This window comes from Zeus faber (genome assembly GCF_960531495.2).
Source record: "Zeus faber genome assembly, chromosome: 11".
Classification (NCBI taxonomy): Eukaryota; Metazoa; Chordata; class Actinopteri; order Zeiformes; family Zeidae; genus Zeus; species Zeus faber.
In genome coordinates, this window is record NC_137205.1 from 25,749,468 (window position 1) to 25,856,967 (window position 107,500).

The 107,500-nt window shown below is 46.9% G+C and overlaps 7 protein-coding genes across 8 annotated transcripts in view; 4 read left to right on the forward strand and 3 right to left on the reverse strand.

Moving 5' to 3' along the window:
• Positions 1-9,031: 9,031 nt before the first annotated feature.
• Positions 9,032-28,688, forward strand: s1pr2 (sphingosine-1-phosphate receptor 2). Its single transcript, XM_080009211.1, has 2 exons — positions 9,032-9,134; positions 25,308-28,688. The coding sequence occupies exon 2, from the start codon at positions 25,436-25,438 to the stop codon at positions 26,549-26,551; it is 1,116 nt and encodes a 371-aa protein (XP_079865337.1). The 5' UTR covers positions 9,032-9,134; positions 25,308-25,435; the 3' UTR covers positions 26,552-28,688.
• A 13,051-nt stretch (positions 28,689-41,739) lies between these two features.
• On the forward strand, positions 41,740-58,970 carry dnmt1 (DNA (cytosine-5-)-methyltransferase 1). The gene is made up of 33 exons (XM_080009690.1): positions 41,740-41,771; positions 42,157-42,264; positions 42,793-43,033; positions 43,145-43,217; positions 43,327-43,417; positions 43,533-43,573; positions 43,652-43,709; positions 43,819-43,902; positions 44,192-44,301; positions 44,418-44,536; positions 44,674-44,766; positions 45,114-45,265; positions 45,460-45,647; positions 49,486-49,669; positions 50,740-50,837; positions 51,159-51,309; positions 51,465-51,583; positions 51,682-51,883; positions 52,886-53,019; positions 53,117-53,296; positions 53,545-53,769; positions 53,861-54,053; positions 54,447-54,537; positions 54,653-54,790; positions 55,271-55,553; positions 55,632-55,773; positions 56,422-56,588; positions 56,686-56,863; positions 57,096-57,291; positions 57,374-57,537; positions 57,688-57,804; positions 58,527-58,620; positions 58,715-58,970. The coding sequence occupies exons 2-33, from the start codon at positions 42,241-42,243 to the stop codon at positions 58,753-58,755; spliced, it is 4,371 nt and encodes a 1,456-aa protein (XP_079865816.1). The 5' UTR covers positions 41,740-41,771; positions 42,157-42,240; the 3' UTR covers positions 58,756-58,970.
• Positions 58,971-59,915: 945 nt separating this feature from the next.
• On the reverse strand, positions 59,916-62,952 carry eif3g (eukaryotic translation initiation factor 3, subunit G). The gene is made up of 10 exons (XM_080008958.1): positions 62,879-62,952; positions 62,741-62,787; positions 62,126-62,214; positions 61,798-61,857; positions 61,612-61,716; positions 61,285-61,480; positions 61,075-61,188; positions 60,721-60,857; positions 60,255-60,361; positions 59,916-60,175 (listed from the first exon to the last, which is right to left on the reverse strand). Exons 1-10 carry the CDS (start codon positions 62,899-62,901, stop codon positions 60,160-60,162), a joined length of 894 nt encoding a protein of 297 aa, XP_079865084.1. The 5' UTR covers positions 62,902-62,952; the 3' UTR covers positions 59,916-60,159.
• A 6,297-nt stretch (positions 62,953-69,249) lies between these two features.
• On the reverse strand, positions 69,250-70,188 carry p2ry11 (purinergic receptor P2Y11; the record flags this gene model as incomplete). Its single annotated transcript, XM_080010081.1, has 1 exon — positions 69,250-70,188. The coding sequence occupies one exon, from the start codon at positions 70,186-70,188 to the stop codon at positions 69,250-69,252; it is 939 nt and encodes a 312-aa protein (XP_079866207.1).
• A 1,433-nt stretch (positions 70,189-71,621) lies between these two features.
• On the reverse strand, positions 71,622-76,764 carry ppan (peter pan homolog). The gene is made up of 12 exons (XM_080009439.1): positions 76,592-76,764; positions 75,641-75,811; positions 75,269-75,370; positions 75,017-75,067; positions 74,633-74,803; positions 74,334-74,410; positions 73,967-74,074; positions 72,995-73,118; positions 72,832-72,910; positions 72,545-72,674; positions 72,298-72,455; positions 71,622-72,204 (listed from the first exon to the last, which is right to left on the reverse strand). The coding sequence occupies exons 1-12, from the start codon at positions 76,604-76,606 to the stop codon at positions 71,777-71,779; spliced, it is 1,614 nt and encodes a 537-aa protein (XP_079865565.1). The 5' UTR covers positions 76,607-76,764; the 3' UTR covers positions 71,622-71,776.
• A 2,478-nt stretch (positions 76,765-79,242) lies between these two features.
• Positions 79,243-82,291, forward strand: angptl6 (angiopoietin-like 6; the record flags this gene model as incomplete). Its single annotated transcript, XM_080010082.1, has 6 exons — positions 79,243-79,698; positions 79,802-79,939; positions 80,021-80,261; positions 81,129-81,322; positions 81,734-82,004; positions 82,107-82,291. The coding sequence occupies 6 exons, from the start codon at positions 79,243-79,245 to the stop codon at positions 82,289-82,291; spliced, it is 1,485 nt and encodes a 494-aa protein (XP_079866208.1).
• Positions 82,292-90,544: 8,253 nt separating this feature from the next.
• trip10a (thyroid hormone receptor interactor 10a) overlaps positions 90,545-107,500 on the forward strand; it is a 25,642-nt gene continuing 8,686 nt past the window's right edge. For both annotated transcript variants that reach the window (XM_080008852.1, XM_080008853.1), the window contains exons 1-9: positions 90,545-90,844; positions 96,484-96,599; positions 101,716-101,772; positions 102,556-102,703; positions 103,099-103,161; positions 103,671-103,775; positions 103,971-104,099; positions 106,227-106,373; positions 106,518-106,706. In XM_080008852.1, coding sequence (XP_079864978.1) covers positions 90,821-90,844; positions 96,484-96,599; positions 101,716-101,772; positions 102,556-102,703; positions 103,099-103,161; positions 103,671-103,775; positions 103,971-104,099; positions 106,227-106,373; positions 106,518-106,706 — 978 coding nt within the window. In that variant the 5' untranslated portion in view covers positions 90,545-90,820. The remainder of the gene's footprint in view (positions 90,845-96,483; positions 96,600-101,715; positions 101,773-102,555; positions 102,704-103,098; positions 103,162-103,670; positions 103,776-103,970; positions 104,100-106,226; positions 106,374-106,517; positions 106,707-107,500) is intronic.

Below are 107,500 nucleotides of genomic sequence, written 5' to 3' on the forward strand. Positions count from 1 at the left end.
GAGAAAACGTCCCGCAGGGCGAAGAACCAGACGGCGCGTTGTTTCCTAGGTGCTTTTAATCTTCCGTTCTTTGGAGACTCGTATGGAGGTGAGAGGCGGTCGATGAGTCTTTCAGATGAAAGGGGGTGGTGGTGTGTTCCGGCGACAGACCATAATAAACCGCCGGACGAGGAGGTGAGAGTGGGACGGGAGGAATGTCTGGGGTGTGCAGATCAAAGCGCCGCGTCCCGGGGTGCGTGGCGCTGAGCCGCAGGGGAGGTGATAGCGCGCGGCCAATAAAGCCGCGGTGCGTTTCCCCGCGCCGAAAGAGGCCGGCGAGGACGGCGACACCAGACGGAGGAGGCAGAGCACGGGATTCTTTTTTTTTTGTTTTTTCCTTTTTACCGTAGCAAAGGGTTAAATCAGTGGTGCGTTCGTTTGAAATCATATAATCGTTACCGTCCTTACAAGAAAAAATATATATATATTGAAAAATAATTTCAATGATATTAATGTTTAAATTCGTTTTTAATTACATTTTGAAAGATTAACAAAATATTTTAAAAAGAGGCACAATTCATGAACTGATATTGAAATTGAAATGAATATTTTTTTGTACTATTATTATTATCATTATCATTTTCGGTGCCAGGGAAGCCAACATGCTATAGTTTTTATTAGCTAATGGAAATATTAAGTTGTCGCGCTGCTTTGTTTCATGCCATGTTAATCAAAGATATTGAGGAGAAACAACTTGTAACTGTACTACTTGAGATTTTAAGCCAAACCTGCTTCTCAGTTCTGTACATATTGAAACAACAAGTAAATATTTACACTGAATACACATCAATATTCCAAGTTCCACTTCAGCGCTTTTGGCCGAAATTCGGGAAGCTTCCTTGTCTAGGTGACGAGACAAGGAAGCTGTCTAGGTCTGGCTTACATCCAGCAGTGTGTGTGTGTGTGTGTGTGTGTGTGTGTGTGTGTGTGTGTGTGTGTGTGTGTGTGCGTGCGTGCGTGCGTGCGTGCGTGCGTGCGTGCGTGCGTGCGCGTGCGTGTGTGTGTGCGTGCGCGCTTGTGTGCGTGTGTGAGCGGCCCCACAGACAGCGAGGCTTCAGGCTGTATCAGCAGAGTGTGAGTTTCAGACCCCCGCTCCCCTCCCGTCGTCCCTTTTCACTTCTCCTCGTCTTGTCGTCGTCGTTGTTGTTGTTGTTGTTTTTATGACGCAGACGTTTCAGCCCCGCGAGCTCGCCGCCTTCTCCTCCTCGGCGCGGATGTCTGTCCCACGCCCGACTCTCCGTCCTCGGATGAGAGCGGGGAGCAGTAACGGCCGCGGTACCGACCCTGATCCTTTCTTATCTGATGACCCCCCAACATTGACCCCGGCCGGCTGTCCCCCCCCCCCGCCCCCCCCGCCGGTGGGAAAGAAGGGCGAGATAAGCCGAGGTGCAGGGGGGGGGGGGGGGCACGACGCGTGTGTCGGCACAGACGCCCCTCCCTGCAAACAAACTTTTCTAAACAAATACGCGACTCGCACCTCGCCAGGAACTCCGGCCCGCCCCCCCCCCCCCCAAAAAGCCAATTTCATCCTCCGTCGACCGACTTCACTTCGCCTCCTTCCTCCCTCCGTTTTTTCCTTTCTGTCGACCCGGTCCGTGGCGGCCACGCGGTCCGACCTCTCTCCTCCTTTCCCTAAACCACGTGGAGCGTCAACGGGGGCAGGTGACTTTATGGGATGGCTGAACGCTCTTAGGAGTCCGCATTCCATCTCTGTGCGTCTGAAGACAGTGCGGGTCGGAAAAGGTCAGCACGCGGCTTTATTTTGTGGATTTTGGGGTGTCGTCAGAGCGAAAATGCAAGGCTCCGTTTAAATGAGGAAAAGGGTTTGCCGAGGATCGCTTGTTCTAAGCCTGTTTTTTTTATGTTTTAGTCGATTTACTTTATTTATTCTATTATTGTTATTCTACCTTGTGAACGCTGCTCGCTCCCTTTCCTTTTCTTGTCACTGTCTGATGGTCGTCTGCTCCCGAAAAGCACCGTGAGTTACATGTCGTGTATGAAAGGTGCGATACAAATAGAGGTTATTATGGTTATAAAGGATATTACTATGTTTTATTTAGAAGATATGTTCATTTTTTATCTTGTGCACAGTTTTGTTCATTCAATATCCACTATACACACTAAGATGAGATAAGAACACTTTTATGGAAGGACACTATTGATCCCGGAGGGTGTTATTGAGGATGCAGCATTCAGATTTATTCATACCGTCTATATGATTTTTAAAGTTCTCTTCCGACACATTACTTTTTCCAAGATATTCTTTGGCATTTTTCATGCTTTGTTAGACAGTGACAGTGTGGGGAGGGGACAGCGAGGACGCCATGCAGCAAACGGCCACCTGCCGGAATCGAACCGGGGCTGCTGCCGCCGAGCCTTTTTATAATGGTGCTCGCCACCTGGTGAGCTACCGCTACCTGCTCCGAAGCTCTTCAAACGGCATCAAGCCAGTGCTACGTAACGGTCGTCCCGGAACCGGCCAAGGTCAGTGATTTACACGTGGCCCCGAGTGGTTTTACCTCATTGATCATTAGTGACCATGGTGACCTGACCAAGCTGCTGATCCTTGGATACTGTCGGGGTTTTTTTCACCCTTTTGGCGTCTACGAATCCCTGACCCCCCCCCCCCCCCCCCACCACCCCTCCACCCCCACCCCCAACCCCCAGCAGCTGCAACAGCTCAGTTCCTCCGCAGAGATCAATAAAGTGCAGTCAAATCCAATTTCTGTTTCCTTTGATTTTTTTTCCTGTGTGTTATTTAAGCTCATAATGCAATTTTGATCTCCCGATTGATAATAAATGACAATAACCAGACAAAGACAAACGCACACGCGCGCACACACACACACACACACACACACACGCACACGCACACACAAACTAATCTTAAAACCAAACCTTTACGTTTTGTCTTCGGTTTCGGGTTTCCTGTGAAAGTGACGGCGAGAGCCTCTGATGGCCGCCATATGGCGTCAGGTCAGAACAACAGGTTTCGCCCTCTGCCCCGCCGCCTCGGCGGATCAGGTGACAGGGATCCCTGCCTCCGGTGGCTCCGGTGACTGCTCAGCTCGCAGCTTTGTCTCTCGCTGCGTGTTTTCCCACAAAGACGCCTCCAAACCGCCGCCCGACCTGCACAACCGCGCCGCGCCGGACAAAAGGAGCGCCCCCCCCCCCGCGCCCCGCCTCGGTGGCCGGTCCAGTCGACGAAGAAAGAGAGAAGAAATCATGTCGGGATGTGTGGATTTGAACGTGTTTTGTTAAGGGTCTTGTGAAGGGCCCTTGAGGAAGGCTCTATAAACATCGTCCTAATCTTTAGGAACCACAACCCCCCCCCCCCCGCAAACCCCCCCCCTGCTTAGACCGTGGACTTTCCTGCGGTGGGCAGAATCCCCTCATTCCTGGGCGTTAATCTTTCCCCCCCTGTCGACCAGAGGTAATGGAGGATTTGCTCGGCTCTGTCGACCCAGTACAATGGACGTCCAATCACAACAATCAGGCACAGTAACCACCCCACACAGAGAGAGAGTGTGTAAGTGGACCACAGGAACGCCATCTTTTTTTTTTTTTTTTTTTTTGTTTTGTAAGTCCTGACTGTAATAATAAAGTAACTCTATACTCCTGTGACAGGCTGCTCACCGAGGGCCGGGTTAATGTGGAATCAGGGCTCCGTAATACTTGGCGGCCGTCGCGCTCCGCAGCACCGAGCGCATTTGCAGCCGCGTTGATGCTTGGGTGACCAAAAGCTGAAAGACATGTTTGGTTCACACCTGCAGGCCCACACGCCACGCAGGCAGCCGACGGCTCATTTTTAAGTTGGTTGTAAAATACGTTTATTTATTGCGCTTCTTGATTTAAATTCCATTGCTTTGTTATTATTATTTCCTATTATTTGCGGTGAGAGCTGCTGTAACTCCTCAATTTCCCCCTAGTGATGAATATAGTATCTATCTGTCTATCTGTCCATCTGTCTGTCTGTCTATCTATCTATCTATCTATCTATCTGTCTATCTGTCTGTCTGTCTGTCTGTCTGTCTGTCTATCTATCTATCTATCTATCTATCTATCTATCTATCTATCTGTCTGTGTCCGTCTGTCTGTCTATCTATCTATCCGTCTGTCTGTCTGTCCGCCTGTCTGTCTGTCTGTCTGTCTGTCTGTCTGTCTGTCTGGCTATCTAAAGCACAATGTTCCCAGCCGTTAATTATAACAAACATTACGCTACAACATCAGAGATCTCAGCCTTTTTCTCTCGTGCGTGCGTGCGTGCGTATAAAGTGACCTCAACGCGGACAGGGAGTCGACGCCACGACGGCCAGATCAGATGTAACGAGAATTGGAATCCTATTGTGTGGGAGGAAAGACACTGGATGGGAGCGAGAGATAAGGAGTAAACTAACACTGGGCGTCTGGAGGGGCGGGGGTGCAGAATTACCTCTAAACCTGTGAACAGCACAGACATGTGGCAGGGCCGACACTTTAGCCCGTAATTCGGGGGGGGGGGGGGCATTCGGCCCTCACCAGCTCTGCTCAGCTCTGCTCGACCGCGCTTCGTTTTTCCTCAGCGCCGCCGATCGCCGCCGGCGACTCGGTTGTTTGGCGTTTTCCCGTGGAGGTTGAAGGCAAGGCGGGCTCTCTCCTGCAGCGCATCTCACCCACGGGGCGACTCACGGCGCTCTGCCTGAGGTGGAGGAGGAGCGGTGCGAAGGGGAAGAAGAATAAAGGCGTCGATTTAGGAGGGTAAGAGCAGATAAAAGACACCATAAGATCGTCATAATAAAACGGGCGCGTCATTAAATCTGCACTTTAACCCGCTGCCTCACGTCCAACTTCAGAATGACACAACGGGCCGACGCACTCATAACACGCTGAGACTCAAACCTCCGCCCGCTTTGCGGGTTCTGGGGATTCTAGCCCAACCTGAAACTTAGTCAGGAGACGGAATAATAATTTTGGTGCCCGGATTTAAATGCGCCGTGTGCTGGTGCAAGCCCCGAGAGCCCCGAGCCCACGCCTCCATGTTGGGTCAGATGGCTCCAGTTCCAAGTGAGTCTAACTAACCCCAACCCCTTCTTCGCCCGACTGTCTTTCTCCGCTTTGTTTGGGGTCATGGAGAGCCGGGGGCCCGTCGCCCGGGCGGGAGACGCAGGGAATGGGGCGCCGGTCCACCCCGGGAGACGGGGTGGACCGGCCGTGGGTCCTTACCCTTACCCCAACCTTAGCCCTAACCCTAACGCCCACGGGGGCCGTTATCGTTAGCGGTCGTCGGGGGCGACGGAAAAAAAAACGGCTCGGCGGATACAGGCCGCACCCGCCTCCCTCTCAGGTGATAGAAACCCTTCAGAGAGCTCTCATCCTACGCCGTGCCGCCCCCCACTCCAGAATCACATCACAAGACCTTTTTGCACATGAGCGGAGGCAAAATATGCGGCGCTAAAAATAGACCCGTAACTTCATTACGCGCATCTGCACGGAAACAGGAAGGTCGAAGCCCACGCTTTATTGGAGCGGCTCGTCTGGGGGCAGGGAGAGGAAGCGGCTGGAGATGATCTCTCCCCGTCTCCGTTTCCCCCCGTCTGGCTTCCAGATCCAAAAAACGTTTATTTACGCGTCGCGGGTTTATTTATCGAGGTTTAATAACATATACATTTTTATTTTTATTTTTTTCAAAATCGCGAAGTCAAACGGAGGTAAATAAAACAACCAAACAGAGAGAGAGATATAGAGAGAGAGAGAGAGAAGGGCATCAGAGGGAGGGAGAAAATACTTATTGCCGCACAAAAAAAAAAGGAAATGGTCGCGAGGTGAATGACATAACACGCTTATGGGATGAGATCGTTCTTTGGTAACCCCCCACCGTCGGAGACACTCGGGAACCAGAGCGATAAACAACCGACGCAAGTTTCACCCGGGTGGCCGGTGTTGCTTAACATATCGATCGCCCGTGATTCCAGTAAATTTGTTTGCGGCCACAACCGTTGCTCAGCGGGCTGGAAGCGGGGTTTCGCGGCGGGTTACAGGAATAGGAGCACGTCTGAAAGTAGAAAGAGGAGGTTGAGTCACAGTGTTTGATGACAGCGGCGTTATCTGATCTCAGTCACAAACTCACGACGTGAACTTTCCATCTCGCCGGGGTTTTCACTCCATCGCATCTTCAAAGAAATTTACTTTTCTTTTCTTTTTTCGCCGTCGGCCCGGTTGCCGCGGCCCGTCTCACCTCCGTCTCAGCTCTTATTATGGACTGTACCGAGGCAGTGGTTTTAGTTTTTATTTTTTAACTTTTTTTCATATCAAGGAAACGACCCTGATTTTGATAATTATTGGGCCACAAACCACAGGATTTTTGTCTCTCGGACCCCCAATCAGAGAAGGTTTTTTATGGCCGGATATGACTTAGTACCAAACCTCCGTACCTGTCTGTGCCGTAGTGAGGGACACAACAGTGGAACCGGGATCAAAACAGTCATTATTGTACTTTCTCTAATGATGTCAACATCAATTAAATAAAGGGGAAGTTTTTACTATGAATTGTGCTGCTGCTGCTGCTGCTGCTGCTGCTGCTGGTGTTGGTGGTGGTGGTGGTGGTGGTGGTGGTGGTGGCAGAGAAGGAGGTAGCAGCGGTTAAAAGCAGCTGCCAGATGTCGGGAGTCCCCTGAGCCCGTGCACATTCTCACAGACAATGGAATGCTTGTGAGGAGCCCTGACAGGAAGTGAGGTCAGGCCTCTTGACCCCTCCCCTAGGCTAAGTGGGAGGCGTCGCGACGGGGTCCTGAGTGGGTTTTTTTTTTTTTTTTTCTTCTTCTTTTTTTTTTCGTTCCACGGCAACCGAGCCCATTCCATCACGAAAGCGCAGTGACGGTGAGCAGTCACTCCATAAACCCGTCTGCCAGACATCCAGCTCACCGTGCGCCGGTCCGTTCAACCTGCCAAAAAGAAAAAAAGGAAAATAAGAAAGAGGGGGAAAAAAAAAAGCCCACACGGCTGCACTTTTCCTTCTCTCAACACATTGGATATTTCATTGGAAGATTTTGCTTATTTTTTGTCGCCGAACCAAAAGTGTTTCTCCGTAAACTCAGAGTAGCTGGTATTGGAGGGGGCCGGATAAGGATCGCCCGTCCCTGATCCCAGCTCATTTATTACCACCGCTCTGCCAGTCCCACGCTCGTAAACATCATATGAGTCAGGGTTATTAGAGGCCGTGATGCACCGAGCGTCACGTACAAATCTGCGTCTACCTCTTATTGCAGGGTCCCATTCACCGCAAAGGCGCGGTAGCACGGTAAGGCATCCAGTGAGTTGCTATGACAGTGTAATTGCTGTGATGTCAAACATCTTCACCGCAGCCTCACCGTCTAGATGTAAGGTCCTTAAAAGCGGCGATTCTCAAGCATTTTTTTTTTTCCTTTCAAAGACCTTCGATTTGATAAGAGGTTGTCTGTGGGACTCCGGTCTGAGACAATTTGATTTTTTGGTCGATGTGATTCAGTCCAAAGATCCACACCTGTCTATACCGTAACGGTGAAACTACGATCAAAACACTCATTTTTGTACATCCTTTAACAGTGCTTACGTGTTTATTTTAAACTATTGATCATTTTGCCGGGGGGGGCCCTCTGCAACCTCTTGAAGGGCCCCCCAGGGTGGTCCTTGGACCCCATGTTGAGAAGCACCAGTTTAAACAACCACAGACCCACTTGTTAGGAGGGATCTCTCATGCGGTTCAATTCTTTTATCAAACACAGATTTTTTTAGTTCATTGCTTTCTGTCTTTTAAACGATAAATCCTTCGTAGGTGGAATGGGGTCGGCGTTTTCGGGATCCGCCGTCTTAACGTGCAGATACAGCTCATCTTATCTACATGTCGAGAGCCACGGAGGGGGAAAAGTGTGTTTTAAAAATAGTACACATGTCAGGGCTCTCAAAGGAAGTCAGCCAGGGCGAGTGTAGCTAAGGATAGTTTGTAGGGGAGAGGAAGTGGACACGTAGAGCTGGATGAAAACATCTGGAGCCAATTTGTATCGTTCCGAGTATAAAATGAGACGTACATGCAGCGAACCTTGGGAGCAAATATGCACTGCCTCATCAAATCAATCAACCTTGAGACACTATTGTGGAGGAATCCTCATTTGCATTGGTGTCGAGTTACAAATAAATACAATTAGATACAAATATACATATATATAAAAAAAACAACTGAATCATAACATAAAATAAATGAATCAATCATCACAAATAAATAATATATTTCAAAATGTAATATCGTAATACATAACAATAATATTACATAATAAATAATACATAATACTTTGTACATAACACTTGATACATAATACTGACACATAATACTTTATACATAATACATGATACATAATACATAGTACATAATAAATAATACATAATACATGACACATGATACATGATACATGACACATGATACATGATACATGACACATGATACATAATACATGATACATAGCACATAAAACATAATAAATCATTACATATCCTCATACTAAGCCCGCTGTAAAGACCGCTCCTTAGGGGCGGACAAACGCGTCTCGTGACGTCACGCCCACCTCAGCGTGGTAGCGTGCGTCCGCGCGCGCGCGTGCGCGCGCGTCCCCTCCGCGTGTGGGTGGCTTGTGCGCGCGCCTCCCTCGCGGCAGACCGTGGATCTGTTGTTCTCGGCGTCGGGGACGAGGAGGAGGAGGAGGAGGAGGAGGAGGAGGAGGAGGAGGGGGACGGTCGGACGGACGCTCGGATAGAGCGACAAAGGGAGAACGACGGAGCGCGCTGGGAAGAGACCAGCGCCGCCGCCGCCGCTGCCGCCGCCGCCGCGTCCCATCGAGCGCTCCCCCGTTTCTTTTCTCGATTCGAACGAGCTGAGTGGATTTAACCCCCGTGACTCCGTCCGGCCCCCGTGAAAGTTTGGGTCATTGTCATCCCCCTGCGCGCCGTCCGTGACCTTTTTTTGGGGGGGGGCGGGGGGGGGCGAGGAGTGCGGAGTTTGACGCGGCGCGTGGGATAACCTGCTGACCACATGGTGGACCGCTCGGGGACCGGTGCGGATCGGAGCGCCTGACAGTGTCTCTAATGGGGTAAGTCACGGACGCAAGACACCTCCGCCGCCTCCGACACCTCCGTAAAACAAAACAAACAAAAAACAAAACTAACTAAAAACTGTGTCAATTTCAATGCGCTGGATGTGGCGCCGCGGACGTGGAGCCGCGGCTCAGGCAGGAAAGGGAACAATGTGTGTTTCTACAAACCGTGCGGTGGCGTCGCCGCCGGCCGATTTCAAAGTCCCGGAGTTGGATCGATACTGAATTGCGCTACACTGTAAGATGGTGCAATTCAGTGCTCCCCCTCCTCCGCCCTCCTCCTCCACTCCCAAGCAGAAGCGCTGATAATAACTTTCGCGCTTCTGCGATCAAACCATATATAGACAGGGATGATACCGAAACATAGACCAATGTGGGCGATAACACATATAATCACCCATGTGGGCACTTTAATTAGATAAATAACAATAATAATAATAATAAGAAGAAGAAGAAGAAGACTATTGATACGACACTTCAAGTCAAAAAAAAGCTTACAATGTGCTTCCACAGATACAAAAAACGCAGGTAAGGGACCATCAAGACAATAGGAATAATTAAAATAAAATGCGCCCGGCTAAAGACATTTAAGAAATCCATTAGAATAGTGAGACACGTAAATAAATAAAGTAAAACACAAATATAGAAATTCTGTGCTTTCGTAATCGAAAGCCAGACTGTTTTTTTAGTTTTTAGTTTACTTTATTACTGGTTCTGGTTGCGCTCTGCAACTACTTCCTTAGCACGCACACATTAATGTGTAATAACACCACGTGTTAAATATTAACGTGCAGCTGTGTGATGCATCTTGTGCAGTCTTTTTTTGGGGGGTGGGGGGGGGGGGGGGGGTGGGGGGGTTGGGTGGTGCTTTGCAGCCCTCCGGGGCCCTGCTGTGCGCCCCCCCCCCCCCCCCCTCCGATGTTGTTGAGGCTCGCTCATCCGTCACTCCAAAGGAGGCATTGTACCGAAAGGATGTATTAATAAGACAAAAGCTCCCATTATCCCATTTACCAGGAGTTCATCGACACAGCTCAAGAGGCAGGCCGCAACGAGGTTAAGCGTTGTGGATATTGTCTGGTTTAAAGTGGTAATCCGTTAGATTATCTTACATTACATTACATTACATTACATTACATTACATTACATTACATTATGTCATTGAGCAGAGGCTTTTGTCCGAAGCGACTTACTTCTGCTAACGAAATCCCCGCGTTGATGCTCTTATTTTTGTTTTGAAGCGGCACGTTTCCATTCAGCGTAGTGATCTGTCGTGGTTGCGTGTGTGCTTCTCTAATGTGCTGCTCCCCTCGTCGGAGTGACGTGCACAATAAAGGTCGCCCGGGCGCAACAAGTGAAAGATGGCGGCGGGGAATTTGATAAAGCGGCGCGGCTTGCTGAGGTCAGTAAACTGTTGATATGGATGAAGGTTCACTAAAATAGACCACCTCAAAGTGACCCCAGAAGGGTAAACACAGATGTTGGGAAAAAAAAAAAAAAGTTTCCGTTTTTTTGGAACTGGTAGTGTGATCCAGCCGACACGGATGATTATGTGTTTAAAGAATGGAGATAGCACAACCAGAATTGTATTATTATTATTTTTATGTCTTACTACAAATGACATGTGAATTTTGAGACAAATCATTTAAGGACTGCCCCCGCTTGGCCGACTGGTTTATTTACATGACAAAAATTAACTGGAGGTAAATCTCCCGAGCTGTTTTTAATAACAATTGCATAACACTGCAGCCTTAGTCCCTTGGTGGTGGTTGAATTGTTTGGATTTCTACTAGATGAAAGCAGGAGGGGAGTGATGTGTGTGGTTTTGGGGGTGGGATGGGGCTCCTGCTGCCTCCCGGTATCTGAAAAGGCAGCTTCATGCAAAAAGCCCTGCAGAGAAGGAAAGGTAGGTGTCGGTATTCCAGGCAGGAACACTTGAGGGTTAAAGCCTCCCCCAAATCACAATGAGATAAGATGATAGGGCGGAGGAACTAATGTTTATTGTCCAGATAAAAACAGCCCCATCCATCCATCACCGCCTGCACTGTGGTTGGTCTACCCTGCTCGGCCGCTACCGGCGCGGTGCTGTCGGATGTCCAACGCGCCGACAGCTGCGCTAAACGGTCGGAAACGGGACACCCGAGTGCGTTGGTGCCCGCAGAACAAAGATGAGTAAACACCTCCCTCTGATAACATCGCTGGAGAAAGGCGTAGAGGAAGCGCGGCGGACGGCGCTGAGATAGGCGCGCCAGGTGTCGAATCCTGCCTGTCAGCGGGTTCAGCGATGCAGGTGTCGAGAGAGCCGCGGCCCCCGTCTGTGGGCGAGGGCACACCCGGCCCGGCGGAGCGACTCGCCCGGCGTGTTGTGGGAGGGAGAGGGAGAGAGAGAGTGAGAGGACATGATACGGCCGGCCGGCCGTCTGCACCGGACCACGTGACCCCGACGGCTCATTACACCGGAACAAAACCTTCCGCACCGCCACCCCCCGAGCGCTGCCAGACTTCTTGGCGCACGCGTCCGTTCCTCCGCTCCGTCCTGGGCCCCCGGAGCGGAGTGACCCGGGGCCACCGCGGACCTGGAGGGGAGGCGGAGCCCTGGCCGCACACTCCACCCGGGCCCCGGGCTCACGTTGAGGGCCGAAGCCTTTTTAGAGGCCCCGACGGAGTCACAGGACTCTGGTGAAGCACACGCGTTGTCTTGCCAGCCCCCGTCCATTATTTCAGCGCTCGGGGAGCCCGGCAGCCCCATGACATCATGAGTTAAAGATTTATCTCCCGGTGCTCGGTAGCTGGCTTTCCCTTAACAACCGTCGATGTGGTCTGGGAATACTGGACCGTAATTGGACCCTTCTCAACGAAAAAGCGGCCGTGGGGGGTGGGATAAATAGATTGGGGGGGGTGGGGGTGGTGGGGTGGGGGGTGGGGGTCCGGGATAAATAAACAGTTGTAAGTGAACGGGCGGATAAATAAATGAATGATAATTCACTGGTGGGAACTGGACGTGTTGGTTGTTTGGGGGAGGACCAGGTCATGTTGGGTGGGGGTGGAGGTAGGGATGTGTTTGGAGTGGGTGGGTGGGGTGATCCCGAAGGATGCTCGGGTTTCAGCCCGGGCCTGGGAGAGGCCGTTAATAGGAAGCAGCGAGATGGCTTTCCTTCAGGGAGACCGACTTCCCTTTTGTTGTCTGCACGCACCACTTGAGTCGGCCGTATCAGAGAGGTTCAAAAACATGTGAAAGGACCAGAGCGGCGAGCGGAACCGGCTTGCGACCCCCCGCGTTTGTTTATTTTTTTTCACCTGGTTAAGAGCAGCCAGCCCCAGATCCTCGCCTCGCACCTTTTTCTCCCGGAAGTGACGCGTCGGCAAATGAAAAAAATAGGAAATTCATTTATGAACTCGACAGATATGACAGATTTTTTTTTATTTTAATTTTAATTTTAATTTTTCTCTCTCTGCGAAATCGCCCCGGTGCTCCGCGGTGACGCGGCCGTCCGGGCTTCCCCGGCGCCCGCTCGCGCTGCAGCCGGTGCTCCCCCTTAAAGCCTGAAAAACACTTTTTTTGGGCGTGGCAGCTGGAGCAAAATAAACGCCTTCTGTTCCCGGGCTACCAAAGCGCGAGTCGCGACACACACTGGGAGTGTCAGGATCAGGAACATAATATATGAACGAACCATAGATAAACGTATATATGGATATATATATATATATATATATAGATCTTTGCTTTTCTAGTCCCTGTCTGCAAACAACAGTAAGAATGGACAGTTTGAATTGAAATGTCTTTATTCAAAAGTTTTTAGCACGGTATGCTTATTCATCCAGAATCAATGAATCCATGAATCAATCTTTCACACACACACACACACACACACACAAACACACACATGAGCAGACACACATGCAGACACACACACACACACACAATTCCGCATGGGTGTGGATTCGGCCAAACTTGTGTTTTATAATGTTAGTTGGCTTATAAAGCAGGGTCGCGGCTGTTTCATCAAGCGTTGAGATGAGCCGGTATTCGGTTGTCGAAAAAAACCATTTTAACCATCGCAAAGGATATCTATATGCTTGCCAACCCCTCCTCCTCCTCCTCCCTTTGACGTTGACGGAACATGAGGCCTGGTGAGGCCAGGTTGTGATGCTTGTAGCAGCATGCCAGGATCTCTAACACGCAGTAACACAGCGAGAGAGCAGGGGGGGAGGGTTTTGCAGAAAGCAACCCACTCCACACCGCGTCCAAGTCGGCGACTAATCTACCCAGATACCGACGGCGCGTCAAAGTCATTTCATTTCCAGCGTCTCGAGCGACGTAACGTATCGTAGCGTGTACATGCAACTACAGTGAATATCATAGAACCCCCCCCCCCCCCCCCGCCCTCCGGGGCCGGTCACATGAGCGTTTGAACGTGTTCTATTTTTGGTCGCTCACTGATGTGGCTTTGGATGTGCAGCGGCAAAAACGCTGCAAACTCTCCCCAAAGTTATTTCGTTGCGATTTATGGATGGGAGCGGAATGAGCCGCCCGCGTAATCAGTGTGGTCATGTCGCGGTTGTTTCTTTTTTTTTGTGTGTGTGTGTGTGTGTGTTTCCCCCCCACCCGTCCACCGATGTCTGGTCAACCCCCTCCGATTCTGGAGCAGGTACACATGGAGATGCTGCGGTTTTCGGGGGAAGGAGGGAAAAAAAAAGGGGGGGAATAAAACAAAACAAAACAAAAAAAATCCTCTCCTCCTCCTCCTCCTCCTGTTTCTTCCCCAATTGACTCCATTGTCAGCCTTTCTCTTTGTTTGTGCAGCTGGAACGCTCACTGGCATTACTTCATCGCCACAAGCCCACCACCCACCCCCCCACCCCCCCCCCCCACCCCAACTCCCTCCCACCACCCCTCAAATTCAGATGTGGAGAGGAAAAAGTTGGACGGCCCCCCCCAGGTTTTAGATCACTCCGTTCAGCTGGCAAGATGTGTCAGGTCCACGCTTAAACAATTTATTGGGTGTAGGAGCCCGGCGGAGCGCCTGTCTTTCCTATCAAAGAGCCATTTTGTATTGCGTAATGACTGTTTGCCCTAGATACTGACTTTACCGATGAGTCAACCGCAAAGTCCTGTTTTGTCAGGAATTGTATTTTTTTTGTTTGGTTCATTTGCAGCAGTCCTCGCTTGGAGTCAAATGCAAATAATAATAACAATAACAACAATACTAACAATAATAACAATAATCACAATAATCACAATAATAATAACAATAATAACAACAACAATAATAATAATAATAATAATAATAACGATAATAATAATAAAAGTAGACGCGGCGCCGTCAGTTTACCCAAATACGACGACGGCTCCGACAGGTCGGTGTTTCGCTGCACTCAAGTGTCCACATCCACGCCTTGAGGTCGCGGTCACGTCATTTGCGGCGGCAGAAAAAAAATCGCATCGTCTTTCTTCGTGTTGCGCCAAATGTGTCCTATCTTTCTTCGCCCTCGGTGCCTTTTGGCTGATGATAACGCTCCATAATTCATTCAACTTCAAACGGGAACTTGACGGAGGAGTCGTCACATTATCCTCCCAACTCTTGCCTCGCAGCAAAGAGTTCATATAGATTTGATGATATTTTTGTCATGCAAAATAGCCCCTCGACAGACAAATCGACTAACCGGCTTAACGGCGGCACGTAACAAACCCAAATGACTTTCCCTCTCGAGTGGATTTCATGTAAGGACCGACCCAAGCAATGTTGCCAGAAATGCCGCATTACCCTCTTAAAATACTGTTACTCCAAATGGCCCCCCGGGCTTCTCCTCACGGATCCCGCTCTTTGAACAGAGTCTGTAGCTCTAACGGTTCTTACGTCTTTAACTCTGCCCAGATACAATCTACCTCCAGGGGTCCGGGTCTACCTCCTGAAGCTCGTGGTTTTTTTTTTTTTTTTGTTGTTTTTTTTGTTTTGTTTTTTTCACTCGCTAAGTCGCGTCCTTTAAAGCCAGGAACATTTAAGTCTCTCTAAAATGTGTTGGAGCAACTATGTGGACACAACAATGTTCTCGCTCCAGGCAACCCTGTTTTTCCAACAACAGGCGTCTGTTAAATGGGCCTGTATTTGCCAGAGGAGTCTGGAGGGGTTGTTTTTTTGTTTTTTTTATAGTGGAGCATGAGGGGAGAGTGTGGGGCCTCTATCAATTTGTCATCTTATCGCCGGGCAGAAGTAATCAGGGCAGCTTTATCCCGCTGTGTGTTGGCTGCGGCCGATGCTATCATGCTCGTCGTCACGAACCTCCCTCCTCACTCCTCTGCTTGTTGCTGTATGATCGCCTCTTGGCAATTTTGTCCCATGACTATGGCTCGGAGGCTGAGGAATCGGCGCTCGGATCTCTCGGCACTAATCGGCGAAAATGGTATACGCCGTCACGGTCAAGGCACACTACAGCGTGACACACGCACGCGCCTCAAAGGACGCTTGAGGTCCCAGACACCGAACGCGATCGCCGGCGCGGAATGCAAAAGCGTCACATGTGGCCTTTCGCAAACGCCATCCCGGCCCTCTGAGCCCGGTAGTACGACGTGAGACAGCGTGGGGCCCATGCTCTAGGGACGGAGCAGAATAGGGGCCGCGAGCCAGGGCAAACGAGACGCGAGCAAGGCTTCAAAGCCGTTCATTCGGCGGAGCGCCGGCCCTCATGGATAAACATGGCGAGCTGCGAGGGCGTCAGGCACGGCCGAAACTTGGAGGAAGCGCGCCTCGGCTGCCTGATGCAAAAAGTGGTATCTAAGGTAGAGATTTGGAGACCGTGGGATCTTATCCGGCAGCCGCGTGTACCCCGGCACACAATCGGGTCACCATCCGACATTTCGAACGATTATTGCGATCGAGGATTGAGATTGTGGACTCCAAATGCGAGCACATTCTGTGTGCGGTTTTGAAATCTTTTGCGCAGCCCACTTCCTGCACACCGTTGGCTGTTCTCCGGTTGATGCAATGCAGTCGTCACCGCAGATTTGTCACCGCGCTGCACTTTGACTCAGTTCTCAGTCGCCCGCTGTTGTTTTGTCAAGAATGCACATCCTGGACCGACAACTTTTGTTCTTTCATTTGGTGAAGTTTTCTATGATACGCCAGATATGATCATTTGTCAGGTTATGAGGGGGCTATTCAAAATGAAAAAATGTCCACCCACACAAGAACACAGGAAAAAAAAGAGATTTATAATGCTGGCATTAGCAGGCCAGATAATGTGCAATGAAACTCGCCGTTAAAACTCCAAAAAGAGCGTTTTCAAGAAGCTCCGTTTTACCCGTCCACAAAAAGGAAGGTGTTCTCCCAAGCCACCTGAGTGCGTGGCGCTACAAAAAAGGGTGGCCAGGAGGAAGCGGCGCTCTTTCCTGTTTCTAGTTTCTAACGTCACGGTGCAGGGTTGGCGGGCGTTTTCTTTTTGTTTTCGTTTTTTTTCCCCCGCTTCGGCGGAGGCCTGAAGCGTTCCGACGTCGGACCGCATTTGATCGCGGCGAGCCGAGTCGCGATCTGGGTAGGGAAAGGCGCGAACGAATGGCGGGCACCGACGACTTGACAGGGGCCCGGGTTTTGGGGAAAAAAACGGCGAAAAGCCGATTCCTTTAATCCCCGGCTCTGAGTGCTCGCCCGGAGCTTCTTTAATGGAGAGCCGCTCCTACGCTGTGCGCCGTAATGAAGTCTTTAATAGGCTGCTGTACGAGCGTGTCTGCCCCAGATGTGTTGGGAATAAATCCTTCCTGATGTGCTTTTAATCACTTCTTTGTGGTCTCCTCTTTTGATCTCTGCGGTGAGGTTTAAAAAATATACCGGGGCAAGGCGGAGGGGGGAGGAGGAGGGTGGGGGGGGGTTAAGAGTGTGAGAGATGCGTCCCGCCCCCCACCCAGCCGTCCGCCAAATCGGGATGAAAGGCAAACTCGCAGAAAGGAACAATAAAAGGAGTTTTAATAATTTGAAAATCAACAGATGACGGGGACGGTCCGAGGCTGATGGGTAATGTATTACAGTAATTGCCCCTTAGTCTGAGCGCGGCCCCCTCCCGTCGCCCCCATCCCTGCGGGGAGTGTGTGTGTGTGCGCGCGTGTGTGGTGGGGCGAGGGGCGGGTGGGTGTCTGCCGGTCACGCGGGTATTGACTCCTCGGGGCGCGGCGATGCCCGTCGTCAGCCAGGCCTTTGTGTCCGCCGCTCCCCTCCCGCCGTCGCCCCCCCCCCCCCCCCCACGCCCGGCGCTCCAACCGGCACATGCGCGAGCCGCCGTAAACGCGGCGCGCCAGAGCCTCGGAGCCGGGGCCCCGGGGAGGAGGGGGAGGCGGGAGAGCTCCCGCCCCCCCCCTTTCTTCTGCGACCCGAGCCGACAGACTAGACCCTTTTGGAAAAGGCTGAACCCAAACTGTCAGCGTCTGACAAGCGAAAGGGTAATCCCTAATTACATGATTAAATCGCACGTATTGGGGCCACACACTCCCCTGATATCTCGCAGCTTAAACAAGCTTTTAATGAAGCCCGGTTGTAAAAATTACCATAATAACCGACAGAAGAAAAATAAGAGGAAGGTTTACGGCGGAGCAGAAGTGGAAGCGATTCAGTGAACAAAGAAGGAACCTCGCTGCTCCGACTTCATCTGAATCCTCATGACGCGCCGGGCTCCTTTTTTTTTTTCTTTTTTCTTTTTTACAGTTTACTATTTGTTTTGTTTGTGCAACATTATTTTATTTTTTTTCTCTTTTCAAATTTCCCTTTGAAAGCTGAAGGAATGAGACTTGCGTATGTCGGGGACATGGTTTTGGCAAGTTTACACAAAGCACCAGAGACATTTTTTGAGTTTTTGACCCGCCCCTTCCACCACCACCACCCCCGCCCCCTCTCCCCTACTCCCCTTCCCTCTCACTCTCTCTCTCTCTCTCTCTCTCTCTCTCTCTCTCTCTCTCTCTCTCTCTCTCTCTCGCTGTCTCCGCTCTTTGTGCTCCTTCCCTCGCTGAATTCCTTTTAAAGCTCCAAACCTTGAGATATCGCAGGCCCCCGTCGCCCATCTCCAAGTCCGCGGCCCCGCCCCTCCACGGTAAAAGTCACAGAGCGGCTCCGGCGGCCCCCAACGTCCCCGACTCCCCCTCACTCCCGGGCCCCATCTGTTTTTCCCCTTAAAACCCTCCACCCCTCCACCCATTTCTTCGCTGGCCGTCATGTAAACCGTCCATATTTCAAAACAACAGAGCCTGCTGTCCCGTCTCCCTGTGAATCACTCCTCCACCCCCTCAGCCCACGTATCCCCCCCTGCCCCCCCGGGCCCCCGAAGTTCTGCGCTGCGGCGAGACGGAAATCCCGGCCGCGACGTGTTAGAGGATCTAGTTCGCGTCTCTCTCTCTCTCTCTCTCTCTCTCTCTCTCTCTCTCTCTCTCTCCCTCCAACGCATGCTCTCCAGCTGTTGAGTACGTGACAGCCGTCATTTCCCTCGTTCGCGCCGTGGCGGCAGAGACGGGGCGATCGATGAGTTCGCGTCGCGCTCGGGAATCGACCTCGTGTCCTCGCCTGCCGCGCCAACGCCGCGGGGATCTCTGGCGGGCGGACATTGTGTTGCTTTTGTTGCGTCGGCCCTATCGGCTCATCTCTGTCTCCGCTCGGCTGCTTTATCGGCTCGCCCGTCGCCGCCGAGGCGTGGAGCGCTGATAGCAGAGCAGAGGAGGGAAAGCCGCTCCTCCCTCCGTCCCTTTTTTTTTTTCCCTCTTCTCCCCACCAGAGGGGCTTCTCAACGTGTGGTTCGGGGGCTCCAGGAAACCCCTATTGAAAGAGGCTTCACGCCCCCTTTGCTTAACACAGCCGGCTGATCGCGGCAAAAAGGTCGCGAAAAGAACCGGGTCACGTTTTTGCCCCCCCGGCACCGATGTCAGAATGCGGGGTATTGATGGCGGGGCGGTCGATGGCGTCGCCGGCGGTTAAAAAGGGCCGGCGGATGGAGCCCGTGCGGGAGCGGACCTGCAAGGTAGCGGAAACGTCGAGTTGCTCGGCGGCCGCGGGGGTGTTTCTTTCCTTTTGGGTCCCAATTCGCCGAGATAAGGAAAGTCTCGCGGTCGAGGCCGGGGAAAGTTTTGATAACCGTGGAACCTCTGCCAACCTGGGTCTACTGTTGGGGCCCCGTGGTTTAAACTCGAGAAGGAAGTTCTCTTTCTGATTTATTCAGATTCCCTGAAACGTTGCAGCTGTGTACGCAATTCCACACAAGTCGAGTGCATCAGTCCACAGTCATCTTCCTTCCTCAATTCCGCCATGACCGTGGCACTCGCTTGCATAAGAGACTCCCGCAGAGGCGCCAGCGGTTGGGGCCGTGTTTAGAGCCGGGGGAAGGGACGGGGCGCGACGGTGAGGAGCCCTCCCCTGACCGGCGGTGGACGCCGGACGGTTGGATGGAAGTAAAAGACGGATAACGGATCCCCTCAGCGCCCGCGCGTCCCAGACGGACAGGCGCTCTGGAAAGCCAGGATCGGTCAAGGTTATATCTTGCGAAAAGGTTATATCTCGCGAAAAACAGTAGCCCCGGTTGTACGCGTTGCCAACAAAAAGGTGATTTGTCTGTCATCAAACGGTGCTCGTGTTCCGCCGCCGGTGAGATGAACCGGTGGCGGAAAGCTGCGCCACGGACGGCCGGCGAGAGACGTCGCGGGACACGCCGGACCGCTTTACAGCGACAGGAAACGTTCAAACACGATGAGCCAGTCGTCTAAGTAAACAAGCGCTTGTACAAGCGTCCTCGAGGAAACGAGATAAGCCGAACACGCGGACCGTCCCAAAGGCAGAGTCGCTTCATCACGGTTCTTATCAGAAAGAAAATGTTTGAGTTTTGAGTTTTGGTGGGGTATCGGTATGTGGCGAGTTTTTCGGACCTGGCTTTGTGTGTGTTTGTGGGTGTGTGTGTGTGTGTGTGTGTGTGTGTGTGTGTGTACCCAGGTCAGGGTTTCCTGTTTTTACCAAGGAGAAAGTGGGGCCCGCCTCAAGCACGGTGTGCGACAGGTGGCGGGTGGTGTAATGGGGTGGGGTGGTTCCTTATTTTTATTTTTTTTGTTGTTGTTTTTTTTTTTTTTTTTTTCTTCCACCCCCGAACAGACGCTCCCCTAATTGGGGCTTATCAGGTGTTTCTGGGAAATCCAAACAACACCTGGGGCCTTTGTGCCGTCGTCGGTCACGTGACGGGGGAGAGGAGCTCTGTCGCTCGTTAGGATTAGGAAGGAGGAGTGGATCGACTTTCAGCCTCCGTCGCCACGTTCACAATCTTTCGCCAAAATTCGAATGTTTCTCCTGGCACGTTTTAGGGTGGAGGCGATAACGGGATTTAAAAATATCCTTAAGAATAAATCACCGTCATTTTTGATAAGCGGTCTTCCAGTGGCACTGATTAGGGCGAGGTTTTTTATGTTCGATCGATGTGAGGTCACTGCAGAATGAATGATGCCGAGGTTCTCTCAGATTTATCGGTGAGTGCTTCATGGAAAAGTTTGGTTAAATATGTGGAAAATCCACCAATTTGCTGTATCTGATCTGAATTTCCCGGTCCAGCTTTGTTCCCTTTTACCAACGGAGCTATGTTGGTCGGTTACTATGCAATGGGGACTACCATGCACATGTCTATTGTATTGCAGTTTTAAATTGACAAATGTCTTCAAAATAATTGTATTACCACTTTTCCAGCTCCCTGGTAATGTAGCTGACACCTTTCTTAAAAATACGTGGTACAGTACAATATACAATATAAGTATTCAGATACAGGTTATATGTTTGTATCTGCAGTTTGGGTGACACTGGGATTTTATGACATAGGATGTTTATTATTATTATTATTATTATTATTATTATTATTACCTGTATTATTATTACCAGTATTATTATTATTATTATTATTATTATTATTATTATTATTATTATTATTATTATTATTATATTTTTGTTTCTTGTTGAGTTAAACAGTTTTCATGTATATTCATCCATGTTTCTGTCAGACGGCCGAAAGGCGATGAGGTCGGCAGGCAGGCTGGGCAGGCAGGGGATACAACAAAAATACATACAAACAAACAAAAAAGTGTGTTTTTTCCCAGGAGATCGCAGGTGGGTGGCGAGGCCTTGGACAAAGATAATAACAACATCCATGATCGTAGGTTCTAATGTATGGTACGCCCTGAAAACCTTGCTCCTATCCACCATGAAAATAGAACCAACTCCAACTAAAATGGCCGCAGACCCCTCCCTAATAAATATATCTATTCTGTATGTGTTATAGGGGGAGGTCTCAGATAGAAGCGTTGGGTTTCAAAGCATGTGGAATTGACTCCCCTAAAACACAGCGTTCATTGTCCTCAGCTTGTACCTGCTGATAAAGGGAAAGCAATCTGTCGACATGAGATGTGGGAGAGGGATCATTGTCAGCGTGGCGTGAGCGCAGGTGTGAAGTTTGCAGCGCGCTTATGAGGTATTTCCTCTGGGGGTATGGGTTCTGACGGTGGTGTGTGTGCATCACTCACAGAGCACGGCGTCGGCGGCGGCCTCGCGGGTGGCGGCTCGCAGAACAGGAAGTCTGCGCTATCCGGTCGTCGTGAAAACCGCGTGGCTCACATTTTAAGGGCTGTGGCTTGACAGCGCTGCGGGCAAACCAGCCCGTCGGGTTTCACATCCCCTGCCGGCGGCACAACTGTGCGGCCTTGAGCTGCCTAGATAGCATAAACCAGTGCATATACCAGTGCATATACCAGTGCATATACCAGTGCATATACCAGTGCATATACCAGTGTATATACCAGTGCATATACTAGTGCTCAACCTTTGTTAGACCCAAATGTTTAGGTCCCATGCCACCACCCCCACACCCATCCAATCAACCAACAGAAACTCACCACAGTACGGTGGCCAGACGTTCGGTTTTTCCGGTATTGAGCTGGGTGTCCCGAGTCCTGACAGACATCTGCAACACTAAAATGTCCCAATATTCAACATTCATTACCAAATTGTCCCAGTTTTCACCACAATTAAAATAGTAATAATATTATACTTGTTTCCGACGTCGTATCATGTTCCGTCCCACTCATTACCTAACCCAATCAAAAAAAAACCCAATAAAAAACAATGCACAAAACAATGTAACACGGGCGTGATAACCATAACTCAGACCTGAAAACGCGGCACACTTTAAAAGGTGGTCACCCTACAGCAGCACAATCGTCATGTTCCGTAAAAACATCGCATATACATTTCAAAAAAAGTCTTTATTTTAAAAGCACAACTTTTGACTGCACTTGTTGTTGTTGCTGTTCTGCTTTGTGTTTTTCCTACAATACAACAGGCTTCAAGCGTACCTTTACCTTTCGGCGCCCTTCCAATTGAAATGAATGGAGCTCACCCGTCCCGTCAACGCCGCGGCGTGACGGCGTCAAAGGGTTCGGCGGCGCTTTCCGAGCGAGCCGAGTCGGAAAAAATCCCGGTTCAGATTTTCAGCCAATCACGGTGGATTTGCTGATTACTGTAGTGTCAAGCCCAGAGGTTCCGGCTGATGGGTGAAGCAGCTGGATCGGTGCGGGGCTGGAGCGAAAACATGGCAGGACTTACTCTCTGAACCTGGAATTTTCCACCTCTGCTAACTATCTTACTGTTGATGAAAAGGGACAATTTGAACTTTATCAGGGGTTTTGAAATGGAATAATATAAGGGGGGAAAAAAAACGAGAGAAAAAAACATTTATTTACTTACTTACTTTACTTATTCCAGCATAAACAGACTGAAGCCCGGGCTTAGAGAACCGGCCCCCGAGAATCCGTAGAGGATCTGATGTAATAGGATTGACCAGAACTCCCGAATAAAACCAAACAGACCGATGACTATCTTTACATCTACCATGCGCGGACGCAGTAGGGACGCGGAGCTGGTTTGTTTCGCCGTCTCCATTAACTGCATCATTACAAGCCACACCAAATCTAATTACATTGGTCTGGTACATGTGCACCCCCTCAAGCCTTTATTTGCATTTTTTTAATGGGCCTAAAAGGAAGGAGAATTGCCTCATAGAGCAGCCCTGATAAGCAAATACTCAATTGTGCTATTATGATAGTTGCAATAGCCACGGGGAAATATGCTGTCCTACATCGAGGCTGAAGAGCAGCGCTGTTTTCCCCGACGCAAACTGTCCTTCTCTGTTGCCGCTCGCGAAAAACTGTGTGTGGGTTATTATTGGCACCCGAGTGCAGCTGTGTGTCGAAACCTGCCTGTGTGCAGCTGGACCGCCACACTAGACCATTCTGTGTCTTTTCTACATGTACAATAAAGCATGTGTGTGTGTGTGTGTGTGTGTGTGTGTGTGTGTGTGTGTGTGTGTGTGTGTGTGTGTGTGTGTGTGTGTGTGTGTGTGTGTGTGTGTGTGTGTGTGTGTGTGTGTTTTAGAGGGCTCTGCGCACATGGGAGCCATCCAATTTTTGGCCACGCATGGTTTTGCATGTGTGTGTGTGTGCGCATGCGTGTGTGTGTGTTTGTGCGCGCGCGCATGTGTGTGTGCTCGCCTGTGCACTTCACGACGGCAATGTCTCAGATTCCTGCCTTTGTGTCCAGATGCCGTTCCGCATGGATGCTCTCTTTCGGTCTCTGTCTTCCCCCTCGCGAGTGCGTCCCTCTTTCTGTTACTTCCGTTTTCTGTGTCTTTTCTGAGTCAAAGCAGGGCGGCACAGAGTCCCAGTAAAACGTTTAGAGAGAGAGAAACCGAGAGAACCGTATGGGGAAGCCGTGCGTAGGCATCGCCGGCTCTTGTTACGGCCGGAGCTGGCGTCCGAATGGATCACATTACCTTTGACCGGTTTAGGACACCAGCTCCATCGCTAATTAGGTTTCCAGGCCCAAAGCTCTGGCTCTGCTTGGCAGCCGGCTTTCCCTTGCACGCCCCCGGGTGGCTGCACCGGGTTGCGTTGATATCGAAATTTAAGGCGAGATTTGGAGACCATCCCGAGGGCGTCAACATTGCCGTTGATTGCGTTCGCTGCGGGGGCTTTCGACGCTCCAGTGAACGGAGATGGAAACAATGCGCATTTCGTTGGCTGTTCGTCGGCGGGCGGCGATGAAGAAAAAGCTCTCTGTCCGAGTCAGAAAGGTAACTCACTGGAGTGGAATGGTGTTCCGCACACAACAATGGTGTGTGTTGACAGTCGAGGGCTTGGACGGGCTGCGTGGAATGTCCCCCCCAGTTTGAAACCTTCGGCTCTTGTCTGAGCACGAGCGCTCGGCCCGACGGAGCCTGTCGTTCTTTCAGATTAAGTGTAACCTACTGAAAGGGTAAATGTGTTGTTTTGGTTTTTTTTCTTTTTGGATGTTCTAATGTTCTTCAGCCCCTTCGGCGTTTTGGGTTTCTTGCCGAGGGCGTTATGTTCAGTGATAAGATATCTGAATTACTTCCGTAAATGACCCAGACGGGCTCACGGGTTTACCGGTCACGGTTCATGTTCGACAGCTTGAACTCGACTGTTTGCTTGCGTGGGTGTTTGTTTGGAGATGCGTGTGGAGAATGCCGTGTGTTCACACAAAGTGTGAGCATGTGACAACACAGCGCTCGCCGTGTGTGTGCTTGCCCTGCAGTTGACAATCTTTGCTTCCAAAGAAGTCATTGGAACCTCAATGCTTTTAAGACGCAGCAATACATGTGTTGGGTTACCACACACCAACTGACTGTGAAGAGAAAGTTCAAGATTTTCCATTTCTATATCAAATCTGTCGGTTACCTTTTTTTTTGTTTGTTTGTTTTTTTTATTTGGGGTATAACAATGAAATCAGAATCCGTTTATTCGGCCAAGTACATTTCCATATATGAAGAACTTGTTGGGTACGGATTTTCGCATGGCTGTGCAGACGTTTAGCAGAAAGAAGCTGAACAGTCTGCAAAAATAGCCAAAAATACAAAAAGTTTCTCTAATTACAAAACAATACATTTACAGAATATATCAAAAAGCGATTCTCTGCGCAGGATAGTTCAAGAGGCAGAAAATATTTCCAAAGCATTCCTTGATTTTACTATGAAACACACGTCATCCTAACTTTCCAATGCAAAACACAGATCTTCGTTTTGATATGACCTTCGACAGGCAATGTGTTATTTTCTACCTAATGTCCCCGTCATTAACCCGCTGGGTGTTGTCTTCTGTGTCTGCAGGTGATGAGGCTCATGGGATGTGACAGCGGGACCGGCAGTCTCCCTCCCGGCATGCGGCCTCAGTCCGTCTCTTCCTGAGACGGAATCCATTGATGCCCTAGACTCACTCCCCCGACACCACTGTATGAATGAGTCTTTGCTGTAAAGCCGCCGTGGTCTGCCACCCTGTCACCATGACGAGCAAGTATATACAGTACTACAACCAGAGTCTCATCCAGTACTACTACCGCTGCGCTAAGGACATGTCCGAGGATGAGCTCGGGAAGCGCATCCGGCAGAAGAAGGAGCTCGGCACCCTCAACATCGTCATCGTGGTGCTCTGCAGCATCATCATCCTGGAGAACCTGCTGGTTCTCATCGCCGTCTTCCGCAACAAGAAGTTCCACTCGGCCATGTTCTTCTTCATCGGCAACCTGGCCCTCTCTGACCTTCTGGCGGGCTCCGCCTACATAGCAAATATCTTTCTGTCGGGGCCGAGGACCTTTCAGCTGTTGCCGGTGCAGTGGTTTATCCGCGAGGGCACGGCATTCATTGCTCTGGCCGCCTCCATTTTCAGCTTGCTGGCTATCGCCATAGAGCGCTACATCGCCATCACCAAGGTCAAGGTGTACGGCTCCAACAAGACCTGCCGCATGTTCCTCCTGATAGGAGCGTGCTGGGTCACCTCCATCCTGATCGGCGGGCTGCCCATCATCGGATGGAACTGCATTTCCAACCTCCCCGAATGCTCCGCCGTGCTGCCGCTCTACTCCAAGAAATACATTGTTTTTGTTGTGACCATTTTCAGCATTATACTCCTCTCCATCGTCATCCTCTACGTGAGGATCTATCTGATCGTGCGCTCCAGCCACCAGGAGGCCACCAACTCTCCGACCTACGCCCTTCTGAAGACTGTCACCATCGTGCTGGGCGTGTTCATCATGTGCTGGCTGCCGGCGTTCACCATCCTCCTCCTGGACTCGTCCTGCAGGATGGAATCCTGTCCCATCCTCTCCGATGCCGACAAGTTTTTTGGCTTCGCCACCCTGAACTCGGCGCTGAACCCGGTGATCTACACGCTGCGCAGCAAGGACATGAGGAAGGAGTTCCTCCGCGTGCTGTGCTGCTGGGGTTTGCTGCGGAGCGGACGCCCCGCCGACCGCTGCCTGGTCCCCCTCAAGAGCTCCAGCTCCCTGGAGCACTGCACCATCAAACACGAACAGCAGACTACACCCATCATGCAAGACTGCACCACCTGCGTCTGATGCCTCGCGACCACTCGTGGATCTGTGTGCTAGTGTATGTGTGTTTTTGCGTATAACTTGCAAATAGCGAGGAATGTATGAGAGTAGGTGCGACAGTGTTGTTAAAATGTATTCGGAGGAGAAGAACAAAGACTGTTGGCAGGCAAAGAGACTGACAAATAAAGACCACATCTCCACACTTGTGGAACTTGTGGCCGGCGTGAGAGATTGAGTATATTGACTCTTTCTCATGACAACCAAATTTGTGGGGGACTCTACAATCAGCGTTCCCTGTTTCACCTGTAGCAAGGATGTGAAAACACAATCACTCTGGAGGGAAGTGGATAAATTAGCTTGCCACGATTGTTGGTGAGACCTTTGAGGGATGTGGAAAACTGTTCATCCATGGGTACTCTCACTGATTCTATACAATATCCACTTTTTTTATTTGCATACTTTTAAGCTCTTTCTTTCAACATGTATGTATTGCCCAAATAAGAACCAAATATGCTAACATGAAATAGGTGACATCCACATCAACGTGTTAGAGGAAGTTGTGAGGTCTGCACCATTGCAAAGCTTGCAAAGTTGCACTTTGTAGATTTGTAGGCGTAATTTGTTCTTCTTCAAGTGGCTCTCCCCCTTTGTAACAATTTGTTACGCCATTCTCTGTATGTGATTTGTTTGTATATTTGCCCGACAAAATCATTGCTTATACTTGAGCGGAGAAAGGAGGTAACAATCAACCCCGACCAATCGACCAACGTTCCACTCCACACAAGCCAAATAATAGACCAGACCTATATACTCCCTATATAACCATGTCTTGACCCCTCTAATTAACTGTAACAAACTTAAATATCCACCTTACATTTAATGCATGAATTTCTTAACTCATTAGTCCGGTTAATGTGTACGGTATACATTTCAAGCTCCAGCATTGTCATTAACGACTCCCAATGCCTATTTGTCCTTATAATCTGTCCTTCCTGCTTTTACTGTTGTCTTTTGTATCTTAACAATTTCCTAGGAGGAAGGCTCAAGCACAAAGCACACTTCCTGAAGTAAGTTGGCACTGATAAGTCTCACTCGATGACAACGGTCACGTGGCCCCCATCTAATGGGATCTCTGTCTTGACAATGTTGTGGCGAGTAGCGTAGCAGCAGTGTGCTCTCTCCATTTGTGTCTTCCTCTTTGAGAATGAGGCTGAATGTACGTATGAAGTGTTTTGGAGCCAGGGCTCCGCTTATGACAGTATTATTGATCATCTTTGTGCATTGACCTGCCGTTGACATGCAGACAGTGGGATGAACAGGGTCGGTCACTCTCACTGTGAAGTCTTAAATAGCGGCACAAACAACTTATTGTCCTGGTTTAATTTGCTAGACATTATGCCTTGTGTCACCAGGATGAAATGAGATCTGTACAGAGTAAACACGTCTCAGCTTTCCAAAAAACAACGCCTCACTTCCCCTACAAAGGAGGAGCAGATCCAATTTCAAAGGTGTGTGTGTGTGTGTGTGTGTGTGTGTGTGCGTGTGTGTGTGTGTGTGTGCGTGTGTGTGTGTGTGTGTGTGTGTGTGTTGGGGGGGGGGTCTGCGTGGCCTCTTGGGAGGTCAGCTTCATCCTACTACAGGCAACTTCCTTCAGCCATAGGAAGTCCTGTTTTTCATTGTCCGGTTCCTGTTGTTCAAGGGGTTGTCTAACCTTCTTCCTGTACACGTACACACACGCATGCCTCACCCACACTTCTCAAAACGTACGCCTTCCCTTGCCCTAATCCCGTACAGGTTTTGACATTAAGACAGCCAAGTAGAACTAGTGAAAAGCACTTTGGCAGCTTCAACAGCATCTGCTTTCCCCCAGGTATTCGAGACGTGTTTTCATCTGTGTTAGTACCACTTAATTTTGTTGCCTAACTTGTACATTTTTTAAATGATATATATGAATAACTATGTATGTTTTGTAAGTATGTATCTATGTAAAGTTTGTTCAAAGTGTGTTGTTGTATTGAAATGTTCTGTGTGCAATAGCCTTGTCTGTCCAGTAGCACGCTGCCTGAGTTAAAATGGTACAATCTTAAACACTAATAGAGGTACATAAATGTTTTGTTAATTGCATTCCATTTTGATAAAATAAATGAAATACCAAAATGAACGGTACGTGTGTGTGTGTGTGTGTGTGTGTGAATTGGTCAGAGTAATTCCATGTGTCTGGCACAACAGAGTCGTGTTGCCTCTTTTTCGTAGTTGTTTGCGGCTCCAGGTTATCTACATGTCCTAAGATGCATCGCTATTATGTCCGCATCTGAGGAGTAATCAATATTCAATGTTTAATCCAAACATGTTCTGACAAGGTCAGAAAAACACTCGCTTCGACACGAAACGCCTCAAACACTATGCAAATAATCCAGAGGCCATTAATCACAGCTCTCTTACCTAATGAAATCTCCCAGTTGCTTCAAGGCTAAAGTGAGGAAGGGTTACGCTGGGAAGCTGGTTGAGGGCAGCGAGGTTGAAAATGGGTTGTGGTATTAAAAAGGAATGGCTATTTGTATATAAGTTTGTCTGGGAGAAGCATGAAGAAAGGCCCTGGGAGAGGTTTTTGTTTTCGGGGGAGACGCTGGGTGCGGGGAGAGGCTGACAGAGTATGGCCTTGGGAGAGTTGGGCCTGGTTGCTGTCAGACGTCCAGGATTCCTGGGTGGGAACATTGGCTGAATCAGCCCCAGGAGGCTGCGCTGCTGGGAAGGCTGCCAAGTCTTTCCAGCAGCCTCGCAGGATGTGACATCAGACTCCAGAAACCTGTAGGCGAAGCTGTGTACACAAAATAATTCAAAGCAGAGAGCACATGAGATGGGTTTCGGAAGATCCAGAAAAACAGAAATTCAAACAACGAGACGATATCAGAATGAGAAATGAACACATTCAGATAGTGGAAAAATGTGACTTGTAAAGGACCTCCGATATCTGCTTCATTAAACCATGACATAAATGGAAGGAATCTAAATCAACACTATTTTTTCCACGTGGGGATTACAAGGTTTGGACTGAACGGCACTGATGTGGTTTATACTGCACTGCAATGAAGAGCCATGTGTGGTCCAAGTCCAGGATAGGTCTATATTCTGAAAATACATACTGTATATATATATTTTTTTTGTGCAAAAGAATAACATCACACCCTCGTTGGCCTCATTCACGATCGGACATTTTACGAAACGAAAACTTAAAGGGTAAAGGGAGGATAAAGAAAAAAAGGAAACATAAATCAAAAGAAAAGAAAGCAAAAAAGATCAACGGCACGCTACGCGATAAAATGGGGAAAATATCTAAGTAAATATGCAAGAGGATGACGTTGTCCATGTCAAAACATATCCTGTTAATGATAGTGACTCAACAAGTACAGAGATTGTTTACGTCATGGTAGAAGTACAAATACACGGACACAAAATATTTAGTAATAATGACATTACCACACTGACATTTCTACCGAAGTGATAGTGAATATGTAATTGCTCTTAAATGTACTTCAAAGAATTAAAAGTAAAAGTACTTCATATCAAGCTGCTGGATAACAGAGCCTGCTATAACAGAGCCTATAAACCTTCATAATGTTACTTACACAAATACGTTTTGAAAAGATGTTTCTAGATTTATGATTGTTTGTAACTCTTCACGACACTGGGAAATACGCCGGGCACACACACACACACACACACACACACACACACACACACACACACACACACACACACACACACACACCGATCAGCCATAACATTAAATCCACCTGTCTAATACTGTGTAGCTCCCCCATGTGCCACCAAAACAGCTGTGACCCGTGGAAGCCTGGATTCCACCAGACCTCTGAAGGTGTCCTGTGGTATCTGGCACCAAGACGTTAGCAGCAGATCCTTTAAGTCCTGGTAGTTGCGAGGTGGGGCCCCCATGGATCGGGCTTGTTGTTCCAGCACATCCCACAGATGCTCCATCGGATTGAGATCTGGGGAATTTGGAGGCCAAGTCAACACCTTGAACTGTGTGTCATGTTCCTCGAACCATTCCTGAATACTTTTTGCAGCATGGCATGATGTATTATCCTGCTGAAAGAGGCCACTGCCATCAGGGAACACCGTTGCCATGTAGGGGTGAACTTGGTCTGCAACAATGTTTAGGTAGGTGGTACATGTCAAAGTAACATCCACATGAATGCCTGGACCCAAGGTTTCGCAGCAGAACATTACCCAGAGCATCACACTGCCTCCGCCGGCTTTGCGTCTTACCATAGTGCATCCTGGTGCCATCTCTTCCTCAGGTAAACGACACACACACTCGGCCATTCACATGATGTAGAAGAAAACGTGATTCATCAGACCAGGCCACCTCCTTCCATTGCTCCATGGTCCAGTTCTGATGCTCACATTGCCCACACAGCCCATTGTAGGCGCTTTCGGCAGTAGACAGGGGTCAGCATGGACATTCTGACCGGTCTGTGGCTACACAGCCCTATAAGCAGCAAGCTGTGATGCGCTGTGTGTTGTGACACCTTTCTATCATAGCAGCATCAACTTTTTCACCAATTTGTGCTACAGTAGCTCTTCTGTGGGTTTGGATGAGATGGGCTAGACTTCGCTCCCCTGGCGCTTTGCTCCCCATGCGTCCATGACCCTGTCGCCGGTTCACTGGTTGTCCTTCCTTGGACCACTTTGTCATCTAGCCATCACAATTTGGCCCTTGTAAAAGTGGCTCAGATCCTTAAGCTTGTCCATTTTTTCCTGTTTCCAACACATTAACTTCAAAAACTGACTGTTCACTTGCTGCCTAATATATCCCACCCCTTTGACGGGTGCCATTGGAATGAGATCCACAATGTTACTGACTTTCCCTGTCAGTGGTTTTAATGTTGTGGCATATATATCGGGATATATATATATACATATATATATGCAAAATATTATATTCATACATCTACATTTAGTCATTCTATTGAAAACCAAACACTACATGAAACCATAAGTGACTCTGAAAACTAGAAAGTTGTAAAAACTGTGCATCTGTGCACTGTGTCTAATGTATTTGTGTTAAGGCCTCTCTGACTGTTTCTTCTGTAGTTCTGTATCGATGACTATGTCGGCGGTTTGTGCTTTTTATGTTTATGTTTAAAAAAAAAGGTCATGTGTGGGTTACTTTTGATGATATACCGCCACCTAGTGGCTGACACTGTAATACTCTGTCTGCCATGGGGTGACTGCAGCCTTTTGACATGGGGGGGGTCTAGGGCTAGAAACCATCTCAGTCTGTGGAACAAGGACTTTCTAACCAACAGACCCCAGCATGTCAGGCTGGGCAACAAAACCTATTCCACCACCATCCTCGACACCAGTGCTCCCCAAGGCTGCGTCCTGAATCCACTCCTCTACTCCCTCTTCACCCACGACTACACTCCCACGCACAGCTGCAGCACCTTCATCAAATTTGCAGACGTACACAAGCATAGTGGGTCTGAGGTCTGAGGTACAGACACTCTCTGCATGGTGTAGGGACAAGGATCTGAACCCTAACATAAAAGAAACCTGATAAAATTCTCATCGACTTCGGAAAAAAAAAAAAACACACACCACACTGGACTGTGCATCAATGAGGAGGAGGTTGAACGGGTTGGCAGTTTCAAGTTCCTGGGAGTCCACATGTCTTAGGACATGACCTGGAGCCTGAACACCTCCCGTCCCAGGCCCAGCAGTGCATCTTTTTTCTGAGGACCCTGAGGCGCAACAGACTCCCCAAAAACCTGCTGATCCACTTCTACTACTGCACTACTGAGAGCACCCTGGCGCAGTGGATCGTCGGCTCCCCACTCTCAAATGACTATTTTATGGTGTTTTATCTGACTATGACTATTATATTTATATATATATATATATTTATACATATAGTTTATACTGCTATGTGGAGTGGATTGCTGCCGAACTAAGTTTTGTTGTATTTTACAGTCCTTCTCAATTGTGTACACACTAACACTGTTACGTGAGATAAAATGACCACAACCCTGTAACTCATGCACCAATCCCCTGAACCAATTCTGCTAAAATGCAAGCACATTTCCTGCTTTACAGTCAGATTGCAGTTCCAAACCACACGTTTTTCAAAATACTTCACACAATTCTCTACATTTGGTACAATCTTCATGAATAAAATCTATTGTGTTCACGTGAAAGACACTGCCGTTCAAAATACTAAACTTACATTTCCTGCTATCCACACTGACTCTGCACATGGGCCAACACATGTTGCACAATCTTTCAAGTATCAGTCAGAGCTTCGGACCTTCCCAAATGAGAATAGGTAAGAAATCTCATGGCAGTATTGTAGTACTGCATATCAATACAGTACTCAGTACTGTATACTTTGCATGTTTCTATTATTTGTTCAGTATGTAAATTACTTTTAAAAAGTTGGATGTGACCTTTGTGTTTATTGGGATGTATACATCCCAATAAAGTATTTTGGGGGGAAAAAGTATTTTGGGGGAAAAAAAATACATATTTTTGCTTATATTACAGTATATTTGTGTGTTTTAGATTTGAGTATAAAAACATTGCACACAAATATTTAATATATTACTGTACAGTTGTAGTAATTATAACACTGAACATGCAAAAGGCTCATGATCAAGCATTTGTAAGAGTGATTTAGAGGAAGAATTTTTAATCCTCACAGCACACATATGCTTTCGATGGGGGCCAGTGAAATGTGGCCTCTGCATTTGACCCATCCTGGCTTGTCCTTCCTCCAGGGAGCAGCCAGGAGCAGCATTTGACAACGCACCCAGGGACCTGGTTACATTTATCCAACGCAGGTCAGGCTCATAATTGGGAGATAACCCACCAGAGCACAGTGCTAACAGAGCCCCAGGTGGGAATCGAACCCAGGACCTTCTTGCTGTGAGGCAGCAGTGCAATGCACTGCTGCATAGTAGTCTTTCTGTTCATAGTAGTGTTTTCCATTCATAGTAGTGTTTTCCATGTGTACTAGTGTTTCAAATTCACAGTATTGTTTTCCATTCATAGTAGTGTTTTCCATTCATCGTAGGTTTTCAGTTCAAAGTAGTGTTTTCCATTCATAGTAGGTTTTCAGTTCAAAGTAGTGTTTTCCATTCATAGTAGTCTTTCTGTTCTTAGTAGTGTTTTCCATTCATAGTAGTGTTTTCCATGTGTACTAGTGTTTCAAATTCATAGTAGTGTTTTCCATTCATAGTAGGTTTTCAGTTCAAAGAAGTGTGTTCCATTCATAGTGTTTGACAATGAGCACATCAGTGTTCAATTGGTTTCTTATAAACGTTCCTGTGATGGCGTGGTGTGTCATCTCAACACAAAATTCCATTTTGAGAAGACATAACATTGTTTTGAATGCAGTTTCATTTTGAAGATTTGTGGAGTTTTGCCTTTTGCATGTGTGTTTTTGGAATTGTGTGTATAGTTCTGAGAATTACAGGTATGTTTTCAGAAAACGTGTGTAAACAATTGAGAAAAACTGTAATACGCAATGACAATAAAGCATCTAGCTATATCTATCTATCTTAAAGCAATACTACTAAGCAAAACTTTTTTCCTTAAAATAACAGATTCAGAATAATTTTGATGGTACACTGACTTGTAATATGGGTGCGGATGTGGCGGGCGGCTTTCATCTTACCCGTCACGCTCCTGCCTCGATGTGCTTCTCATCCATCCCAAAATTTTAATCCCACTCATATTAGCCTAGAACACATACACTCGCACACCAATCATACTCTGAACAACACTCCACCAGACCAGGGTTTGCGGGGCAGGAGGCGTGCGAGTGATTCAAGCTCGACTTGCTTGAAGGACCTGCACCCCCACACCCTGCAATTTCAACTGCAATTGCCAATAGTGCACATTGAGCACTGTGGTTTTCTGGGTCGCTGGTATGTCAGTGTGGGGGCATGCTTGGCCAGGGGGCGGCCGGTCGGGCCCCCTGCCAGCTGGGCGGGAGTCCTGGCTGCTTGCACCTGGTGGCTTAAGGTGTGTTATGACCTGGCGGGGCTGCGGAGAGTGTCGCAAGGTGCCTTCTGGGGCCCCTGGGGAGCTGCTTGCTGTTTTGGGTGTGGGTTGGGGGGCGGGGGGCGGCTGTCGGCCCTTGCTCCCGCTGCGCGGTTTCTCTGCGGGGGGTGCCCCGGGTGGTGGGGGGCCCATATATCGGGCTAGTGGCCGGGTGGTGCGTCTGGTGAACTGCAGTGGGGCGGGCCTCGCCCTTGCGCGGGATGTGGGTGGGCATGGGGGTCCCACTGGCTCGCCTGTGGGGCGGGCGGTTCAGGCATCAGTCTGTCGGCTCCAGGCCTGGCTCCAGGCCTGTGCTCTGCGCCTGGCGTCTGTAGCCCGGGTTCTGCACCTACGGCTGCATTTTCTGCCTCTGGTGGGCTCTATGTGTGCGCCCCGGGGATGCGGGGTCTCCTCGTGCTCCCTGAGACTGGGTTATGCTCCTCGGGGCCGGGCGTGAGGGTTGCTCCACGGGCTTCCGTATCTGGGGGCCCGGGGGTCTTCTGTGGCTGCAGGGCGGGGTGCTCGTGATTTTCTGCAGCCCTGGAGTGCCTATGCAGCTACGGAGCTCGTAAGGGGGGGCTTTGGGGCCCTTGGAGGCGCCACGACATAATACCGACCTTATACACCAGAACCAATTGGGATAAGTCCTGTACACTCACCTTTGGACATATCACACACACACACACACACACACACACGCATACAGGCAGTCCCATCACACACACACACACACACACACACACACACACACACACACACACACACACACACACACACACACCACCACTAACACCCGCTTTGAACGCACCCCAGCACCCTCCTGGTTGCGTTCCTCTCCTTTCCTCCCTCATTTACTGCCATAACTGTGACAGGAGGAGGCCACATGCACAATTGCTGTTCCCGTTTTCCTGGACTTAATTAACTCTGTTTTTCAATACATGCTGTGGTCCAATGTTTATGTTTTCTGTGTAAATGTTGTTTGGTCCTATGTTTAATTGTCTCACCCATGGTGAATCTCCCCCTCTTGGAGAACTGATTACTTGTTTATAGACCCAAACATGGTAAATAGCTCTCCAAAGAGGGGGCTTGGTGGCGGCTCTGTATAACAAAAAACTGTGCTCTTGTCGTCCTACAGGTCGTCCACAGGACAGAGTTATTGCGCCAGTTTTTGATGATTTAAGAATTAATAAAGAGTTGCATTGCAGGTTGAGAACTTGAACTCCACTTGCAGACTGACTCTGTCCTGAATGCAATGGCACACATACTCTGTGTTGTATGGCCAGCATGCTGACAGCACAGGTTAAAAAAAACAAAACAAAACAACATAAATTTGAAACTTGCTGGTCGAAATATCCGATAATAATCTTCATTCAAAACGTAGCCGCTCCACCTCCCCAACACCGCGGATGAGCAGGCCAGTGGTTCACCGTGCACCAGAACCAGCGCGCACCCGTCGCCACTTTCATTGCCACAGGGTTTGTTTCAAGCACATCTGGCACTCTACCGAGCACATCTAGTACCTACACTGGTAGCAGGGGGCCGATCCCCGGGCCCTCTCTCCCTGTGGCTTGGGAAGCGGCGAGGTCAGTGCAAGGGCCGCTGTTACCTGGGTATACATTATATACAGTATGCAACATACATTCGTAACATAGACTGTTATTTAAATGTGACCGATAAGGTTCAAATTTGTACAGTAAAATAAATTATTTTCGGACAGGGTTAGACAGTGGTGTAAAACTGCAATTGCACTCAGAAACTGGGGGGCCCCAAATACCAAACACCAAACGTTAAATAGTGCTGCATTAAAAGACAGAAATATTTTTAATACACATATTGCACAGTATAAAATACAACTTGAAATATAAAGAATATAGTTGAAGTACATTTACAAAACAACCCTATGAATAAAAAGAACCTAATTTTCAATACCCAAACCTTTCAAATATTTACTTTAAAATAAAACTACAAAAAAATCAACAAGGTTTGTAAAAAGATTTCCAACAGAAGGACGAAACAGCCAGGACTGACGTGCAATATAGACGCACACAGGTGGAGGAGGACTCCAAAGCTCTTCTTCTCAGTTTGTCCTTCAAGTCCTTCGGCTTTTCTTTTGCTTCTTCACTCAAATTATTGCTCATGTATTGGACAAATAGTTGTTTTTCACTGATAAGACAAAATGGTATAAGTCATTTAAGAAATCATTGTATATATAATAGATTAAAACGCACAAAAATGAACAAAGCTTGGCATTCTCACCTGAACTCCGCGTGCCAATCTTTTCTTTTCTGTGTCAACATCAGCGGCTGAGATAAATGTCATCACGTTTTGGGTGTGGTCTCTTCTGTGACCCAACCAGCCCAAAAACAAAACGTATTTTTAACTTCCTTCAGCCCCCCTCATGTTCGTGCCGCGGCTGCAGCTGAATACACTTGGAGAAATTCCACTAGCCTGACTAACTTCCAGTAGAAGCAAGTTCCTAAGATCCCGCAGCACACACAGCACCACAGCAACATATGCCATGAAGCTCCAGCGCCATGTTTGAGTGCAGCTACCCATACTTGGCCTGGTTGCGAGCAGGCTGGTTTGAGGACCTGCGGCTACAGCGTCACTGTTCAGCGATGCGACACGAAATCGACTTAGACTTGACTTAGTTCCACATTGTAATTATATCTTGAAAGTGAAAGAAATACAGATGAAATTTATTTATTTTAATTACTTTTCTGGATATATGTGTTTATTGCTATCTTCCGCATTAAAATTGCTTACATGCCTGTTTTCCCAGTCAGTTGGGTATACAATATATAGTATTACAATATACACTGATTAGCCACATTAAAACCACCTGTCTAATACTGTCTAGCTCTCCCTCTTGCCGCCAAAACAGCTCTGACCCGTGGAGGCATGGATTCCACAAGACCCCTGAAGGTGTCCTGTGGTATCTGGCACCAAGACATTAGCAGCAGAAGTTGTGAGGTGGGGCTTCCATGGATTGGGATTGCAAAAAAAAAATCTCCAGACCGGTTCTCTGGGGCTACGATATGGCCATGACAAGGTAAAAGACTATTCAGGGAAAAGGTCCAATAATTGTTAACAACGAGGAAAACAAGGTTTCTTTGATTTATCTCTTGCACTGCACTGTAACTTTAATGCATTCTATATGTATTATCCTTTTTTAATTTATGCATTATATGTCCTTTAATAATGTGTTTCTTTTGCACTTTGTCTTAATGCGTTTGATGTTCTATGTAAAGTACATTGAATTGCCTTGTTATTGAAATGTGCTATATAGATAAGCTTGCCTTGCCTTGTTCCAGCACATCCCACAGATGGGATCGGATTGAGATCTGGAGAATTTGGAGGCCAAGTCAACACCTTGAACTCTTTGTTATGTTCCAAAAAACCATTCCCAAACAATTTTTGCAGTGTGGCAGGGTTCATTAGGCTGCTCAAAGAGGCCACTGGCATCAGGGAATACCGTGGCCGTGTAGGGGTGAACTTGATCTGCAACAATGTTTAGGTTGGTGGTACGTGTCAAAGTAACATCCACATGAATGCCAGGACCCAAGGTTTCCCACCAGAACATTGCCCATAGATTCACACTGCCGCCGCCGGCTTGCCTTCATCCCACAGTTTATCCTGATGCCATCTCTTCCCCAGGTAAACGACGCACAATCACCCAGTCATCCACATGATGTAGAAAAAAACGTGATTCGTCAGACCAGGCCACCTTCTTATATTGATCCATGGTCCAGTTCTGACTCTCACGTGCCCATCGTAGGCGCTTTCGGCGGTGGACAGGGGTCAGCATGGACACTCTGACCGGTCTATGGCTACGCAGCCCCATACACAGCAAGCTGTGATGCACTGTGTGTTGTGACACCTTTCTATCATAGCAGCATTAACTTTTTCGGTTCTTCTAGTTCTTCGATGAGCGTCGTCTAGCTATCACAATTTGTCCCATGTCAAAGTGGCTCAGAACCTTAAGCTTGTCCATTTTAACACATCAACTTCAAGAACTGACTGTTTCCTTGCTGCCTAATATATCCCACCCCTTGACAGGTGCCATTGGAACGAGATGAGCAATGCTATTTACTTCACCTGTCAGTGATTTTGATGTTGCGGCTAATCGGTGTATATACAATTTTAAAACCACAGACCCATTTAAAGTCCAAGAAAAACTCTTTATGAACGTTACAGAATCTACTTTCAAAATAAACTATATACTGTATGTAACAAGCAGCCCTATGAACCAGTCATCAGCCCTTAAGTGTGGCCAAAATGCACTGGATCACGCTTTTTGACGATCGACAGTTTTGTTTGCAAAGTATTTATTATATTCCCCGACCACCAAGGTGCGAGGCACATCAAACAAGTGTTTAATCCAATTGCAGGCAATTCATTATTTTTAAAATTTTACACATCTTAATACAATGCCATAAATGTCTATTTGAGAAGGCGTCAGGAGCTAAGTGGCAGTCTTTCCTTAACGGATTTCTTTTCTTTTGGTCTTATAATAACGTCAGGACAGGGTGATCACGACCCACTGTTTGCGCGATTGTGTTCGACAAAAATAAATGGAAATATTCATGAATTGGTAAAGCAATTGACAGAACATCTTGATGGGGGGGGGGGGGGCAGAAAGTGGCATTCACCACGTGGTTACGGCAAACAAACACGCATCGAAACAAATGACAACGGCGGCAACTCTGACAAAGTGCTGACATGTGACTTAGCGTCTCAAATGCCATTGCCGCCAACTTGTCGCGTCTCTATCTAACTTGCCATGATGCAGACATATGTCATGCATACGTAACGATGTGAGGCGTTATAAACACCGTCAAATCACGGCGACGCCGGCCGACGGTTGCCGCCCCTCCGTCCATGTTTCTCCCGCCCGTGCTCCGCCGCGTTCATTGGCCAATTTGTAAATTTTACACATCTTAAAACAATGCCATAAATGTCTATTTGAGAAGGCGTCAGGAGCTAAGTGGCAGTCTTTCCTTAACGGATTTCTTTTCTTTTGGTCTTATAATAACGTCAGGACAGGGTGATCACGACCCACTGTTTGCGCGATTGTGTTCGACAAAAATAAATGGAAATATTCATGAATTGGTAAAGCAATTGACAGAACATCTTGATGGGGGGGGGGGGCAGAAAGTGGCATTCACCACGTGGTTACGGCAAACAAACACGCATCGAAACAAATGACAACGGCGGCAACTCTGACAAAGTGCTGACATGTGACTTAGCGTCTCAAATGCCATTGCCGCCAACTTGTCGCGTCTCTATCTAACTTGCCATGATGCAGACATATGTCATGCATACGTAACGATGTGAGGCGTTATAAACACCGTCAAATCACGGCGACGCCGGCCGACGGTTGCCGCCCCTCCGTCCATGTTTCTCCCGCCCGTGCTCCGCCGCGTTCATTGGCCAATTTGTAAATTTTACACATCTTAAAACAATGCCATAAATGTCTATTTGAGAAGGCGTCAGGAGCTAAGTGGCAGTCTTTCCTTAACGGATTTCTTTTCTTTTGGTCTTATAATAACGTCAGGACAGGGTGATCACGACCCACTGTTTGCGCGATTGTGTTCGACAAAAATAAATGGAAATATTCATGAATTGGTAAAGCAATTGACAGAACATCTTGATGGGGGGGGGGGGGGGGGGGGGGCAGAAAGCGGCATTCACCACGTGGTTACGGCAAACAAACACGCATCGAAACAAATGACAACGGCGGCAACTCTGACAAAGTGCTGACATGTGACTTAGCGTCTCAAATGCCATTGCCGCCAACTTGTCGCGTCTCTATCTAACTTGCCATGATGCAGACATATGTCATGCATACGTAACGATGTGAGGCGTTATAAACACCGTCAAATCACGGCGACGCCGGCCGACGGTTGCCGCCCCTCCGTCCATGTTTCTCCCGCCGTTGCTCCGCCGCGTTCATTGGCCAACTTGCCCTTTTCCGCCTGTTGGCTCGCGCGAACAAACGAGGGGTGGACCCGTCCGCCGCCGCCCGCACTAACGTCGACGCAACGCGGCGCCCCGTCCCCCCGGGCGCCGCGCGGGCGTTTTCGGGCGCCGTCGAGGCACCGCGACGCGCCCGGCCGCCGTCCAGGTGGAGCGTCGGACGCCGCTCGGCCCCGAGCCGCGCGCGCCGCGCACCTCCCGGAGCCGCGGAGTGGTACGGTCCAGAATACCCAGGTTCACGCGCGAAATGAAGGCCCGCGCTCCGGCTCCCATAAAGCATCCATTGCAGTTGCGAGCGGGCGCCGCTGTGTGAGGAGCTCGGTTTTAACCCCATTTTTTTTTTAAAAAAACAGACAAAAAAAACAAAACAAAACAAGAAAAAAAAATACATTTTCAATTGTTCTACGCTGACGCTTTTAAGGTAGTTCGCGATGCCGACCGGGAGCACCACCATGTCTCTGCCGGACGATGTCAGGAGGAGGTATAGTAACGCGCGGGGGGATAATGGAGACGCCGCGGTGTAGCTTTGTTGCCAAACACGCGGACCGTGGCCACGGCCCCCGTGCGTGTCCGTCCGCCGGCCGCGGGGGCTCCGCGTGCGAGTGGGCGAGCGCGGTCGCCTCGCCGGACCTCTGCGCGAAGTTGCGGCTAACGTTAGCTTCCACCCCGCCGCCCCCTCTCGCCGGACGATGTGGAAGCGTCCGCGCTGCGGCTCTGTTGTGTGAAGTGGTTTTCCTCGCTGCCATCAGGACGAGGCAGCGTGTGCGATTTGGCGCCACTCGGAAGTGTTTGACATCGTTGTTGAATTATAACCGCAGTGGGTGTGTGTGGGTGTGTGTGTGTATTGTTGCGAGCGCCCAATCCCCCCCTTTCTCTTACTCATTCTTTACAGCTAATGATGATGTGTAATGACCATTTTCTTTAAGTGGAAAAGCCTAACCTGGGACAGGGCTCGCTAATTAGCCTCGGCCAGAAATCCTAAATGCAACACATCCGTTTTGTGTTGTTTTTTTTTGTTTTTGTTTTTTTTGTAACCTGTTACAATGTTTTGTTTGGCCTTGTCCCTGACAAATAAATTCATAAAGAAATAAATAAACTTGTTTATTTTTACTTATGCCGTTTAGCCCTTAAGTGACTTAAGATGCCATGTTTACACAGGCTGCAGGTGCTGGAGAAGGGTGAAGATGGCTTTTCAGACGAGGTGGGTTTTCTTTGAATTAAACTGGAATCATAATCCACTGCGCTTACACCGATTTATCGTGGAATGGCTCTTTGCATCTTTAAATCACAGCGTTAGGCTGTACTACTGGGTGTAACGGCGCTCCCTCGGTGTATGGCAAAAGACAAAATATTGGAGGGCTGATGTTTGAGTTAAATGCCTCTACACTGACTGAACTGGAATGCCGAAATGCTCAGCGGAATTTAAAACACCTGCTGCTTTTCACACAAGGACATCGTTGGAAATACTACCCTGATTTATATTTGGCTCAAAGATGCACATTGTGTATTGCAGGTATCTGTGCGGCTTTAAGTTTTAGGTTCGGCCTTGTGGTTATTCTGTTTGTTTTATTTTTTTCTTCATTTAGGACCGTGTGAAGGAGAAGCTCAAATTGGTGCAAGACTATCTGCACGACGACACTCAAGACAGTTTAAGGAGCCTGAAGGATAAGATGATATCTTCAGAGCTCTCGAAGGTCTGTGGCCCTCTATGAAAAGTTGTCCGTCATGAGCTCTGCTCCATAAAGTGCCCACAGACAACACAACTTTGAGAGTCCTAACATCGCTGGGGTATTCATAGGACACGATACTTTTTCATAAATATATATTATTATTTTTTATTTTTTTTGTGTGTGTTCAAACGACACTGTCTCCTATACTGGAGTGTTCGCTACATCCTCCACTATGAGACAGCTGCTGCTGTTTGTGCAAGAGCGCTAATGCATGCGGGACCAGAGTACCTTTCTACGTGACTTCACCGAAAGTAAACAAAGAGACAACTGGCTCTTTATAATGAAAGGTTTTATCATATTATAGGTGAAGGCGGGGGGGGTTCAACTACTAAACATGCATAAGTGAAACATTGTCGACCCGTTACTGCTTCTGTGGCAGGGGGCTTTTGGGCCTCAGAATTTTGCCTGACAGTCAGATCAGCCTGTCGTCTGACAGGACGTTACCCTCTTCCCCTGGGTCTGTTCCATTCTTCTGCATTGTATTCCTCGCAGGAGGGCTACCTTTCCAAAGTTAAGGCTTTACTGGGTAGGGTGCTGTCTGCCGAAAACGGCTCGCACGATGAGGGTGTGAAGCAGAATGGCAAGACCAATGGGGTTGCGACAAACGGTTCCCACGACGAAGGGAATGCTGCCGAGGCGCCTATGGACACCCAGGAGGAAGGAGATTCTGTCAAGTCGCCGACTGCTCCCAAAGGGAAGGGCCGCAAGATTAAGGCCGACTCTGAAACCAAAAGTAAGAAGTTGTGACAGTTGTTTATGATCTAAATGAACTGCCCTAAAAGACACAATGGCACTGTAGAGCGGGGAGCCAAAAAAGCAAATCTCTGCTTTTATTACTTTGTAGAATCTCCTGCCAGCGCAAGGGTCACGAGGAACAGCGGGAAACAGCCGACCATCTTGTCGATGTTCTCTAAAGTGTGAGTATCATTGCTCCATTCAGCCTCATTCAAAACCAGTCCGTTCCCAATTTTTCCGTCCATAAGTGTTAATTTCTCTCTTGGTTTAAACCCCCCTCCTGTATTGCAGTCAAAAGCGCAAGTCAGATGAGGTGAATGGAGAGTCTACAAATGGAGAGGAAGAAGTGAAGAAGGAGGAGGAGGAGGACAATAAAGTGGTGGTGAGGCATGCACCAGGGTTTATTATTATTTTTTTTGCATTTTTTATTTTATTTTTTAAACCTTTGAAAGCTTGGCTACCACATCTGTTTTTTTTTTTGTTTTACTAAAATTTAGTCCCGGGAAGAGAAGCGTCTGAAAGTGGATTCAGATGAAACGTAAGTATCTTGCCCTCTCCACGGTGCTCCTACAATAGAAAAGTGGACTCATTTATTCACTTTTATTTATTCCCTTAGAAATGTTATTCCAGAAGAGTCAAAGAGCGAGAAAATGAAGGAAACATCGGCTGTAAAGGTGATGTATTTGTCTTGTACCCTTTAGACATGCCGTTCGTATAAATGTCCAAATTTAGCAATATTACAGCGCTGAACCAGAATCTCAGCAATCTTTTCTTCCCCCTCAGACGCCACCCCCCAAGTGCCCAGACTGCAGACAGTACCTGGATGACTCGGATCTGAAATTATTTCAGGGTGATCCTGATAATGCTGTAAGGCTGAGCGGAATAAAGTAACGAGATTGTCACCGGTTAAACGACGAAGAACAAGTAGTGCTTTTGTTTTTTATTTTATTTTAAACACTTATATTGTCTGGACGATTTGACTTGCTTACCTGCAGAGGCCTTTGGTGTGGTGCCGTGGTAAGAAGATAATCAAATTTGTCGTCTTTGACAAGTGAAACAAGGCTTCATGATTCCATTACGTTGAGGCAGCTCATTCTTCTTGACCGGTCACGTATGAGGGGAGCTGACATTGCGTCTACTTGTTTTTCATCCCCAGCTGGACGAGCCCGAGATGCTCACAGACGAGCGTCTCTCGCTTTTTGACTCAAACGAGGACGGATTTGAGAGCTATGAAGACCTGCCGCAGCACAAGATCACCAACTTCAGGTGGCTGTTCCCCAGTGCGCATATTTGCCCAGCAACTGGAAGCGGTGGGGAGAAGGTGGCCCTCGGAGCCGCTCGTTTTGGACTGTAGCTAAAACTCGACTGGTTCTGCTTCGCAGTGTGTATGACAAGCGTGGTCACCTCTGTCCATTCGACGCCGGGCTGATAGAGAAGAACGTGGAGCTCTACTTCAGCTGTGTCGTCAAGCCCATCTATGACGACAACCCTTGCTTGGATGGTAAGAGCACACTTTCCTCCCAACAAAGTAAAACTGCTGCTTGTATTTGAAGGGTATCTTTGGCTGGTTAAACCCTACGCATGGGGTACATTCATCCTTTGGCTTTTTTTTTTCTTTTTCCTCTCCTCCTTTTACAGGTGGTGTTCCTGCCAAGAAGCTTGGACCCATCAACGCATGGTGGATCACTGGTTTTGACGGTGGAGAGAAGGCTTTAATCGGCTTCACTACAGGTAGAAAAACGATTGCCCTTCCATTCTACTAATCGTCATAGTCAAGTCACGCTTAATTTATGGAGCGCATTTCATGCCAGGGCAACACAATGCGCTTTACAAAGAAATGCAATCAAAAAAAGAACATAGTTCTCGGCATAGGCAACGGCAACTGTGGCATCAGACAGAAACAACAGTCGCAGCAACAGCAGCAGACAACAGAAACAATAGAAACCTTCCATAGTACCTTCCTTCTTGATTATCAAAAAACTTGAACCATGAACTACACCGAAAATGGCTCTGAGTGTCTCTTGCTTTTGTAAATAAGACCACGTCAGCTTGTGACTTAAGTTGTCTCTCTTTTACAGCTTTTGCCGACTACATCTTGATGCAGTCCAGCGAGGAGTATGCGTCCATCTTTGCGCTCATGCAAGAAAAGATCTACATGAGCAAGATAGTTGTAGAATTCCTGCAGAAGAATCCCGATGTAACTTATGAGGACCTGCTGAACAAGATTGAGGTGAGGCTGTGGGGGTGGGGAAATTATCAGCAAAGTATGTGTATTTTATTTGCTTGCACATGACAGATTTAAGTATGGAAATCCTGTTTATTTGGAAAGTATAGCATGTGAACATTTTTTAGTGTCTGTGACAACAGTACACATGGAGCACTGAATCAACTCTTAACCAACCTTTTTGATCCTCTCGCCCCCAGACAACGGTGCCTCCTGCCGAGCTCAATTTCAACCGCTTCACAGAAGACACGCTGCTGCGCCACGCCCAGTTTGTGGTAGAGCAGGTGGAGAGCTACGATGAGGCCGGAGACTCGGACGAGCAACCGCTCATTGTGACCCCCTGCATGAGAGATCTGATCAAGCTGGCTGGAGTTACTCTCGGAAAGAGGTAGGGAGTTAGCTAGGGGTAGGCAGTTTTGTTTCTTTTCTCCCTACTGCTTAGGATAACTGGCATTTTATTTTTTTTCAGAAATTGTGATCGCTGTGCGTGCTACTTTCCGATCCCCTCAACTTAAACCTCCTTATATCCCAAGCAGAGTTTCCGTTAGAAAAAAATTGGTGCCGGTCCATGTGTCCTGGGAGATTTCAATGTCCCAGATAAATGGGTGAAATTCCAGTCAAATATTATGTTTACTTAGCCAAAACCATTGATAGGCGGGCTTCATAAAGAATGAAATCATTCAGGCCTGTAGATTTATAACTTTTATTGAAACGCAGGTCCTGTCAATACTCGCGTGCATAATGCTATTTCAAAAATAACTTTCGCTCGCCTGCGTTTGTTGGCAACGTGTTAACACAAATAATTTCCTTCAGCTTTAGGCCTACAAACAGTGTTCTCAGATAAAAATAGAGTAAACTCTTTGAAATTAAACAAATTACAGGCCTATCTGGCTTGTAACGTTTGAATCACGGCGTGCTGCTGACAACTTGATATCAGATCATTTCTCTTTGCTAAAGGCCTTTTCTCAGTTAAAATGGAATAAAATTTAAAAAACAATATACATACATTGGAAAATAAACAACCTATTGCTGGCTCAGATCGTTTTACTTACACTTTTCGCAACAGTGAAGCGTGTAGCTGCAGACACAAAATCAAAGGTGCCAAATGTCTCTCCACAGCTTGCAGTGCACATAAGCCTTGTGACCTTGTCCTCCCGACTTGGCCGCGCTCTATTGATTCGGTTCTACAGAGAGAACCCTCTCTCTGCTGGCACACTGGAGACGGGGATGAAGCAGGCAACCATGGCCAGTTTGGCCCACCGGGACAGATTCAGCCGAAATCCCTGATGAGGACTTAGCAGGCCAGTGAGAATTCAAGCATCCATAACCGCCAAGCACTGTCTTCACAGCGATGGCATCGACGAGAGGGGCTGTGGCTGGTGCTGACTCGTCCTCGCTGGTAACTTCTTGGCCAAAAAGACCAATAATGGTTCGGGTGGCTGGTTCAGCATATTCCTGAAGCGCTGGGGGGGGACAGAATGATAATGAATCACTTATTATATGTAAAATGGATATATAATATGAATTATAATATTTATAATTAATTTGAATGAAAAAACAAACAACTTGTATGACAAAGTGCCATCGACAGCCAGATGAACTGAAAAGTAGGAAGGTTTTAATCTTATCCTGCTATTTTCATTGTTATCATTATGATAGGCCGTACATTTTGAGATGTATAGGCGAGCATTTTAGGTTATTAAAAAAGAATGATGCTATCCCTTTGCAACAAACTAAATCAAATGGGCTTCTATTTGCCGCCCTAAATGACTGCTCGATTTGAAGAATCTCAGTCAGTGTTCATTACAAAAACATATAAAACAGAAGCTTAGAAAATGCACAGGGATAACACTTCAATGGGAAACCAAATATATTTTTGTGTGATACGGCTCGCAGTGAGCAACGCAGAGCCGTTCAGTTCCTCCAAATAAAACGACTTGTAGACGCGTTACGATTTTATTTTCTGTGCATTGTGCATGGAGAGCGGGGGGGTCGGGGAGAGTGTTCCATTACGCACGATTGAGTTCCTTAAGGAGAAGTAAAATAAAACCCTAAAAATGTTGCGCTGATTGTGGGCAACCCATCCATGGCGTGCGCATCGTCAGTACCCTCGGAGAGGGAGACGGGTGCGCCGGATGCACCCAAGTCGCTCACTCTGCGCCCAGAAAACACATCTTACCTCTTCCTTTTATTTCCAACTCAACCTGTACATAATCAGCTTCCTGTCCGCAGTGATATTTACAGTCTCATCGTGATAATTCCAATGAAGTCACTCCCCTTTAGCGTTTCATCCAGCTACTTCATCACGTCTTCCTGTGCCTTTTCCATGTCAACAACCGAGTCGCTGTGCCGGTATATGCCCTCACACGTGACACAGTCTAGAGCCTTAACTGCTTGTTTGGTCGTCGCCATTTGTAGTTACAGTGTCGACTTAAAATTACATTCGATTCAGGCAGATACGTTGGTCTCTAACAATATTTATATCTCACAATTTCTGTTAAATGCTTTATTTTATGAAGACAATTGTATGCCATGATGCATTAAGAAAATCGGGTGAAGTTGTCTTAAATAAACACTAGTGTTAAAATAAAAATCTGCATCGTAAAATAAAATTTCCAACCAGACTTGGCGGCATTAAGCACTTTTTGTTTTAAAAGAGAAAAAACAAAAACAAAACATCAAATAAAAATAGGGGTAAAAAATGTGAAGATAAAATATTTACCATGTGCTTTGGGTCTGAAATGAAACATCCAAAACGCCAAACTATGGAGGTACTTGCCCAAAGATGATGCATCATCTTTCTGTTTCCTAGAGTTGCTCATTCTGGACGCTGCCTGTGTGTTTACAAACAACCTGCCCACGAGGGCCGCGCTTCTTTCTATATCGACAAACCAAATTAGCTAGAGGTGACCAGGTCAGCTTAAGATCGCTTTCTGCTGCCACTTGCCCAACGCTTCTAAGATGAACAAATCTGTAGAAGAAATGATGGAGCCTGTTTTTATTTCAATGGGGGGGATCACGATCGTTTTGTTGCCCAGCACTAATTAGAATTGTGCTTAGAGGGAATTATTTTCACTGGACATTATGATCGGAGGGATTTATTTATTATTTATATGTTGGACAAAAACCGGTAATTACCGGATAACGGAAACTCTGATCCCAAGACTTGTTTTCCTTCCACAGCCATGATGCACCAGCATTTTCCGATCCTTTTTTTATTTTTTATAATTTAATTTATGTTTACATATTCTGCCGCTTGCTCTTTTATTAATTCTCCCTAATGTCTAACACTCTACATCCCCCTAATGCAGCATGCTGCTATACTGGTAGGTAGGCCTTGTTCTGAATCAATCATCTGCTTGTTTGTGACGGAGTGCAATTTCCTGTGTGGACAAATGAAATCATTTTTCAAAGTACATGCTAGAACCCCTAAATAGATCATTTATTTGGCGCACTTTGTGGTTGACTTATATTGACCATATTCTGCATTTGCATACCTAGTTTGCATGGTCCAACTTTGAAATGGAGAGTTTATTAGGGTGATACTTCTGGCCTATGGGATTTTATTTGTTTTAAAGCAATGTTGATCAGAGATAAACAATATATTAAACAGCATACGTGATATGCAAATATGCTCCTATATAATGAGACTTGAAAGTCAAAAAATTATAATTCCTCTTGGAAATTGTCGAAATATATTTGTTAAATATATTTACTTTAAAGGTAGATGTTATGTTGGTCCAGTGGGGAAATTGCAAGCTTGTCGTTCTTTGCTATCGATTGCTACTGTAGTGTTGCGTCAGGGATGTTTTTCAAAGATGGAAATCTTCCCTGCTAAACACCCATCAGCCTTGGAACATGTTGGTCCACAAAAATTGAGATTGGAGTTTGAAAGTACTTGCTAGATACCGGTTGTTTCTTTATTTGAATCAGAACAAGCGGTTAAAAAGTTGTCTATACAGCCGGTTTGAATCAAGGCAGGGTTAAGTGACTTGTCGTCTTTTTTTATTTTTTTTAGCTATTTTTCCTGCATCCCACTTGTGTGAAAGACTAATGCAACTTGGTTCATCGTCACTTGTGTTTGACTCATGTGGTATGGCTCCGTTTGAAGCTCATCTTTAAGTTTCGACCTCCACCTCCGTAAACATCCTCTATGCATCATCTGGCAAGCAGCATCGAAACCAAGGTGACTTTCACTCAAAACGCCTCTTTTGTTCCTGCGACAGGAGGGCCGCCAGGAGACAGGCGATTCGTCACCCGACCAAGATCGAGAAGGACAGCAAGGGGCCGACGAAAGCCACCACCACCAAGCTGGTCTACCAGATCTTTGATACCTTCTTCTCTGATCAGATCGATCAGATCGATAAGGACACCGGTGGCCTCAAGCGGCAGCGCTGCGGTGTCTGCGAGGTCAGCTCAATCGCAGCGTTCCCAGTACATTGATTAATTTGTTTTAGAGAGGGAGAGAGCTTATTTCATTTTAGAGCTGTGTGCAGTATATGGCTTCGCTCGGCCCCTCCTTGCCCCCCCCCACACTCTCTCGCTTCTCTCCCACAAACTGACAACGGACCCGTCTGTGAATAGCCCCTCTTCTTCCTGCGCACTCTGAATCAAAACATGATCGTGCGCAGGATGTTTAATGTAGAGATGCACTGATCGGCCAGTTTACAGGTTTAATCGGCCATAACCGGTGACCAGCCGATCGGTGTTGGATACATCCGATTCTGTGCTGGTCCAATGTAAACGCGTGATGAAAGGGTCGACTCTTTTGAGACTCGGTAAAACGATTTGTCCGATCTGACTCAGTTGGTTTGGTGCATGGTGGGCGAAGGACTTCCAGTGACTGGGTGATAAGTTGGCCATTTATTATAAGAGAAGGGGGGGATCTTTGCAATTTATTTTTCAAAGGCAAGTGCCATTTAAATATAATAGGTATATTTGCACTTAAAAGAGACTTTAATTTGAAGTTTGAACTGGACATTTCCACTTAAGTTATGTTGTTAGTTACACGTTGTATTATACTGAAACTTGTTGACAGTCCCACATTCTATTTTATTAAAACTCAGACCGTTTCATGTTCTATTATTGTTCCATAGTGAATAATAAACTGTTGGCTTCATTTAAGCTTTATATTTCAGTACTGAATTGGGGAATTTATCTCCTTTTAACAAGACTAGAACATAAAAGACCTTGAACAAAGCCCATCATCCTGGAGCTGCTGTCACAACAAACATGTAGTGGTCTATAATGTGTTTAGCGTACGTAAGCATTCTTGGAGCAATTTTCTGCTCCGTAGAGCATCTCAGCCTTGCAAGTAAAACATCTTCGGGAGGCTAATCCAACGTGACAAAATGTTCAAAAGCACTGAATATCCTGAAAATGCACCTTTTTAATGCTGTGTAGCTTGCTTAATATGTTGAGGGAAAAGTGGTTTTTATATAATTTATTTATTTATTAATTGCGCTGCTCTTTGCCAACAGGTTTGCCAGTCTGCAGATTGTGGCAAGTGTCCAGCTTGCAAGGACATGATTAAATTCGGAGGAAGTGGCAAAAGCAGGCAGGCGTGTCGGCAGAGAAGGTGAAAAGACATATTTGCTTCTATGTAAGGTATTTCTAACAGGCACTTGGAGTCAAGTCTACAGTGACCACATAGTGAAGGGCCGACTGGCTGATTCAGCGTCTACTTTTTCATTGCGGTAAATACTAGACTGAAAGTTTGAACCAAGATGCTTCAACAGGCTTCAAACTAATTGGGTAGTTGTTATCGTACCACAAAACCTGACGGAGAAGAGGTTGAAATTCCTAAACGGCATTTACACTGTTGTCAGAAGCTCCTACGTAATGCATCTTTCTTGCCAGAACCATTTTTATTTTATTTCCCCCCCCTAACCCTCCTCAGGTGCCCGAACCTCGCCGTAAAGGAGGCGGAGGATGATGAGAACGTTGAAGAGGAAGACGTACCCTTGGTGAAGGCCCCGACAAAGAAAGTCTCTCAGGCCAAGAGGAAGAAGCAAACTCAGTGCAAGCTGGCGTGGATCGGAGAGCCTGAGGTAGTTCTGCTGCTTTTGGTTATTTGTCAAAATGTTTGAAATTTCCAAACTGTAGCTACAAATCCAGTGTATATATCTTCGCTTTGGAGAAAAGCGTCTGCTAAATGACTAAAAAATCTTTTTTTCTCTTTCTCTCTCTCTCTTCCCCTCTCCAGCACACTGAGGGCAAGAAGCAGTTCTACCAGAAAGTGCGCGTGAATGACGAGGTCCTCGAGGTCGGCGACTGCGTCTCAGTCTCCTTGGAGGATCCATCCACGCCGCTTTCCCTGGCACGGTATGTTCTCTTCAGGAAGGCGCCTTTTTTTTTTTTTTTTTTTTTAAGGATTTTTACGGCTGGCGTTTCGAAAAGTTAACAAGCGTTTTCTCCTTCAGAATCACCTCCTTGTGGGAGGACAACACCGGTAAGATGTTCCACGCCCATTGGTTCTTCCGCGGCACGGACACGGTGCTGGGAGAGTCCTCTGATCCGCTGGAGCTGGTCCTCGTGGACGACTGTGAGGACATGCAGCTCAGCTACGTGGAGGCCAAAGTGAACATCATGTACAAGGCTCCGTCCGACAACTGGTTCATGGAGGTAACGCTGAACTCAAAGTGCCAGTCTGCGTTGGGTTTTTGGGGTTTTTTTTTGTGTGAAAGCAGTCTCAATGATTACCCCTGATCGTAGGTCTGTCATAATAATGACATTTTAGTTTACATCAACTTTTAATAGAAATGATTGCAGTAAATATTCTCCTTTTATTTCACTATAATGGTGGCAATAGATAGACAAATATTACATTATATTCCATGCCATTTATTGGCAATGAAGTTTGCAACATAGAATATGCCTAGGCAGTTGGTTAAAGTTAGATTTGTATGTTCCCAACCCCAATTGCGGAAATTTCCCTAATTCACCTTTTTCTTTATTGCGACTTTCTAACAATGGCTTAAACTTCCCCCTTAAATTTGGATGGAAGCAGATCCTTATGATATCTAATGATCCTGCTAAAAGACAAATAACTGCAATCTGGCAACTATGTAATAATTGTGGCTCGGGGTGTCTCCATTCCGAATCTAAATGAGCGTTCGATTTCGAACTTCGAAATCACAAGCAGGTCCGCGATTCTCCCCGTGTTTTTGTGGGCAATATTGTCCGACGTGGAACTTGACCCCCCCGTGTTGGGTCGGTCAGAAGCCCGAGCCTTAACTTGTGCATTTTAAGAAAGTGCGTTCAGATTCAATAAAATGACATATTTTACAATGATGAAGATCCGGCTCACTGGAAAGAGCCGGCTGTTACGGATCCCCAGCATTTCTTTTACCTATGAAATTGTATGAAATATTTTGTTTATATTTATTCCACTACCAAAAAAAACCATAATTTATAATGATTTTAATGTGAATGGACTCAAGCTACTAAGTGTTTTTCTTTACAAATAGACTAACAATGGCGTAGCCATCAGTGCTGGGGGGGGGGTAGATGTTTCAGTTGAATCGTGGATTTGGAGAATCATGACACCCCTAATTGTGGCGGCTCTGCCTGATCAACGTTTCAGCACGTATCCTTTTTAACCCAGTTGTAATCACCTCTTCCCAGGGTGGAATGGATGACGACATCAAGGTGATCGAGGATGATGGGAAGAGTTTCTTCTACCAGTTCTGGTACGATCCAGACTGCGCACGCTTTGAATCTCCTCCCACGTTCCCGTCCTCGGAGGACAGCAAGTACAAGTGAGCAGCGTCCACTTCACACGCTCGTCCTCCTCTTGCATGTGCCTTTTTTTATTTCCCCCTTAACACGTTTGGGATGCGTCTCCCCCCTCTGTAGGTTCTGCGGCAGCTGCGTCAGGACCAAAGAGAAGGAGGAAAATGAGATTCCTCGCGTGTTCGAACCCCAGGAGGACGAGGACCACAACTCCAAGGCCGTGTATGCTCTGGCCTGCTTTAAGGGAGAGCAGTTCAAAGTGGGGGACAGCGTCTACCTGCCTCCCGACACCTTCAACTTCAGGTCAGGAAACACCGGGGAAACGAACGTATGCGCCAGAACCACTTTCACCGCAGAGTCCTAAACTTGAGGAGTCACGACCCATTATTTGTGGCTCAATGACGAAGAATAAATTTTTCTACATGGATCATTCTTAAATGCGTCTTTGAAATTTGGACACTATAGTGCATTCCTTTTAATATCTGATATGCTGGACGCGGCCTTGGTGTCGGACGGAAAAACCCGTGTCAATAACCAAATGTGTGTCTCAGTGTGAAGGCGGCTAGTCCAGTGAAGCGCACACACAGGAAGGAGGACGTGGACGAGGATCTGTACCCGGAGTACTACAGGAAGTCCTCCGACTACATCAAGGGCTCCAATCTGGACGCCCCGGAGCCCTTCCGCATCGGACGGATCAAGGAGATCTTCTGTCAGAGGCGCAGCAACGGGAAGCCTGACATGACTGAGGTCAAACTGCGACTCTACAAGTTCTACAGGTAAGCGTCTCGAGAAACCTTTGAATGGAATGCGACGAGGTGAATTCCCGAGTTGAGGGCCGACGCCGAACCGCGACTCTTCCCCGCTCAGGCCCGAGAACACCCACAAGGGCGTCAAAGCGAGCTACCACACGGACATCAACCAGCTGTACTGGAGCGACGAGGAGGTGACCGTCAACATGTCGGAGGTGCTCTGCCGCTGCCAGGTGGAGTACGGAGAGGACCTCAACGAGTCGGTGCAGGACTTTTCTAGCAGGGGGCCGGACAAATTCTATTTCCTCGAGGTGAGGAGCGCTGCAGCAATTTCGACTTTTGTAGCTGCACTAGTTTACAAGCATGATTCAATGATGCACTGACTTCATGCATTTCAAAGTGTGGGACGTAACTTTTAACCATTGTACCAGTTGATAATTTGAACTGTCTGAGGATGATGGACAACCCTCAATTTACAGAGTTGATTTGTTTGTATTAAGCAAAAAAACAAAACCTGAATAAAGGGGACAACTGGTCAATGAAGAGAAACCAATTTTTAATTTGAACACCATCTTCCAACTTTTAAATCAGTTTAAAAAAAAAAAAAAAAAGTATGACGCGTGCTTTCAAGCTAAATTGAAAGGCCGGAATCGAATCTCATTCCCATGACTCATAACCCAATGCACGTTTTATTTGTCACACAGGCTTACAATGCAAAGTCCAAGAGCTTCGAGGACCCTCCGAACCACGCCCGCTCTGCTGTTCACAAGGGAAAGGGAAAGGGTAAAGGGAAAGGTATAAAAATCTGAGCTGGGGACTTACTGAATGCATCTTCTCCTCCACATATTAAAAATCCAGCATGGTGAAATTAATTTAGATTTTTTTCTCTCCCCCGTCCCTGCACCGGAAGGTAAAGGCAAAGGGAAATCGTCCGCTGCTCAGGAAACTCAGGACTCGCAAGAGCCACAGACGCCCAAAGTGCCCAAATATCGCACGTTGGACGTGTTCTCCGGCTGCGGGGGGCTCTCTGAAGGCTTCCATCAGGCTGGTCAGTGCTTCATTCCTGCTCAAAGATGCCTTTACGTCTGCCCACTTTTTCCCCCCCCTGTCCGCTGCACTTTGTTTGTAGGTCCGTAGAGTCTTGCAAGTTTTACAAATGTTAGGCCTTTCAAAACTGTATTTCTGTTTGTGTGGTCTGGGTTTCAACATGAAATACTGTTTGACATACACAACTCTGTAAAATCAATAACATTCTTCTGAATCGGTTGACATCTCTGATGTTATAAAACCACCTCTGGAGCTCCTACTTTCCTGTTCTAGATGAACCACAGTCGCTTTATAATTACCTCCATACTTAATTGTAGAGAGAAATCTTTGCACTTGCCTTTCTGAATTGAAGGAAAAAAGTGTCCCTAAATATATATTAAAATAAAAAAAAAGATCTTAAGCATGCAGACGTTCTGGTTGGACATTCGCAGCAACCATTTTTTGACCGTTAATCCTGCATCTTTCATTTTTGTGTCCAAAGGCATCTCAGAGACTCTGTGGGCGATCGAGATGTGGGACCCGGCCGCCCAGGCCTTCAGGCTCAACAACCCCGGCACCACGGTGTTCACAGAGGACTGCAACATCCTGCTGAAGCTGGTCATGTCCGGGGAGAAGACCAACTCGCTGGGACAGAAGCTCCCTCAGAAGGGCGACGTGGAGATGCTGTGCGGCGGGCCGCCCTGCCAGGGCTTCAGCGGCATGAACCGCTTCAACTCCAGAACCTACTCCAAGTTCAAGAACTCCCTGGTGGTCTCCTACCTGAGGTGACGGTCCCAGAACGTTTGCAGTCAGAACGTTTGCAGTCTGGATCGCCAGCTAACTTCTTCTTCCCCTTCTGGCAGTTACTGTGACTACTACAGACCCAAGTTCTTCCTGCTGGAGAACGTCAGGAACTTTGTCTCCTTCAAAAGCTCCATGGTGTTGAAGCTGACCCTGCGCTGCCTGGTGCGCATGGGCTACCAGTGCACGTTTGGCGTCCTTCAGGTGAGTCCGGGCGGCTCCCGCTTGGGATTCACTCACGCTGCCTCCGCCGATGGCGCTCCGTTAAGGTTCGGTTTTATTTGTCACACGCTCGGGGTAGAGCGGGTCCAGTAATTGGAGGGTTTCTGGTTCGACCCCCGGTTCCTCCTGGCGGCACGTCGAAGTGTCCTTGAGCAAGACACTGAACCCTTAAGTGCTCTCGATGAGCTGGTGTGCACCTTGCGCGCATGCCGCTGCCATCGAATGCGAGGCGTGCACTGTAAAGCGCTTTGAGTGGTGGCAAGCCTAGAAAAGCGCTGTATAAATGCAGTCCAGTTACCATATATTTACTTCAGCAGTGTGCAACAAAATGATCTTTGGTGAACTCCGAAGACAGCAAAAAGACAATCCAAGGCGATAAATTGAAGCGTGCGTGTGAGGTAGTTTGGCCAGAGCATGAAAATAGGGCGGCAGGGAGACGACAAAGTCAGTCGGGGGGGGGGGGGGGGGGGGGATGGTGATGATTTATTTAGATTTATTTATTCGTTTAAAAATATCTAACTATTTTGTAAAGGCGTCATCGTTGCCTTCATAGGAACCAATCCAGATTTCAGAATCCGTCACAGATGTTGGTTCTTTGGACAGACTGACGTGTCCGTCCCCTCTCTCCAGGCCGGTCAGTATGGCGTGGCCCAGACCCGGCGCAGGGCCATCATCTTGGCCGCGGCGCCCGGGGAGAAGCTGCCGCGTTACCCCGAACCGCTGCACGTGTTTGCCCCCCGGGCCTGCTCCCTGAGCGTGGTGGTGGACGACAAGAAGTACTTCAGCAACGTCACGCGGTAAATAATAATCCCTGGCGCTACACGGCTTTGAAAATGCGGCTGCGTGGCCCTTCTGGAGGTGGCGGGTGAGACTCTGAGTTCTGTGCCACTGCAGGGGCAACGGTGGAATCTACAGAACGATCACCGTGAGGGACACCATGTCCGACCTGCCGGAGATCCGCAACGGCGCCGCCGCCCTGGAGATCTCCTACAACGGGGAGCCGCAGTCCTGGTTCCAGAGGCAGATCAGAGGAACGCAGTACCAGCCCATCCTCAAAGATCACATCTGCAAGGTTCGACGTGTGCCGGTCTAACGGCTGTCTGTGGTGTTAGGCGGCGACGGCCCTCGTCGGTGCCTCCGACTGCTTCACCACAATATCCATCGCTCATGATGGTTTCTCAAATTTGTGTGTGTATATTATGATGGCACTGATGGTCATCCAAAAAGATTGTCCAGTCATAATTATTTAGGTATTCTCCGTATATTTTCTAGAAAACAAATTCCTCGCTTGCTCTTGTTTCCAGGACATGAGCTCTCTGGTGGAGGGCAGGATGAGGCAAATCCCTTTGGCTCCGGGCTCCGACTGGAGAGACCTGCCCAACATCGAGGTGCGGCTGAAAGAAGGCACCATGACCAAGAAGCTCCGCTACACGCACTCCGACAAAAAGAACGGGCGCAGCAGCACCGGGGCGCTGCGGGGCGTCTGCACCTGCGCAGGAGGTACGAAAACGCCGTCAGATCGCGCCCGCCTCCGCGCCGAGTGACCGGCGGCGCCTGTTCTAAATGTGCGGTGGCGTTTCAGGCATCCCCTGCGACCCCGCCGACCGGCAGTTCAACACCCTGATCCCCTGGTGTCTGCCGCACACCGGGAACCGACACAACCACTGGGCCGGACTCTACGGCCGGCTGGAGTGGGACGGCTTCTTCAGCACCACCGTCACCAACCCCGAGCCCATGGGCAAGCAGGTCCGGTTTATTAACCACTTGGGCGGAAGAAAATTCGGGCTTAACCGCTTTGGGAAACATTGTCGACGCGGTAATTGCGCTGTGGTCTAAAGACGGAGACGCTGTGTGAAACCTCTCCATTAAAAGGACGTTCTGCCTCCCTCGCTCCAGGGCCGTGTTCTGCATCCTGAGCAGCACAGGGTGGTCAGCGTGCGGGAGTGCGCGCGCTCCCAGGGCTTCCCCGACACCTACCGCTTCTTCGGGAACATCCTCGACAAACACAGACAGGTTTGTTGGCGCGGTCATACCGTCCAGTATGAGAGGGAACGTGGCAATATCTTTTGAATTTCATACGAGCGCCGCGTCACAAATGACAGAATATTAAGCTGGTCTGAACAGTCATGAGTTTTGCAGGGATTTGGTCGTCGGGGAATAATCGAACGGGGCCGTCTTTTTCGGCGTCTGGCAACCGGACCTTTCACGGCTGCTTACGTTGTCGCTTCCGTGGACGGTGAATAAATTGCACCGATGCCGTGAAAATTTAATTGAACTTTTTTCAACTCATTTTCGCTTAATATTTATGAAAGACTTTAAAAAAATAAAAGGGGGAGGGGAACAATATTTAGTCAATATGTTAAGGAAAAATGAATAAAAGTATAGTTAGCACTGGTTTGTTTACTTGCTCTTTGGGAGAGATGTTCGACGGTGGAACACCGTCCAACTTTCTGGGTAGGGGTGTGGACTGGGCTGGCTTCCCTGGTTGAACTTGTCTGGATTTGGTGATAATTAATTTGCATGGGCCACCGTACCTAGCTACAATCTTCTGGTAATTATTTATTAACATAGTCAAAATGTAACATACATGTCAACATTTGGATTGAAAACATTTACGTAACCTCTAGCTATTTGTACTCGGATGTCAAATATGGTCTGAAATCTCTGGGGAAGTCTGGAAATCTTTGAAATGGGAAGCCCGTGTACTGACATGTGGAATCGCCTCGATCACCCAGGTTGGGAACGCTGTGCCTCCACCGCTCTCCAGAGCCATTGGCATTGAGATCAGAAAGTGCGTCTCGGCGCGGATAAAGGAGGAGGGCGCATCAGGTGACTGCCCGGCGACGGCTGTTTCAACGTCTCATTCAGAAGCCTCAGTTGACGCATGCCATTAATGAGCTTATTAACTTTTTGTTTCCCACAGCTGACACTGTGAAGCAGGAGCAGATGGAGGGCTCCAATTAATTCCCCATTCTTCAAGCGAACCCTGACTGAATTTTTTTTTTGTTTTGTTCAGGAGCCTTTGAGCCGCTTCTCCTCATTCTGTGCAGTATCATTCGATTTTAATTCTTAAAATTTTAAATGTGGTTTTAACAGTGTAATGAAAGGTATTCACACAAGGTTGGATAAATTGTATGTAGTTTTTATATGTTGTGTAAAATTTCAAATAAAGCTCTTATTCAAACGGATGGATGTCTTCTGTGAAAGTTGTTTGGAAGTTCTAAAACATCCTCATGTGAAGTGGGATGAATCTTAACTGTGTCCGAACCGTCCGGTCAACGAACGGCAGCCGCTTAAAGTAAGTTATTTGTGCCCTTCTAAAAACTGGATTCTAGTTTGGTTTTTTTTTTTTTTTTGTTTGTTTCTTTGAGGTGGGCCTGATGTAGCTTCTTACTGTGTATTCATTAGCCCTGGAACCCAAAAGCTAGTCTTACCCATAGGTTTCAAAACATTTTGGTGACTTAAATGTCTCTTATCGTGATGCTTCATTCATGTCGGGTCACAACCTGCAAAGTACAGAAATACCTTAAGACAGCTACTGCTTATAGACTCATACATGTTAAGCTATAGAGGAACCTATACAGATCTAGCTTAAGTTCAAGAGATTATTTGTCACATACACGCTTAGAAATTGGATCTGTGTTTGAGTCGTTTCAGATTGCATTGCCTTTAAAGTAAAAAGTTTGAAACTGGCACTGTGGTTTGCGTGCTGTGGAGTTGCCCAGAAGCGCAGGAATACGGGTCACCCGCACACAACCATGTCGAAAGATTTCCGCCACAACTTCCTGTTTCCCCCAGCCTTGCATATTTTTAGCTGACAGATCCGTCTAGTGCCAACTGCCCTGGTGGTAAACTTATTGGGAGACTGGAACACCTCCTGCAGCTGCACTGGACTCATCCAGGCTGCTTCTCAAGCTCGAACGTGGGAGCGGTTTCATGCACATGGAATGTGTTGTCCCTTCCACTTGAGTCACGAGATTAAGACACGACTGTAGATTGTAAACTATTGATTTACGACTGCCAAGCGCTACCGCCCTCTTATTTTGATATCATCAGTATTTGTCTTTCAAAGGATCTGGTTCTGCATCCAAGTTTCTTTTAAACGACCACAAGCCTTCTTTCCATTATGATTAGCTGTTATTTTATTTACTCGTCATTGAGTCTGAAAATAAATTAAAATGAAAGGCCAATGTTCAATATTTGATTTTAATAATGCATTAATTTTCGGTTCGATTTCTCAAAGCCAAACATTTGTGTAATATGAAGACAGGTAGAATACAATGCTTCATTACTTCAGAACAGCCGTATTTTACAACTCTCGACAATAAAACTCGGCCGTCTCCTGGAATATTCTCGGATGTTTCCGCCTCAGTTGTTTGATGGTCTGCGGAGAGAAATACAATTAAATACAGAATATTGCACATTCTGACCGAATTTGTGCCGCAGTTGCCAGCGTCACTTACTTGGCCCATTCAACATTGAGAATGAGATGGTCGTATCCAAATCCTGACACTCCTGCAATGGCCCTGGCTGCGTCCTCCCGACGGTGGAAGCTGATAAAAGCAAATCCCTGGAGGAAACAAGACAATTTGAACCAAACGGCCCAAAATCCTATTGAATCTCCTTTTGTCTTTGTATTTTTTTTTCCCGCCCCAATAACAGTAACACTCCAAACTACTTTCACATGTATTACTATTTTTTGCAATTGCCGTGGTGCATCCTAAACGTAATGTTGGCCACAGCAGGAAGCGCTCTGACTTCCCGTTTTTAGACTCATATCAGAGCAGACGCAAGCAAAACAACCGCATTTCCCGCCACGGAAAAGAGCAACAAAATAAAATTTAACTTGCTAAGACGCGCGGTAGGAACCAGCCGGAATATTCCATCCTTGAAGCGGCTGCGTACAGGGGTCCTTGGACAAGCACCCACCTTGGACTGTCCAGTGTTTTTGTCCTTGGCCAAGTAGATCCTCGAAATGGAGCCGAACGGCCTGAAGAGCTCCTGCAGATCCGTCTCCCGGGTGTCCTCAGACAAATTGGTGACGCGGATCGTGGCGTTGTCGTCGGCTGTCGCCAGGGGAAAGTAAGACACACACACGCGCGCGCACACCGAGTGGGATATACAATATGTAGCATGGAGCACACATGCAAATCAGTTCAAGTGTGTATCATAACAGTAATGATAAACATTGATCATTGACGGTGGAAGTGGAATATGTGTGTCCACGGTGTGGCACTCTGACTTTCTACTTGTGGTTTCGTGTGGGATGCGCGGTACACTAACCATCACCTCTGCGGTTCGGCTGCATGGACTCCCCCCTCCGCGTCCCTCCGTCCCTCAGGCTGGGGGGGACGTACTTCCCGGTCTTGCTCTGCGCCGGCTGGGCGGGCTCCGGCTCTGTCAGCGGCAAAATTCAGTGTTTCGGGAATTTGCGGTTTAAAAAAAAAACAAAAAACAAAAAACAACGCGCTTGGTGCGGGGCGCGAGCATTACCGGAGCCGGCGGGCTTGTCCTTGTCCCCGGTGGAGAGGCCCAGCTGCTCGGCCAGCTCCTTCTGCATGGGCCCCAGCGTGTCCTTGTAGGGGCAGCGGGTGGTCCAGTGGTCCCCTTTGCAGATACGACAGGACACGATCTTCTGCCCCTTCAGCTTGTTCATGGGGTCTTCATCCTGGTCCTGGGCGTTCAAGTCCTGGGAGAGAAGACAAACGCCTCCTGAGCAACTTATTCATCAGCGCCCAAATCGACTAAGTCAAGCTTTCGCCAAAAAAAAAAAACAACAACAAAAAAACCCCACAAGCTGCGGCTCATCGGGTCTCTCACCTCTTTGCTGGAGATGAAGGTCATGTAGACGTCGTCGCTGACGGTGGTGGTGGCGACGTTGGGGCCCGGTGCGTCGTACTCCGAGTTGCCGAATTTCTTCCAATTCTGCGCGACACGGAGAGCGATGCGTGAGTACAACTTAAAAACACTGATCAGATTTTTTTATTATTATTATTATTATCAGACCTTTCTCCTGGCAACAGCTTTTGAGGCTTTTCTCGTCTCAATCTTGAACGTCCGAATGATCTAGTAAACATTTGGAATACGGAAGAAAATCATACACAGGTCAAGTCATTCATGTCATAACCTTGTTTCAGCCGCAAGTAATATCCCCAAACAACCGGTTCGCAAACTGCGTGAGGTTTTCAAATTGGGACGCCATAACACTGCGGCGCGGCTTCCCGAAATAACGACGGCGGTCGTGAAACAATAACAATCGACAAACAACAAGACAGTAAAGGCGGCGCCGCTCCTCGAACGGGATAATCATTTATCATTGGATGAAAAAAGTTACCTTTGACTTCTTTCCATTGTCGTCGATTTTATACTCTGTGATGGTCTTGATGTTTCCTTTGATGGTTTCTTTCAGAGGTGGTAATGTACCTACACCAAGACACTTACACGTTAGTCACTTTGCCAAAATACAAGCGGGGTGACGGCAAGGGGAAAAAAAAAAGGGGGCAGACGAGAACTCTCCTGCGGGAGCTGATTTGCCAGCAGCAGCAGCAGCAGCAGCAGCATCAACTCGTCTCACGTCGAACTGAACACTTATGAATGATCTGGTGGATTGAGCTCGTTCGTTCACTCGTTAGTCCGACTCGTTAACCGGTGCTCTTCCCCCGCTCGGCTCATGACAGCTCGGCAAGCTCCACAGCCAGACACGGCGAGTCGAGGCCACAGCATAAAGACCTTAATCACCGCTAAATGTGCGCCAGTTAAATGTATGAGCTCAGATTGAAAGCACCTCGTGATACATTGGTTCATACATTTATTTTGAGTAAACAAGTGAACGACGTGAAACCACGTGGAGGAAAAGCCGAGTAGCAAAAGGCTAGCTAGCTGGTTAGCTGGCTAGCCGGCTAGCTCTAGCCAGCTAACCGGCTAGCTCTAGCCAGCTAGCGTCTCTTACCTTCATCGCCCTCCTCCTCGACCTGGTCGGCCCAGCTGGGCTTGGAGCTGCGAAGCGGGGGGAAGGGGGAGACATGATGAGGGAACACGGACAACGACACGACGTATTCACATCAAACTCAGCGTTTGAAAAACTCACTCGTCGAACTCGATCGACGGCATCTTCCTGGAGCTGCGGGACAGAAAGACCGGAGTGACGTCACACGAAGCGCTTGGGCGCCACGACCTTCACTTCCGGGTTAAACCCTTAAAGTGACAGTGCGCGTACTACGACTGTTGACTATTAATACTACTAGACTACTATTACACTACTGCTACCGCTACTTTTTCTAATACTATACCACTACAATTACTACTACTGTACTACTATTATACTACTACTACTACTACTGCTACTACTATACTACTACTGCTACTATAACTAATACTATACTACAACTATACTATTACTACTATTACTACTACATTATACTACTACAAATACTACAGCACTATTACTACTATACTACTACTACTACTACTATTACAGAACTACTACTATACTCTATGCTACTATTAGCACTACTATACTACTACTATTACATCTATTACTACTACTACTACTACTACTACTATTACTACTACTACTATTTCTACTATTACTACTACCACTACTACTACTATACTACTACTATTACTACTACTAAACTGCTACTACTACTTCTACTACTACTACTACTATACTACTACTACTATTACTACTACTATACTGCTACTACTACTACTATAACTATTACCACTACTATTACTACTACTACTAATATTACTAATACTATACTACTACTACTATACTACTATACTGCTACTACTTCTTCTTCTCCTTGTTTTATGCTGGATTGCAATCTTTGGCTTTGAAGGTGCAAACCGCCACCTGCTGTAGCAATGATCTGTACACTACATTATGAGGTGGAGAACTAGTACACACACCTAAACAAACACCCTCGATTAATACATTAACCCTGGAGAAAGAAATATCAATCATGTAGAAAACAGAAAGCAGCTTCCATACGACAGCTTTCTTGGCGCCCATTACCCAACCAGTTGTCCCCAGTATTCCCTCCAGGTTCCCTCCTCCGTCTCCCTAATCCTGGGGACGAGTGGTTCCCTCGCTTTGTAATGTAGTTACATCCGCCCCGTCTCACCTTTCCTGCCATTTCCTCGCAATAACTTTTTAAATGATCGCTCTTCCTTCCCACAAACCAAAAATGAAATTCCAAGTGATCTTTGCTATTCATGGCTCTTTTGGCAATTTTTATCCGCGACCTCACGTCCTTTCCGTTCCTGTGAGGGTCTAAAGAGGCCCCGGTGAACGTCGAGCACGAGCTCTTCTCTTATTGCCTCCGCGGGTTGAATGCGGAGGAGCGCAGCAGAGCACCGCTCCGTCCGGCTCGGCGTCTTCCGCCCGCTGCACACCTATCGTCGCTGCCATCGTTACGGGTGTAACAACTGACCGACGGTTGGAAGTCCTTTCCCCGGCGTTGGTTTTCTCTTTTTAGCGCGTGTGTTCCAAGGCCTTCTTTGCCGTGTTCACCCTCAGAACCGTCTGCATAAATGTCGAAATAACTACGGTATGTATTTCTTATGTGTTGCCAGAAATCCTCATTTGTTTTCCACCCACTTCAGGTTTCGGGAATAGCCGCGGGGGGAATAATACTTATAGGGGGTAGGGATAATAAAATGAATGTCTTCCAGTCCGTATTCTACTGCTTTACCCTTTGCCGTCCATACAAATCCATTACCCTTAAATGTACCATACTCCCAGCATCGCTGTAGCACACGCTTGGCTGGGTTCTCATGGCCGCACCCCCCTAAACGGATGTGGTAAGACGTCGGCTTCTCCCTTCTCAAATCTAGCGGGGCCTGTCCTGACTCTGCCTGTACTGCGTCGATGTTTTTTTTTTGTTTTGATACTGTTGAGGTGTGTACTTGGCTGCCGCTCCGTATACAGAACACCCATAATGCATTGAGGATCTCATGAAGGGCCTGTGTACATGCATGCACGTGTGCTTCCTTATCAGCTCCCCGGTCCTGTCCAGCTCTCGCCCTCATTAGGTTTGACCGCTGCCTTTTCCTTTGCCGTTTCTCAATACCAAGTACGCCAAGTCCGGACTCGCAGACTTGGTACTTCAGACTTGGCAAGTTCGACTTGGGAGTACAGACTCCCGGGGACGGGAGGACGCAGGACGGTCATTCTGCGAAACGCATTCTGGGATACTTGGCTGTCCCAAGTCCACACAAGTCACCACCGATGCATCCTCGATAAAATGGGCGGAGAAAGTCCACATCCGGGCATTTGGACCGGACTTGGCTTAATGCGTACTTTGAATTGGAACAGTACTTGGGCTGCGACTGATGACGTTTCACAAGTCCACAAGAACACAAGTACAGACAAGAACGCAAATTGAGAAAGGGCCAACGTGTTTCGTTCGTGTAAAAAGATTCCCAGGTATTTGCATGTATTGACCTTCTCCGTAGGGGGGCCCACCTAGCTTGAAACTTGTGGTGTGGCTGAAGAAGCCACACCTGTCTTGCTCCCTGGTTTGTTGCATCTTGCCACTCTCTACGATAAAGGGGTGTGTCTGCAACATTCCTGACTGTCTCTCTGCTCCTGAGGGCCATGATAACGCCAGTCGGGTGGCGTGTGGCAGGCGGACCCGCCACGTACATGTGGCAGGATTTGCTGGGAGGGAGCTTAAGTCCTCAATTGTAGGACCATTGTTCTACTCTCATTATTGCCTCCCTCATTTGGTCAATCTAATATATCTCCCATCTCCATATGGCTCCATCGTCGGCACGAAGCGCTGATCCTGTCTTCCATCTATATTCGTGAAAATATCGTTGATCATAATATTAAATAGCAGCGGACTAATTACGATACCTTGTGCTATTCCGTTAAGTATCTATAATACATCAAAAACTGACATCAAATACATCAACATAACAAAACCTTCCTCTAATCCCCATCCTATTCATTTTGATTAGTAGTCCTTCTCTCCACATATAATCATTATTTATTATTATTATTTATTATTCCTCTTGGTTCTAAAAAGTGATTAAGCCTCTTTACTTAAATCTTTTCCAGCCATTTGCACAGGTGTGAGGGGAGTGCTATTGGTCCATAGTGTCCTTCACTGGCTTGTTAAATGGTAGAATGAGCGCAGCCTTCCAGCTTTTTGGCATCCTCCCTTCTTCCCAAATATATATATATATATTTTTTTTAAGCTGTAGTACAAGCTTTAAGGCTTCTTCTGGTAACTTTCACAACATTTTTTCACCTGCGGCTGCGTCACCACTACCATCTAGAGCTGTTTCTAGTTCCGTTATGGTCGTTTCAGCATCCAGCGTACCATCTGACTCGACTTCATCTTTCTTTTTCATGCAACCGACATTGCTAATATTGCTTTATCTTCCGCTACTGGAAGTGTCATAGACGTCCCTTTCTCCATTCATCTTCTCCCACATTGACCAGACAGCTCCTGTATCGACATCTCTTCCAATAGAGGAGCAATAATTCCTCCGCGTATTTCTTTTACTACTCTGAATAATTCTACGAGCTATTGCCCTTTTCTTTTGATAGTCCATTATATTTCCTTGATTTAAATGATTTCTTAGGGTTTTTAATACTTTATTTCGTTTATAACAGCTTCTGTCCCCCCCCCACCCACCCACCCACCCACCCATTTCTTTCATTGCAACACTACTCAGTGCTCATTTCCTATTAGGTATGTAAGTCGAGAGGCACATTCCTCTATAGTACAATCCATTGCACTTTAACTACCTGATCGACGACATGCTCCTTCAAAATGTTCCCAGTCCGCTTTTGCAAAGCACCATTTCTCTCTTTCTGTTCCTTCCTTCCTTGAATATCTATATCCCCATTAACACAACATGATACAGGGAAACGGTCACTTCCAAAAGTAGACTCATCCATAATACTGCGCTCGCACGAGCCTGCCAGACTACGGGATACCCAGGCTTGGTCGATATGTGATATTGTTTTGGCTCATGCATCAATTCTTGTTCCATGACCATTATTTAGACAAACGAATGGTCTTAGACCCGTCAGTTCTTCAACTACGTCTCCGCTATAATCTGTGTGGTGTCTTCACCATAGACTATGTAGTTTCTTGATGATTTGGATGTGTTGATGAAGAAGGAGTGACCGCTGACGCCGACTTGAGTAAAATAATAGGTTTATTACAAAAGAACAGCATTAGACGGGACTTGCCATGGTTGCCCGGAAGTATTCTCTGCTGGATGCAACTAGGGCAGGTGCTTTTATGCTTGTCCAGAGGCAACGTTGACCATCTGATTCCCCTACATAAGTCACAGGTCACATTCCACCTCCCTTATCACCGGGACCGCTGGCAATGTGCTCTCTCTCTCTTGGGACCCCTGGCACTGTCTGTTAGTAATTATCTTATACAATGGGGGTGGTCTTGAGACGCCACACATTCCAAGACACCTCAACTATTACGAGCATTAAAAATCCCCACACCATATTGCGAGACCTATTTATTATCTGTTGTAATGATTCTAAATTTAAAGACTTACGTACGGGTGATACACGTTAACTATCGCAAGGTTCCCATCTGATAACACACTCCAGGCCTGTTGTATTAGTCAAACTATCCCATTTCTTACAGGGGCGGGCGATACCCAAGAATCTGGTTTCGATCCGATACCGACACTCCAACTACAATTTTGCTTACTTTGGAGAGAGAAACGGATCAATTTTTTGATATCGATCCGACTGACGCGGGAATCGATCTTCAAAACGAGACACAGTCCCGCTAGTATCGATACTTTGGGTATCGTCCCGCTCACCCCTCGTTTCTTAGGACCGTGGCGCACCCTCCCACCTTGATTATCGCCTCTACTCCGCCTTGCTGAATCACATCCGCGTATTATAAACTCAAGATGTGGGCTCAACCACACCCACACATATCACATCTGGCTGAACATTTTTTTGTTTTTTTTTAAGACTTTTTGAGTTCTTGGCCATTAGCTATCAGACTTCTAGCATTCCAATGTAGTAACTTGAATGCCATGAAGATCTTAATCGACACTCTGAGAACCTCCATCAGTTTGAACTGTCAGCATTCCATGAACCTCCCCTCCTCCCCTGATTCCTCTGCAGCTTTCATCACAGTCTCACTCCGATCACTTTTCCTTTCTTGTCTGGCGCCAACGCCTACAACTTTGCACGTGAAGCACACCATAAAGCTGTTTTTATTCAAATTCATTATGCGTACATGCCTTCTGTATGGCTGGGGGGGGATTGGCTCTGGATGGCTCTGCTTGAACTCTGGGATGTTATCTCAAACTCAGCCCTTTCGCTTGGAATGTTTCCATTACGGTCTTTGAATCTGTCCTTCCTTCAGGCCTCTGCATGGAATACCTTGCTCCTGATTTTCTATCTCTGTTCTTCTTTTGCTTGCTTTTGCACAATACAGCCTCCGTACGTGGCGCTATATGTACGCTCACCTACGCAGTTACAGCATTTCGGTTTCGCATCCCCGACACGTTTCCCAAAGTCGTCCATCCCTGCCTCCCCTTGCACTGCGGTGCCCATTCTTGGGCAGTTAAAGCATCTCAAAGGTTGCGGAATGTACTCCCCCGCCTTGTTATCTATCCATCCAGTTTTGACCTCATTTGGCAACCGAAATCAAAACGGCCAACGGCTATTCCATATACATAAGCATATTCCCTTTATCTATTCCATTTTATTTTATTTTATTTTATTCTATATATTATTCTATTCTAAAAGTATTCGACTTACTGTATTACATTTTAGGAGTCAGTTAGTTGGTCTATTAGAAAGAAATTTTTCCTAGGACATATTGTGTGTTATCACCAGGTGCGTTGCATTACATTTCACTGCATATATGTATTAAAGTATGTATATGTATGTAACGAATAAACCTCTTGAATCTTGAATGCAGAGACATGGCACCCGACAAAAAAAAAGATTCATTATTTATTTCAAAATATCTTTTTTTTTATCTTTCTGGAAATTCTAGAAGTTACTATGATAACACAATAAACTACAAGTAGATCTAATAATAATAATAATATAAAAATCCACATTAAGATGTAAGATTCAAACATAACAATTAACGTCAGTCAGAAAAATAATTACAGTGTTAGGAGATAATATCTGAACTAAAATATCCCAGATGGTCCTGTTTGGAAGTGGGCCTACTTGAGGGCTCTCTGGAACATAGGAATCACAAGCAATGTTTTCTCTTGAACCATCGATGTGTCACTCAGTTAGTTTAAGTATGTTGCTTAACACAGTGCGTAAAGCCAACACATCGACGTTAAGAGATGAGAATGTTTTTATTCCAGATATAACTTTAACATCAACTACGGAGAACAACCATAAAATCCCTCCCGCCGCCCCACCACACACACACAGACCACAATTTCAAAATTGCAAATTGAGTAGTATGCAGAAGATGGACATTGTTACTTGGTGCCCCTCCTCCGCCCTGTGTCCCCTGTCCCCTTTCCACAGCAGGCTATTCTAATACTGTCAAACACGGACATGTACAGCAGCGGGTGGATGCACATGTTCATGGTTGCCAGGCCCTTGGACACTTGGTAGGACCGGTACACCCAGCAGACAAATTCATTGGGATACTTTATTTTCAGGTAGAGGTAATAGTTCTGGAAGAGGTGGTAGGGCACAAAGGAAATGGCATACAGCATAACGACCGAAATGACCATGAGGGCGATCTTGTGTTTCTCTGGCGTGGTGAGGTTTGCGTTTTTCATCACCACCCAAATAACGACGCAGTATGAAGCGAAAGTCACCAGGAACGGAACCAGACAGCCGAACGTGGCGAGGAAAATCCGGTATGTGAAGTGGGAGGCTTCGGCGCCGGGGACGTGGCTGCAATACGCCACACACTGGGTTCTGTTTGTATCCGCCGCGAGGCAGACGGAGGAAAATTTCAACATGGGGCAGGAAATGGCTGTGACAAAAAGCCAGATAACTACGCTGGCAGCCTTGACGTGCGCGGGCCTCACGTGGTTCCGGGAGAAGAAAGGGTACGCGATGGCAATGCAGCGGTTGACGCTGATTCCCATGATGAAGAAGATGCTCACGTAGAGGTTGCAGGTGAAAAGGAACCTTTCAATTTTACACATGGTGTCGCCGAATATCCACCGCTTCCCCAGTTGGTAGTAGGCGATCAGCAGAGGCAAGGTGAGCACATAGAGCAGGTCGCTGATGGCCAGGTTGCAGGTCAAGACCACGCCCGTGTGCCAGTTTCTTCTTTCTCTGACCACCAGAAGCCACAGAGCAAACAGGTTGCCAGCCAGGGCCACGCAGAACTCGACGGCGTACACCGAGGGCAGCACTGCGATTTGGAAATCCTCACAGCTGGACGTGTTGTGAATCATCTTGTGTATTAAGATTCAGTCAAATATTGTCTGTTCATTTCCCAGTTGAAATATGTACATCTGTGAAAAATCAGGAAAAATCATTACCGTTTCAATTACGACATTTTTGGATAAAGGTATGTGACAGATAGAAAAAGTTTGGTGGCAGTTAAGACAAGTCTCAAGTAACCCATTGAACCCCTTACATTTTGCCTATGAGCGAAGTATTTCAATATAATCTATGCAGACACGTTTTTAAACTGATAAGCCCGTCACTATAGGAATGGCGTTCCAAACGAAAAGCTATGACTAAGACAGACGTACTTACTTTAAGTAGACTCCTCATTGACAGCGGTTAGTAAAAGCTTGCCTGACTTCTCATTAGTTCTAAAACTGAAGAGAGAACAGTGTAGAGAGCCATCGTGCGAATCTGATGTTGATGCGTCGAGGGAGTATGAACCAAATGTAGAAATAGCTCTTTAAATAGCTCAAGAGTGTCAGCTCTGAAGCCCCACCTCTAGACGGCCAGTGTGATGGCTGCAACGGACTGGGTGTGGCTACATGGAAGGACAGTTTACGGGGATGCAAATGGCTTCGGGGTGATAAAGGTGAGAGGAATCTGTGAGCAGGGTTAACAGGTCAGCTAGGTAGCTGGCTAAATGATGGCTTTTAGGATTAGGGTTTACGCAGGCAACAAATGTCCACTCTGACATGATCATCTCATAACCTGGTGTCATAAGGTCACTGCAAAATTTATGGTTGTTTAAGCGTGTAAAAAAACTTTTTTTTTTCCAATTTCTGATGAATTGCATGACATGTAGGAGCAATTGGGTTGTTTTAACAGAAGAAAAATGTATATTGTGTATCGTTGGTAAAATTAACTGCAATTCCCAAAGTGGTTTAATAATGTTGACAGAATAAGAAAGGGATAAATTTAACTTTATACACAAACTCTTTCACAACTTCCGCTATATGCTAAACTTCCAGTTTGGCATTTGAGGAAGTAAACCAATATATTTTAGGCAAAGCATAACCAATGAAAGTTCCCTATTTTAATGACGAAGCCTTCCGTTAACTGGCTGGTGCATAAAGGTTATCATGTTATTACAAAATCTGACGGCGCCATCATCGTGGCAAACAACGAAATTAAAACACAACCCCTACCCCCCAAAAAAGCAAAAAAACAAAAAACCTCTAAGTTTAAACGTTACCATTGTTGAGCTTGCTGAGGTATTTAGGATAGATGAGATGTGACCAGCATTTGAAATTGCCCAACTCAATAACCAGAGACTATGTATTGTGGTTATGCCGTACAATGATCATGGCTCAACAGTCATTCAGTAGTAATGCAAGTTGCCAAGAAAGAAAACAAAGCAACAGTTACACACAGAGGGGGGGATATATTAAAAAAAAAAAAAAAACGTTCAGTAGATTCAATTATAGACAGATTACTGTTGTCTTTTTTTATTTTATTATTTGTACATCAATACTTTCAAACAGTAGAAAAAGTAGTACTCGCTTTTGCCAGAGTTGCAACAATTAGTAAGAGGAAGTATTTCCCAACCTACAAAAGTCATGGCATCGTTTGTGTCCACGCTGCCATCTGCTCTCAGTCTCTTCCCTTCCTGTTTTTGAAGCCGTGCTTCGCCCCAGCACCCGGAGCTCTTTTCTTGAAGTTCGGCTTCCCCCTCTCACCTTGAGGTTTAAATCCCGTTTTGTTTTTCGGTCCAGATTTCTGCCCCTGGGTCCTTCGCCCCCCGCCAAAACCCTTCTCTCTGTCACCGAACTTCCTATCCGCGTGCCTGGCGCCGCCGCTGCTCTTCTTCCCGAACGGCCTTTCCTTCTTCCCAAACACCTTTCCACCCTTCCGGCCGGGACCCCTCGCCCCGTCCACCCGCTTCCCCTCGGGGCCGCCCTGCCCCGGAGACTTGGCGTTTCGGCTGCCCCGCGAGGGCTTTCCAGGAGACGGCCCCTCCCTCTTGAAGGCTCCCGGGGGCTTTCCCGGCGCTCGCCTCTTCTTGGCGGGAGGGAACATACCTGCGTGAAAACATTATTATTATTATTTTTTCAGTCACCAGATTCACACCGCAAAACTCTGCACCCGACGGTCGCTCTTGCAGTCATGGTTACCTTCCTCTGGCTCCTCCCCGACAGCCTGTCTGTAGTACTCCACCTCATCGTCAGACTCGGCGACGGCTTTATCGTCCTGCGCGCCCGGATCCTCCACGTCACTGTCGTCCCTCTCCGCCTCCTCGCGCTTCCGTTTGATGCCCTCCAGGCTGAGTTTTCTGATGGGGAAAAAAAAAGAAGGGGTGAAGTCAGACATGAAAAAGGGGTCGTCCACCAGAGGGAGACGGGGGCTTCTCCGTCCGCTCACTTGTGCTGTTCGCGCTTCTCTTTCTTCTGCGCCACGTCCTGCTCCTGCTTCTTGCGCCGCATCTGTTTCTCCTTCAGCTGGGCCTCCTTCCTGCTGAGGATCTCCTGAAGCTCCTCCTCCGTCTTCAATACTGCGAAAGAGCGCACGAGGCGACATTTCAACCAACAGGGTGCGGCACCGCAGATGCACCAGGAAGTGTCGGCTTTGAGAGGGAATCGCCGCGTTTCACACCGGCGGAAGCGTCATTCACACCCCGAGCACACAACACAGCATGGCGGCGCACGTACTGGCGGCGTGGTAGAGAACGTTCCCATCGCCCATGCCTTCCTGAATCTTCATCAGCTGCAACGTCATGCGAGGACCGATCTAGGACCAGGAGATAAAAGTCAAACGAGTCATGTCCGCCCAACGCCGCCGACGCCCGGATCCGCAGCTCGGCGCGCCGCCTACCTCCGTCAGGCGCACGGCGCTCTGCTGCGACGCAATGTTCCCACGGCCGGAGTAGGCCTGCGGCAGCTCGGTGATGTTGTGGTCGCCGTCTTGTTCGGCTTCGCTCTCTGAAAGGTTAGCTCCTCTGGAAAGGGAGCGGGGAAAAAAAATAAATACACAGCGCACGGCCATTTTACAAACTTTCCGGTGCTCAAAGCGGACCGCTACTTCTACGTTTTAGACCTTGGCGCATGGGGACTTTTTGAGCACCGACACTTCTCACAAGCCGCCAGTGCCCTTTCCTGCTCTCTCAATTGGACAAATCATGGGGAGATATTGTAAAAATATACATTTTGAGTCAGAGCGCACTTTATCTTATCGTAAGAACACACAAGCTTTGAGCTCCGGCTTGTGGGTTGCCATGGCGTCATTGACCATATATGGATGTTTCCTTTAGATCGCATACGGCGTCCTTGTTTGCTGCCGCCGCCCGCTCTCTGGCTCAGGAGGATAAGAAACTCCCAAGTTTGCATCGGGTTGACGGGCAGCAGGAAGTGATGCTGCGTTCCACGGGAACTCAGATCTATTGGCGTCGGCGGCCCCCGTGTCAACAGAAGAACTGCAGAGTCGTTCCAAACGACAGACGCGCTTTCAAAATCCAACACCAACGGCCGTTCCCGTACACTTTGCCAAGAAGAGGTTGGATTTTAAAGGGTTGCGTCTTCAACGGAACGCAGCATTGGCTGTTGTACACCCACGCGAAAGGACCTAACTTTTATATGATTCTTTGTTATAGAGTAGATTTATAATTATTTTTTATTAATTGAAATAATTTAGTGAATAGAAAAAAAAAAAAAAGACTAAAAAATAAAGATTTATACCCCGTCCTTCAAGCACTGGATTGCATATATAAAACAAAACCTTCCACTGGGGGGGGGGGGGGAATCACCAATCTAAACATTAATGACGATAGTACCTTGATAACAATCTTACTTCATCAGCAGCTCACTAATGTCCTCAAACTTGCTCATGTTGGGGAACTTCTCCTGCATCAGCTTCTTGACTCCGCGACTCATGCCGACCGGAACGACTTTAAGGCTGCTGCAGAGGCAAGGAGCGGTCGGTTAGAAACGCCCTGAGTGGCGGACGGACAGACACGCGGCACCTCGGCATGTTCGAGCGGGCTCATCAGCACGTTTACTTTGAAAATGCATCACTGAACAGTCAAGTAATCAGTCTGTCATCATCTGAGCCGATCGTCTCCCTCACAGAAACACTGTGTTCTAGTGATATTCACCGAGCAATAAAAACTTTACAGGGGGGCAAAACAAAAGACTTAATCATTGAATCTGATACTTACTAATGCCGAAGCTCTATCTCCTTGGACTCCGGGTTGTAATTCAGCAGAACACACCTTTTGATATTATTCAGGTTAACCTGAGAGAACAAGAATCAGTTAATTAAAATAAATAAACAAACAAACAAACTCATCTCCGCAGCGCTTCCCCCTGAACACTTCCGTTAAGGGGTCAGTAAGCCTTTACTTGAACGGATCTTCAAAGATAAAACTCAGAAGATTACACTTTCATCATCCCTTAAGTCCCCGGGCCCCCAGTCCCCCTCCCAAACCCCGCCCCCCTTTTTTGGACTGGAACTCACCTTGTGCACGTTGATGGAAGGGAACATGTTCTGAAACATGGTGGCCATGAGCTTGACCTGCATGCCCTCGGAGCCAAAGTTATTCAGGATGAGCAGCGGGTGGTGCGTGAACTGCTGCTCGTGCATCCGGTGCCTCTTCAGTGAGGAGACCACGTCTTTGATGAGAGTATACTGGGGAACACACGAGGGAAGGTAAACAACCGGAGGGTACTCGGAGGTGGAGCCACCCAGAGGAAACACCCATTTTACAACGACGGCTTGGGAACATCAGTGCGTTTACTTTGAAAAGCATCACTCAACAGTCAAATTCAAAAAGGGTTGACATCATCTGTGCCCATCCAAGTCCTACTAAATGACGAGGTCGAACGAGCAGAGCGGGGCTACCTTGGTTACTTTGAAGTGAAGCATGGGACCTTTCGGAATCCGAGCCAGCCTCTGGGGGGAAAAAATAACAATAATAAAAAAGATGTTTAAGCGTTTGACCCAATGTAATAGTTTGGTACAGCAGACTGATGAAAAATCAAGCAAAAAAATAAAAAAATAAAATAATTGGGACAAACATTCACGAGGCTAAAAGTTTACACTATTGTGTGAAAAAACCATCCTATAAAGCATCGAGCATCAATTCAGTCTCACCATGTTGACACTGCTGGGTGTTTTGCTGAAGATCATGAAGTGGGTCACTCCCAGCGGCCCCGCGACCGACACAAAGTCTTTCAGCACATTGCGTTTCCTGACCTGGTGGGAGGGAGTGGACAAACAAGTTTCACCGAACAACCCTTCTGAAAGACTAGTCCAGGGAAACAAACATTTAAGTGATCACTGTATATTTTCCAAGCAGTGATTCTAGCGCCGCAGGTAAGTGTAGGAGGCATGTTGGAAGGCAGGCATTATGGTCATCAGAAATGGATTAGATAACTCTGTGAAACACGTTGGCACTTTTTTTTTTTTTTTTTTAAGGAACCGCAGGAAGCCCCGGCCGCCCCCTACACCCCGTCCCGCCCTCACCTTCATGGACTCGGCGGTGAAGGGCTGCAGGATCCTGCGGGTGTCCTGCACCAGCTGGCCCACGTTCTTGCCCACCAGGCCGCGGTGGAACACGAAGGAGTGCGGCACGGTGCCGTAGGCCTCCTCCAGCAGCTGCAGGGCCCGGTCCCGGCACTTCTTCTGGTTCTTGGACTGAAAACACGAGAGAAGGCAGGGGATGATGCTTCATCCCCCCCGATTCGCTCGGGAAAATCGGGACACAAATAAAAGCAAAAAATTGCGTCGATAGGATACTTTATTCACCCCTGGAGGGGAACTGCAGCACTGTCACAGCAGCTCACAGGAAAATAATAATAATAGCCATCAATAATAAAAAGTAACGCAAATAAAAAATATATAAAAAGCAACAACTGCAACAGGAAGTAAACCTAGGTGAAAATTTGGTAGTATACAGTATATGTTTACTGTATATTACCAAATTTTCACCTAGGTTTTAAGCAAACAGATCAAACAATAAACAATTTACAGCAAAAAAAAGGCAATGACAAAATGTTAACAGAAAAATATACAACAAACTTTAAAATGATCTACAAGATATAAATAAAAATGTGTGCAACCAACCCATTGATACATACATATACGCCTAAAAAAATAAAATGAATCCGTAAAATAAATCGACTAACGCGCTACGACGAGGAGTCACTACACAAGAAACCGTGCGGCTCCCGACACGACCCCGACAAAAATCGCCAACATCCACTCGAGCTCGTGGTTCGCAGGACGAACGGGGGGGGGGGTGAACTTGAGCGTAAAGCCGGTAACGGGTGACACCCGCTTGGGTCTCGGGCCCGGCCTCGCCCGAGCGCGATCGAGTCCTACCGATTAAATCGGGTCGAATCGACGGAACACGCTGGCGGGACGTGAGCTGGCCGCTTGGCTTGGCTTAGCTTAGCTTAGCTTGGCTTGGCTTACCTTTGACTTCGCCATTCTGGGGCGAGACGACAGGCGAGGAGCTGCTCGGGAGCGGGGCGGGTGACATCTGCTCTCCACGCTGCTCGTCGTGGAAACCGCGCCGCGTCCGTTCGGGGAAGCGCGCGCGCCCGCGTGGAAGCACGTGGAAGGGACAGGGGACGGGCACGCGCGGCTTCTTCTTCTTCTTCGTCGTCGTCTTCTTCTTCTTCTTTTCCTTTCGATGGCGGTTCCGTTTGCAAACCAGCGGCTCGGTGCATTACCGCCTCCTGCTGGACCGGAGGCACTCTGCAGGGGACAATTAAGATCTACTGTATATATATATATAAAAAAAACAAAACAACAACATTATTTTGAATATGTTTCAACACGGAATCGCCGTGAGCGCGCGGCAAACACCTAATTGCGCTTCGAATTCGGCAGTTTTGAAACGACTGCGCAGACACACCGACTTTCGCCGCCAGAAAACGATTCACGACCGTCGGGAAGGCGTGCCCGTGGGGGCGCAGTGGGCTCGGCGTCGAAGCCACGACACAATGACGCTCGGCTTGGTCCACCGACACCCACTGGGCGAAGGGTTTTGAAAAGCAGAGCTCAGCGTGAGGAAATGCGCGCAGCCGCCCTTGCTGCTCTGCGGGGCTTCTATTCCTACACCGTTGTACTACTCCTTCAGCGCAACCGCCCACATTGGGCTCAGTAGTTATTTTTGTGCCACTCCCTGTTTACAGATGTGGGCATATATATATTTTATTTTTTATCTATTTTTATTTCATCCATTTTTATTTATTTATATTAATCTTCATCTTGACACTATTCTGCAAGATCTGCTCCTGTAACACCCAAATTGGTATATATGCTGTATATTCTATGTTCCTTGTGGTTTACAAAACCAGACCATTATAAATAAGATATTTTCTGAGTGGTGAGAAAATGTAGGTTATATCTATAGGTAGGTTATTTCTATTCTATTCTATTCTATTCTATTCTATTCTATTCTATTCTATTCTATGTGTGTGTGTGTGTGTGTGTGTGTGTGTCTGTGTGTCTTTGTGTGCGTGTGAGTGTGTGTGTGTGTTTCTTTTCGTGTGTGTGCACGCATCTGTGTGTGTGTGTGTGTCCGTGTGTGTGTGCACGCGTCTGTGTGTGTGTGTCTGTCTGTATGCGTGTGTCTTTGTGCGTGTGTGTGTCTGTCTGTATGTGTGTGTGTGTGTGTGTGTGTGTGTGTCCTGTGTGTGTGCACACGTCTGTGTGTGTGTCTGTGTACGTGTGTGTGTGTTTGTACGTGGGTGTGGGTGTGCGTGTGTGTGTGTGTGTGTGTCTGTGAACATGGGTGTGTGTGTGTGTGCGTGTGTGTGCGCGTGCAAGAGAGGGAGGTGGGTTGGGTCTCTGCAGGTTAATTGTAGTGGGAGGAGGCAGCAGTGAGGGCTGAAGGCACAGTGTAAACATTGGGAGGTGTCATGAGGCCAGTTTCCCATCAAGTGTCCCCTCCAGGAAGCTCTGCTGCAGATGCTCGGGGCCACAGGCGGAGCAGCCTCATTTTGAGCCTCCCTGACGTTTTCCCCGAGCCTCTCGCCCTCTGTTTTCAGACGCTTACGGAGATTGGTCGATCACAACAGAACAGAAAACCTTTCATTCGGAGAGAACCAACACAGACACCGAGACTCTTATTGCTCTTTTAACTGGGGATTCCACAATGGATTTGGCTTCATCTTGAGTCCAGGAGTGCAACATTTCAAACATAAAAAAAAAAAAAAAATATATATATATATATATATATATATATATATATAAAATAAGCACCAAAGAAGAGCCGATAAACCAAGGTAAGTTACGGGGCATAACCAGTTCGTTGGATAGGTACGTGTTACTTTTAAATAGACTCAATTAGTGATGCCTGAAAAATAATGTAGTGATTGTGAGACCCCGAGCTGTACATGACGGTGTCAGAGGAGACAATGTTAGGTTAAGTTCACTAAATTAATATTATTAATGTTGTACTATGTGCTATTCAACAGTGATGACCTGTGACTGATCTCTTTCTTGTATCATAGACATTCTTGAATGGTTAAAGCGATGCTGCATGCCACAGGCTTTAATTCAGTTTCGTGTCAACTCGGACCGTAGACTTGAGGTGAATAAAAGTGTTTCATGTTTCGATTGAGAAAATCGATCCCCTGCGCATGAAGATGTATTCTTTCTCCCAAGAAATGGATTTGAATTTCGACATTTTTCTGGGTATACCGTATATGTTTTTATTTTTTTATTTTTATTAAATGTAAATATTTGACATTTTGATATTAAGAGTTTATGGTGTTGACCCCAGCTGGTGTGGGGGGAGCGGGGGGTTTGGAGATGACCCTAAAAGGCTTCCGTTGACCGTGGACCGTGAGGTGGTGTATTGACACGGGCCGGTCTGTGTTGACCTGCGAATAAATTCCAGCCAGAAGAAAAGACCAAATGATGTGTGCTTCTACCTTCCAAGAGAGCATCTGGCGAGGTTTCGCCACGAGATGGGCGTGGTCGGAAAATCAAGCGGTGAATGAATAAAGAAATGAATAAATTGACGACGAAGGTGCCGGTGGAGTGCTGGGTTTTCAATCAAAGGTTCAAATTCCTCGCTCTCTTCACCGACCAGGGGCGGGTTTGACAGTCACATGGAGAAGACGTCGACACTAGGCGTGGTGCTTTACCTCGCCCTCTGCCTGGGAACACCGCCAGCCGGCGGACGGAAGGAGGAGGGCCGCGGGGAGGGCGGCGAGAAGGAGGAGGCCAAAGGCGCCCGCTGCTCCTACACCTTCATCGTCCCGCAGCAGAAGCTGAGAGGGGCGCTGTGTGCGAGCACGGCGTCGGCGGCCGCCAACCGCTCCGAGGTGGCCTCTCTGCAGGCGGAGCTGGGCCGGCAGCAGCGGCGGATGGAGGAGCTCCGGGGGCAGCTGGAGCGGGAGGGGTCCCTGGCCGCGGAGGTGAGGGCCCTCCGCAGAGAGAGCGACGGCATTAACGCCCGCGTGGCCCAGCTCTACGCCCAGCTGCTGCACGACGTCGTGCACAAGAAAGACCAGGCGTTGGAGCAGCGGAGGGTGGAGAACCTTCTGCTCAACGCTACCACGCAGGTGAGAGGAGGGCGTTTTTATTGGGGGGGCGGGGGGTCGAATAGACCGGCAGCATTTTTTCGTTGGAACCCTAATGTCTGTCGCCGCCGGTGGAACATCGCAGGCGCTGCAGGTCTCCAGTAATTACAGGGAGCTGGAGAAGAAGTACGGAGCCCTGACCTCCATGGTGAGCTCCCAAAACCAGCTCATTTCCCGTCTCGAGAAGCAGTGCCAGTGCGGGGCGGCCTCCCCGGCATTCCAGGTAGGGGCCGCATCAGAATTTTAGGTGGAGTTTTCCTATCCAGGGGCATGAAACAGTTGTTTTTTGTGCCGCTCTGCCCAGGTGACCCCTAAGCCGCCAGTAAACCAGTCTCATGCACAACCTAATTACAGTTCTGACGCCAACAAAATGTCCAATGATGTTCAAAGAGACCGGAGTGTTCCTCCTCCCCAGGAACAGAAGCAAAGGGAAGGCGACGGCCTCCCCGCCATCACCACCACCACCACCACCACCACTACCACCACCACGGCAAACCCTCCTACGGACGCTCCTTTCATTAGCTTCCCTGTCACCAAAACCCCAGGTACACCGCTACTAAAGATGTGAACTACAATCCCACGAATAAAAAATAGTTCATTCGAGTTCTAAGGATGGGTTTAGTGATTTGAGCAGGCATGCAAGTGATTTTGCCGCGTAGATTAAAAAAAAACCCCCCAAAAAAACAGTCAGTGTGTGGAGGGAGTCAGTGACCTGCAGCCAGGAATGTTATCTGCGGGAATGCCTAAACAATGTGGAAAAAAAAAAGCCTGTTCTAATTAGACAATCGGCTGTCGGACCAGAAGACGGGAGGAAGTGCTCTTATAATGAACCATACATCTGCGTGCGAGGCGTATACACTGTATTTGCACTCAGACACACGCACACACACACGCACACACACACACACACACACACACACACACACACACACACACACACACACACACACACACACACACAAACCACAGCCCTTGAGCATTCGGAATGCGGGAAAATTACAAAGTAGAGTACTTTTAGGACGGCTCCTCCCCACTCGACGGTAATGTAAACGGCAACGTGTGCCCCCGCGACTTGCCGCTGTGCTCCAACCTGGGCTTTGTGAGCTTATCGTGCCACGACGCCCGGAGCAGGAGATTGACCTCTTTGTATACGTTTTCTCAGCAAAACCCCCCCAACGCCGAGGAATTCATGCGTCTGCTACGCAATCCGCCTTTTTCTCCTTATCACTCTGACATGAGACACTAAGCATGCGCTGGGAAAGAATTCTGCAGCTCCATATAGATACATTTAAAAACAAATAAATAAATATACACATATATAAACAAACAGAATTCCAGAGCGCGGCCCTTGGTTCTATATACCTTACACTGGCTGCCCATCCTTTGTGGACCAATGTGTGTTTTTGACTCAGGGCCCTGGAGGGACTGCCAGCAGGTGTTAGATTCAGGTGGGACCACCAGTGGGATCTACCTGCTTCGCCCACAGAGCGCCAACCGACTCCTGCAGGCCTGGTGCGAGCAAACCAGGGCCCAGGGCGGCTGGACCGTGATCCAGAGGCGACAGGACGGGTCAGTTAACTTCTTCAGGACTTGGGAGCAGTATAAGGTACCTAACTATATCTGGGTTCACAGCCTTTAAAGCGCCGTATCGGGGTTCTTGAATGTGACTATTTTGACGTGTTGCATGTTGACATCATCTACTACGCGGTCTATGGCAGTTCCATCAGGTTCATCTGAGCTTTGATACAGGTTACTTTCCTGATCATATGAAAAGGACTAGGAAAGTATTGATTGCCTTCAACGGTGACATGAGCTCAGCTCGCATCTCCCGAAGGAGGCTGTACGGCGCGCACCCAAACTGTTGCACGTAATCCCTTATTCCGTAGTCCTTCTTAGTATAACAGCGGCAAATTCTAATCACGATCGCATTGGATTGACTTAAACTGCAAGGAAGAAAAAGCACAGAGTAGTCCCTGATATGTGATCAGACTTTACCGTTGTGTTGCCCTGTTGGCAGCAAGGCTTTGGTAACCTGGATGGAGAGTACTGGCTGGGGCTGGAGCACCTCTACTGGCTGACCCAACAGGCCCACTACAAGTTGCGGGTGGTCCTGGAGGACTGGCAGGGCCGCCAGGTGTTTGCGGAGTACGACAGCTTCCAGGTGGAACCGGAGACGGACTGGTATCGTCTGCGAATCGGGGAGTACCACGGGACGGCGGGGGACTCCCTCTCCTGGCACAACAACAAGGCGTTCACCACTCTGGACCGGGACAAAGACAGTTACTCAGGTCAGCTCTTCCCCCCTCGTCCCCCACCGCGCCGCGTCTTCTGCGCTCGCTGCCTGCGTGCGACGCTCACAGGTGTGTTGTGCCTCTTTTGTCCCTCGGCAGGTAACTGCGCCCACTTCCAGAAGGGCGGCTGGTGGTACCACATGTGCGCGCACTCCAATTTGAACGGCGTTTGGTACCGAGGTGGACACTACCGCAGTCGCTACCAGGACGGGGTCTACTGGGCAGAGTTCCACGGAGGGTCCTACTCTCTCAAGCGCGTTTCCATGATGATCAAACCGGCGTAGCTGGTGGCTCGAGTCGGGCAGATTCAGAAATGTAGAATGAATGAAAACAAACACAAGTACATTTTGTGTAATCCTTGCACAATGTTGAGTCAGACTGTCTCTGTTTACAGTAGAATTTTAACTTTGACTATCTACAGCATTTGTAGAGGATTTAAAACATGGGATGACAGTTTGTATCTCACTGAGAGTGATTTTTGTTATTAATTGCTTACAAATTGTTAAGCCTGTTAATGAACATTATCTGTCCAAATGTACACTGCAATTTCCAGTCAAACTTATCAATAAAAAAGTCGCCGGAATTGTGAACCATATTTATGAGACCTTTTTGCACAATGTTTATAGTTATTAAATTGCGGTTGCACACAAGATATGGGCGGAGTCGCCCGTTGCCCCTCTCCAAGCTGACAACTGAGGTTAGAATTTCCGTCTTGACAGGCTGTGTTTCCTGTGTTTGCAAGATTGCTACTTTCTCTTTTGCACATTCTTGTCTTGACACGAGGGCCTGATTTAATTCTAGCGATCAGCAGGAGCTCGCCATCAGAACCAGCACCGGTCCAGGATCCATCCCGTTCAGACACGAGGCGGGAACATCTTTTGAAACATCCCGCAACCTCACTTTATTTTCTTCAGTCCGTTTCTGCTTAAAGGAGCGGCTCGAACAGGATGTTGAGCGTTCTCATACTGATGCTTTTAGACCATGGTGAGTGATCTATGTGGTTTTTAGCTTTGGCTTTTGAATGTGAGACTGTGTCTGTCCTCCTAAGGTTTGCACTTGTACAGCATTGGCACCTGCAAGTAAGGACTAATGGTAGCCTTCCCAATTCCCGTAATCCAAAAAACTGTATTTTTTATTTGCGGAAAGACAAAAGAGTAGTATTAATAATGTAGTAATTGCTTCAATTTAGGTTAATAAGATAAAGTTCTTTTAAAACAGAATGTGTGTATGTATATATATTTATATATAATTATAGAACCCAGAATCACAATTGTCGCGCCGCCGCCCCCCCCCCCCTTGCTGCGGCCTGCGTGAGCGCCTCAAATAATCTCTTGAACTTGATTACGCACATTTTAGTATTTATAGTATTTTTAGAGCTTATAGCTTATTGTGCGTGTCACCGGGTGTCATGACATTTCACTGCATATGTGTATGACCGTATGTATGTGACAAATAATCTCTTGAACTTGATATATATATATATATATATATATATATATATATACACGACAGGGAAAAACAGAAAATACCAAGATTTAAGAGCGTCATGTCTGAACTTCCTCTGTACTTAACGTGAAATAAAAAAAAAATGGGTGTAATGATTGAGGGCTCTGATATTAGATACAAAGGCAAAGTCACAACAATGAGCGTTCTAATCACATGTACCAGTTTGCATATAGCTCAAGCAGACAAGTCAGCTATGGTTTTCCAGAAAAAAAAAGGAACTAAATGATTTATATCGAAAATCATCGTTTTTACCTGTATTTCCTCAATGCCTTTTCACAACACTTAAAGCACTACAGACGTCCTGCAATGCATTTCTCTGTTATGTGGAACCGTAAACATCATGTCAGTGAGATAGCCTATCTCTGGAACTTGAAACATGATGACAGTAGTTTCGGTTTCCCCAACCAGTGCTCAAATTACATTTAAATTAAAACAACCTTGCGTCGCAAGATCAAAATTGCAAGGCTGCACTAATTCACAAGTTCCACCAAGAATCGCAGTTCTGTGTTCATCAAAACAGCTCAATATGAGTGGGCTGTATTATTAATTAGCACTGTTATACATGTTTATGAGGTTTTTGTTGTGGTTAATGGGATAGTGGTGTGCCCTTAATTCATGAATTCATGGTAGGCAAGGAGAAGGAAGTTGATCTGTAAAGCACAAGGGCAATTAAAGGTGCGTTACATGAGACATGCAAGCCATCTATTGCATAAAAATATATATATTTAATACAAATTGATATACTCTGTTTCTCATCATTCTAAATTTCTCATTATTCCCCAAATAACTCTCAATATAGACAAAGGTTTTTCGTGAGGAACATTAGTGAACTTAACGACTGCACCTTCTGCGTATCCACAGGAGTTCACGGCGACTGTCCTCCTGGTCTCAACCCTCTTGTCCTGGATCCGCCTCAGGTTGTGGCAGAATATGGACAGCCGGTAGAGGTCAACTGTACGAGCACGTACCCGGGTCCTCTTACCATGTATTGGAGCACTGGGAATCAAAGCCCTGAGCGGAGTGACAGAGGTTTTGTTACCTGGAAGGTGGACAACGTGTCAGACTGGGACGAGCCACCTCAGTGTAAAATCGAGCTGAACCGCACCCATGAGTGCAGCAAAGACCTCCCAATCACCTTGTACAGTGAGTGCAATTCGGGCGGGTGGGGGGTCGGTGACCCCAAAAATAAAGTGTGAACGCAATTAACGTACTCCCCAACCACGTCTTGTCGTTTTTGTGTTTGTTTGTCAGAAAACCCAGAGTCCGTCATCTTGCGTCCCGTTAGCCACGGCGACGGGTGGGGGGAGGGCGCAGAGCTACAATGCGACGTCGTCAACGTCGTCCCCGCGTACAACCTCACGGTGGTGTGGTTCAGCGGGAACGACAGCGTCAGCAGCGATTCCTTTGAGAAGAGGGAGAAAACGCCGGTGAACGAGACGTCGATGCTGAACGGCAGCCTCAGCAGGCGCTATCCCAGGGCCCAGTTCCGATGCGAGGCTCAGCTGGACTTGGGGCCGGAGAGACTCCCCGCGATCACCACCCAAACCCAGAGGATTCCCGCGCACTGTGAGTACTTTGGCGTTTGAAATTCCAGCCGGCGCCGACGGGCTCTTCTCTGCAAAGGTCAAAGTATTTTGTCAATGTAAAAGAAAGTCCGTGTGAGGCGTCCATTTGTTATACAGACTGTGTCTCATTTTCAAACGTCCGTTTCCAGACCCGCCCAGGGTGCTTCAGTGTCCCAGCGCCTTCACTGCCGTAGAGCAAAACTTCTCTCTGAGCATGTTGCCCTGCCGTGCCGACGGTAGTCCCCAAGCTTCGGTGGAATGGTACCACCAAGGGAGCCTAATGGACCCCACTGTGCCCTTGACTAGGATGGACTCAGGAGAGTATGAATTCAGAGCAACCAATGCCTACGGCATCACTATCACTACTGTTGCTCTCACAGTGGAGTGTGAGTAGATTTACGCTTCAATTACACAGGGAAACTACCGTGCTACTGTGTTTTGTTTGTTTATCACCTTTGGCGAGAAGTTATAGCAACATTCAAAAGAGAGGACACAGATCCTTTAGATACAAACATTGGGTCAAAACTCAAATGATAATCGGCCAAATGGCAGATAATGTGAAATGAAATAAAATCAATTAGCAAGTCACCGCTATATACCCAAGAGAGAGAGAGAGACCATTACTTTTTTGAGCAATGGTTGGGGAATAATTCATGTTTAAAGGATGCTTTTATTTTAGGCTCGACAGAACTCTCTGTAGCAATTGTTTTTTTGTTTTTTTTTCTAAAAAAGACGCTGAGCAAATTACATCACATGAACAACTGTGAAAAGAATTACAATACTCCAAAAAAAGTACAGATGGAAAAGAATTACTCAAGAACTACTCAATTCAAATAATAAATAATAAATTTGGTTACTTCCACCCCCGGTTTATGAATACTAAATGTCATTTTGAATATCAACTTCATGTCAAAGTTGTAATATTATAAAATTACAAATATTTTGCAAACCTAAAATGTCTTCATTTAAATTGTAGGTGTATTGCATATTGTCAATTTGTATGAACTTTCATTCTATCACTTTATTATTATTGCCTAGTGTTTTGATGTAGGTGCATCTTATCTACCTTTCTTTGCACCGCCACCAACAAACTAGGGAGTAGAGCGAAGCAATTCCATGTCAATGTGAACGTGACCTCAACCGCACAACCAATGACCACTCCAGAAGCCACCCCGACACAAGGTAAAAGTCATTGATGATCATCTACACGACGCATCTACCCCACAATTGCATTCTCCTCGTCAAACACCTGTGCATTGAAATCCCGTTTGGTCCTGGGTGAGTGTGTTCCCGCTTTGACTTTTGAAGCTTGTCCACTGGAGCTGACGCCTGAAAGTGTGCTGGTGAGGCACGGCGCGAGGCTTGACATCAACTGCACCACGTCCGCCGACGGCTACGTCATAATGGAGTGGGAGACCTCGGTCGGCAGACGGGAGAGGGGGAAGGATTTCGTCACTTTGATTGTCGAGCAACTGAAAAGCTGGAAGCAGAACGCTTTCTGCTTTATTACCGCTGACGATGGTAGTCAGTGTAAAGTGTTCCCACGGGTCAGCGTTTATAGTAAGTATGTGTCGCTTGATGACAATATGGTTCTAAAATATGGAAATATCGCAATACACAGAATTGTAATTCAAGCTCTAACTATAATATATATATATACATATACATGTATGTATGTATATATATATATACATTTATATATACATACATACATATATATATATATTTATTTTTTTTCTTTAACAGAACCTCCCACTACTGTGTCCATCTCTCTGGTAAACCACACCGGTCCGTTGATGGAGGGCGCAGGGTACCAGTTAAGTTGCCAAGTCTTGGACGTCGGACCCCTGCGGCGCCTCACGTTGTATTGGTACCGAGGGAACGAGATCATCTCTGAACGTTCTTTCGAGGAGGAAACCATGTACTACGGTGACGTGAGCTTCCCTTTGAGCCTCATCCCCCGCAGAGAGGATCACCACGCGAACTACCGATGTGAGGCCCGGCTGTCGCTGAGATCGGAGACCGGAGAGTGCCTTAACCCCGCGGCGTCCACGGATAATTACACGGCCATTGTGCACTGTAAGTTTTCCCACGTTGTAATTGATGAATAAATAAAAGTACACGAAAACAGAAGGTGTTTAGGAATTGTTGATGTTGACGGGAGTTTTCATGCTTTTTATTTTATTTTATTTTTATTTTTTCTGCTTGAAGATGCGCCGCTGATGCTGGATTGCCCGCCCTCCTACGTCGGTGTGGAGCACAATTTTACCTTGAGCATGGTGCCTTGTCACGCTGATGGAAACCCTCCTCCAACGTTGTATTGGCAACATCAGGAGATAAATATCACAGACCCCAATTTCCAACTGACCAGAAATGCGTCGGGAACCTACAAAGCTTTTGCGACAAATGAAGTGGGAGAGGCCTCGGCCGAGTTCGAGATAGTGGTCGAGTGTGAGTTCGCCGTCACGTCATGACATGTGTGTGTGTGTGTGTGTGTGTGTGTGTGTGTTGATTGATTTCTAACGTCTTTTACGAGAAAAAAAAAAAAGTTAAAAAAAAAAGCAAAAATCCATTCGACAGACGGCCCTTCGTATGCCTGTGAGGATTTCTACGAGGTAAGAGAGGGCGACGAGCTTGGCGCTCGCTGTAAACCCGACGGCAACCCGGAGCCTCTCGTGGCCTGGTTCAAAGATGGAGAGGCGGCGTCTTCCCCCAAGACTCTCACGAGGCGCGACGGCGGCAATCACACACTCGAGGCGACCAACAAACACGGAACGGCCGCCCACAAGCTGCGTGTCGACATTTTATGTGAGTTTCATGACCGGATATGGATTTTTTTTTAAATTCCCGCCTCCTATAACGTCGGCCCGGTGCGAGGTCCCCAACCCCTGCGGTCTTTGAATGTGCTCTGCTGGTTTCTGAAAGTCTTCGGGCGTGTCCCCTGCCTGGCGGATTTTGAACAAAATGAGTATAAATTGTGACGAGAATGAAAGACAGGTTTCCTCCATTTGTTTCCCTGGCCCCGGATCTCTCTCAACCCCCTCCCCGTCCCCTTTGCCAGACGGCCCCGAGTTCAAGCGGGGGAACGACACCTTGGAAGTGCTTCGAGGCGCCGACGTGCTCCTGGAGTGCAGCGCCCAGGGGAACCCTCCTCCGCTGGTCCGGTGGTCATACAGCCCCGCGGCTAACGCCGAGCAAACCGCCAGGGGGTGCCAGAGCAGCGTCCGCGTCACGGGAGCCACGTCGGCCAACGCCGTGACTTACGCCTGCGTTGCCACGAATAAAGTTGGGAACGTGACAAGAAGCACCACGGTGGTGCTGGAAGGTACAGTAAATGTGAAGCACGTTGACAACATTTACATTTTGTATGTATTTATTTATTATTATGATTTTTTTTTAATGAAAATATTTCATCAAAGAACGATGACGCGGGACAAAAACTTTATCGCAGGGTTTTGGTCTATATGTTTGTGTTTTTGTTTTTTGTCTTCTTCTTTAACCTTTATTTAAACGGGGTAGCCCCAACAGTAGCGCCGCACCCATTGAACAACAACAACAACAACAACAACAACAGCATTGCACTGCTGCCTCACAGCAAGAAGGTCCTGGGTTCGATTCCCGCCTGGGGCGCTGTTGGCACCGTGCTCCGGGCGGGTTATCTCCCAAATAGGAGCCTTTCTGTGTGGAGTTTGCATGTTCTCCCCGTGCTCACATGGGGGTTTCCTCCACCTCACGTCAGTAAGGACCCCCACCAAAAACATGCACACATCATCGTCTGACCAGCGATGGACACTTATCACCTGGTCCCCGGGCGCGTCCACGTATGCTGCCCACTGCTCCTGGCTGTGCCCCCGGAGGAAGGACAAGCCAGGATGGGTCAAATGCAGAGGAACCATTTCACCGGCCACCATCAAAGCGTGTGTGTGCAAGCATGTGTCGGGTGTGGTGTGTTGCGTGACGAGTAAAGACTGTTTCTGTTTCTTTCATCAGCAGCCCAAACATCCACAGCATAAACCAGTTATCTTAGCCGCGTGTCGAACTGTGTTTACAATCTGAAATTGAACTGAAATACTTGATGTTTTGGCTTCATTCTCTCTGTCCTGTTTGCGTTGCAGATCATTCCATCGCGATCGTCGGTGTGGTGTTGGGGACGGTGACACTTTTCCTGGTAGTTCCATTAATTATATGCCTGTGCCGGCACTACAGAAGAAATCGCGGACAATATAATTTAGTCCAACAAAACTTCCCTATGTCAAATAACATGCAGAGAACATATTAACTTATTTACTACTTGCCTCATGGAGCGTAACACATTTAAACCTCGACCTTGAGGATTCACAAGGTGTTTACATTTTTTTCTTTCTTGAACCGTTATGTACGACCAATGACTTCCAACCCTGACGACGCTGTGTTTTACTTTTAACTCAAGACAGGTTGACATCTTTGCTCGGGATTCTGCAATTTGTAATTCAACAAAAAATAGTGGATTCGCTTTGTGTCGAGATCCACACGGCGAGGTCAGTATAACGTCTGTCCCGCCGCGTCCCAGGTGGCCGCGGGCGCTAGGCTAACTGCGCTAGCCCCGGCGCATGGCTGCGGAGGGAATCGACGAGCCTTGCGCCTGTGCAATGCACCTCCCGGCGTCTCAGAATGCTTCTCCTCCACTGTGTCCTTTTTTTTTTTGACTTTTTGTTGTTGTTGTTGTTGTTGTTGTTGTACCGTTGCTTTGGTGAACAAGCAAATATCGCGTACTTCAACTGAGTGCAATTCGCCTGGCTCAGATATTCGTGGCATTGTTGACAAATATAATAAATGTTGGCTGCCTGATGATTTTGCATTTGCACGTACATCTTTGTTAGTGGCACACATAGACATGTAGAATACATTTACTTTACGGATTTCTATTTTTTTTTTTTTTAATGAATCAAAATGATAGAAACAATGTCAGCGGTGAATACAGTAGAAATAAACACAGGATAAGGATAATGTAATGTAACCACATCCACAATCAGAATCGTCTTTATTGCCAAGTATGTTTACACGTACAAGATACATACAAGATACATAAATGTCAAACAATAAGTAAAATATATAAGAATATGTAAAATAAGGCTGTTTTTTTTAATAAAGCTGTACAGTTTGTGCAGGAAAACAAATAACGATAGTAATTAAACTGAAAGTAAAAATAGATGATTTGAAAAAAAACCCAAAAACTACACAACAACACAATAAATAAAATCACGATTTAAATATGAACGAATAATTAGAAAACAAAAAAAAACAACACCACCATGTTAAAAAAATGTTAAAACAATAAAATAAATACACCGGTGGAAATGTTTCTCGAAGACAGATTTTAAAAATCTTGAATAGTGCGTTTCAAAGTCAAACTGGTGGAACGTGGTTAGGCGCCGCGCGCTTCCCCTTTAAGAATTAGGATTTTGGGGAGTGACGCGGACATGAAAGCCAGTTTATCCTCCTCTCCGCGCTGCCATGGAAAAAAATACTTAGATAAACGATACTCGGCGAGGCGAGGCGCGGCGCTTGACGTTTGGTGACACGACGCCGGGCGCCAGCGTCTTTTGAAGCGGGACCGCGAAGGAAAGGCCGCCAACGCGGTAGTTCGTCAGCGCCGCTGGGACCAGGGCGTCCTCTCCCCCGGAGCGCAGGGATAAACTCCCCCCCCCCCCCGGAGAACTTTCTTTGTATTCAGGACCAGGCGACCCGGACGACGCGGTGGACATGGACTGGGGCACGGATCTCTGGGTGAGGGCGAAATGTCTTGTAAAAGAAGGAGGAAAAAAAAATAAATAAATTCATTCTCACTCTCGTTTAGGGAATCGTCGGCGTGGATGCGTGTTGCGTTCCTCGAGAAGTTGCAATGTATGTAAGTGGAGGGGAAGGAGGGAAGGAGGAAAAAACAAAACCCCAGAAAACAACCCTCCCTGCTCGCTTGGTGACACGCGTTCAACGACAATCTCCTTAAAGTGGTAATCCGTACGATTAAAATACATTAAAAAAAAAAAGTTGACACACATGTCTTTTCTTTTAACCTGGCACTTTTAATGAAGCGGCCCTCCAATGTGTTTGCGCTGTGCATGTGATGCTGTTTCCGGTGTCGGTGGCGGGGTCCGCCATTCCTGGTGAAATTTGATGGAGCCGGCGTAGTTGCGGTCAAGCAAGCCCTCGATGCCCCCCCCCCCCCGGGTGATTATTATTGTTTGTTGGGTTTCTTTTTACAAACGTCCCCGCCACTTCAAGGGACCCCGCTTGTCTTTCGCAGATGCACATCCTCCGCCACTCTCCATCAGCCCCTGTTGTCGCCCTTCACTTATGCCTCCTTCCAGCCCCGTACGGTGTGAGATCGTTCACCCGTTTTGCTTGTCTCCAATTCCAAGCGGGATCTCTGACAGCTCAACGTTTTCGCATCACCGGGGCCCTCTTTGATTGGAAGTGCATCAGGCGGCGGAGCCCATCCCCATAGGGCTGCGTCTCCGACGGACCCCCCCACCCCGCTCTGGGAGGTTTTGGGAGTGTCGGGTAGGATTCGGCCCCGGCTCCCTATTCCCTAGTGAGCTGAGGTAGCAGTGGACGGCACTTGTGTCTCGTAAATGAAATAACTCAGCTGTTTCTCAGTTTGCCGGGGGGGAACCGCTTTGACAGACCCCTAGCCATAGGAAACCGCGCCAGCCTCGTCGGTAAAGCACCTTGCGGCACCTGCCGTTGAGCGGCGAGAGCGCAGCGTTAAAAAACGAAAACAAACGTAAGACGCAAAACCGTTGTAGGGACACGATCACGCGGAGAGGGGGGGGGAGAAATAAATCGGACTATGTAAACAGAATCCGCAGAGAGGCGGGTAGGTAGGTTGTGACCTCGTTACAGAGGCTCTTTTTAGGCGTCCCCCTGCCCCCTTCTCAGCGGCGAGGACGGAAAAGGGGGACAGGGCCTAATTAGTCTTGCCCCAATTCAAACATCCCCGCGTCTCAATTCGGTGAATCATTTCTATTAACTGTTCAGAGGAAGGTCCCCCCCCCCCGATAGTTTCTCGAAGGGGTTTCTCTCTAGACTTGGTCGATCAGCCTAGAGTTGCTCTGCGTGGCACCAACATGATTCATACCTAAATAACATCTTTTTGCACGACTGCAGTCCGGCCCGGTAAAGTGTAATTGGTTTTGTCAACATTCTGCACGAGGGACTTTCTGCGGCGGAGTTTGCTCTCCGGCGTCTGTCCCCCGGCTCGCCCTCAGCGTTAATCCAAATGCTATTTTGAGACGCGAGTTTTTCAGTGAGCGAGATCAGTGCCCGGGCTTTGGCCCCGATGCCGAGCGCTGCTAGGCCGGCGTCTGTCAGCGCTCACTACCTGTGGTGTCGCTGGAATCTAAATGACAGCCGAGTGACTCAGGACGTCACAGTCTTTTAAGTGAATTCCCTCTCTTGATGACTCATTTCAAAGTTATTTCAGTCATGTTTTGATACCAGTTTTTCTGTTTTTTTTTTTTTCTTTTTGGCGGGGAGTGTTGCAGGGTTCACTTAAAGGGGACCTGTTACGCTTCTTTTAACATAACTTAATATAGGTCTCTGATGTCCCCAAAACATGTTTTTGAATCCTTTTTTTTTTTTTTTGCTGCTGAAAATACTGCTCAGATTAGTCTGCTGCCGCACAGTGGCAACATAAGGTGAGGGTGAATTAAAGTTTACATCTTCAGTTTTGTAACATACATTTATGCCGTGGGCACGGTATTACAGGGAAAGACTTAGGGTTCGGAGCCGTGGTTGCTTGATACCACGGTGTACTGTACCTTTTTAAATGGTATACCGTTACATCCCTAGTCACCGGTGACCCACACGGTCGTACAAGATTTTGTGACTCGTTGCGAGGTCCGTTTCTACTCATTTCATTTGGTTTAGTTTCAAAATGGAGAAGTTTGAGGTAAGACCCGCCGAGCTGCTCTGCACACACAGGAATATTTACGACTCAACATGTGGTTTTCTCCTCCGGCATCGAGAAGCTCCCGCTTTCCATGCGCAGCGACGTTTGTTGTTTGTCGTTCTTCCGGAAGCCTCCGTCCACTTGTTCTACTTCCTGCTCCACGGGGTGTTTTTTTCCCCCCTTTCCTTCCGGAGAGGGACTGCAACGCTGAATGTGGCCCCTTTTTAAACGCCCTGCGCGGGGGCGGGGGCGAAAAACCCCCGTTGATACGATTGAAACAAGAACGCGCAGGTTGCTCAGTTAATTGTTTGATTTTGAAATCTTATCGATTCAGTTCTTATTCGGGATTCCTCGATAGTTGATTGATTGTTAACTTTGTGCATATCTACGGTATGAAGAGTATTTACGTCTTCGGTAATTGGAAAGAGTCCCCGTGGAGACGTACACCATTTACTGTATGTGTTAGATGTGTATGAACCAATCTCAGGCTTGATTGGCAGACACTGACGGCAGCCGTTTGATCTACTGGGAGCAATTTTGAAGTTCGACAGGAGCGTGACAATGACAATGAAGTGTGCTGTGCTCAAAGAATTTGCCTGGCAGGGTGCCACGGGCTGTCGCGGCTTTCTTAAAAAAATAAAATAAAATAAACAAAAGCACTTGAGGGGTTAGTTCTGTTCGCCAAACTGATTCAAGCCCCTTTCCCACTTGCACCGAAAGCCCTAAATCTACCGGCAATGTTCCGTATCGGGGTCATGTGGGGAAAAAGGAGCCGCTCTCGATGTTCCTTGAAAGTCGTTACGGAAAATTTCGCCACTCTCAGCCTCGTATCATTCCTGGGGAAAATGCCGGCACGGCTGTGAATGGAAGTGAGCGGGAATGGCGGCACTCACATTGCCGTAAAGTGTAGGAGTGCAGCCGAATCCAAATAAGGCACAAAAAGTGGGTTTTTACGAATATTTATTTCGGGCGTTCGGAAAAATGGCGAGTTCCGAACCGTGGAGCTCGGATGAGAAACCGAAACACATCCAGTCTCCACGGAGACAGGTCTTCTATATTCTTCAATTGCATTATTTTTCTTGTTAAAAATGCCACTTAGACCCCAGAGGTGTCTTTTAGAGTCAGCGGTGCGGTGCGGGGACATCGGGCAAGCGCAGAGCCGGAGAGAGCGAGTGGACAGGGAGGGGAAGACCGGGTGGAGAACATTCCTCCTCCGGACACAGAGGGTGGAGGACAGGTTGAAAATGACGCTGAAATCACACTAATTTAATAACTTTGGGTTTAATAACTTTAACTTTGCGGAACTTTTCTGTAAAGGAGATCAATGTGGGAATGACTACCTACTGCCTTATTTTATTAATTTTTTATCCAGAAATGTTCCGTCTGGGGAAAGGGGCTTCAGTTGCATTGCACTCGACCAGGACCAAGTCTCCTGACGTAGCGCGGTAATGTTTATTATTCTGACAAGTTTGAAGTCAGATCCCTCCCTTATGGTTGAAAATCCATGTCAAATCTGTGTACCATAGAGAGCCTTGCAAGTCCTTTTATGTAAAAGATACCCGACAACGTTCTGGTTCACCGAGCGTCTGCACCAGACCAAAGTTATGAATTTTAACCTCGTCGCTCCGGATTTCTTTCTCCCGTCCTGAGCCGCAGCGGCGGCCGGGAGCTCTGCCGGCCACGCACAGGGAAAACACTTTTCTTGCACAAAGACCTTGTTCAAAGGGAGCAAATGATGGCGAGGAAAACGCAGGAAGAGAGCGGGACAATCTGAGCGAATCAATTTTTTCACTCAAACGGGGGAAACAGGAAAACAGAAAACAGAGAAGCCTTTCGCGCTTGACATTCCGCAGGTCGCGCAAAGAATGGAGTTGTTGTGGGTGTTTTTTGGTGATAAGATTAGAAAACGGCATTGCAGGTTGGGGACTCCTTTGAAATGCAATTTAGGCACAAGAAGGATCTCTTCTTTATTGTGGATACGAAAATGCCGGCTATATTCTGCCCCCTTCACATTGGACTGACATAGTAATGGAGTTCCCTCGGCTTTGGCCTTACTGTAGGTGTTCTCAAAGTTGAACGCCTTATGCAATTTTGCTGAAGAGTTGTCTTATGTCCGTTTGGACGCTCTCTCCTTTATTTTGTCTAAAGGTTAGGATTGGCCAAAAACAACATGGCACAACTTGTCGGGAACCTGTTTTAACAGCCCTGTAAAGTACTGTAAAAGCAATCAGCAAATTGAGAAGAGGTGAGGTGGGGGAATATCCGCTCGGAACTAGCTGGACGTCATCTCCCCCGCTCAGACTTGCCCGAGCTTGAAGGTGTCATGAAGTTCCCTCCCGGATAAGGAAGGGAGCGAAAGGAGACGAGGCGATGCACCTCCTCTGACCCTCGCGAATCCCAATAAGACGACGGAGCTGAAACCCTTTTCGGGCCGGTACAGGATGTGCACGAGATGGGGCGGGCGGGGCGGCCTCCCGTCTCCCGCCTCCTCGCGACCTTGCGCCCTCCCTTGGCCTCGCTTTCGGAGCGGCGCAGCTTCAGTGACGCGATGCGCAGGGAAAGCTCCGGTAACTCGGCCGTGATCCGGACCCGCGCGCGGTGTCAGACAGAAATTTGTGGAATCTCCAGGGCTGCGCGCGCAGGGAAGCCTCTAAGTCTCTGTGTTTTTCGTTTGTTGCCTCGCGTCCGGGATTATTTAACGGACGTGATGTGGGTTGACCCACTGGAATGTCAATCGAAGATCCAAGAATTCCATCCATATTCCACTTATCTACTGGTGCCTTTCCGTCAGCACCTCTGGTCCCTTGGTGCTTTGTTCCCTGCTGTTTTTTTTTTTTTGTTTGATTTTGTGTACACATTGAAATGAGAGTTAACTTTGCCCGTAATGAATTCAGTTGTCTTTTCTTGTTCATCCTATGCAACTATCATAATGTTAGCCTTTGACAGTGTAATAATACTCCTACACCTTTTTAAAATAAGAGCCATCTTATGGTCATTTTCCTCAATTCAACTGATAAAATGCGGCAGCTTTGTCATCTATTTGTTGCAGCCTTTCGACACATCGACTTAGAATCCCTTACATTTGGATGGAAATGCGTAATTATATCAATGTAACGATTTCACTAAATGATCGTGATAAGCTCGAATAATTGCGACTATTTAATAATGGTCACAGCTCTATAAATCGGCGTGTGTGTGTGTGTGTGTGTGTGTGTGTGTGTGTGTGTGTGTGTGTGTGTGTGTGTGTGTGTGTGTGTGTGTGTGTGTGTGTGTGTGTGTGTGTGTGTGTGGCAGCTGGTGAGCGGGTTGCTTCTGAAGATGTCAAATCCCGTCCTCTCGTGTCTGCCTCTGTTTTGACGTATCGCTGCACCTCGGTCCAAGACCAATTCCTTGTTTCAGCTCTGAAGTGTCCAAAGTGTTTTTTGGACCGTGACAGTGTCTGGCCTAACGTTCATCCCTTTTGTCTTTTTGGCAGGACCAATATGACATCATTGACAAGCACACGCAATCTGGCCTGGACCTTGTGGAGAAGTATGTGAAATTTGTCAAGGAGAGGACAGAGATAGAACAGAGCTATGCCAAGCAACTGAGGTAGGGTGTGTGTGTGTGTGTGTGTGTGTGTGTGTGTGTGTGTGTGTGTGTGTGTGTGTGTGTGTGTGTGTGTGTGTGTGTGTGTGTGTGTGTGTGTGTGTGTGTGTGTGTGTGTGTGTGTGTGTGTGTGTGTGTTGCCAAAAAAATGTCTGCATTTCTACCGTCATGAACAACCTTGTCCACTGCTGGAGTCTTATTCTGGTTTGATTTCATGGGTCAATCCTGTTCTGGCAATCTTGTTCTCATTCAAGTCTCATAACAACAAAGCTCCGCACTCGGGACTGCAATCGTTCTTCAGTTCAAATGAGCGATTTAACACTTTAACACGAGTTTTTCACGTGCTCCACATTAGTCAAGTAGGATGCCGGACTGGTGTTTATGACTTGTGTTGATGGATGACCATTACTGTAAAATCCAGAGTTTCTCATCATGGTACTTCAAATAGAGTTGTATTGTACGTGGAAGCAAACAAAAGTCAGATGATCTCCGGCCATGATCCAATCTTGGTCATGATGGTGATGGAAAAACAATTGAAATGCCAAATTTTCTCAGAAGGCCAAGTTACCAGGGTAGACCGCAACACTAACATTTCAAATTTCTGACTTTGGAGACCAGTTGCCGAGTTCATCCCACCGACTTTTTAAACAGTTTAAGTTTCATTTACGTTCCATATCTTTTTTTCATTCAGAAGCTGCAGGTCAGCTGTCTTGTTGTAGTTACCTGCCCTGAGAGGCTTTTCATCCTGAATCCACGGTGACTGTGTGTAGGACGGTGGTCCTACTCACGGCTGTACTTGTCGCTGCTCAAGAAAGTGTGTGTGTGTGTGTGTGTGTGTGTGTGTGTGTGTGTGTGTGTGTGTGTGTGTGTGTGTGTGTGTGTGTGTGTGTGTGTGTGTGTGTGTGTGTGTGTGTGTGTGTGTGTGTGTGTGTGTGTTTGTGACCCGTTTTCCATCAACACAAACCTAGTTCTGGTTCTGGGCCGGTGCGAGTGGCGGTTCGCAGTGGGTTCCTTTTAAGAACCGGTTTGCTTTTCTACAGGGAAAACGGGGCCAAGAGCCACGTCATTACCTCACTGTAGATACGTGGTTACGCACGATCATGCACACTCACATGTATGCGCTTATGCACGCACCATATGCGTATTATTATTATTTATCGCTTATGTTTGGCTTCTTAATATGATCTTTTCGGTGTCATTGGGTTAGGTAATGAGACAGATAGAACATATTAAATGTCATGTTCTATGTTCTACGAAAACAAGTGTAATTAAGTGTAATCCCGCCTTTGGGGCGGGACCGCTAATTATACTAGTTAATTATACCAAATTATACTTGTTCAGTCAGTCCGTAGTCTATGGATCTGCCGCACTCACAGACAAGATCAATAAAATGTGTATTCGGGGCAGTTTAAACATGGCGTTGTTCAAGTTTCATCCAGATCAGTTCAGAATTGTTGATGGAGCTTGTGATCAACAATGCCCTCCTCACCTCTTGACCAAGATGGCGCTGTGCACATGCGCAAGTTGGGGGCGCTGGGCCGGTTATTTCAAAATCGGGTGATTGACGCTTATCGACGGTCATCGACACACACGCAAAAAAAAAAAGTTGTATTTGCCAGTTGTTAATGTTTTTCTAAAATGTATAAAATAATCTGCCTTTCCTATAAATATACATAAATCGTTTAATTTATGCTTAAGCACCACACGATCCCTCTGAAACAAAGCTGACAATACTTCTCCCTGCAACAATCGCCCTGTAGTTTACAGTGCATTTCAAATATCATTGTTTTTAATCTCCTTTTTGCTGTAGACTATGTAGTAAAAGTAGTAGTAGTAGTAATAATAATAAAGACAAATTTGGACTTGACCGATGAGGATGCGTTCAGAACGTGTACCCTTTGAATATTCATATCTTGCTCAGAAAATAAATCAGCTTCCTGCTGCTTGTCTGGACTTTCTGTTCGACTTTTTCCTAGCGGCTAAATAAAGTTATTTTTTCTGGAATATGCGACTCATTAAAACACTGTTGTTGCCGCGTCATTCTGCTGCCATGATTATAATAAACTAATGCCTGGAAAGGAGTTAGGCTTTTTTTTTCCCGCTCTAAAACCGGGGTCTGTCGGGTTGGGCACCCGTTTAGTCGATATGCAGGATCATACAGCTGTTTTGCTTCCAATGGACATAGGGGCAGGTATTATTTTATTACTATTAAACTTTATTGTGTTTGGAAAAAAAAATGAAGTTCAAGTATAACCAGAAGACAATTGGATTAAAAAGAAAATGCAAGAGTAATAAACATCATAAATATTCATGCTTCTGAGGACAACTGACATGCACCAGAGTAAGTTCTACAAAATAAAAACCCACTGTCAGAAATTATTATATTATTCCAGAGATTTCAATGTATACAAACTTCCTGGATTATAATTACTGGTAATAATAACCATAAGTGATTACATCATACAAGGTCTGTGTTTCAAAATATTTTCATTCTTTTTTTTTTTTTTTTTTTTTTTTTGTGTTTTTGGGTTCCCTTCCAGATGCCTCAAAGAGTTGCTACAATTACAACAAAAATGTGTAGCCCAATAATACACACAATTTATTTCATTATTTATCCTCTAATTGGAATCAGTTAAACCACTGACGTTAGTTTATTTATTTATCGATCTAGTTATTTATTTATTTATAGGTTTATAAAATACATTATTATTGTGAAGGCAGTTTTCTGTTGATTTACAAAGTGCCATAAAATAATTCTGTTCCCCAAAATGGATTAATAATCGTGATAAATAATCATGCTCATAATATTGACTAAAATAATCGTGATTATCATTTCAGCCATAATCATGCAGCCCTCCTTCAGAATGATAACCGCCGTTAGTTTGGACGTAGCAAGCCCACCCTCAGCCGCAAACACCGCCCCATCATAGAATGACACTGTAACTGCAGTTCTACAACGATCGGGTGGTGGAGCGAGATGAGTTTGTGGAGCGGGCCGCTTGTGACATTATCATCAATTTAAGCCGTATATGCTATATTTGTGCTATATATGTGCAGGTTGTGGCTCTGGGGGGGGTGTTTGCATCGTGCAAGGTGCAGGGTGTAGACTCCATCGGTCTGTAGTGGTTGCTTCGGGCAATTGCGGGATGGGCCAAGACCATGTGAGACAGCACCCAGCTTTTCCTTGAATACTTTATCACTTTAGCCCTTTTTGTCAATAAACACATTCTGTTCGCATCAAATCCGGCGTTGTGTCCCTCTTTACTCTGCGGCATTCGAGCCGGTCGTAACTAGGGTTGGGCCAATATGGCACCGGTTCCTATACGACCGGTATCTACGGGACCGAATCGCAATGCAGATTTCGGTGCCACTTAAATGCCTAATCTGTAGATTGAAGTATCATATACCAATCAATATACCAAAATCATTTCATCTACACGCACAATGCATAGTAGGCTTAAATGTTGACATTCCTTACTCGCCCCCAAGTCAGTCAAAAAACATCTTCCGTGTTTGTGTCCTCACACATGGAGTTCGCTTGCAGCTCCAGGGCAACGGGTCAGAATTGTGTCCGTTTTATTTTAGTCCCAAAAGTAAAAAGATTCAATAAAATGCCTCTGACATGCAGTGTTTAATTCGTTTGAATGGAACCGTGTGGTTGGGAACTTCCCCTTGTAATATCATGAACTAGGTTTGCCACAGTGAGGAATTTTTCCCACCGGTTAATAAACTCATGACAACATAAAAAAAAAAAAAAGGTTAGTGGGCAAGTATTGTAATCGGTGTATGCCCGAGCACCATTTAACCAGTAACAACTGCGGCAACCCTATCGTGAACCCATGTTATATACTGTAAATCTGGTTAACGTCTCTGGGTGGTCATTCACATTCGGGTAGTTGCGCTGTGTGGGCCGCATACCGGAGGAGCCAATGTGGCGTTCAAAGTAAACTCTGAAAATTGTAACTCGTGCTGCGTTCAGAGAACCCGGAAAACTGTAATAACGTGACACGTCTAAACTGCACCCTGTGCACTAATGCCTGCAGCTATATTTATAATAATTATTATAATTGCAATTGTGGTGAACACCGGGTAGTTTGGTAGGGAATGTTGAGAAGCCCTGGAGCCCTCAGCTTGTGTGTGTTCTAATAATTTAAAGAAAAAGTGAGCTCTTACTCGATAAAATATAATATGTTTTGCATTTTGCATATATTAATATATTTTATGTCCACTCGAGAGCTCCACGGACCAGATTTTACGTCCATGAATTCCATACTGATCACAGAGCAGTATGTAGAAACTGTCAAACAGTTTTGGTAGGGCTTGCTTGTCCCAGACCCAAGCCCCTGACAAAGACTGTTCTCGGTTCTAGTCCAGGTGCGAAATGGTACCGCTCTGGAAGCATTTTTCCTGGCCGAGAGACAGTTCTCTTGCTGTTGAAATGCCAAGGACTGGTTCGAGATTAGGCACCAGCTCTGAACCGGCCCTCAAAATGCCTTGGGGGGCGGGGAAGTGTGTGTGTGTGTGTGTGTGTGTGTGTGTGTGTGTGTGTGTGTGTGTGTGTGTGTGTGTGTGTGTGTGTGTGTGTGTGTGTGTGTGTGTGTGTGTGTGTGTGTGTGTGTGTGTGTGTGTGTGTGCGTGCGCGAAAAGGCTGTTTACGAAGTGTGTGTGTGAGGTGAGGTCATATGACTACTTCTGGGCAGAATGGAAGTTGTCTCCCTGAAACAGTGGCCTCATTCTGCAGCCGCAGGGCTTTCTTTGCCCTGCGACCTCCCTCTCCTCGCTCCCTTCCAGGCCGTGGGCCCCGCGTGCTTTTTCGGCGAGAGGAAGTGGGAGTAGACTGGCACGTGACGGACCGGAAGTGGTGAAAAGGAGAGCGAACGCAGGATGACTTGGGGGGAGGGGGGGCGGGGGGGCGGAAGAGAGTGTCTCTGTTTTAACGGAGCCATTCTGCATTTTGTGTATTGTTTGTTTTTCCCCATGATGGTCACAAACGTGCTCCCCGGGGATTAATTGCAATCGTGTCTTATCTGGGTTGTCATTGCTCATCGTACATTTCATTCTAAATAAAATTTATATTCATGGGGCCCCGCTTCATTTGACCCTCTTTCCATCTCCACAGGAACTTGTCAAAGAAATACAACCTGAAACGAGGGAGCAAAGATGAACCGGAGTGCAGGTGAGGGGATGAGACGTTGGATTTCATTTTTTATGGTTGTTATTAATTATTTTTAAATGAAATTTAAAAAATAAATTTAGGTTCTTCAGTGTTCCATCAAGACACATTTGATACTAATGGCCTTCCTTATTTGAATCATATAATTCTCACTGGAGTTACATTATCTTTTAGAAATACCGTGAATCGTTGTCCATTTAACAATTTAGAACCTGAGAGAATATTATCTAGATATCTTTTTGTTGTTTTTTAGCTTTATTTATTTATTTATTTTTTCTAAATTGATGAAGATAATTTGAAGAATATGAAGGTGGTTTTGCATTTTCTTGTTCTTTGTTTTACTCGTGTGTTTTGGAGAGTTTTAATAGAATTTTGATTTAAATTCTAAATGATTCTAACATCTAAGGTTTTGTCAGGACCCTAAGTCGGTAAGTGGTTGAAAATCGGACCCCAACTGAATGCAGTCGAATAGGTCTGGTCGAAGCACCCTGACTGACAATCATTGGGTCATGAATAATGATTGGAGTGTTTTTACACACCATGTCACTGTCTGGTTCTAGTGACAGCTATGCAATTGCTACCTCTGTCTATTTTAGACGGAAGCAGGAAGTCATGAAAATAATATGCTCATGACTTCCTTAATGATAATATTGTTATCGCTGCCAGGCCCAACGATGGCTTTTGTTTGTTTCTTTTGTATGTAAGCCCTTTTTAGAGGGTCTCCGCTCTAGCGTCTTTCGCGTCCCTCATCTCCAAGCCCTTCTCCCTCTCCTCGCATGCCGACAGGTTCTCCAGCTACCAGTCATTTCTGGACATCCTGAACGAGACCAACGACTACGCCGGGCAGAGGGAGCTCATCGCCGAGAACATGATGATGAACATCTGCATCGAGCTCACCAAGTACCTCCAGGAGCTCAAGCAGGAGCGCAAGACGGTGAGCCCTTCAGACGGATGCGAGCTTAAAAAAGTCGGCCCCTTTTCCGAAAGGATGGAGTGAGATGGAAAAAAATAAATAGATAAAAAAGGGGGGCCGGGGGGAGTGGAGCTGCGCTGGCAGGGAAGGAAGCCCTGTTCAGCATGGCATGAGGGAGGATCTCACAATGGCGGGTGTCATTCCATATGGGGAATAGTTTGGCAGCGTCCCACTGGGGACGTGCAGCGCCGCGGCTTCGCCGCGACGGACACACTGGGGTTTGTTTGCTCGTACGCTTTGTTTCGTGGCTTTTTTGGGTGGTCATTGTTTACTCCGTCCCCTGTCCCCATTGACTGACTGTGCACCGCAGAGTCATCTGACCGCCGTTACCGTCTCTATTTCTGTTCTGCTTGCAGTATCTGCTGGATGCCAGGAAAGCCCAGCAGAGCTTGGAGAGCACGTATAAGCAGCTAGACAGTGTAAGTTGGTTCTCATTTGAAATGTCCATGTAAGGCCTCCCCTCGGAAATAATCTGTTCCTCATGTGGGGATTTCGACATGTTTGCGGACCACGACTGCATTTTGCCGTGGTTTTGAGTTTTTAAGTTACTACGAGCGATGTGCTGTCAGTGTCCATGTGTTTGGTTTCTCCTTCAGGTCTGTGTCGTAAAAAACAGATAGGCAGAGCTGGGAACAGGCAAAACATCTCTCATAGCGTTATCACGCTGTCCCATGCTTTGCTTCAGACCTGCGTCGTAAATCCAAGTCTCTCTTTAGCGGTGACTGGCATACTTATCACCCCGAGGGCCCCAGAGGCTCCCTGGCCCAACCTTTTTGGAATGATAATGAGAAAATGCTTGGCTCAAAATAGTCAAACCTCGTCATATTTCATGGAGACAAAGCCCTGACAGCGCGGCGATCTGTACAATGAAATGAAGGGGTCACGGACCTTTTTTTTCTCTCTGTCGCCAAAACACCCAAATCAACAGAGTAAAAAACGCTTTGAGAGGGAGTGGCGAGAAGCCGAGCGGGCCGCGCAGTACGCCGAGAAAACGGACCAGGACATCAATGCCACGAAGGCGGACGTCGAAAAGGTAACTCCCAATCCCAAAGTCCAATACACGGATGTTCAACACGACAGTTGTGCACCATGGTGAAGCTCTGCTCTCTGTGTGTGTGTGTGTGTGTGTGTGTGTGTGTGTGTGTGTGTGTGTGTGTGTGTGTGTGTGTGTGTGTGTGTGTGTGTGTGTGTGTGTGTGTGTGTGTGTGTGTGTGTGTGTGTGTGCCAGGCCAAACAGCAGGCGCACATGAGAGCGCACGTAGCGGAGGAATGCAAGAACGACTACGCAGCTCAGCTCCAGAAGTACAACAAGGAGCAGAACCAGTTTTATTTCAATGACATGCCAATCATTTTCAACGTAAGTGAACAAACTGAGACATTTTTTGTGTGTTTGTCATAGTAAATATCATAGTGATTCTCTTTTTCTGTCCTAAGTAGCAGTCAACATTGACATCAGCTAGGTTTTGTCAATAAGTAAAATATAAATAATTAAAATATAATTAATACCTAGGTAATTCATCTCCTAGTATAAGACTAGAATGAAACTAAAGGTTTGTACAGTAACAGTAAATGCTACATTTTTTAAACATTTTTATTTTAAAGCAGTATATATTGTTCATGTTATATTTAAAGCATGATTATTATTATTATTTTTATTATTTTTATTATTATTAGGAGTCCAGCCCAGAAGGCATGGGAGCCTTGCTGTTGTTAATGGAAAAAGTGACGTCAGTAGTCTATGGATGTCATGGCTCCATCGCACTCACAGACAAGAATGAATAAAATGGGTATTCGAGGCGGCCCTAACATGCCGTCATCCAAGTTTGATCCAGATAATAATGTAGCGTAGTTAAAAAACAATTTTCTATTGTCGCCGCCACAGGCGCGCATGTGCAAATGATGCCTCACGCAGGTCACATGATAGCATCACAGTCTAGTGGTCAACGACCGGGTCTTTGCAAAGATGGTGGCGCGTGCAGATGGGACTGATGTCAGAACTTCATGGTCGTCATGGAAACCCGATGAAACCCACAGACAAAATGAATAAGAACTGTATTCGGGGCAGTTCCAACATGGCATCGTTTGAGTTTCATCCATAGCACAGTTCAGTATTGTGGAGGAGGTTTGTGATCAACAGTCGCCACCTCACCAAGATGGCGCCGCGCACATGCACACGTTGACAGAGTACACAGATCATGTGACAGCGCTGCGGTCTGATGAAACACAGTTATAGTCCTGATTGGACTTTAACCGAAGGAATATCAGATATAAACTCTAAACCATACAAAGTTACATAGTGAAAGGTAGTATTTTATTTATTTTAAACTTAATTATGTAAAAAAAAAAAAAAATACAATTAAATTATTACCAGAAGACAATTGCATTGAACAAAGCTCAGCGTAGTAAACGTCATAAATATATACGCTTCTGAGGACAACTGACACGCACCAGAATAAGTTCTACAAAATATAAACACTGTCAGAATTTAGAGACATTCCAGAGATATCAATGTATACAAATTTCCTGAATTATAATTACCGGGAACGATAACAATACGCAATTACATAATGCAAGGAACATGTGTTTAGTGTGTACGCGTTTTGAAATATTTTCATTCTTTTTGTGTTTTTGGGTTCCCTTCCAGATGCCTCCAAAGATTTGTTACAATTACAACAAAAATGTGTAGCCCACTACAGACAATTTTTCTCATTATATATCCACTGCATTCCATTCAGTTACAACACTTTCCTTAGTTTATTTATTTATAGGTTTATAAAAAACATTATTGTGAAGGCAGTTTTCTGTTGATTTACAATGTGCCATAAAATAACTCTGTTCCCCAACATGGATTAATAATCGTAACTATAATTTCAGCCATAATCATGATGCCCTCATTCAGAATGATAACCGCCATTTGTTGCGGCGTAGGAAACCCACTCACAGCCGCAAACACCGTCCGACCACAGAACGACACTGTAACCAGGCTGGAACTAATGAACTTCTGCATCATAAATCACCGGAATAGAAAGACAATTATTATTATTATAATTATTATTATTATTTTATTTTACTGATTATTATTACTATTTTACGTTTACTTAAATTCTTCAGGTATATAATGCTTAAATATTCTACCTTTATTTTCCATTATCCTGCCATATTTCTATATTTTATTGAGTACAATTAACTATATATATATATATATATATATATATATATATATATATATATATATATATATATTTTATACAATATACACACACAAGGCCGATAACACAACTCTTTGCTATTATTTTATAGTATACGGCTAAAGCCTGAACATCTCACACAAATATTTTTATTTGCACCATACACTGTAAATATGATGTACTGTATATTTTGTATATTGTGTATTGTTAGACTATATGATTTTATACGGAAGCCAGCCCATATAAACTAATTTAAATGTCTGACAATGGTCGTCTTTGTGTGCTTTCTCTTTCAGAAATTGCAAGACATGGATGAGACCCGGATAAGAAAATTGGCTCAGGGCTATGTCTTGTTCTCGGACACGGAAAAGCATGTGATGCCCATTATCGGCAAGTGCCTGGAGGGCATCACTAAAGCGGGCACCAATGTTAATGAGAGGAATGTGAGTGGGGTATTTTTTGTGCATTTTTTTTGCGCATTTATTTTTTTTATTTTTATTTTTTTTTTGTGCCGGTGAATTTTTTTCTTTTGACTCTATTGTACCAAGCTGTCAGTCTCTCTCTTCCATCGTTCCGTCTTCCTCCAGGATTCCATGGCCGTCATAGAACAGCACAAGTCGGGGTTCGAGCGTCCCGGGGACCTGGAGTTTGAGGACTACAGTCAAGGAATCAACCGGGCCAACTCGGACAGCAGCCTGGGCACCCCAAAAGGCCCCATGGACCTCCTGGGCAAGAACAGGAGCAAAAACTTCTGGCTTTTCAGTAAGAAGAGCAAGGTAGGAGCCAGGTTGTTAATGTTCTTATTCTGCCAGCGCTGACAGAGAAGATGTCTGAAGTCTTGCAATGAAAGTGCTCGATGTAGTTCATCCTCCTCATCATCAGTAAAACAAGTGGTCTGGATGAGCAGGGTGGTAAATGGATGTAATATCAATTAGGGATGTTAATAATTAACCGTTTAACCGTTAATCAACAAAAATACATCTGACCGATTAATACTACCAATAATTAAAAATATATATATATTTGTTGCATGGTAAAATAAAAATAGGCTCTACAATCTGTTTCTTAAATACAACTCATGGAGGTGACACGTGCAACTAAATAAATTCTAAATATATTTACATTTTATTGTGTCTCATTTTTCGCTGGTGAAAGGTTACAGGAGTGATATGAACTATAAAGACAATAATAATCATTGTTTAGTTGTCATCATTGACCGTCTTCCATCCCATGTTCCAAGAGCTTCAAACAAACAAAACGTGTGAGTTGCTCCGCTTGTCACTGGGAGGGACAGTGCTTAATGCAAGTTGAACTTGAACTTGCATTAAGCAGCAAAGAGACACTGTTTTTACTGTTTTTAGTTGTTTCATTTGAAGGAACAGCTCCAAATAAAACAGCTAAAAACAGTAAAAACACACTGTTTTTACTGTTTTTATTTGTTTTATTTGGAGGAACGGCTCCAAATTCGCAACGGTTCCACAGCTCTCCAGCTGTGCAATTGGATGATATTGGATTGGGGCGCATGGAGAGCTGTATTCACCTATGAAAATATATTTATGATTCCCCTTGT

Bases quoted from the DNA above. Each gene is read 5' to 3' on its own strand.
- s1pr2 (XM_080009211.1), top strand. From the start codon at position 25,436: ATGAGTCTTTGCTGTAAAGCCGCCGTGGTCTGCCACCCTGTCACCATG.
- dnmt1 (XM_080009690.1), top strand. From the start codon at position 42,241: ATGATATCTTCAGAGCTCTCGAAG. The intron at 42,265-42,792 runs GTCTGTGGCCCT...TATTCCTCGCAG, and splicing joins TATCTTCAGAGCTCTCGAAG to GAGGGCTACCTTTCCAAAGT. The intron at 53,020-53,116 runs GTGAGCAGCGTC...CCCCCTCTGTAG, and splicing joins TCGGAGGACAGCAAGTACAA to GTTCTGCGGCAGCTGCGTCA.
- eif3g (XM_080008958.1), bottom strand. From the start codon at position 62,901: ATGCCGTCGATCGAGTTCGACGA. The intron at 62,788-62,878 runs GTGAGTTTTTCA...CCCGCTTCGCAG, and splicing joins CCGTCGATCGAGTTCGACGA to CTCCAAGCCCAGCTGGGCCG. The intron at 61,717-61,797 runs GTCTGATAATAA...CGTGTCGCGCAG, and splicing joins AAGCTGTTGCCAGGAGAAAG to AATTGGAAGAAATTCGGCAA.
- ppan (XM_080009439.1), bottom strand. The intron at 74,075-74,333 runs GTAAGTATCAGA...TTGCCTCTGCAG, and splicing joins GAGATAGAGCTTCGGCATTA to CAGCCTTAAAGTCGTTCCGG. The intron at 72,205-72,297 runs GTAACCATGACT...GTTTTCACGCAG, and splicing joins CGGGGAGGAGCCAGAGGAAG to GTATGTTCCCTCCCGCCAAG.